This window comes from Neomonachus schauinslandi, chromosome 10, assembly GCF_002201575.2.
Source record: "Neomonachus schauinslandi chromosome 10, ASM220157v2, whole genome shotgun sequence".
Taxonomy (NCBI): Eukaryota; Metazoa; Chordata; class Mammalia; order Carnivora; family Phocidae; genus Neomonachus; species Neomonachus schauinslandi.
Genome location: NC_058412.1, coordinates 37722234 through 37866412, shown reverse-complemented (window position 1 = coordinate 37866412; position 144179 = coordinate 37722234). Strand labels below are relative to the sequence as shown.

Genomic DNA, 144179 nt, shown 5'->3' with positions numbered 1-144179 from the left:
ACCATATGATTTCACTCATGTGTGGAATTTAAAAAACAAAACAAATGAACAAAGAAAAAAAGACAAACAAAAAACCAGACTCTTAAATATACAGAACACACTAGTGGTCACCAGAAGGAAGGGTGGGGAATGGTTGAAATAGGTAAAGGGGATGAAGAGTACACTGATTTTTTTTTTTTTTAGATTTTATTTATTTATTTGACAGAGAGAGACAGACACAGCGAGAGAGGGAACACAAGCAGGGGGAGTGGGAGAGGGAGAAGCAGGCTTCCCACGGAGCAGGGAGCCCTATGCGGGGCTCGATCCCAGGACCCCGGGACCATGACCCGAGCTGAAGGCAGACGCCCAATGACTGAGCCACCCAGGTGCCCCACATGATCACTTTCTAAGTGACCTTGGGTAAATATTATAACAATGGTATATTAAAGTTGTGCCCTATTATACCATATTATGGTTCACCAATTAGTACCCTAATTTTAAAATGCAAGTCCAGGGTGCCTCGGTGGCTCAGTTGGTTAAGCGACTGCCTTCGGCTCAGGTCAGGATCCTGGAGTCCCGGGATCGAGTCCCACATCGGGCTCCCTGCTCAGCAGGGGGTCTGCTTCTCCCTCTGCCCTCTTCCCTCTCGGGCTCTCTGTCTCTCATTCTCTCTCTCTCAAATAAATAAATAAAATCTTTAAAAATAAAAAAGCAAGTCCAATAAATTTGAGAATCACAAGAGTTATGCTATCACATCAAATTTTGACCCACTAATGAGATATTATGCCAGAAGTGAAGTGTGTATGAAGCACTTTTAAATCCAAAGTCCCCTGCAAATAGTAACCAGAAGAAATGACTGCATTGTCAACAGTTTACTTCTCTTAGAAAAATAGGTGTATAACCCATCCCAACTGCCCCCTCCAATGGATCTCATTTTTATAACCCTGGAACTGTAGCAATACTGAAAGTGTACTGCAGGAAATCTGCAAATCAGGTCAAAGGCAAGTTCAGATTGAAAATTAAAGGTCTTCACATTAGCTGCGGCATCGGTTCAGCCAAATGATGCAGCTACAATTTTGTTTATATTTTGTGAGATTGAAGCGTTTGTTATAATAACATTTGTTTGAAACGTAGAATATAAAGAAGAAAAAACTGCTCTGTGATTTAAGAAAAAAAAAGGTTGATGGTGCCAGCTCACGAGACAATATACCGTGATATGTGTGTCTGGAGAGGGAGAGACAGAGAGAGCAGAGAGAGGCCAATAGTTACAAAATGCAAGTCAGAGGAAGAACATGTGCTTCACAAAGGATTCTCCATTTGTAAATCCAAAAAGCAACTTATCACTGGAGTCAGTGGATGGGCCTCCAGGGCTTTGGAAATTCCTAAAAGGTGCAGGTATGAGTTCTTGCATGTAAATATCCACGTTTCTGGAGAAAGTGTCCATGGCTTTCATCTGATTATTAAAAAATAATAATAATAAAGAAATGTGGAGGGTAGGCAGTAACGGTTGCTTTAAATATTGAAACTTTATTTTATTTTTTATTTTTTTAAAGATTATAAAGATTTTATTTATTTGACGAGAGAGAGATAGGGAGAGCAGGAACAGAAGCAGGGGGAGTGGGAGAGGGAGAAGCAGGTTTCCCGTGGAGCAGGGAGCCTGATGGGGGGCTCGATCCCAGGACCCTGGGATCATGACCTGAGCCTGAGGCAGACGCTTAATGACTGAGCCACCCAGGCACCCCTATTTTTTTAAAAGATTAAAAAAAATTTTTTTTAAAGTAATCTCTACACCCAACATGGGGCTTGAACTCACAACCCTGAGATCAAGAGTCACACGCTCTATCAACTGAGCCAGCCAGGCGCCCCTCAATATTGAAATCTTAAAAACATTTCAAGCGAGTTTTGTTACCTATTTATGGGAAAGGTTAAAACTGACTGTAAACAGTCCTTGTATTATGGTTCATCAACAAACACCTTAATTTTAAATGCAAGTCAAGGGAATTTGGGGACCATAAGAGTTGTGATTTCATATCAAATTTGACCCACCCATTGGCTATAATGCTGTAAGTGAAAAAGAGAAAAATAACAAAAATAATGTAATAATGGTTTCCATTACTGCTGATGATCTGTAAGATGCTATATGCAGAACAAACACACTTTTCTCGGGCAGTGATACGGTAAAGTGATCAAGACCTAAAGAGCTGAGTTGAAATCCTGCCTCTGTTACCGTTGTGATTCTGGACAGTGACTTGACCTTGCTAAGAAAAGGGTTGCTGCTTTTCCTGGGTGAGTACTGTGAGGATTAAATAGGCATGCAGATGGATTCTTAGAACAGTTTCTGGCTCAGAGAAAATACTCACGATGTCTGCTGTGGTCCTGTAAAGCATCAGACAGGTAAAACCTCATGAGGACATCTCCCAGAGAAACAACGGGGCATTTTCCTATTAATATCCCCCATGAGCATCTGGGTCTGTGAAGCTGGGCCTTATTAGTTGTTTTAGGTTGAACAAATAAAATTCACTAAGTGGTATGTAAAATATAAATGTCCCTGCCTGAGTGGGTACCCCCAGCAGCAGTCTTGGAACTGTGCCTCTCAGCTGCATTACACCGGCTCGCGACCAACCAGCACAGAGCTGCTTATCGACGCCAGCTAGCAGAACCCCGTAACGGAACTGAATTCCACAGTGGTGTTGGAGGCCACAAAGCAGAGGGAAGTCAACTGAGTTTGACACTCAGTGTGACACTTCATTACCTTTGTAACTTAGGGCAACTTTCTTAACTCTTTGGGCCTCAATGTCCTCATCTGTAGGATGGGCGTGATAATGGGAGCTCTCCCCCTTAGTGCTGTCATGAGGGTGAAAGGAGGTAAGCCTTACAGGGTGTTTTGCACAGCGTCTGGCACCTACTACATAGTGAATATTAAGTTGTGTGCGGTAAAAAGTGCTTACTGCATGTCTGGCCCCATGCTGAATTTTTAAATCTGAATTAGCTCTTGTAAAGTATCTCTGAGGTAGGTGCTAGTAATATCCCTATTTTATAGATGAGGAATCTGGGCATTAAGTGTTTGAAAACGTTGCCCAAGATCAAGTGGCTAGGGAAGGAGGAAGGCAGATTCGTCTCCAAGGATCCCCACCGTACCCACTGCCCTCTCGGGCAGGTCTTTGTTAGATCAGGAATCCTCCGTGCTTGCCACTGGCCTTGAGCTTCCAAGTCCCTCCATGCTCAAGGTGGTGGGAAAGGAGAAGGGGGAGCAAATCCCTTGACCCGGAAAGCTGTCCCTAGATCACTCAGATCCCACAAAATGTACCAAATGGACACAAAACAGTGATGTCTTGGGTTTGTCTAGCATCTTCTATACGCGGGCACATAAAAATCTGTGCATAAGGTCTTTGCGTGTTGGAGGAACCTGGAGGAATGCAATGCTTTAAGCCGGGGTGGGGGGGGTGGCTGGAAAGGGGTCTGAGCACTCAAGAAAAAGGATCACCTGCAGCCTTTAGGGGCGGGCCTCTCTTCAAGGTATGGTTTGCCTAAGGCAGGGTCTGAAGGAAGTTTTAAAGAAGTTGCCTCATAATTGCAGGATGACTCCCCACCCTGTTCTGCAGCCCCAGAGGCTCTGCCTTGCCTTTTTGGCCCAATCAGTGTCCTCGGCGTTAAAAGTAGGGGGTGTGGCCTTTGTGACACTCCCCAGCCCAGCGATCCTATCTCTCCGGCCATTAGAGGCAGTATCAGCGTAAATGCCTTCCTTCCAGGGAGCCCTTCCTTTGGCCACCTGTGTGGGCCTTGTCATTTTAATGAGATGGAGGCCCGGGTTGAAACAGCATTCCATTTTAGCTGTTCACATCTCCCCGTCTTAAGAACTAGAAGAACATATACTTCTGCTGAGATAGATGTTCTGCACACCCACTGATGGCTTGAATCATGTTCAAGTTATTTTTCTGGAAATACGTACGGCAATAAACTTGATATTTCAGACTTCACAAGGGGTCAAAGGAAGCAAAGGGAATAGCAAGCAGAAAGGACATCGGTGCAGCAAGAAGGTGGTAAAGTCTTCTTCAAATACTTGTAATATCGAAGTGTACATGATGGTGTCGTGGCTGTCTCTCCTTCCAGCCTCAGGGAGGGATTGGCTTTAAAGGATGTGAAGAACTGGCTGTATTCAAAAGCTGCCTAAGGTGTTAGAAGGAATTTTAGAAATCTTTGAATTCAAACGTTCACTCGGGCGTGTCACGCCATGTTAGACTGACCCTGGCCAATGCATGCTTGGGGAATAAACTAGAAAGAAAGTCAAGGTGGCAATATGCTAAAATCAGGGTATCAAATCAAATCAAGGTATCAGTTACCTCAGTGGGGAGGGATATTTGTGATCAGGAAGAACCTTGGAAGACTGCAGGGTTCTATTTCTTGACCTGGGTAGAGGTTATATCCATACAATGTGTTCAAATAATTCATTAGACAGTATGTATATCTCTTAAGCATTTTTCTTTATGTGGACTTTTTTACAATGACCAAAAAAGGAAGATGTGACTCACACAAGCCTAGGCCTCCCTCTACTCTCTACCATTTCAGTGATCCTTGGCAGCACCATTGAAGATCTAAGACCTGAGCATTATTCTTCACTCGCTTTCCTTGCCTTTCCTTCTACGCCTCCATCCATCCCATCAGCAGCCCAGAAAGTTCTCTCCTCGCTCCAGGCCTCAGCACCTCCACTTCTCCCACACTGTCCAACTCCGCCAAGCCTTGCATGGATAGCTGGTCTCTTCTCATCCACTCATCCTCCCCATACAGGCAATGAACTTATAAAAATACCTTCTATTTGAAATGATTATAGATTTACAGGAAGTTGTAAACATAGTAGAGAGGTTTCATGTGCGTCCGGTTGTCCCCAGTATTGACGTCTTCAGTAACTATATTGTACCATTAACACCAGGAAGGTGATTTGGGTATAATCCACGGAGCTTATTTGGATTTTACCAGTCTTTTTTTTTTTTTTAAGATTTTATTTATTTATTTACTTGACAGAAAAAGAGAGAGAGAACACAAGCAGAGGGAGCGGCAGGCAGAGGGAGAAGCAGGCTCCCTGTCAATGTGGGGCTCGATTCCAGGACCCTGGGATCATGACCTGAGCTGAAGGCAGACGCTTAACAACTGAGCCACCCAGGTGCCCCTGGATTTTACCAGCCTTGCTCTCATCTGTGTGTGGAGTATGCGTGTGTGAGTGGGCAGGTGGGTCTCTGTCCTTGTAACTGTATCACGAGTGTAGAATCATGTAACCACACCACAATCAAGATACAGAACTGACCCGTCACCACAGACATCTTCCCCCTGCTTTCCCCTAAAGTTCTGCCCAGGCTTCTCCCCTTCACCTAGTGCCTAAGCCGTGGCAACCACAACTCTCTTCTCCATCTCTAGAATTTTGTCATTTTGAGAATGTCGTATGCATGGAATCATGCAGTGTGTCACCTTCGAGACTGGCGTTTCTTTTTCACTCCTCATAATGCCCTGGAGATCCATTCGTGTCGCTGTGTGTATCGGTAGCTGGCTCCTTTCCATCGCTGAGTAGTATTCTATGATACGAATGTAGAGTAATTTTTTTAAAAACAAAACCTGTGACTTCCATGTTCAAATAGGGCCTTCCCATTGCACGGGGGCCAAACTCCACACTCCCTGCCCGGCGGGCCTGCTGCCTTGTCTCTGTCTTCTCTTGCTACCCTGCCCCTGCCCCTCACACACGCTGGCCTTCGGTCCCTCCTAAAACCCATCCAGCTTGTTTCTTTGTGCCCCCCCCCCTCCTCGGGTGACCTCCCCTACCTTCCTTGTCCTCCTGGTCCCTGCTATGTGTCACCGCCTCACACAGGCCTTCCCAGCACTCTCCTATATAAATGCTGCCATCCCCACCTTTTCTCACTTATTTCTTCCTTTGCACAAATTACACCTGGTAACATTTTTTTTTCCCTTGTTTACTTGTCTAATGTTTGTCACCCTGCTAGGTGAGTGGCCACAGTGTAACAAACACTCACAAGGGAATGAATTGAATCAAGGAGTTGATTGGTCTCTGAAAGACAATGCTGATAATTAGTAATGTACTTGGCCTCAGATCCAATGGGAGTCCTGACAAGGGATACGCCCCACGCAGAGAAGACAGCCAGGTGTGAACACTAGGCAGCCAGAGGTGGGAGTTACGCTGCCACAAGGAACATCCAGGGACACCAGAAGGTGGAAGAGTAAAGGAAGGGTTCGTCCCTCGAGCCTTCAGAGGAGGGAACGTGGCCCTGCAGACATCTTGCTTTTGGACTTCTAGCCTCTGGAACTGTGAGTGAGTACATTTCTGCTGTGTTAAGCCAACAAGTTCGTGGCAATTTGTTCTGGTGGGCTGAGGAAACTGTAAGACAGGGGACTGCCCACTGAAGGGAGTTTTAACTGCTCAGGCAACCACCACCATATGTAGAAAGCTGGTTATGGCCAGAGGAATAAATTTGACAGAGAGCTCTGAGAGAGAGGGTGGCCAGCTTAGGGGAGGGACAGAGGGTGACAGCACATGTCATGCATCCACCCATTAATAAGTGAAGCGGGCAGCCTCATTCTGCAAAGCTTATTGGAGAAAAGTAAAATTCTCTATGGAAATCAGGTGACTCATTACTAAAAATGGACTCAGTGTTTGTGAGGCAGTGGCCTAAGGTGGGGGTCATCAGGGCCTGAAGGAAGCCAGATACGGTTCAGCCCAGGGGAGGTGGAATGGGACCACCCGGCAGAGGTGGGCCCACGCCAGCCGCGGGACTGCTCCCTCACCACACAGTTAAGGTTATCGCTGGGTCCTGCTGTGACAAGAGAATGACTGACATGTATTTACTGAGCACCTACTTAGAGGCAGGCTCGGGGGCAGCATGGACTATTGTGGAGACAAATGCTGTTCTCACCATGGGCTGGAGTTGGAGGCTCTGTGCTAATAAATCGCCAGCGGCATGATGTGTGGTAAACATTACGACAGAGGAAGTTCAGGTGTGTTAGGAATCCCCTAACCAGGGATCTGAGGCTTCCAGCCATCATTCAGCCAGGCCTCTACGTTATTTCTCTATGATTCTCCCAGGGCCTTCCCGCTTCTGTGTATTACTTCCAGCCTGGGGTTGACTTCTCTTCTGTTCAAAAGAGCACAGTCTTGGGGCGCCTGGGTGGCTCAGTCGGTGAAGCATCCGACTCTGGATTTCGGCTCAGGTCGTGATCTTGGAGTTGTGAGATCGAGCCCCATGTTGGGCTCCGTACTGGGCAAGGAGCCTGCTTGAGATTCTCTCTCCCTTTCCTGCCCCTCCCCCACCTCTTAAAAAAAGAAAAAAAAGAGCACAGGCTTGCGTGATTGCAGGATTCCTACCAGTAGTATCTGCGGCCACTGGCTTTACATTCAGGGAGAGTGCAGCTCTCCTGCACACACTGGACCATCATAAGCCCGTGTGCCTGACCCTGGTCAGTTGTAAGGCAAGGGGAATAAGATACTCTGATTGGCTTAGACCACTGCTTCTCCAAGTGTGGTCTTTGGGCCAGCAGCATGAGGATTTGCCCCAAAATGCAAACCCTTGGCATCAGAATCTGAATTTAAGAACTGTGGGGGTGTGGTCCAGCACTCTGCACATCACAAGCCTCTGGGTAATCCTGATGCTCGCTGAAGTTCGAGAACTGTGCTTGGAATTATCAGATCACATCTGTGGAGCTGGGGATGGAGGTTAGTCTGTCCATACTGTGTAACTGTTATGCAGTGGCAGGAAGACGGGAGGGGTAATGGGGAGGCAACCCTAGTGGCCCCTAGACCTCTAGTGGTTACGACAACTATCAAGATAGCCCGCTTTTACTGAATATTCATTATATGCCAGGTCCCTGTGCTGAACACGTTACATGCACGATCTCATTTGATCCTCACCACAACCCCGGAAGGTAGGTCCTATTATTATCTGTGACGGTTGAGGAAACTGAGGCCCCGTGCTGGTGAGTAGGGTTATTTAGGGCTTCACAGCTGAGTATCAGGGCTGGAGTTGGAGGCTGTGTGCTAATAAATCGCCAGCGGCATGATGTGTGGTAAACATCACGACAGAGGAAGTTCAGGTGTGTTAGGAACACAGTGGAGGCACCTAACCTGCTCTAGTAGGAGTCACGGAGGGCTTCCTGAAGGAAGTGACAAGCTGGAGAGGAGTTTGCTAGCTGGGTGAAGAGGAGGAGGGAGAGTGTACAGAGGCCTGGAGCCCAGAGATGGCTTTCCATGCCCGAGGGACCAGCTTCAGTGCGATGTTGGAGGTGGGAGGCAGGGAGGGGTGACAGAGAGGTGGGCAGAGGCTACACCTAGAAGGACCCTGTGGACCAAGTGAAGAGGTTCAGCTTTATCCTAAGGGTAGTATGGAACACAGGGAGTTCTAATTCCAGGGCAAGGGTATGGAGAAAAATTTGAGGACTTGGTGATTAACTGGGTGGCTGTTGATTGTCTGGCTTGGCTGAAGTGTGACCTTCACAAAGACGAGAAAGAGAAGGTTTTGGGGGAGTGAAGCTCAATTTTTGACCTGATAAATTTAACAAGAATTTCAATTAATTGTATATGTAGGGTTTTTATTATTATTATTCAGTATAATTAACATAGAGTGTTATATTAGTTTCAGGTGCACAATATAATGATGCAACAATTCTATACATTTCTCAGTGTTCATCAAGACCAGTGTACTCGGGCGCCTGGGTGGCTCAGTTGGTTAAGCGACTGCCTTCGGCTCAGGTCATGATCCTGGAGTCCCGGGATCGAGTCCCACATCGGGCACCCTGCTCAGCAGGGGGTCTGCTTCTCCCTCTGCCCTCTTCCCTCTCGTGCTGTCTGTCTCTCATTCTCTCTCTCTCAAATAAATAAATAAAATCTTTAAAAAAAAAAAAAAAAAGACCAGTGTACTCTTCATCCCCTTTATCTATTTCACCCATCCCCCACCCACCCCCCTCTCTGGCAACCCCCAGTTTGTTCTGTATATTTAAGAGTCTGGTTTTTTGTCTCTTTTTTTTCTTTGTTTGTTCATTTGTTTTTTTTTTTTAATTCCACACGAGTGAAATCATATGGTATTTGTTTTTCTCTGACTGACTGCTTTCACTTAGCATTATACCCTCTAGATCCATCCATGTTGTTGCAAATGGCAAGATTTCATTCCTTTTATGACTGCATAATATTCCATTGTATATATACCATCTCTTCTTTATCCACTCATCTATGGGTGGACACTTGGTCCTATCTTGGCTATTGTAAATAATGCTGCAATAAACCTTGGGGAGCATATACTTTTTTTTTTTTTTTACAATTTTATTTTATTTATTTGACAGAGAGAGACACAGCAAGAGAGGGAACACAAGCAGGGGGAGTGGGAGAAGGAGAAGCAGGCTGCCCGCCCAGCAGGGAGCCCGATGCGAGGCTTGATCCCAGGACTCTGGGATCGTGACCTGAGCCGAAGGCAGACGCTTAACCACTGAACCAACCAAGGAACGCCCCCCCCAAATATATATATATATATATATTTTAAGATTTTATTTATTTGACAGAGAGGGACACAGCAAGAGAGGGAACACAAGCAGGGGGAGTGGGAGAGGGAGAAGCAGGCTTCCCGCGGAGCAGGGAGCCCTATGCAGGGCTTGATCCCAGGATCCCGGGATCATGGCCTGAGTTGAAGGCAGATGCCTAACGACTGAGCCAGCCAGGTGCCTCAGCATATACTTTTTTGAATTAGTGTTTTCATTTTCTTTGGATAAATACTTGGTAGTGAAATTACTAAGATCATATGGTGATTTTATTTTGAATTTTTTGAGGGACGTACACACTTTTCCACAGCAGCTGTGCCAGTTTGCATTCCTACCAACAGTGCAAGAGGGTTCCTTTTTCTCCACATCCTTGCCAGCACTTTTTCTTTACCATGATTTTGATTTTAGCCATTCTGACAGGTGTAAAGTGATATCTCATTGTGGTTTTACTTTGCATCTCCCTGATGATTAGTGATGCTGAACATTTTTTCATGTGTCTGTTGGCCATCTGCAAGTCTTCTTTGGGAAAATGGCTATTGAGGTCCTCTGTCCATTTTTAATCAGATTATTTGTCTTTATATATTTTGGATATTAATCCTGTATCAGATATACCACTTGCAGATACCCTTGGTGAAAAAAATTGTAGATGTCACAAACAAATGGAAAGATATTCTATGCTCATGGATTGGAAAAACCAATGTTGTTAAAATGTCCATACTACCCAAAGCAATCTACAGTTGTAATGCAATCTCTATCAAAATACCAACAGCATTTTTTACAGAACCAGAACAAATAATCCTAACATTCAAATGGAACCACAGAAGGCCCTGAATAGCTAAAGCAATGGAACCACAGAAGGCCCTGAATAGCTAAAGCTGTAGGTATCACAATCCCAGATTTCAAGATATACTATAAAGCTGGTACTGGCACAAAAATAGACATATAGATCAATGGAACAGAATAAATAACCCAGAAATAAACCCAGATTACATGGTCAATCAATCTTCTACAAAGGAGGCAAGAATATGCAATGGGAAAAAGTCTCTTCAAAAAATGGTGTTGGTAAAACTGGACAGCAACATGCAAAAGAATGAGACTAGACCACTTTCTTACACCATACACAAAAATAAACTCAAAATGGATTAAAGACCTAAATGTGAGCCATGAAACCATAAAAGTCCTAGAAGAGAACATAGGCAGGAATTTCTTTGATATTGCCATAGAAACATTTTTCTAGATATGTCTCCTCTGGCAAGAGAAACAAAGCAAAATATGTAGGGTTTTTTTTTAAATTCAATTAGCCAACATATAGTCCATTGTTAGCTTCAGATGTAGGGTTCAATAATTCATCAGTTGTGTATAGCACCCAGTGCTCATCACATCCTGCTTTCAGGATTTTCTCTTTATCTCTGAAATTTGCAAGCTTCACTATAATATGTCAGGGTGTCATAGCTTTAAAGATATTGATGTATGGTCCCTCCATCCCTACACTGTGGAGAGTTTTAATCAAGAAAAGATGCTGAATTTTGTCACATGCTCTTTCTGCATTAATTGAGAGGATCATATGGTTCTTGTCCTTTTTTTTATTGATGTGATGTATCACATTGATTGATTTGCGAATGTTGAACCACCCTTGCATCCCAGGAATAAATCCCACTTGGTCGTAGTGAATAATCCTTTGAATGTACTGTTGGATCCTACTGGATAGTATCTTAGTGAGAATTTTGGCCTCCATGTTCATCAGGGATATTGGTCTGTAATTCTCCTTTTTGGTGGGATCTTTGTCTGGTTTTGAGATCAAGGTAATGCTGGCCTCACAGAACGAGTTTGGGAGTTTTCCTTCCCTTTCTATTTTTTGAAACAGCTTCAGAAGAATAGGTATTAGTTCTTTAAATGTTTGGTAGAATTCCCCTGGAAAGCCATCCTACCCGGGACTCTTGTTTGTTGGAAGATTTTTGATTACTGCTTCAATTTCCTTGCTGGTTATGGGTCTGCTCAGGTTTTCTATTTCTTCCTGTTTCAGTTTTGGTAGTTTACAAGTTTCCAGGAAGGCATCCATTTCTTCCAGATTGCCTAATTTGTTGGAATATAGTTGCTTATAATATGTTCTTAAAATTGTATTTCCTTGGTGTTGGTCATGATCTCTCCTCTTTCATTCATGATTTTATTAATTTGGGTCCTTTCTCTTTTATTTATTTATTTATTTATTTAGATAAATCTGGCTAGGGGCTGATTGATCTTATTAATTCTTTCAAAGAACCAGCTTCTAGTTTCATTGACCTGTTCTACTGTTCTTTTGGTTTCTAGCCTCGCATCGGGCTCCCTGCTGGGCGGGCAGCCTGCTTCTCCTTCTCCCACTCCCCCTGCTTGTGTTCCCTCTCTTGCTGTGTCTCTCTCTGTCAAAGGAGCTGTTCTTTCTCCAGCTCCTTTAGATGTAAGGTTAGCTTGTCAACTATTGAAAGATATGAATTTGGGCGCCTGGGTGGCTCAGTTGGTTAAGCAACTGCCTTCGGCTCAGGTCAGGATCCTGGAGTCCCTGGATCGAGTCCCGCATCGGGCTCCCTGCTCAGCAGGGAGTCTGCTTCTCCCTCTGACCCTCCCCCCTCTCATGTGCTCTTTCTCATTCTCTCTCAAATAAATAAATAAAATCTTAAAAAAAAAAAAAAGAAAGATATGAATTTAGTGCCATTGAATTACCTGTAAAGTCCCTGTTTCTGTAGATTGTTCTGTTTCTTTCTGGTCTATGTTACTTTTGGGCCTCTCTTCACTTACAGGATCCCCTTTAATATTTCTCCTAGGGCTGGTTTAGTGATAACAAATTCTTTTACTTTTTTTTGTCCTGGAAGCTCTTTATCTCTCCTTCCATTCTGAATGACAGCCTTGATGGACAAAGTATTCTTGGCTGCATGTTTTTCTCATTTAGTACCCTGAATATATCATGCCAGTCCTTTCTGGCCTGCCAGGTCTCTCTGGATAGGCCTGCTGCCAGTCTAATGTTTCTACCATTGTAGATTAAGGAGCTCTTGCCTTGAGCTGCTTTCAGGATTTTCTCTTTATCTCTGAAATTTGGAAATTTCACTATTACATGTCAGGGTGTTGACCTATTTTTATTGATTTTGGGGGGGTTGTCTCTACCTCTTTCACTTGAATACCTGTTTCCTTCCCCAGATTAGGGCAGTTCTCAGTTATGATTTGCTCCAATATACCTTCTGCCCCTCTCTCTTTCTTCTTCCTCTGGGACCCTAATTATTCTAATATTGATTCACTTTATGGTATCACTGATTTCTCAAAGCCTCCCTTCATGGTCCATTAGTTGTTTTCCTCTCTTTTCCTCGGCTTCTTTCCTTTCCATCATCTTGTTTTCTATGTCACTGACTCTCTCTTCTTCCTCATTTACCCTACCTGTTAGAGCATCCAATTTAGACTGCATCTCAGTTAAGGCATTTTTTTTTTTAAGCTTTTTAATTATTTATTTGACAGAGAGAGATACAGTGAGAGAGGGAACACAAGCAGGGGGAGTGGGAGAAGGAGAAGCAGGCTTCCCGCAGAGCAGGGAGCCTGACATGGGGCTCAATCCCAGGACCCTGGGATCATGACCTGAGCCAAAGGCAGATGCTCAACGACTGAGCCACCCAGGCCCCCCTCAGTTAAGGCATTTTTAATTCTGGTCTGATTAGATTTTATTTCTGCATTAAGAGATTCTCTAGTGTCTTTTATGCTTTTTTCAAGCCCAGACAGTAACTTTATAATTGTTATCCTGAATTCCAGCTCTGACATTTCTCTTATATCCAAATTGATTAGATCTGTGGCAGAGAGTATTACCTCTGGTTATTTCCTTTGTTGTGATTCCTCCTTTTAGTCATTTTGCCCAGAGAAGAATGGATTAATGAGAGAACAAAATCAAAAATATCAACCACAACCCAAGCAAAATATATACTGGACAAATCCAAAGAGGTCAGGAACCAAAAAAGAAAAGAAAAAGGGAAAAAAGAGAGAATATAATTTCCCAGGTTATAAACAGGGTGATCCACTTGGTCCTGAGTGTATTTGGTCTGTTTATTAGAAGACACTAAATCCCAAAATTGTAAAGAAAGCAAAACTTATATATATACAAAAATAAAATTGATTACAGTGAAAGGAAACCAAAAATGAAGAATACAATATATCTATAAAATGTAAATGTAAAAATGAAAGTTAAAAAAAGGCTTAAAACCAAAGAGTTGATAAAGTAAGAAACCAGTTGAAAAAGAAAAAAGAAAAAAAAAAGAAAAGGAAAGTTTTAAACTGAAAGATAAAAGAATCGTGAGAAAAAACCCTTGAATTCTATATACTATTTTCCCCTAGTGCTGGAGTTTTGCAGTCCTGTGTGCTCTGTAAACTTGGTGTTCGCCTGTTGTTCCGACTGGCCTGGGGAAGGGGCCTGCTGTGCTGATTCTCAGGTGTCTCTGCCTGGGTGGAGTTGCACCACCCCTTGCTAGGGGGCCAGCTCAGTGTAAGCTGTTTCTGGTTGCTCTGTGTGGCTTTTGTTCCCTGAAGGCTTTCCACACCACTTTAGTGGATGAAAATGAAAATGGCCTCACCCTGATCTCCAGCCCCGGAGCTGAAAGATCACAGCCTCCTCTCTTCAGCAAACCCTCAGAGAAGGACAGTCTTCACTTTTGTGTGTGCCAAACTCTGCAGACTCCTGTGATGCTCACCCATGCCAATCCTCCCAGGGGAAGGCAGAGGGTCACTGTGTTTCTGCCCTTTGCGGGACACCCGCACGGAGAGGGGTCACCTGATTGTGCTATGGTTCACGATTTATGGCAAACCAAGCTGAAAGCCCACTCTGGAGCTCACTCACTGTAGCCAGTTTCGCCGCTCCTGGGAACTCTGCTGGCTCAGGCACCCCCAGTGCTTTCTTTGACCCCAGGAATCCTGAGACCACACCGTCCCACCTAGGATTCTGCCCTGCTTTGCCACCTGAGCACCTTTCAGGCAGGGATATCTCTCACTGGAGCAGATTTCTAAAAGTTTCAATTTTGCACTCCAGGATATATCACTTTCTGGTAGCCGGCTTACAGAGGCTCCCTCCCCCGCTCCCTGTTTATCTTCCCATATATCCCCTCAGATTCACTTCTCCTCACCTTCTACCTTGCAGAAAGTGGTCGCTTTTCTATTTGTAGAATTCCAGCAATTCTTCTCTTACATCTCAGGTTGAATTCATAGGTGTTCAGAATGATTTGATAGTTACCTACCTGAATTCAAGGGACCAGATAAAATGAGGTCTCCTACTCTTCCACCATCTTGCCTCCCTCAAAAATATGTAGTTTTAGGGGCGCCTGGGTGGCTCAGTTGGTTAAGCGACTGCCTTCGGCTCAGGTCAGGATCCTGGAGTCCTGGGATCGAGTCCCGCATCGGGCTCCCTGCTCAGCAGGGAGTCTGCTTCTCCCTCTGACCCTCCTCCCTCTCATGCTCTCTGTCTCTCATTCTCTCTCTCTCAAATAAATAAATAAAATCTTTAAAAAAAAATGTAGTTTTTAAAAAAAATATAGGGTTGGAGAGGTTTTTTGGGGGGGATGGCTATCAGTGATTGTACTTTTACTGTGTACCAGGTGCTATATATATAATATTTTTTTTTCTAATGCATTCAACTACTCTATAAGGCAGGCATTCTTTTTATAAAATTTTTTATTAAAATTCAATTTAATTAACATGTAGTGTATTATTAGTTTCAGAGGTAGAATTTAGTGATTCATCAGTTGTATATAACACCCAGCGCTCATTACATCAAGTGCCCTCCTTAATGCCCACCACCAGTAACCCCATCCCCCACCCACCTCCCTTCCAGCAACCCTGTTTGTTCCTACAGTTGAGAGTCTCTTATGGTTTGTCTCCTTCTCTGTTTTTGTCTTATTTTATTTTTCCTTCCCTTCATCCAAGTTCATCTGTTTTACTTCTTAAATTTCACATGTGAGGGAAATCATATGGTATTTGTCTTTCTCTGACTGACTTATTTTATTTAGCATAATACCCTCTAGTTCTATCCATGTCATTGCAAATGGCAAGATTTCATTCTTTTTGATGGCTGAGTAATATTCCATTGTGTATATACACCACATCTTCTTCATCCATTCATCTGTCAATGGACATCTGGGCTCTTTTCATAGTTTGGCTATTGTGGACATTGCTGCTATAAACATTGGGGGGCATGTGCCCCTTTGAATCACTGTTTTTATCCTTTGGATAAATACCTAGTAGAGCGATTGCTGGGTTTAGGGTAGCTCTATTTTTAACTTTTTGAGGAACCTCCATACTGCTTTCCAGAGTGGTTGCACCAGTTAAGGCAGACATTCTTATCTTCATTTTCTGTAAGAGGTTGCAGAGCTAAACAGCCTGCCCAGGAATCACACGCAGAAATGGTGGGGCAGCTGAGTTGAACCTAAATCTTCATTCCATGCAGGGAGTCATGCTGCTTCCCAAACCACAACCATACTAGGCCTACTATGAATCAAGTGTGTTCATGACTTATTTCTAATCATTTCTGTAGTTATACCTATGTGATTAGTTATGTCTATAAAACCCATCCCAGAAAGTAGAAAGGATAGGGCATGTCCTTTGTTCACTAATACATGCCCAATGCCAGGCATATATCAGGTGCTCAATAAATATTTGTAGAAAGGAAAGAATGAAGAGAGGGAGGGAGGAAATAGTGAAGGTTCCAGGTATTGTTACACATAGGTGGTTAATTGGTTTTAACCAGTGAAACAGTCACATTCAAGGTTTTGGTAGAAAGAGTAGGAAAAAAAAAATTCTACCTGTATATACTACATGTTATAAATGAATACAAATAGAAAATTTCTGGGGACTGAAGACAGGTTCTTTTATTTCACCAAGTTTTAAAACTTTTTATTTTTTCGTTACAAATTTTTGTATATTGCTCTGAGCTGTTTAATGTATGCTAATTAAGTGAATCAGTAAATGGCATGTATCTACACAATATGCCTTGAAGTCTTCTTATTTCTTGTCCTAATGTTGTTGTTTTTGGTGTTATGTCTCATATCGCTGGAATATAACAGAGGTGACCCACTTAAATCAAGGTTCATTTATTTTTAATTATTCTCTATACCAGGGGAATGGAATAGATATAGGGTCACTTGACTACTTGCAAAAATGCTTCACACAAAGATATAGTCGGTCATAATGGGATCCCGAAATACTTGCCTATGGGCAAAATACCACTAAGGTCTTCCTTAGTTGTCCCCAAAGTTCAGGGTACAAAAGAATTCCCCGAGAGTTTCACATGCTGATTCCCATGCCTGACTCCAGTCCCCCATCAAATTCTGATTTGTAAGATAGGCAGTGAGGTCTTGTTCTTAGCAATCACTTCAGGAGGTCCGAGGACCACACTTTAAGATCCACTAACTTATCTAGAAAGTGTTTGTAACCAGACAAGTCTTTCTCAACCTCACAGTGCCAGGTTGCGTCATGAGGTGTGAAGGGGCTGACCTCAGATTGACTGGCCAGTCTGTCAGCACGATTCCCAGGAAAGATGCTCCTCTCGGCACTTCATTCCAATGTGATGGCATGAAGGGAGATCCCCTTGCAGATTACGCTGCCAGTGCCAGGTCAGGCAGGGAGGGACAGAGGTGTGACTTACTGGTCACCTTGCCCTTTCAACATCTAAATGGCCCGACCCACCACTGACCCCAGACTCACGGCCCAAAAGGCATTTGAAAGAACTTAGGAAAGTTGACAGAGGTCCTAGGAGACAAAATAAGGGCTGCTAATATGTTGCTGTAACTGCTGGCAGAGTAAGGTCTCTAAGGGACAATATTCTTCTTCTAATTCTTTTGGGCAGAGAATCTTCACCATTACCACCTTCATCTTCATCTCATCATCAACGATCACAATAACCAATAGTTACTGAGTACCCTTCTATAGAATGCATCTTAGATTTATGATGGGCAAGAGACCCTGGAGGTTATAAATTTCCATTCCATTTCCAGGCCTTTGGGTAAAAGCATTTTATCCAGCTATCTGCAAGGGTAACAAATCATTCTTTTGTATCTTCACAGAAATGGTTTCTCCTTCTCATGAACATGGACATCCTTCCATTTCAGCTCATCTGAAGATCTATTTATTTTTCTTTAAAGACGTACTAGTATTTCATAGTGTGGGTGGACCCATATCTATTTAATCAGCTCCTGCTGATATAGATTTAGCTTGTTGCAGGTATTTGTTATTTCAAGCAACGCCATAGTGAACATGTCATGCCTATCTTTGCACACGTGAGTGATCATTGATGTAAGGGCAACATCTAAAAGTGTAATTGCCAAAGGTCAAAAGGTACAGCCATTTAAATTTTTGGCAGGTAACTCCAATTGCCTTCAAAAAGATTATGGTAGCTTATACTCATAACAATAGTGAATGAGGAAGTGCCTGTTTTCCTCACACCAGGACTGCAAATTATATTTAAAACTTTTTTTGGTGCTCTGATAGATGGAAATTTCCTATGTTTGTTTGCATTCCTTTTGATTTGATTCCAATGATGTGTTTATTGGTCATTTGTGTGTTTTAATTCTGAGAAATACCTGATCTTCTACTAAACATGTGAAAAATTTTAAAATTATTAAACAAGCTAATTTTTTTGAAATATGTCATTTTAAAAATAGTAAGCTTCATTTATTGAGAAAATGTATGATATGAGGCCACTGAGCACCTCATCCCTCACCTATATCACATATTTTGAGCCTTATTGTAATAAAATAGATAGAAGCTGATAATCTGGATGGATTTTTAAAAAAATGTTTTTGAGCATGACTGAAATAACAATACAATAAAACAAATTAAGAATTGTAGTTTGAGCTCTCTCCACCAGTCACCAGGCTAGATGTAGCCTAATGTCTTAGTATTGACTCTTCTTAACAATTCTTTGGTGTTGATAAGATTCTCATCCTCACTTCAATTGAGAATTCATCTCCCTTTCTATGGGAGAGATTAGAAAAACACAAAAATGAAGCAGCCAAAGATGAGGACAGTGACCCTTTCCGGGGCCTGACAAAGATTCTGCTTCTGACTGGGAAATGGCTCACATGCTGAAACATTGGGATTTCCAGAGAGATGTCAATGACTTCCATCCAAAGACCATCAGGAATCTGCAGGGACTTGAACAAGTTGGGGTTCTGTCCAGTTGCAAAGAGGGAGGAGACACACGACAGGAAGCTGTTAGAAGAATTAGGTGTCAAAAAGTCTTTATTTCTAGGGTATTTGGAACGATTTGATGTTCTCTAGTTGCATTCAAGGGACAAGTCCAGCCTGGGGTCCTCCTACTATGCCGCCATCTTTCCCATATGCTTTCAAAAATTATTATAGGATTTGGGTTTGTATTTGGTGATTTGAGGGTGGGTTCAAGGAAGCGGGGCTTTGCTGTGGATTGGACATTTTCAGGAAGCAGGTGACTCTGTAATGGGGTATCTTAAGAATTCCTGTCTATCATGCAGGAGGAATAAGTTCAGGCTTCAGAAGCAGTGGAGGCTCATTAGCCGGGGTAGGGCAGTGTTTGGTCATTTTTGGGTCTAGGACAATGCTCCTGGTTTGTGTGTGTTCAAACATAATTATCCAGTTGTCTTGCTTTTGTCATGATCCATCGTGATCACAGTGGTCTTGTCCAACATAGGTATTCTGTGAAATTGTTTATGTTCAACTGGAGAACACCATGTGCTCTCCGTATGGGTGCCAGCCTCTAGATCCGCTTTTCACTGTCTTAAGGAATTCAGGACATTGTTTGAAATAAAGACCAGCCCCCAAATTCCGGCATATAGCATGCCCTCTTTAGAACCCCATCCTATTTCTCTCCAGGGGTGCAGAAGCCATATGGTCCAGTGATTGAAAACATGAACTCTGGCCTCAGGCGGCTGGGGCGAAAATCCTGCCTCTGTCACTTAATACCTGTGTGGAACCCTAAGCAAGTCACTAATCCTTTCTATGCCTCATTTACCAAATGAGGAGAGTAAGGAGGATCTATATGGTAGGGTTATGCTGGAGCTGTCGGGACAGAACCCAGCAGAGGATGTGCTCTGTTGTTAACACTATCCCCAAATGTCCGGTCAATTCTCAAGTGCCTGGCTGGTGGTAGGAGCCTCCCACTGCTGTCATTTCTTCCGTGCCTTCTTCTTCCCTGTCTGTGCTGTGCCCTTCCCCCACACTGGTCTTCTTTAAAAAGTCCCCTTCATCATGTCCTGTTGAGCGACATGCTCCACACTCGCTCTTGTTTATTGAGCGCGTGCCCGGGGCCAGGCGCTGCGCTGAGCAGGGCATTTACAGTATTGTAGTCCATTCTCCTGCCAAGTAGGTGTTTTTAATCCCCATTTTACCACTTGAGAAGGAAACTGAGAAGATAATATAAGGAACTTGTGCAAGGACACCTGGTTGTAAGTGGCAGAGCTGGGTTCAAATGCAAAATCATCTGACTCTCAAACCCTTTGCTGTCTATACCTGGCCTCCCCTCTGAAAGTCCACACTCCTTAGCCCTGCATGGAAGGTGTTCGGTGTGCAGCCTGCGCCTGACCTTTAAAAAGCCGCTGAACAACCAAAGAACACTATTGGAGGGTTTAGCATTTATCAGCCTTGTCTGGCAGGCTCAGGAGAGGCCAAAGACAGTTCAAGTCTTTTGGGGAAGTAAAAAATGCATACCTAAATAAAGGCACGGAAATGGCATCAATTAAGTGACAAATCTCTGCCGGAGTGTTATAAATGTTCAGAGAGGAGGGATGTGGGTGAGCATGAGTGGGCAGAAAGTGGTTCCCACCAGAGGTCGAGGGTTGCCTGAACCTTCAGAGATGGGCCAGATTTGGACAAAAGGAGGTTCTTCATTTAAGACTTGATTTCGTCGCATCATCTCTGCCACATGTCTAGTCCCCTCTTACACCAGATGGCCCTCACTCCTGGACCCCCTACCTGTACTTGCTCTCTCTTTGGGCACTTCCTCCCTTCTCCCCCTCACCACTTTGTCAAGTTCTACATGGCAGGAACCTTGTGTTTTCCATCTTTTATTTTCACCCTGACAATGCCCCCTTCCTACTTCTACACCTGGGGACACACACAGCAACAGATGTACGCCTTGCTCACCTAAGGCCGCCAACAGTTGCATGTTGAACAAATGAAGCAGAAGACCCTACGTTCTTATCCCAGGTTAACAATTTCACAGGCTTTTTCGGTATCAGTTCTCGCATACTGTGCACATCTACCACCCATGTGGGCCCCAGGCCGGGGCCTGATTGGCTCTCTGCACTGGTACAAGTCCGTGGAAGACTCTGGTCCTCACCTCCTTCCTCTATAAAGAGCTAGGGGTGGCCCGGTCATAGTTTCCTTGTAGGTGAGTTTAAGAATCATGATAATTTCCGGTGAAGGTAGATTCTGGGCTTGGCTCCTTCTCCCAGAGTTTCCGACACGGAAGGTTGCAGCAGCAATCTAGGTTTTAATATGTATCCAGGGGACTCTGAGGCAGGTGGTCCCTGGGCTGCACGAGGTGACCCAGCTATGGCTATGAATCTAGAATGGAAAATGTTGACAGACCCCGTGTTTGGGGCCGACAAAGGCATCTGTGTGAGGACAAACCCTTCTGAAGCACAAACAGGTCTTAATTTTCAGAGTTGTCCACTTGAAAGCTAATGACCCGGTTGTGTGAGTCCCCAGGGGAAATCTAGAAGAGTGAACCTGCGGGACAATCTAGCCTCCGGCCCCCTCTCCAAGATGAGGTCCTTCCACTGGGCCCTCCTGTGGCCCTGAGCTGTAAGGCAGGGGCTGATTCTGATTAACTCCGAGGATCTGTTTTTGTTTGTTTGTTTGTTCTCCACGTGAAGGGGTGTCCATTTCTGCAGCCGGCCCTCCCAACTAAGGCACCCTGTTTGGGAAAGGCGACGTTTGCTAAGCCCTTTGGAGGCTCCTGGCTCCCGGAGAGGGATCGGTATCCCCATCGCTCTGGGAGGAGGCCTTTGTAGTGTCGACTTGCTGTTTGTGTTTCAGGCTCTAAGGGAAGGTTTGCTCCTAATTAAAGGCGTAAATGCTTTAATCCCTGGCCTGAGGGCTTCCCATAGCGCATTAGCCGTATTAGGAAGGAAATGGATTGTAATCCCTTTAATATAAGCCTGGAGGAACTCGAAGGCTTCTGGTTTGGGAAAAGAATTTCCTCCTGTGATTTAACAATGTTAACATGTCGAATTTGCATAGACAGAAACTTGGGGCCCAGCTTTCCCTCCAGAAAGAGCCAAGCCGATTCTCTCACAGAGGAATGAATGTTACAATAATTAAGCTCCTACAGCATACCAGACTCGATGCCAAGGCATTGTACATATTTTTCTCCTTTAGTTTTGTCATCCAACCCTGTCCATATGTATTTTGTCCATAAGGAAATGAAGGTAGAGAGGTGAATATTCTCACCGGAGGAAGGGGAGGAGGATCTCGGTGAGAGCCGTTGGTATGCCCTGTGCTTTGTATGGACTGCTTATGGACTGCTCTCCACGCAATGTTTTTCTGTGTGTGCTTTTAAACATTGACTTCACCCTAACCATGCTTTTAGAAGCACACTCCTAGCAGTTTCTATTGTGCAATTTCGTTTGTCTTACCCTACACAATTTGAACCCAACGCTTGTATTTAGGCTTAAAAAAACACACACACAAAAACCAAACAGGATTTGCTTTCTGGTTTATTTTTCATCCCTGACAAAATGTTGAAAAGATCCCCCTTGCGTGCTGCTAAAGGCGACAGCAAGAACCATGAGAAACTTAGCTGTGCTGCTTCAGAAAAAGAACACGGATCACCACGATAATTTAAACGTTGGTACATGATGGTTTTGCCAGGCTTCGGGCTGAGCTTACAAAAGTTCCTGACTATGCCGTAGTGCGGATGGAGGAAGTCTCGACGTTTCAGTTCTCAATGAAGAAACGAGGGCACTGAGGCTCTCGGAGTGGACCTGCCTACGACGTGTGGCCACGGGTGGCCCAGCTGAAGCCCCGCCGGGCTCCTGCAGGTTGTGGCATGGATGCTGCTGCATTCGCTCTGAAGCCCAGAGGTTCTGCAGAAACCTGACCGTGGCGAAATCGACAACACCGGAAACCAGAAAGAAAACTGAGTACGTGGACCCCTTCACCCTTTCCCTCCTGTGGCCTGATTTCCCTTCCTGCTGCCCTGGAGCACCCTTTTAGGGAGCCAGCAGAAAGTTCTTCAGGGCAGCCTCGCACTGCGGGGCCATGTGGGAGGGAGGCTGTGCTCCCCAAATACCGCAAACCCTCTCTCTTAGCTTCAAATACCGCCTATATCACCAGCAATTCCAGAGTGTCCAGGGCTTTCTTCCCGGGGCTATAGATTCTCCTACCCAGGTGTGTACCCAACTTCTCCACCCGGAAGCCACACAGGCCACACAGATGCCATATGGTGGTCTTACTCCCCAAGCTGGCTCCTCCGCCCGCATTTCCTACCTCACCAAAGAGCGACCGACCCCCAGTGGCTCATCCCAAAAATCTGGGAATCATCTTTGATACCTCTCTCTGTCTTGCCTCTGCCTCTGTCTTGCCCCTGCCGATTCCTGATAATGATTAAATTCTATAGAGTTTACTTCCAAAATGCCTCTTGAATCCACCCATATCTCCATATCGCTGCCATCTCCTCCAACCTGTCCCAGCCACCACCATCAGCCAGTGGCCCGATCGCCGGGATCTTGTCTCATCCTCGCCCGAGGCCATTGTCCACCAGTGATCTTTTTGATATGTTGCTTCATCCTTCTGCTTAAACTCTCCAGTACTTCCCATTATTTTCAGGATAAAACCCACTGATCCTCCTGTATCCCGCTGGATGAACCACCCCCACCCCCAGCCTCACCTGGAGCCACACGTGCCCCTCTTATTCTGCGCTAGCAGAACAGCCTCTGTCTTCCACACAAGACTGAGCTCCCTTTAGCCCTACAGCAGTCACACAGGCCAGAGCATGCTCCTGCCTCCCTAGGACTGAGGTAAAATGTCACTACTTGACGCAAGTCTTCCTTCCCTCCAAGACTGGATCAGGTCCCTGCACCCCATTTCTCTTCCATGGCATTGTCACAGCTGTAATTAAAGACTCACTTGTATAAGATATTTATCTATCATCACCCTGTAACTTCATGAAGGCAGAGGTTACTGCTGGTTTTCCTCCCTACTCTGATGATGGGCCCTGTCCCATGTCTGGCAGAGAGTGGAAACTCAGAAAATGTGGGTGAAGCCTGGCCTGAAGAACACCAACGACCATCACAGACACATCCATTTGACTTTCTACATTCATTTCGGGTGGATATTACATACCCATTTTACAGATGATCATATTGACTTCTATTGAACTTACATGATTTACCCAAGGGCATGAAGATAGCAAGTATCAGGATTTAAAGTCAGGACTCCAAAATCTACTTGGTAATATTTCCCTGAAAATATATCCTTGAGGCACAAAAATCACTTGTTTTAGCCCAGCTGTCCCTCCACTTTCAACTCCGTGGCCACTCTGTTCTTCACCCCATTCTTTGCCATTTCCTTCAGGATTATTATATTCACAAGCACTTCTTAAATCCCTGCATGTAAGTGACCACGCACTGAGCGATAAAAAAGTGACCAAGACCAAGTTCTTTACCTGAAAGATACCACAGTTTGTTAGAAGTAACCACTTTAGTTCTCCAACCTTGAATTTGTTGGAACTGCTTCAGCTGTAAGTTTACATAAACTCAACTAACACTGGCTTCGGCAAGAAAAGGAATATATCGGCTCACATAAACTGTAAAGTCCGGATGTAGTTAAGCTTCAGGCATGGTTGTATCCAGGGGCTTAGTTAGTGTCCTCATGATGCAGTCACACTCTGTCTTCATCTCTTGGGTCTTCTTTTCTCTACTGATTTTATTCGTGGCCAGGCTCTCTCCACTTGGTGGCAAAAATGGCTTCAGACAGCTCCAGGCTCCCACAGTTCTTAGTGCCTACTATCACAGAAAGACAGAGACTCTGCCAGGAGTTAAGGTGATGCTGATCAGCCCACTTCTGGTCATGAGCCTCTCCTTGCATCATTCACGGTGGCCTGGGGGATGGACTATTCTAGGGACAACACACTCATTTAGAGCTGGAGTAGGGTCAGTACCACACAAATCACATTTCTCCAAAGGGAAACTGGCATGCCATTACAGAAAGGCGAAAGTCAGAGATTCCCAACACCCTTGCTCTGGGTTTCTTGCCCTCACCCACTCCTTTCCTGGGCCCCCCTCATTCCCCCTTGTTCCTGTCTTACAGGCTTTGCACTTGCTGACCTGTGCTGAGAAGCCCTATCTTCCAGATCTTTCCGTGACTGGTTCTTACACTTCAGATCTCCACTCTAATGCCACCCTTTGCGAGAGGCCTTCTCGGACCCCCCTGAAGAGCCACTCAGTCATTCTCTCAGACTTCACTTTGTTTATTTGCTGGATCTAATGGAGCAGTTGAGCAATTATTACTTTGTTTACTCTGTGTTTTGCTCTCATCAGAATGTAAACTCTGTGCAATCGGGGGGATTCCCAACTATTTTGTTCACTTGTTGAATCTGCACAGTTCAGAACCGCGTTCAACACGAAATAGTGCTCAATAAATATTGGTTGGATAAATGAAAGGAATCTGTGGTGGCATCTAGTGAGAGACCAAGGAGAGCTTCATGGAAGAGGTGGCCCTTAAAGAAAGTGAATAATTTTTTTTTAAAGATTTTATTTATTCATTTATTTGAGAGAGTGAGAGAGAGAGAGAGAGAGCACACGAGAGGGAGGAGGGTCAGAGAGAGAGGCAGACTCCCTGCCGAGCAGGGAGCCCGATGCGGGACTCGATCCCAGGACTCCAGGATCGTGACCTGAGCCGAAGGCAGTCGCTTAACCAACTGAGCCACCCAGGCGCCCAGAAAGTGAATAATTTTCATTGCGGTAAATATATATAACATAAAATTTTTACCATTTTAACCATTCAAAGTATACAATTTAGTGGTTTAAATATGTTTGCAATGTTGTGCAATCATCATCACCCTTATCCTTTTCTAGAAAGTTTTCATCTTCTTAAAATGTTTCCCCTTTCCTCCCAGTCCCCTGGCACGGGGGGACTCTACTTTCTGTCTCTATGAACTTGATGAGCCTAGGTACCTCATGTAAGTGGAATCATACAATCTTTGTCCTTTATGGTCTTGCTTATTTCACTTTGCATGTTTTCAAGGTTCATTCATGTTGTAGCATGTGCTACAATTTCTTTTTAAAACTGAATAATATTTGAACAAAGGAAAAAAAAAAAGACAAACCGAGAAAACAGACTCTTGACAATAGAGAACAAACTGCTGGTTACCAGAGGGGAGGCAGGTGGGGGATGGGGGAACGAGGTGATGGGGATTAAGGAGTGTACTTGCCAGTGATGAGCACTGAAAAGTGTATAGAATTGTTGAATCACTATATTGTCCACCTGAAGCTAATATAACACAGTATGTTAACCATACTGGAATTAGAAATTTTTTAAACTTTTTACAAAACAGAATCGTATTCCGTCATATGTATACATCACATTTTGTGTATTCACTCGCCTGTTGACGGATATTGGGGTTGTTTCCATCCCTTGGCCACTGTGAATACTGCTGCTGTGAACATGGTCGTACACGTTTGTGTTCGAGTCCCTGCTTCCAGGTCTCTGGGGCACACACTCAAAGGAGGAATTGCAGGATCGTACAGCAATTGTGTGGTGATGTGTAATTTTTTGAGGAACCACCGTACTGTCTTCCAGAGCAGCCGCACCAATTTGCATTCCCACCAGCAGCACATGAGCACTCCAGTTTCTCCATATCCTCGTCAGCACTTATTTTATTTTTCATTTTTGGGATCATGGTCAGCCTCACGGGTGTGAAAGAGGGTGCAATTCTGACAGACAGAGGAAGGACAAGCCAGCCCTTCAGGCAACAGAGGCCTGGAGGGGCTCCGGTGTGCAGTGGATTGAGTCGCCCGCGGTCTGATGTCAAAATCCATGTGGGGCTCTGTTTACCTCCCTCTCCTGGAAACGACCGATTCTGTAGAGTATTGGCAAGCCCCCGCCTGCCCGGCACCTTCCAATGCCGCTGCCGGGGTTCCTGTTGGCTCAGGTGTTCTGGAAGCCAGCGGCTTGCCGTGAGAGGCTGGGCCAGGGACCTGGGCACTGCCGCACGGGAGGTGAGCCAGTCACCCATCACAATGACCAGGGACTGTGACCAAAGCAGCCTGCATCTCAAGGACAGATGTGGCAGTGCGACAAAGTGGCGGGACTCTTCACGCAGCGGGGCACCTGGAGTGGGAAGGGCAGGAGCATCGTCATCCTCTTGGCAGAAGGAGGGGTAGGTGCTGTTTGCACTGAAGCTGGGTCCCAGCCCCAGGAGGGGAGCTGTCCATGCACAAAACGGAGGGGACATAGGGACTATTTGAGGTCTGGCAACTGCCGTGCTCGGCCACAGCGCACTGAATGGAGTGAGGCTCAAGGCGGTGTTCCGCGGGAATGGAGTGGAGAACCAGTCAAGAACTGGGAATTCAGATTGCTCCCCAGTGCCCAGCTGTGAGGCTCCCCACTAGGACTTCAGGGCTGGGGAGTGAGGGGCAGGATTGGACGTATCTGCTGCTATTGTTCAGCTGGGAAAGCAGAGCCTCACGACTTTCTTCACCTTGGATACCCCCAACCCCACTAGAAAACATGGTTGGTGCTTCTGAATCAGGGCGCCTCTAAGTTCTAAGCCTGCAGCCTGCTTCTCCAGGGCAGCTCAGAGCCCTGTTCAGTGGGACCCGAGTGTTGGAGTCAGCTCATCCTGGCTCTGGGAGCCCATTCTCCGTACATTTGTGCAACCCCACATTAGTGACATGTCGATAGCCTGAAATGGGCTGTGGTGGGAGCATTTACACCCCAAAACTGGTAAATGCTACCAACCACTGCTTATTTATTTGCCTCATAAAGGTGGTTATTAAAGATTTACCAGCACACTACCTGCCCTGCTTGAGAGGTGAATCTGATGTTCTCATCAGCTCTGATTCCTTCTGGGACCTGCTCCTGCCCCTTTGTCCCAGGACCCCTGTCCACCTGCCCATTGATCCTTGCTGCTGCCATCAACCCCTGATGACTGAGGGGCTGATGGCTTCTCATGGCCCGTGGCGGAAGCAGGGCTAACCAACCTGTCTGTGTCTAGGTTGTCTACTATGGCAGGTGTGGTGTACCCCAGACAGGTGAGTGTTGTGGGTTTCTGTCGCCTATGACCACCTCAAGGTTGAGCAGCTTTAGCAGACAGGCCCAGGCACCTTGGGCTCCCTCTGGTTGTCATTCTGGAATGATGTGTGTACGTGTGTGTGTGTGTGTGTGTGTGTGTGTAATAGGCAGAGGAAAGTAATGATTTATGGTTTTCTGGGGGCTCACTTATTTATTCAGCATGCATTTAATAGGCACCTGTGGTGTGTCAGGCCCTGTGCTGGGCTTCGAGCCTGCAGAGATGCCAAAGATTAGGTCCTAATCTAGTATACTTCATTAAATCAGTTACAATTACCATGGTAAGTGCTGTAATGAGGGATGCAAAATGTGCTGTGAAAGCAGAGGAGAAAGAGTTTAATTTGGGGGAGGTGAATAGAAGGGTGGGATAGATGTTTTGGGGGAGAAATTTAATCTGGGTTTTGGAGGATGTGTAGGAGTTTGTCAGTCCGTGAGCAGTACCACTAGCATTTCCAGCAGGAGATAAGAGCATGCGCATCTGTGAAAAGTGGAGTGTAGTGAGGCTGGAGTGCAGAAGGCATGGAGGGGAATCAAGCAGGGCAAGATGGCAAAGGTCAGTAGAAGCCAGATCATGGGGGCTCTGAATGCCAGGCCCAAAAGTTGGTCTTGGTCCTATGGGCCATGAGAAGCCATTGAATGCCCTTAGGTGGAAGAATGGCAAGATGAGGTCTCTTGTTTTGTAATCTCCCTTGCCCTTCAGGCCCCTGTGGATTTAGACACATACAAAAGCTCCTACATGGTTGACTATCAACACTACGGGAAGCACGAATACTCCAGAGTCACACCACAAGAGGTAAGAAGTTATTCGGTCTTGTCTTCTGTTCAGTCGCCCACTGAAATCATCTTTACTTCATCTTTATTATGTGTGGATATTGGGGGCACTTATTTAGAACAATATCTGATGCCAGGAGAGCTAAAGAAGTCTTTTATGTGTGTGCTTTGTGTGTACGTTTTATTTTTTTTTTAATTTTATTGTTATGTTAATCACCATACATTACATCATTAGTTTTTGATGTAGTGTTCCATGATTCATTGTTTGCGTATAACACCCAGTGCTCCATGCAGAACATGCTCTCTTTAATACCCATCACCAGGCTAACCCATCCTCCCACCCCCTCCCCTCTAGAACCCTCAGTTTGTTTTTCAGAGTCCATTGTCTCTCATGGTTCGTCTCCCCCTCCGATTTGCACCCCCTTCATTCTTCCTCTCCTGCTATCTTCTTTCTTCTTCTTTTTTTTTTTTAACATATATTGCATTATTTGTTTCAGAGGTACAGATCTGTGATTCAACAGTCTTGCACAATTCACAGCACTCACGATAGCACATACCCTCCCCAATGTCCATCACCCAGCCACCCCATCCCTCCCACCCCCCCCCACTCCAGCAACCCTGTTTGTTTCCTGAGATTAAGAATTCCTCATATCAGTGAGGTCATATGATACATGTCTTTCTCTGATTGACTTATCTCGCTCAGCATAACACCCTCCAGTTCCATCCACGTCGTTGCAAATGGCAAGATCTCATTCCTTTTGATGGCTGCATAATATTCCATTGTATATATATACCACATCTGCTTTATCCATTCATCTGTCGATGGACATCTTGGCTCTTTCCACAGTTTGGCTATTGTGGACATTGCTGCTATAAACATTGGGGTGCACGTGTGTGTACGTCTTAAAAGGTACATCAGCCCTAAGTCATGCACACAAGAGTGTAAATGATATACATTCACAGTTTAAATAACATTGACAAAACAAACACCAGTGTACCTGTTATCAGCCAGCTGAATGAAAACATAGCACATCAGAAGTACCCTAGAGCCCCCAGGGGACCCCTCCGTGCTCCCACTCCTCCTCCCACCTCCAGAGGTAGCCACTCTTCTGAATTTTGGGCTAATCATTCCCTTGGGGGTCTTTTAAAAAAACAGTTTTACTCTGTATGTATCCCTGTAAACTGTTGAGGTTTGCCTTTTTGAGCTCTGTTACACATTGGATCATACTATTTGTACTCTGTGACTTTTACTTTTTGCCAAACATTATGTTATTTATAATATATTATTCATTTTCTGCCAGTCGTATTACATTGCATGAATACGCCACCATATATTTGTCCCCTCTGCTGTTGGACATCTGGGTTTTTACTTGTCTGCTACTTCTCCTGTTGTCCGATGCTGCAATGCGGATTACACAGCCTAAGGCGCAGGAGTCCCCGGCGCAGGAGGGGAATTGCTTGTCCCAGGGAACATCACTATTGGCCAAAGTGGCTGCGTCACTGGAGCAGGGGACAGTCCGTTCTGTGGCTCTCCAACCTTGCCATCAACTTGGTATTGAAAGACTTTCCAATTTTGGCTAATTTGGTGGGTTTGAAAGAATATCTTCTTGTGCTCATAATTTTCAGTTCACTGCTTATTAAGGAGATTCAGCATCTTTTCATATGTTTATGGATATTTATTATTCTGTGAGATGGCTGTCATGTCTTTTGCCCGTGTTTTTATTTTTATTTTTTTAATTTTATTTTTTAAGATTTTATTAATTTATTTGACAGAGAGAGAGAGAGACAGCGAGAGAGGGAACACAAGCAGGGGGAGTGGGAGAGGGAGAAGCAGGATTCCTGCGGAGCAGGGAGCCCTATGCGGGGCTCGATCCCAGGACCCTGGGATCATGACCTGAGCCCAAGGCAGACGCCTAAAGACTGAGCCACCCAGGCGCCCCTTGCCCATGTTTTTATTGGGATGCTTGTCTTTTTCTTCTTAATTTGTAGGAGTTCTGTAAATAGACATGTTTCATTTGTCAGTTACAGAAATGGCAACACTCTTCACAGGCTGTGGTCTATCTTTTCACTCCCTTTCAGTGAATAGAAATTTTTACTTTAATATAGTTGGATGTACCAGTCTTTCCCTTTATCATTTGTCTTTTTTAAATCTTGTTCAAGAAATCCTTTCCTATCTCCATGTAGCTACACTAAAAATAAGAAAATCTGTACAAACAAAGATGGAACAATTTCTGGGATATAGAATTTAACGGAAGCAAAATGCAGAGTGGGATTATAATGTGCATCAGTTGCGTACAGGCCAGGCGGTGTAAAATTCATTATGTGTTTATACAAACATAAGCTGTATCTAGAAAGATAGAAAAAACGCTTACCTCAGTGGTTGCCTCTGGAGATGGGATCCAAGGGAGGAGGAGGGGTGGGAAAGAGACTGACTTTTCACTAGAAACCCTTTTCTACTATTTCAGTATTTCTCTGGGTTGTATATATCACCATTCAAAAACCAATTTAAATTTTTTTTAACTAAAGAGAAGTGTGCTCTGTCTTGGATGAGGCCAAGGAAGCTTGCTTGCTTCGCCTTTCACCTCTCTCAGCCATCCATTCCTGTGTGACTTATTTCCACAGCAAGCGAAGCTGGATGCCCAACTTCGGGACAAAGAATTTTATAGGGTCGTCCCCAGCTCCAAGCCCAGGCTAGAGGATGGATACCCCGCCTTCAGAAAACCCCACATGACCGCCAAAGACCTGGGACAGCCCGGCTTCTTCCCCCCGCAGGATCAGGACCGTGTGGCCGCAGCGGAGGACGAGGGCAGGTTCACCAGTATATGCCCTTCCGTGTACCCCGTTTCCCACGGCCTGTACCTGGCCCAGGGTGTCCCCAACTGGGTCCGCCAGAGCGCCGGCTCTCCGTGCCTCCTGGAGCCCGAGCTCCAGCCTGCGCCCGAGGAGGGCAAGGGCTACTTTCTGCTGCCTGGCTGCCTCTGTCCGTATCACCATGAAGTCAAGTTCCCCATCTTGAACCGATGGGGGCCCTTGATGCCATTTTACCAGTAGGAAGGGTGAGAGCGCCTTCAGGGGAGCCACGGACATCCCCCCTCTCCCAAGGAAGTCCGCGCTCGGCACTTGGAGAACGGACAGGAGGACTGAAAATAAAACCCTGGGAAGACGTTCCAGCAGCACTGAGGGTGTTCTACCTTGTTCCCTGGCCTGTCCCGGGACAGCATCTGCACCCGCGCACCACCTGCCGAGGGGAGGGGCAGGGACGGCAGGGGGGAAGAGGGGAGGGGAGGGGAGGGGGGGAGAAGAGAGGGAGGAAAACTGGTGTGTGTGGAGGCTGGAATGTGTGTGACGTCTCATGACAACGAAGAGTCCTGCTGGAAAGATTCTTGTTTTAGGCATTTACTTACAAAACGGGACAAATCTCATTTCCCATAGTTGTCTGAACGTTGAGGGTGACTGTAAAATGCTGTTGGGTAACCTTCCCTCAGACACTTAGTTTGCTCACCACGCCCACCCCGTAGCCCATTTCCAGGGCATCATTTTATACTTTCCTTCTTGCTCAGTGGCGCTTCTGTAACCATATCCACGTATGAGTGGGTTAGGAAGCAGGTAGAGCTGCCGAACTAGGAACTGAGGTGCAGTGGCTTGAATATCCTAGTTTCTCCCAGTCTAACAGTTCGGAGGTAGGCGGCCGAGGACGGTGGGGTGTCTCTGCTGTAGTTCCCATCTCTGCGTCCAAGGTGGCTGCCCCCACCTTGTGTCAACTGTGTCGCCCCCACCCCCCAGATTCATAGCTTGAAGTCCTAACCCCCAATGTGACTGTATTTGGAGGCAGGGACTTCAGGGGGTAATTAAGGCCCAATGAGGTCATAAGGGTGGGAGCCTGTTCTGATAGGATTGGTGGTCTTCTAAATAGAGGAAGAGAAAGAGAGCTCTTTCTCTCCCTCTCTCTCAGCATGTACACACACACACACACACACAGGAACAGCCATGTGAGGCCTCAGCGGGGAAGGCAGCCATCTGCAAGCTGGGAAGAGAAGTCTCACCAGAGACCAAACTCTGCCAGACCTTGATCGTGGACTTGCAGCCTCCACAACTGTGAGAAAATAAATTTCTGTTGTTGAAGCCCGCCGGCCTGTGGTATTTTGTTATGCTAGTCCAAGCTAAGAGAGTGACTCATTCAGTTATTGACATTTTCCCAGGAGCAGAAAGCAAGAAATGCCCAGAGGAATACAGGTGTATTCCCTTTCAGGGGCACAGACAGATATGATATTCTTCTTCGCTACCAGTCCTGTCCTCTTGGCCAGAGCTCAGCACATGGTCCCACCAAACTACAAAGAAGGCTGGGAAATTCACCTTGGTCCTGGGTGGCCCTGTGCCCAGCAAAAAATGAGAAGTTAGAAGAATAGAAGGAGAGGATTATTTGGATGGATGACTATTTTTGCCACAATACATGAGAAGGCTTTCCCGTTGGAATCATCCTATACACCGTGCTTCCCTAGGGGATCTTGTTAAAATGCAGATTCTGAGTTGGTTGGTCTAGGCTGGGGGCAAGATTCTGCATTTCCAATAAGCTCCCAGGTGTGTGGTGCTGCTGGAAAGGAGACTGTACCTGAGTAATGAGGCTCTCTACACAATACTCTGCGTCTTCCTTTTCTCTTCATAAGTCATTACTTATAGGTCTAATTATTTTTAATGGCTGCCTGGTATTCCATTGAACTGATAGATCTTGATTTATTCAACTATTTCCTTATTGGGGGGCAGTCATGCTTTTCCAATTTCCTTCCTACAAATTATGCAGCAATAACAATTCATGAGCATATATCCTTACAAATGATGCTTTTATTTCTGCAAGACAGAGTCTTTTTTTTTTTTTTAAGATTATTTATTTATTTATTTATTTGACAGAGAGAGACACAGTGAGAGCAGGATCACAAGCAGGGGGAGAGGGAGGGAGAGAAATAGGCTTCCCGCGGAGCGGGGAGCCCGATGCGGGGCTCAATCCCAGGACCCTGGGATCATGACCTGAGCCGAAGGCAGACGCTTAATGACTGAGCCACCCAGGCGCCCCATCTGCAAGACAGAGTCTTACGAGTGCTGGCTTTGTGCTGGGTCAAATGGGGTGGATGCTTGGTGCTAATAGATACCACCCGAACAGCCCCCTTCCTCCTTCCCATCTCCTCACCAGCACAGAGATATTATCAATCTTTTTTTTGATTTTTGCCAATTTCATGAATAGAAAATGGTATCTCATCTCGGCTTTAATGTGCAATTACTTGGCCACTAGTGAGATACAGGATCTATTTTATCTCATTAGCCATTGGGTTTCTGAGTCGCATCTTTTTTTTTTTTTTAAGATTTTATTTATTTGTTTGACAGATAGAGACACAGTGGGAGAGGGAACACAAGCAGGGGGAGTGGGAGAGGGAGAAGCAGGCTTCCCGCCGAGCAGGGAGCCCGAAGCAGGGCTTGATCCCAGGACCCCGAGATCACGACCCGAGCCGAAGACAGACGCTCAACGACTGAGCCACCCAGGCACCCCTGAGTCACATCTTTTGCCCTGAATTATCTTTCTTCTTACCAATTTATAGGGTTTTTTTTTTCACATGGCCATGTTAGCCCTTTATCTAGGACATGTTCCAAACATGTTCTGTCTTAACTTTTAAATATACAATTTAAAATATGTAATCTGAACATATTTTGTTCTGACATAAAATGCATACCTTCAGTAGAAAATGTTGCAAAGTGAAGAAGGTGTGAAGAAGGAAAAGAAATCACCTCAATCCCACTGCTCAGTCAAGAGACAGCTCCTGTTAACACTTTGATGCCCAGGCTGCCAGACAATGGTTAGATCCTTGGGCTGTTGAGCCAGACAAATCCGGGGTTCCACGCATGCCTCAGTTTACATCTTAGCAGCTGAGGGGTATTCTAGAAAGTTATTCCATGTCTCTGAACAGCAATGTCCTCATTAGTAGAAGCACTAATAACGCTCCTACCTTTTGAGTAAACACTGTTCTCACAGCATCTGAGATATAGTCAGTGTTCAGGGAGAACTTTTATAGGCGTTTTTACAGATCTCATACTGAAGATGTAATTTCAAATCCTGCTTGGTCTTTGTGGCATTAACTATAAGCATTGCCACTCAACCTCAAACTTTATAAATATCCTTGCACGAACATACCATAATTACTATTGTTAGACATTCAAGTTGTTTCCAATTATGTATTTTTCTCTTGTAAGTTAGGCTACAGAATAAACTTTTTTCCTATAATTAGGGAGAAAAAGAAGCAAAGTTACTGTGTCAAGGCGTATGGATATATTCTCAATGAGTATTACCAACTCGTTTTCTAAACAGGCGTTATCTTTAATATTAAGGAATCATTTCTTAGGTGTGATGATGGGATTTTGGTTATGTTAGAGAGACTTCATTTTGAAATACTTACAGGAGAGATGATGTCTGAAATTTACTTTAAAATGCTGTAGCAAAGGGCGCCTGGGTGGCTCAGTCGGTTAAGCATCTGCCTTTGGCTCAGGTCGTGATCCCAGGGTCCTGGGATCAAGTCCTGCATGGGGTTCTCTGCTCAGTGGGGAGCCTGCTTCTCCCTCTCCCTCTGCTGCTCCCCCTGCTGTGCACTCTCTCTCTCTGCCAAATGAATAAATAAAATCTTTAATAACTAAATAAATAAATAAAATGATGTAGCAAAACAGTGTTATTAGAACAAGGGAATAAGTAAAACAAGATCAGTGACAAAATAAAAGCTGTAGCTGGTGATGGGTGCACGGAAGTCCATTATCCTACTCTCTCCACTTTTGTGTGTGTTTGAAATTTCCCATCATAGACATTAAAACAGGAAGGAAAGGAGGAAGAGAGGGAGGGAAAGGAAGAAAGGAAAGGAGGAAAAAAGAAAGATGCACCCCTTTAGACTACTGCTAGCCATTTATAAGCATGTCTAATTCACACTATCCTTGTCATCCTTCCTACTCTCAGTAAGAAAGAAAAAGAGAAAAGAAAAGGAAGGAAGGAAGGAAGGAAGGAAGGAAGGAAGGAAGGAAGGAAAGGGAGGGAGGGAAGGAGGAAGGAGGGAGGGACGGAGGGAGGGAGGAGAGAGAAAGAGAAAGTCTGTTAGTTGGATAATATAGTCTCTGGTCCCTGGTGAAGTTAAATAATTTCACAAATGATCCTTATCTCTTCATCGCTTGTCAAATGCTTTCTTACCAGTGCGCATTCCCTTCTCCCTTACCTGTTACAGTCCTTAGTGAATCTGTTTTATCCATAACACCTTCTACGATGTGTGTAAAAGAGTGTCTATGAGTGAAAGTTTACTACTTTTAAATAACATTTTTTCCAGTGCTGGGTCATGTGGATCAGCTGACAGTTTTGTTTTGTTTTGTCTTTTTAAAGATTTTATTTATTTATTTATTTGACAGAGAGAGAGAGAGACAACGAGAGAGGGAACACAAGCAGGGGGAGTGGGAGAGGGAGAAGCAGGCTCCCCGCAGAGCAGGGAGCCCGATGCGGGTTCGATCCCAGGACCCTGGGATCGTGACCCGAGCGGAAGGCAGATGCCTAACGACTGAGCCGCCCAGGGGACCCTCAGCTGACAGATTTAACACATAGTTACTTCCACAAAATGATTTAGTTGAGGTGAAAACATTCCTAACAATAGCTACCCTTTACAGAGCACTCATCCTATGCCAGGCTCTGTGCTGCACACATCACATGCATTATTTTGTTCTCACACACTGATGAAGAAACAGAGGGTCAGGGAAGTTAAGTGCCCTCCCAAAGCCACACGTGGCAAAGCCAGAATGTGAATCCCAGATTTATCTGATTCTAACCCCAATGGTTCAGTCATTTTTAGAATGTTGCATGTCTTTTTTATTCTACATAAATGATGGAAAGCCCTTTAATATGATAGCTGTCTTGCTCCCTAATGTCCAAGTTTCCTGGATTAACCACCACTTTGGGGGCAACAATGGCCCAACCAAGAAGATGGGCGGATTCACAGCTCCCTCTGCATTCTGAATCCGAGGTGTTCAGGAAGTCATAACCCCCATCACAGACTCACAAAGGCTGCGACTCGCCGTGCTTAAGATCTGAAATGGGTCACAGAGACAAGTCTGGACGGCTCCATGGGAGCCAAGGGACACAGCAGGAAGGCTAGCTGGGGCCTGGGCCCCTTGCAGCAGAGCACAGGGAGGGACTGGCTCCAGCCATGAGGATGAGTGGAGACCCCAACACGCTGCACTTGAGACGCTGGCCACCCAGTCCCACAGAGAGGCCTCAAGGTCCTGAGCTGGGTCTGGGCAAGAGCCACCGAAGTCCAGAGAGCCCGCCTCAGAAATCTCTCTCTTCAACTGGGCCCTCCATCAGTCCCCGCCTCGGCCAGCTTGCTCTGTCGGCATCCAGGAGCACCCCCTGCAGGCCCTCCCCATATCTCCCCACCCTCCCCACCCCCCGCCCCAGGGATCAGAAGGCAGATGTGATTATTCCTCATCTCCTGCATAACCTGGCTCTCTGGCCCTCCACGTGAGCACGACCCTTCCGACCCGGGCTCCCCACGCCTTCCCCATTGCCCACCTCTGGGCCTGTGCACTTGCTGTTTCTTTCTGTCCGCTAGAAAACCCTTTCGTCTGCTTTCCCCCAGCTGAATTGCTGTCTTCTTGGAAAAGCCTGTCTGGACCATCCCCTGTCCCTAAGTTTGCCATTCCTGCGAGTTCCCAAGTTCTGTCATTCCTACAGCTCTCCGAGGGGTGCTGTAAGGATTACAGGACCCAACACCTCGGGCCTGGCAGAGAAGCTCAATACTTCCTAGAACTTTTTCATTTTAATTTTTATTGTCTTTAAAATTGTTACGGTTGTATTTGTGTCAGAGAGTCTTTTATTTCTCTTTGTTGCTCCTGGAAGCTGGCGTAGAGTAGAGGCTCAATAAATATTGAAGAAATGAAGGGGGTAGGGCTTTCTAAGGGGAAGCACAGCAATGAGGTGGCCCAGGCCTGACCTCCAGGCATTTTCTATGACAGCTCTCCTAGCTCTTACCCCCGGCAGCTTCCGGCTCCCTGCAGGGTTGTGTGTCCACCTGGGGAAGCTCTCAGTACCCGGTGATGTCAGGTTACCTGAGTGACCTTCCTGAGGATGGCCCACAGCTTTGCCAACTGAATTCTACTCTTAACCAGATGGAGTCATCTTTGGGAAGACTGCCCGTCTGTGGGAACTCCAAATTGGGTTTGGGCCACCCCCTGTACGTTTCTAGTCTCAACTCTGGCCTAGTGCAATAACTGTATTTATTTATTTATTTTTAAATATATTTTTAAAGGATTTTATTTATTTATTTGAGAGAGAGGGAGAGAGAGCAGGAGCAGAGGGGAGGGGCAGAGGGAGAAGCAGGCTCCCTGCAGGGAGCCCGATGCGGACTGGATCCCAGGACACTGGGGTCATAACCTGAGCTGAAGGCAGATGCTTAACAGACTGAACCACCCAGGTGCCCCAGTATAACTGTGTTTAATCAGTAGATTCAGGAGAAGCCTGTTTTGGTCAGTGGACATTGTAATATTCTCAGAAGAAGATTCCTAGCTTCTTGTCCAGTTTATTCCTGGGGCGGAACATGGTTGCATGCCAGCAGCCACCCCATCTATCTTCACTCCTCTTGCATTTTTTAAGGCCCCCTGAAACACCTCAACATGAGGGAGAAAGCACAGACTTTGGAGCAAGTGCCGTGGAGTGGACCCCTGGTGCCATCGGGCGTGCCAGCCCGAGTCGGGCTCAGCACAGACCTTATCTTATTAAAAACCTACCGTAAACGTGGAGTTAATACAGCTGCAACCCCATTTTATAGCTGAGAAAACCGAGGGCTCAGGCGATTCGGCCAAATGTCACAGGATTTGGAGCTAGGCTTCTTCCGTGAAATCTCACTTCCATCAAAACCTTCAGTTTTATCATCTGTAAAAAGAGGGTAATTATGCTCATCTCACAAGGTACAAACAAGAATGTGCACGAATGAACTTAAAAAAAAAAATTTTTTTTAAGGTTAATAAAGTGCACCTTTCAATTAGTAACGTAAAAGACAAGGAGTTGACACACCTGTTTTGTGGCACTTGCTTGTAGATTTGCCCCATTCCAGCACTGTGCCCCACCCCAGCGTGAAGTCATCCTGAAGGGTTGTTTTTGTCATTCCTTGGCCTGGGGAGGAGCCCCGATTCTGAGGCTGCAGAAACAGGATTGGAAGGCTCCAAGATAATGGTAGCAGCCCTTACATGTGTATATTCTTCAGAGTTTACAAAACACAGCCATAGATGGTATCTCCCTTCAATCTCATTTCATCTCCTGACACAGGAAATCTTACCCCCATTTCACAGAGGGGACAAGTAGCTAAGGCTGAGTGGGGGTGCAGACCCCAGGCTTGTACTGCCGTGTGCCTTTTCCAGATCAAGCAGCCATTCACCATTGATCCCTAGCTCTGAAAGAGTGCCTTGCATCTGAGCACCTTGGTAAAATGCTGATTCCTCAGCTCCACCAAGTCTGAATGGAGGGTCACTAGGTGTGGAGCCAACTCCCCAAATCTGTATTTTTATCCAGTTCATGTGGAGGTTGAGTCGCTGGTGCTCTGTGGATCACACTTTGAGAAGTGGCAGAAGAGGATGCGGAATTCTTGGAAGTCTCCAGGCAGACACCAGTAAATCGCTGCTGGCGATAAACATAACTGGGAGTGGGTGTGGGAGGGGTGGACATGTGGACTGGGGGTAGATCAGAGTAGGTGCGCATGTTGAAATATCTCAAGAATGTTTGGGCCAAGTACCATGCCAGAATGTGTTCATTAATTTCCAAACATTGAAAAAATAATATATATTTATTTATATAAATATATATTTATATAAACTTTGGCCCAAATAAAATATATTCCACTTATGTGAAGTACCTAAAGTATTCAAACCCACGGAGAGAGAGTAGAAGGGTGGTTGCCCACGGCTGGAGAGGGGATGGGAGGCACAAAGTGAATGTACTTACTGCTACTGAACTATACACTTTTTTTTTTTTAAAGATTTTATTTTTTTATTTGACAGAGAGAGACACAGCGAAAGAGGGAACACAAGCAGAGGGAGTGGGAGAGGGAGAAGCAGGCTTCCCGCCGAGCAGGGAGCCCGATGCGGGGCTCGATGCGGGGCTCGATCTCAGGACCCTGGGATCATGACCTGAGCCGAAGGCAGACGCTTAACGACTGAGCCACCCAGGCGCCCCTGAACTATACACTTAAAAATGGGTGGAATAGGGATGCCTGGGTGGCTCAGTCAGTTAAACATCTGCCTTCAACTCAGGTCATGATCCCACGGTCCTGGATCGAGCCCCGCACCAGGTTCCTGCTCAGAGGGGAGCCTGCTTCTCCCTCTCGGTCTGCCTGCCGCGTGCGCTCTCTCTTTCTCTGTCAAATAAATAAATAAAATCTTTTAAAAATGGGTGAAATAGTAAATTTTAGGTTATGTGTATATTTTATCACAATACATACATACACATACATATGAAAGGGAGCTTCTCTAAGTATGACCTAAAACCTGGGAACTATCAATTTAAAAAAAACGAATGCATTGCCTACATAATAATCAAAATTTCTGCATGGAAAAATTACCAGACACAAAATCGAAAGGCAAAGAACAAACTGGGAAAATATTTCCAATACAAACGACAAAAGCATCTGAGTCCCTTATCTGCCAAGAAGAAAAAGACCAACGATGCAGGGGGAAAAAACCTTACTTTTTAATTCAATCATTTGCTCTTTTGGCAAATATTTATTTAACACATATGTGCCCGACACCATTCTAAGCGCCGGGAATGTAACAAAAAATAAATAAATAAATAAATAAATAAATAAATAAATAAATAAATAAGCATAATATTAAGATGAGGAGAATCAATACCAGTTGGGGGAAATGACAATAAACTAAACCAGGAAAGTATATAATGTGCTGGAAAGTAACGAGTGATATGGAGAAAAGGAGGGCGGGCCTGGAGGGCGAGACAGCTGTCCCGAGGGGCACAGGTTAAGTGGTTCTCGGATCAGGGCTCACTGTGAAGGTGATATTTGAGCAAAGCCCCGAGGGGGAGAGAGATCTTCTCACGGTGATGAGTGGGGCCAAATGACCAGGAGAGACCCCAAAGCGTCAGGCCTGGGAGGCCGTGAGGGCAACAGAATGAGGTCAGGGAAGTCACAGGGTGCTGCACAATGGTCTACAGACGGGTGAGCAGGTGCAAAGGCTCTTAGTCTTCTTTTACAGGAGATGGGACCGCTGGAAGGGAATGAGCAAAGGGACTACATAACCCAATTTTTAGGGGGTTTTTTTGTTGTTTTTTTTTGGTTTGTTTTTAAAGATTTTATTTATTTATCTGAGACAGAGAGAATGAGAGAGACAGAGAGCACATGAGAGGGGGGAGGGGCAGAGGGAGAAGCAGGCTCCCTGCCGAGCAGGGAGCCCGATGCGGGACTCAATCCCGGGACTCCAGGATCATGACCTGAGCCGAAGGCAGTCGCTTAACCAACTGAGCCACCCAGGCGCCCGGGTTTTTTTTTTTTTTTTTAAGGTTTTTATTTATTCATTTGAATGGGTGTGAGCGAGTGAGAGAGAGAATGCGGGGGCGGGGTGGGAAGGTTCAGAGAGAGAGGGAGAAGCAGACTCCCCGCTTTCCCACATGGGGCTCGATCCCAGTACCCTGGGATCCCGACCTGAGCCGAAGGCAGATGCTTAACTGACTGAACCACCTAGGCGCCCCCCGATTTTTAGGTTTAAAGACAGACTTTGGCCACTGGATTATGAAAAGACTGAGAGGGACAAAGGCAGAGGCGGAGAAGTGGATTAGGATAATCCAGGCAGGAGGTGCTGGTCATTGGGGCCAGAGCATCAGCTGGGGAGATAGTAAGTGGTTGGCTTTGGGAGGCCTTTGAAGGGACAGCCAGTGGAATTTATTAACAGATTGGCTGGGGGGCACATGAGAGAAAGAGAGGCGTCAAGATGACTCCGTGTTTTGGGCTTGTGCAAAGTGGAAAGGTGAGCTGCTTTTCTTTGAATGGGGAGATGATGATAGTTGAAATGGGTTTTGGGGGAAGATCAGTTTGGACCCGGCAGCATTAAGTTAGAAATGCCTCTAGGACATCCAAGTGCAGATTTGCCGAGGCAGCTGGCTACACAGGAGAGGTCAGGACCAGCTGGTGATAGAAACTGGGCAGTTAAGAGCCTATGGGTGGTACTGAAAACCAGGAGACCCGACACCATTGCCAGGGTGTGGAAGTGGTCCAAGGACTGAGGTCTGGGGCCCGTCAAGGTTGAGAAGTCAGGGAGATGGGGAGGAGCTGTGAGGTGGAAGGAAAATCAGGTGGAAACCAGGTGAGGAGAGGTACCAGGGTGGGGGGGCCATCACAGGATCGGTGGGGTCAGCTGCTGCTGTAGGGTCAGGAGGCAAGAGCCCTGAGGATTCCTGCTGGATGCAGCAAGGGTATTGATGACCTGGCAAGGAGCCTCGGGTGGGGTAAGAAGGCTGGCAAGAGAGAATGAGACAGAAGAAATGAAAGCACTGACTATAGAGAACTGCTGAAAAGCTTTGTGGTAAAGGGCAGTGGGGGGGAGGGGAGCAGAAAAATGGGCAAGGACATGGGAAGTTCACAGAGAAAGAAATACATGTGGCTTCTAAACATAGGGAAAGACGCTGTACTTCATAATCAAATAAACCAAATCAAATAAACCGAGATGTCATTTTATACCTATTAGATTAGGAGAAGTTAAAAAGTTTATACTATATTGTTGGAAGGGCAGAGAAGCCAACCATCATCCCTTGTTTTAGGACTTCAAATTAGCACAGCCTTTCTGGTTGGCAAAAATGTACTTTCGCTTCCGCCCAGTAATTCTACTCCTTGGGATGTCCCAATGCATAAAGTCACACAGATATTCAATGACTATGTACAGGTATATTCACATTATTATTTATAACATTTATAATAAAACCCTGGAAGAAATCCAGATGTCCATCACCGAGCCCCACTGTGCAGCATTCATTAATGGAACACGAGCAGCTGTATGTAGATGCGGCAGGATCGTTCTGGACCAGTAAACAAGGAAAGCAAGGGTATATGATCTCCCATTTGTGACGAAAGGGGATACCCACATACACGCCTGTGCAAGTCGGGGAGACTTCTAGGAACATACACAAGAAAACAGGGATGACCCTGGAAGGGCGGACCAGGGTTCAAAGGCGGAGACATATCTTACTTCCTATTCTTTTGCACTGTTTGAAATTTTGCCCACGAACATGTACTGTGTTAAGAATTCACTTTAAAATAAAAACTTCTACAATGGGGTCATATCATGTAGAGTCGGAGGGGACTTGCAGGTGATCTAGCCCAGTGGTTCCCATAGCCCAAGTCCACGGTCGGGCTGTGTTGGAATCACCTGGGGGCTGTGAAGACGCAGAGCTGATGTGCGGAGTCGCATCTCATGGTCCCGCCTGGTGACGTGGATAATAGCTCCCGAGGCCATTGTGAAACAGAGGCAGGAGAATGCGGTGGGCACCGTGCTCACCAAGGGTACAGTTCCCTGGAGACACTGAGGGCCTTACAAGTATCAAACCCTGCTCTGGGGGCTGGTTATCAGTAAGAAGAGACCGTTGACAAAACAATATAACAGCCTGCATTAACCGTTTTACAGAAGATAACTAAAGCCCTTAAAAGCCCTAGGAGGGCAGGCACTATTCCTGTCCCCATTTTATAGATGAGAAAACAGAGGCATAGAAAAGTCACAAGCTAATGAGTGCCTAAGCCAGCAGTCTAGCTCTTAAGGTTATAAACGTAATGAAAAGAGAAAAGAAAAGGATTCGGACAGAGTGGAAGAGCACGTCTGGTACGGTGGTCCGAGCAGACCTCCCCGCGACCTGCTAGACAAAAGCTCTGCGGGCTGAGAGACTCGTGGCAAACACGAGGCCATCTGATGAAGATGGCTGGGTGCACTCACGGGACAGGAAGAAGGCCAGTGTGACTGGCTGTGCCGATTGTCAAGGACAGACTGAGGGAATATCTGATCACCTTAAAGCAGCCTTTCTCTCCTGGTATGATTACTTCTTTAGGTGGCAGTCCTGTTCTTTAGGAAATTCTTCCTTGGGCTGAGCTTTACTGATTTCTCCCAATAGCCATTTTCTCTTCTGTATCAAGAGAACCTCTATTTAAATTAAAAAAGAGAGGGGCGCCTGGGTGGTTCAGTTGGTTAAGCGACTGCCTTCGGCTCAGGTCATGATCCTGGAGTCCCTGGATCGAGTCCTGCATCGGGCTCCCTGCTCGGCAGGGGGTCTGCTTCTCCCTCTGACCCTCCCCCCTCTCATGTGCTCTCTCTCATTCTCTCTCTCTCTCAAATAAATAAATAAAATCTTTAAAAAAATAAAAATAAAAAAATAAAAAAATAAATTAAAAAAGAGAGAGAGAGAGAACTCCTAAGTTTTTTAGTTGGGCCATGGCCACCTAGGCGAAAGACTACATTTCCCAGCTTCCCTTGCATAAAAATGAGGCCATCTAAGTTTCAGCCAAGGGGCCATCAGCAGAAGTGATGTGTGCATCTTCCCTTCCTCCAACCTGTAGCTTAGACAGATTGTGAGCCAGATGAGCCCTGTGGGTGGGAAGACCAGAGAAAAGGAGGCTGGATGCCTGAGTGGTACACGGCAGTCATATCAGCTCTGGAATGTCTCATGAGAGAAAAACAAACCACCGGTGGTTCTCAACCTTGACTGAACATTAGACTCACCTGGAGGAGCTTTAAAAATATATTCATTGGGGCGCCTGGGTGGCTCAGTCGTTAAGCATCAGCCTTCGGCTCAGGTCATGATCTCAGGGTCCTGGGATCGAGCCCCGCATTGGGCTCCCTGCTTGACAGGAGGTCTGCGTCTCCCTCTCCCACTCCCTCTGCTTGTGTTCCCTCTCTCGCTGTGTCTCCTTCTCTCAAATAAATAAATAAAATCTTTTTAAAAAATATTTATTGCCTGTCCCCTCCTCCTCCATTTCTGATTTAATCGGTCTGAGGAATAGCTTGAGCATTAGATATTTTTAAAAGTTCCCAGCCACAGATGAGAACCAATGGTTTATGGCATTGTTGATTTGGGTTGGTAAACCTGTATCCTAACTAGTCCTCGCTAGGATGGGTTTTGGCTCTTAAAAAGCTGTGCCCAGGGGACAGTCACATTGCTCTTGCTGGACAGTTCTTCAAATCTGAAGTCAGATGACACTCCTCTTCCTAATGTCATCTTGTTCTGCCCTTCATTGGGCTGAGGGCTGATCAGGAGGAGAGTCAGACTGTAATCCTGAGATCTAATCTAGGAAGCAGGGGTTTTGGAGGAGGGGAGGGTTTGTGTGCACAGAGGGAGGAGAGAAGAGGTGACAAGCAGAGAAGCTGAGAACTAGGTAGCTTGAGGGAAGGCCAGGGGTCCGGTCATTATTCCTGAGCAGGGTGAGCACGGGGTGGTTATTCAGAGTTAAGGCTTGGCTGGTCAGCTGGTGGAGGGCCTCGTATGCCAAGCTCATGAATTTGACTTTTAAACTAAGGATGACCAGGAACCTTCAGAGGAGAGTAAGCAGGGAATAAATCGCATGGCCAGATTTGTGCTATAAAACATTTTGTCCTATCAGTGTGAAAATCGGAGGTGGGGTGGGCAGTTTTGAGGTGCAGGGAAAGGTGATATATAGATGAATGCAACCTACTTGAGCCTGAAGTTTTACTAGACACGTTGTCGATTGACTTTAAGCTTTAATTGTCCTAGAGTTCTGACTGAATGCCCTGGTACTGTTTCTAGGCTGGTTCTCCCCCAACCTGCACTGGCCCAGATTTTAGGGATCTGGAGGAGGGTTATAGGTCCCTCTAGAACAGCCCCTGCCCCTCAGGAATTGCCCCGGAGATACTAGCAGAATGACTCATGGCCCTACTGCTTTTTGTCTTGTTGGTGCCACCCAGAGTTCCAGAATGTTCTCTCAGCAATCTGGCTTGGGCTAGGCTACAGGAGAAGGTTGAAGCATAGCTAAGACCTTGCACACACTTCACCGCAAGTATTAGTGTGCATATGGATCACTTGGGGCTCCAGCTGAAATGTGGATTCTGACCCAGCAAGTCTGGGGTGGAACCTGAGATTCTGCATTTCTGCTGATGTTCCCAGTCCAGCAGCCACACAAGGCCCCACACAAAGCCTGCTCTTCTTAGCCTTAACTGCACCTGGGAATCACCTGGGAGCTTTAACAACTCCCAATACGTGGGCCCCACACCCAGTGGTTATGAGTTATAGGGCTGGAGTGTAGCCTAGCTAATGGCATTTTTTTTAGAGGACCCAGCTTTTTAAAACTTCTGTCAAGATCGAGAAGAGGTGCTTTAGAATCACCTAGGGAGCTTTTTTAAATGTAGGTTCTAGGGTAACCATTATAGTTTAGTAAGCGCTGCTGGAGATACTGCTGCCGGTGAATGATACACTTGGAAGCTTCCCCCTAGGAAGATGCCTGAGGGCAGGGATTCCGGAGAAAAGGTTGTGTGGGGGGGGAGGGGGCTGATTCTCAGAATTAGCAAGTGCCCCATTGGACCCCAGCCTTCTACAGCAGCAGGGCAACAAGGAGTAAATCACTTTTAAAGAAATAATCCCTTTACTTGCCTTTCCCACTAAGGTTAATATATCGGTGTGATTATTTCTGTAGAACAGACCCCAGAAGTAAAAGAAGAAGCTGCATGAAGAAGAATTAGCTTTCAGATTAAGACTGACACCGACCAAAAAAGTCATTGAAATGCATCCCAAGTAAATCTTTTTGCCATCTAGTATTGAAGAAACGAGATCCCGTTGTGGCTTTCATTGGTATTTCGCTGATGAGTAGCGAGGTTGAGTTCTTTTCATTCATTCATTCATTTAAACATATTTACGACTCACCTCTGATTTGCCTGATTATACCCATCGGGGGTAAATCTTTACACTTCGTAACCCCCAGTTTCCTCCTCTATAAAATGGGGGCGGTCACATCTCCCAAGGTCGTTGTGAGGCTTAGGTGCGATTTCATGAAAGTGCAGTGCGGGCTACAGGACTGGCTACGCAGCAGGCGGCCCAGAGCCCCGGGCGCAGCCGCTCAGCTGGGGGGCGGCGGCGGGCAGCCGTCACCGACCCGCGGAGGACCCGCGGCTGCCGCCACCACCTCGGGCTCCCGCGCAGCCTCTCCCCCGCCGCACGCCTCCCCTCCCCACCGCGCTCGTGCCCAGCCCGCGCTCCCGCAGCGGCCCCACGAAGGGACCCCAAACCCGGAGCCCTGGCGGGGGGACGAGGAGCCCCAGCCTTCCCTCGGTGTCTCGTCGCCCCCACGTGGCCAGTGTGAGCGCCTCCTCCTCCTCCCGGGGCCGGTTCCGCCCCGACCTTTCCAGGCGCCGCTCCCGGCTGCGCGCGAGCCAGACGCCGGGCCCCAGCCTGAGAATCCCGGGCGCATCCGCATAGCTTTGATCTCCAAACCCCCTGGCCACACTGCGCCCCGGCTCCCCGCGGAGGCAATCGAGGGTAGACTCGCAGGCTGCCCTGTTGACCGGCAGCTTGGGGTCAAAGTCCTGGAAGAAAGCAGGAATTAGCAAACACTAGCCCCTCGCCTGGCCCCACAGGCAGCCCCAAACTCCTCAGGATAACAAAGGACGCTCCTTGCTTGCTTTAATAATAACCCCACGTTCACAGCTGCATCACACGTTATCCCCACGTGATCAAATGCCAGCCTCTCTAGTCCTTGTCACATGCATATTCAGTATCTACATTTCTGTGCAATGGTTTATCTTTCCTTCTTCATCTCCTGTTTCCTTCTTTTCTGCTCCTTGAGTACCCAACAGTAATAGCTAGCGGTTCTTTCTGTATCTTTCCCTCGGGGCTTATCATCGTAGAATTGCATATATGCACATATTTGTGTGACTCTAACCCATACTTCTGTCATTTGGTCCTCGCAATAAGTCTTGCCCAAATATGCCCATTTTGCAGTTCAGGAAACTGTGGTCATGATTTCATTTACCTATTTACTGAGTGCTTACTACTTGCCAGGTGTTTTTTGTGTTTTTTTTTTTTTAAGATTTTATTTATTTATTTGACAGAGAGAGACACAGCGAGAGAGGGAACACAAGCAGGGGGACGGGGAGAGGGAGAAACAGGCTTCCCGAGGAGCAGGGAGCCTGATGCGAAGTCCAGGACCCGGGATCACTACCCCAGCCGAAGGCAGATGCTTAACGACTGAGCCACCCAGGTGCCCCTACTTACCAGGTTCTGTGATAAACATTATATCTTTTACCTGAATCTTCACCACCTGTTATTTGCAGTTGAGGAAACTGAGAGCGCAAGGAAAATTGTAAACAAGTAAATAGTAATGTGGCCAACAGTGATGCCAAAGCTGGGTGAGGTCTTGTCACCTGTCACTCCTCCAAATGCCCTCTGGATTGAAGGGAACTCAGCGAGGTGGAATTGTTATGCTAAGAAGGTGGTGGGATGATGAGGGCCTTCCTTCCTTACATGCAAAACAGCAATGAGAAGATCTGAGTTGCGGAGGTCCTGGTAGAATTAAACGAGACCATGTTAAATCCTTCTAGACTATAGACCGGGATACAAAGATGAGATCAATGAACATACTGTAAATGCTGTTTATTGGTTTCCTTTTTCTTGTCTTGTTAATTTAATATTATTAATCCCTAAAATAGTGCATCCGATGGAAGAAGTCAAACAATACTGAAATGAAGTGAATTGAGGTGAATAATCTCCCCCACCCGCCTCCCCCAACTCCAGTCTCCTGAAGTTAACCAGCGTGGCATTGGGTAGGGTGTGGGTACTTCTGCACTTTCTGCCTTCAGAAGTACTTCATTTAGACAGATATAGAGGTTGTTGCATTTGGTAGCAGTTGTACTGTTCACACCCCTCTGCCACTTGCAGATTTGTCATTTATCTGCTTGATAGACAGTTTATGATTCCACTTATGCTGCTGACTTGTCTGCATAATACCCATAGTATGACTCTATCCTTACTTACGTAGCCATGACCCTGAGTGTTTCTTCAAATGGAGACAGAACATCCTTCCCCTGCATTGCTTCTCGGTATCAGACCCTCTCCCTGCCTCTGGGCAGGTGTGTGACCTTTCTGGAGAGTGAACATTTTCCCAGGGTCCTCCTGGAGGCCCCCGAGCTCTGTGCCAGCAAACGACACCGTCCTTTCTCCTCTTCCCACCCACACTCTTGCTGCTAGCAGGACAGGAACTGATCCCAAAGTTGCCGTCACCCTGACAATGTTCCGTGGGTGCTCTTTAAAAGCTCGTGTTATTTCATACAGAGGCAGATAGGGAGCCATGCACTGAAGCATCCCCTTTGGAGAAATCCTTCACGACGCAACATCACAGCCCCGTGGCACACGGTCCTCCTCTGGGCTGTTGGGCCAGCACCAGGGTAATGGCGTCTTTCAGCTCCCACTGCCCTGGCCCGGGGCCTCTTACTCTCGCTGGATAAAGGCCTCCTGCCTGGGTCTCTGTCTCCAGCTAATTCCCCCTCCAGTCAACCCTGTTCCTCACTTGCCACAGTGATATGGGTGATCTTCGAATAGCCTGATGTCCTTTTTCAGCTCAGCCACTTTCAGTGGCTTCCCATTTCCTCCAGGATAAAGCCCCAGCTTTCTACCACAGAGTCCTGGGAAACTCGTCATTTTTCAAAGGGCACCCCTGTCCCCAAACCACACCCTCGTTCTTCTGGATTCTATCCAAGTTCTGGCATCCGAAATCGGGGAGCCAGCTTCTCCTTCACCTATGTTCAGTCAATTCTAGGGTCCTGGCCTTTCTGCCTCAAAAATGATCCTCAAATTCATCTATTCTCCCCACTCTCACTACTGAGAACTCTCTTCCTCATTCCTCCCCTTCCCCACAAGCCTTCCCCTGGGCTGTTCTTGCTGCCTTCCCATCTTTTTAGTGCACCCCAGCATGCAGAGGACCAGAGCAGGAAGCCACTCTGCTGCTCAGAAGAGGGGGTGCTCAAGGGAGGGCTTAGGGATGCCAAGACTGTTGGGAGCAGTCGGGCACATACTGCCCCGTGTTTATTGTTTTAAGTCACTGTCCACTTGAATTTGAAAGCAACCTATGACAAAAGCATTATGAGACGTAGTGGGGTTGAATTTGATCATACCTGGTATGTTCTTGTCAGTCACATGTGGATACATGCTTTGTTGTTCTCATAATGTGTTGTCTGTTTGGAGGAGGGGAATACCTTTACAGGTGAAAGAATGTGGTGGTTTTTTTTTTATCCCAGACCTCAACTATTTCTTGAGGGGGGGAAAAGGTGAAAACGAGCCCCCTGGTGGCAGCTTCTGCAGTTGCATGGGTAGAATCTGGAGAGGGAAGTCTAAAGCAGGGCCTCCTAAATCTAGTTATGGAAAGAGCAAATGTCCCCAGAGGTGGACCAGAAAACATCCAGCGTTTCTGCTTAGCCCTTGACTTTTCCAGGAGTAGGACCGAGTCACTCTACGGCCCATGGTTAGGTTGGAAATTTGTTCTGTCTCCCACTTTCTTGTAGAAATAGAATTGCTTTGGGTGCAAATGCATCCAGAGAAAAGTCATCTGTGAGAAACAATATGGAAAAAAGAAAACCACCCCCAACATCATAAATGTCTGCTTTTCAGTCTACTACTGGGAGGCAGAGGCCAGAATAGATAGCTGGTTTTCGAGGTTCTCACGGTCCTCCTGACCTCGGGACCAGCACTCCCTTCAGTACTGGCGGAGCCTGGAACCTGGAAGATGTGCGTGTGCTTCCTCCTGGCACCGTGTCAGTAGGTGTGCGTGGCTCTCCCACCGCAATCCGTCCCCTGCAGGGCCGGTTGGAGGTGGTGGATGCCTTGCCCTCCAGGGACAGCTGAGGAAGGAGCTAAAGGGGGCCCCATGGTGCCAAGTGTCCCAGCCTGTTGCTCCTCTCATTTAAATGGAAGCATAAGGCCCCCTTCCTTTAGGAAACTTCTAGGATGTGAGACTTCCGGTTTTCGAATTAGGATTGTTCAACCGTCTTTTCCCCGTTTTTGCCAAACAGTTATTGCAGTCATGGGGACATTTCTCTCCCTTTTCATTTGGCCACCTCCTGAGGGCTGCAGCTGCACCAGCCACAGCGTACATTCTCCGAATTCAACTCCTCGGCCTTGTCATCAAGCACCAAGCTTTAGGCTAGATGCTGTGGGGATGACAGAAGGTGCGCCCCTACCCTCTAGGGCCTTGGCTATTAAGAAGGCTGATGTGCACCGGAGGACTGGCTCATCTGCAGCCTGACAATGCTAAGTGCTGGAGGGAGAGGCAAGTGTGGGGGCAGGGGGCTCGGAAAAGTGCCATAAAAGCAACAGCTTGAAGGGAGAGGTAGGGTGTGGCGTCAGGAGAAAGGGTTCTGGGTGAGGATGCAGCAGACGCTGTCCTGGCGATGCTGAGGACTTGCTGGGTCCCGCTGGCCCAGCCCCTACACTTCCCAGGCCTGCTTTCCTACAGCTAGCCAGCAAAGGCACACGCAGAATTCAAATGACAGAAGGCCTGGGGCACCTGGGTGGCTCAGTTGGTGAAGGTTAAGGGGTTGACTCTTGGTTTCAGCTCAGGTGGTGATCTCAGGAGTTGTGGGATCGAGTCCCGCACTGGGGTCCAGGCTCAGTGGGGAGTCTGCTTGAGATTGTCTCTCTCCTTCTCCCTCTGCCCCCCCGCCCCCGCTCACATTCTCTCTAAAATAAAATAAATAAATCTTAAAAAAAAAAGGTCCAATTCTGTCATAAAAGAAATGTGCAAATCCTTAGACAGCTTGGTACAAGGGAGTAGGCAAAACCCTGACTGGAAACTGGAATACCTGCATTTGGGTCCCGGTTCCGCTCTGGCTTTGTGGTCCTGGGCACATCGTAGCATCCTTTCTGGGACCCGAGTTTCACCAGAAGGAGAAGGGCAATAATGACGCCTGCCATGGCCAGCTCTCGGCGTTGTGACGGAAAGGGTCTACAGCTGGGACTGAGTGGCGTGCTGGGAAGAGATCAATACGATGCCTTCCCCGGATGAAGAGGAAAGGGGTAAGGGGTCGGACGAGGCCGACCAAGAGATGAAGAAGAGAGAGGGAGATGGGCTGGCCGGGAGCCAAGCGGAACCCCGGAAGGAAGACCATGTACAAGCTGCACTGTGCAGTAGAGAGCACAAATACCTGTGACGTGCTTTTCCAGCTTACACACTGCTCATAACTTCGGGGGCAGACATTACTTGTGTGTAAAATGGAAGTAATCACGCATTTCCCGCCCCGACAGGTTGTGTCGGGTTGGTGAGTGCCTCGTCCGCCCAGCAGACCCCGCGCCTCCCCAGGGGACGTGCCAGACACACTGGGACCAGCACAGCCGGCACTGCCCCAGCCCTGGGCTCTGCAAGGTCTCCCTTCAGGGCGGGGTCCTCCTTCTGTCCCCGGTCCCTGGCACGGAGTAGGCATCGGGCGAATGCCACCTGGTTATGAGTCCGGTGACTTTTGAAACAGACTTGGTTTTGTCACGTCTTTGGGAAAGAACAGAGAAGACACACCTGCTTGGAATAGGTTAGCAAAAGTTTTCTTGCAAGTAGGGTTATGACCCTTCCTAGACCTGTGATCCCATTTTATAAATTTGAAAAACTACCATTTGAGGCTAATTCCCCAAAATAAGAGTCAACTATAAATATTTTTTTGAAGTTTTATTAAATCACTTAGACTTGAAAGAAGTCACAATACTTAACACACTTAAGTGCGTTCTGTACACCACCAACCCAAATGGATTGAGTTCAGAATTTTTATAAATAAAAAATAAACATATTTACAGTGAAAAATAAAAACATGTTAGCAAGTTAGATGATGAAACTGTTATCTAGAATCAGTTTTGGGGAAGTACCAACCTACAGGATTACACATAAAACATTTAAGATTTCATTATGTTTAAAAGTCCATAATTGAAGAAGTTAGTTGTAATATATGATTCATGTCTTACTACGGCTTTTTACTTCCCCAAACCAGAACTTTTGGCCAATTTACACAAAAAGCTTCATTTTCCCTTTATTGGAGGTAAAAGTACAAAAAAGCTCTTAAACTCTCCCTAGAACCATCTAAGGAATAAAGCTATTTAATGCTACAAATAACACTATAAAACTAGCTATGGACATAAACCATTATACAATTTGTGCTACTCGTCCTCCAAAATAGTGTGGATTCTTTCTTCATTTACACACCAGGACAAAAATGGAGTCAGCTTTTTTTGGAAATTAGTTTCAAAATCATCATCTTGTCTCTAGAAAGCATATTTCTAGAATACAGTTACCACACTGTAGGAACTCTTTCTGTACTATAAAAATATTTCCCTTTTAATTCTCTCTTTATATTTTAGGGATTGTTTCTACCTCCCCAGGCAAAGGTGAGGGCTATCAAGCTTGGCCAGCCAGTTTCAAGAGACCACTGAAGAAAAAGGACCACATATGATTTATGGATAGCCCTCTCCTGGAGTTTAGCAGTATAGAGTTGGCTCAAATTAGGTTATGTCCCTAAATCCAGTTTAAATATGACTTACAAAAAGTAGTCCCAAATAAAATTGAGCAAAGAAAAAAATTTTCAAGTTCACAATTTTGGAGAGCCACATTCCTAAAAGGCTATTCTGTGTCACCTGTTAGGCGTGCAAATATAAGTGAAGGCTAATTGCTTGGCAAAGGGCTCCGGGAGTTGCTGGAATGTCTTGAATGTTTTGTTCCCGACGAACTCATGGAGCGAGACCTCTGTCTGAGTACTGTTTTTCCTGGAAGCTCCAAGTCTTCAAATACAGCATTTTCAGTGATGGTGGTAGCTTCAGGTCGTTCCATGGGGGATGGAGAGAGCATGTCTTGAACCATCACATACTGAAATATAATAATCATTTTGAAATGAAGGGCCAGGTTTAGACCATGAAACAGTCCACTAAATCAGGAGTCAGAAAAGTTTTTCTGTAAATATATTAAGTTTGCGGGCCAGTTTCTGATGCAACTTCTCAACTTTGCCATTAAAGTACAAAAGCAGCCATAGACAGTAAGTAAATAAATGGGTATGGCTGTGTCCCAATAAAACTTTATTACAAAATTAGACAGTAGGCTGCATTTGGCCTATGGGACATAATTTGCCAACCCCTGTCCATTTTGTGGTAATTGGTTCTTTTCTAACATATAATAAAGGGTCTTAAGTCATATCCTTGAAACACAGACATAATCTGACTTTAAAAATGATTCCATTTTATAATTGCATGTGAATGTACAATTATCTCAATAAAAATTTCAATTAAAAATAATCATGCCAGAGATGAGTACCTAATCCCTTTTCTTGATTTTTTTTTGAGCCCTTCTTAATGTAACATATATTCTTATAAGCCACCCTGGAAACTGATTCATCAGTTTTGCAAAATATATAACAAAGTAATTTTTAGTAAAACGTATTTCATTTTAGCTTAATGTATCTCTACATTATAAAGAACTTTTAAAAAAAAATTTATTTTAAGTAGGCTCCACACCCAATGTGGGGCTTGAATTCACAACCCTAAGATCAAGAGTCGCACACTCTATTGACTGAGCCAGCCTATAAAGTTCATTTTTTAATGCAGTCCTTCATTATAACTTACAATACTGACAGGTAAATTTAGACTTTTCCCAATTTGATAATTAAAAGACAGTCTAACTTACTTCAATTTAATTATTTAAGAAAATTCAAGATGTATCCATGAATAAATTTTAAAATGATGTGTTTGGGGCGCCTGGGTGGCTCAGATGGTTGGGCGTCTGCCTTCGGCTCAGGTCATGATCCCAGGGTCCTGGGATCGAGTCCCGCATCGGGCTCCCTGCTCCTTGGGGGCCTGCTTCTCCCTCTGCCTCTCTCTCTCTCTCTCTGTCTCTCATGAATAAATAAATAAAATCTTTAAAAAAATAAAAAATAAAAAAAAATAAAAAAAAATAAAATGATGTGTTTGTGGACCAAACATATTATGGAATAAAAATGACAAAAGTAACAAAAACAAACTTCCAAGGCTCATTACACACAACTTTTATCATCAGGACCAGCTTAGTTTTTCCTTCCTACTCTTCTGAGCAATTTTACTGTGTCACTCACTCTGAGTGCTTTAACTCCAATCAATGGAAATTAGTGACATCCTGCCCCCTTTTTAAAGAAAGGAGCCAGTGTTTAAGATCCCTCCCAAATTCACTAAAATAAAGAAATTAGTGGCACAGTCAAAGCAGTAGCTCTATTGCCCCGAGTGTGCCAGGAGTTTAGCCTTTCTGAAGGGGAAGGAGGCTAGCACGTACAACCGGAAGTCGCCCGGGCGAGGACCACAGAAAACCCAGCCAAAGACCCCGCCCAGGACCCCGGCCTGAGTTCCCTCCCGTCTGTGATTTTAACAAGTTGTGTGCTCTTGGGATCAGGTCCCTTTCCTCTCTACACCTCTGGCTTGCTCATCTGTAAAATGGGAAACTGGTGAATTAACTGTGAAGGACCCTTTAAGTTCTAAATTTGATTCTCAAGAAAATAAAAGATTAGAATTATACAAACCTCACGAGGATATTTCTGAGTAAACAGTGGTGGAAATTTGAGATTTCTTACATCAGTTAAGATCTAAAAAGAAAGAAAAGTGTTACTTGCTTTTAAATGTTTTGATATATGGATCCATTTATTTAAATGTATTTTTTTGATACTCTAATGAAGTGACGAAGAAGAAAGGTTGAATATTAAACAGATGGAAAACTTATCAACAGCTTTTCCTGACCTGATAATCTACACTGAAGTACTTCATGAGCACAGATCTACATGCCATCAAATTATCAAAATCTAGAAAACAATTCAGATATAATTATGCTTTTATTGTACATATTATACTGACACCTGGATTTTAACTGAGAATGGATTGATTTGTGTAAAAAATAACTCATTCATGAGTATACATTTGTGCCCTTAAGTGGGCAACTTTTTCTATTAGTATCTAGCCTCTGTATTTGATATGAAAGAGTGTATTCTTTCTTCCTCTCTCTCTCTCTTTTTTTTAATAATCTCTATGCCCAACCTGGGGCTCAAACTCATGATCCCAAGATCAAGAGTCACATGCTCTTCTGACTGAACCAGCCAGGCACCCCTCTTCTTCTTCTTTTTCTTCTTTTTTGAGTGGGGGAAAAAAAAAAAAAAAAAACCAACAAAACAAAACCAAAAAAACCACTCAAGTCAATTGTGCTAATTACTGAGTATATAACTAAGCTTTTGAAAGTTCATTAGGAAATTTTCATACATATTATCACTCTCTTTATGTTCCAGAAGAAAGAGACAATACTTAAAGCATATAAATACACGAGATTCTCAGAGATAAAATACTGAATCCTAAAAAGAATGAAATGTTATAAAAAGGAACAATCTTGGACATTAAAAACTGGATTGTCAAAATACAAAATTAGGAAATTGGAATAACAAATTAAGGAAGTCTTGCAAAAAAAATACACAAAGAGACAAACCAATGGGAAGTAGGAGAAAAAAAGATTAGGCATTTATAGGTTCAGAAAAAGAGAAAGTGGAGAAGAATTTATCAAAAACTAACACAAGAAATTTGCTAGAACTGAGAGTCACATCTTCTAACTGAAAGGACCTACCAGTTTAAGTACAATAAATGGCGGGGGGGAGAGGATCAATGAAAGGGCTAAATGTCATAACAGCACTGATAAAGGGAGAGCCCTAAAAGCTTCCAAAAGGGAAAATAAAACAGTTCCAAAGATCTCATGTCAAAGAATGAGGCACCAGCATTTCAGCAGCCTGAGTCAGGGGAGGAGCAGAGGGAGAGGGAGCAGCAGACTCCCTGCTGAGCGGGGAGCCCCATGCAGGACTCGATCCCAGAACCCTGGGATCATGACCTGAGCCGAAGGCAGACGCTTAACGAATGAGCCACCCAGGCGCCCCTCTATGTTTGATTTTCTGAGTAACAGTCGAACTGTTTCCACAGTGGCTGCACATTTTACATTCCTACCAGCAATGTACGGGGCTTCCAATTTTCTACATCCTTGCCAACACTTGTTATTTTCTGTTTTGTTTTGTTTATTACAGCTGTCCTAAACGCTATGAAGTAGTATCTCACTGTGGTTTTGATGTGTATTTCCCTAATGAATAATGATGTTATGCTTACTGGCCATTTGTGTATCTTCTTTGGAGAAATGTCTATTCAAGTCCTTTGCTCATTTTTTAATTGGGTTGTCTTTTTGTTGAGTCATAATAGTTCTTTGTATGTTCTGGATTACTAGAGCTTTATCAGATATATGGTTCACAAATATTTTCTCCCATTCTGTAGGTTGTATTTTTACTTTCTTGATAGGGTTCTTTGATGTACTTGTAACTATATAAATTTTGATGCCATATGATTCTGATTCTTTACATATATTGGACCTGTTTCATATCCTTCTAGAAGCTTTTAGAATGTTCTGCTAGTCATTCAGGTTTTTAAATTTTCTTCCTTTTTTCCCATTTATTGTACAGAGTACTTGGTACATCCTTTTGGTTAGGAACATCTGAGCCTTTTGGTTCTATGTGAGAACTACATCCTCTTCTACTATGGACAGAAGTCAACAGATAAGAAGTAAAATTGATATAGAAATGGCATGATAAGGGCATAAACTTTGGAAATATGGAGGTATGTACCTGGGACAATGGTTAGAAATGCTGAGGGTGACAACGTATGAACGATGGGGAAAAATGTGACTGGCCTCCTTTTAAAGACTTCCAGTAGTCGTCCTTAAAAGCCATGGTCATGGTTTATTTTGAGAGGAAAAAAACACTAACTATGCTTATTTGCCAGTTTTTAAGTGTATGAGTGTATGGGCACTTGCCCTCTAGAAAATTCTTTTCTGACCAACTATCCAACCGTGTCACTCCCTCTCCATCCCCATTACCCTGCCGTCCCCCTCGCTTTGCACGTATTACAAATTTACTGAGTGCAGGATATTGTTATGATATTGTTACAACAACAAGGAACATACAAGAAATTTTTGAAGACTGAGCTTGAGATGGAAGCAAATAGTCTACAAATCCTCCCTGTAATGCTCACGTTAACTTTTCTATTTGCAGTGAACTGCTCTGCTGGCATTAAGGGTAACTTATTCTTCTTTTAAAATGCTTTCTTACGTAAATTTAAGAGTATTTTCTTTTTCCACCTTTTTCGAGTAGGGGGGGAACTTACCCTGACTCTCTCCATCTGAGTGCCGAATGGGTACAGCAATTCAAACAGAATGAGGCCTAGAGAAAAGATGTCCACTTTATGAGAGTAGTTGTTTCCATGAATCTGAAATACCAATATAAAGAAGAAATCTTAGAAAAAAATTAACAGAGATCATAAAACTGGTAACCCGGCATTAGTGAATCCCAAAATTAACCTAGTCACTTCCTGGTCTAGAGGTAACTGTCCGGGTAAAAACGTTAGCAAAGAGTTAATGATCTCTGCAGCCTCTTTTCTTTAACTCACTACAGAAGAGTAATTAAACTACTCAGCATTACAGAAGGAAAGCCCAGGTACTGCTCGGAGATATGCATCAGTAAAAAAGGCCCCGCAGAAACCTGGAGCCTTGCAATGCTAAAAAAGTTTGTGGGAGCCAGTCAAAGCAGCTCAACTACCCCCGAGGTGAAGATTTTCAAAGCCAACACTATCTAAAGCAGATCTCTCATTTCTAATCATCTTAGACCTCACCCATTTTTATGAGAAAATCTTCATTACTCCAAACCACTAATCAACTGCGGTTAGCCCTCATTAACGCACTTAATTATGGACTGCTTTGCATTCTTAGTTGTATTTTACATGTGTCTATTTCTTATTGTTCACCACTAGATTATAAAGTCCTGGAGGGAAGGAACTGCCTCTTTGGTGTTCCCATCATCCGGCACTGGGCTAAGTATAGAGAAGGCCCTCAATAAAAACTTATTTGTCCAAATGAACAGAGGAATTGCAGCCCAACTACTCTATTAAACAAAGCCTCATTCAAATTAAAAGTGACCTCCTGGGACTCAGCAGAACCCTTTTATTTGTGAAAATTACCCTAGGCACATATTTGGCAAATGTTAGAGAAGGGCATCACTTTGAAACCGCTCCATAGAGGCATTTTTTTTTCCTTTAAGATTTTATTTATTTATTTGACAGAGAGAGACATAGCGAGAGAGGGAACACAAGCAGGGGGAGTGGGAGTGGGAGAAGCAGGCTCCCCGCTGAGCAGGGAGCCCGATGCGGGGCTTGATCCCTGAGCCAAAGGCAGTGGAAGGCAGACGCTTAACCAACTGAGCCACCCAGGTGTCCCAAAATATATTTTAAAACAATGTCTTAGTACAGCTTCTGAAGCTCGGGTAAGACAATTCATACAAAGTATTCTGAGAGACTTTTAAAGGGACGTTTCATAAAGTGACAATTTCTATATTCTTATATATATATAAGAATGTAGAAAAATACAGAAGAATAACAAGCAAATTATTAAGAGAATTATGGCTGTCCATTTTTAACTACCATATTTTCACTACTGTGCGCTGTCAAGGGCAAAATTTCTCCAGCTATCCTTGATTTCCAGTATCTTCAACAACAACAAACATAGTATCACTTATGAACAAACATAGTTATCACTTATCACAGATCTCTCCCTTTCTCAGATGGCAACCCTTTCCTCCAACAAACACACACCCACGTGTGTGCACGTGCGCGCACACACGTCAGCCGCAAGCCATGATATAGTGAACACAGCAGTGTGTGGGGTGGCCAAGACCACCTAGTGTTTATGTTTTCGCTGACATTCACATTCACTCATCCACCAAACGTTTCTGCACACCTGCTGAATTCTAGCACCATTGCAGGTGTTGGGGATAAAGCAAAACAAGAGAAAAGCTAGGTCTCTCTTCTGTTAGCTTATATTTTAGAGGGGAGGAAAAAACAATTTCAGAGAGTTAAAAATGCTGTGAAAAAAAATAAACAGTATAATGGGATCGATCGGGACTGGGAGTGGAGGGAGAGTCGTCTATTTCAAAGGGTGTTTGGGGCGGGGTGTGGGGGGCTGGGGGGGAGGGGCTCCCCACCTTCTCTCCTAAGCACCCAGATAGGAGTCCTTTTATTTAGTCATTCCCATTTTGTTTTCATAATACTTAAAAGTGTGAAGGTATACTCCCAGCCTCTTGAATAATTCCAAAAAAATAAAATAATGCTAAAAGCATTTTAGTATTAATTCTGATACATGCCTATGTAGAAAAATTGAAAAATACAAAAAGTCCAAAATATTCAAAGCCCTCCACACAGAAGCAGTGGCTGCTGACATTTTCTGGCTCTTCCTTCTGATCTTTTTTCCTATGGATATGAGCATGTATTTACAGTATTTTCATATTTCATAGAGTTTTAATTTCCCCTTTCACCAAGTCCTGGCCACATCGTTTGACTGGAATGATTGAATTACTCAGGCCAATGGATTTCTTTTCCTCCTTAAGCCAGTTTGGATACCTTTGGTTGTGAATGATCAACTATGTATAATAATAGTCTCTTATAAATTAAAATCTCTGCTACATGTATCCTTGCTAATTTCTAAAGTTATTTGTGTTTTTTCCCTTTAAGTAGATTTGCTAGAGAGATTATCTTTTTTATTTAAAACTCTAAAAATCTACCATCATGTTGTGACTTTATTGTTCCACTGTTATCAGTTCTGGTATCAGTTCTTATTCGTGTTCAACTTGTAGCTCCTCGGCCTTCGAGGCAGAATACTGAATCATTTACACAGTAATGTGCTCATATAATGAAGGGCGTTCAAATAAAATAGAAGTTTGATAACTTCCTATGAATTTCCCTATTTTTCATTTCTTTCATTGTTTTCTTAATGCTTTGCATGAGCAGTTTTACCTTATTATCCACCGAACATTATTTAGGGAGGGTGTTTTAAATTTCCAGCTATCCAAAACACAAGCAAAACAAATAAAAACCCAAAATCAAATCACTATCATCTTTTTTTACTGCCTTGTGTTCACAGAAAGACATTTACAATGTCTGTTTTCAAATACACTCATGTTTCCTTGTGGTCTTAGAAGTTTGAAATCAAAGTATATCTTATTTTAATTAGTTCATCAATAAATGTTCAAAGGCTAACTATATCTAAGGGCTAATATATATTTCATTTAGCTTCCCCCCCTTTTTTTAAAAGATTTTATTTATTTATTTGACAGAGAGAGAGACAGTGAGAGAGGGAACACAAGCAGGTGGAGTGGGAGAGGGAGAAGCAGGCTTCCTGCGGAGCAGGGAGCCAGCCACGGGTTTCGATCCCACATGACCTGAGCCGAAGGCAGCCGCTTAACGACTGAGCCATCCAGGCGCCCCAGGGCAAATAACTTTTAAGAAACTATCACTTACAGGGGCGCCTGGGTGGCTCAGTCGTTAAGCGTCTGCCTTCGGCTCAGGTCATGATCCCAGGGTCCTGGGATCGAGCCCCGCATCGGGCTCTCTGCTCGACAGGAAGCCTGCTTCACCCTCTTCCACTCCCCCTGCTTGTGTTCCCTCTCTCGCTGTCTCTCTCTCTGTCAAAATAAATAAATAAAATCTTTAAAAAAAAAAAAAAAAAGAAACTACCACTTACTGAGTTTTGATGCACTAACAAAGACGAATATGCACAATTACCTGAGGATGCTATTAAATATTCTTCCCTTTCCAACTATCTGTGCAAGGTCAGAATTTCTTCATTTACTTTAGCCAAAATAACAGATCAACAGATTAAATGCAAAGGCAGATACGAGAATCTAACTCTTTTTGTTGTTTTAAGTAGGCTCCATGCCCAGTGTGGAGCCCAATGTGGGGCCTGAACTCATGACCCTGAGGATCAAGACCTGAGCTGAGATCAGAGTCAGATGCTTACCTGACTGAGCCAACCAGGCCCCCAGAGAATCTAGCTCTTTAAAATAAGATATTAAAGAGATTTGCAAAAATGTAAACAAATGTCACTCGTCTTGCTAATTTGTTTTTATTCTGCAGAATATTTATTTTTCATAAAAATACCTTTAAGATGTGATAGGTTTAATATTGCTATTTTTAATACATAAAATTTGGGGGCGCCTGGGTGGCTCAGTCGTTAAGTGTCTGCCTCGGCTCACGTCATGATCTCAGGGTCCTGGGATCGAGCCCCAGATCGGGCTCCCTGCTCCGTGGGAAGCCTGCTTCTCCCTCCCCCACTCCCCCCTGCTTGTGTTCCCTCTCTTGCTGTCTCTCTTTCTGTCAATAAATAAGTAAAATCTTTAAAATAAATAAATAAATAAATAAATAAATAAATAAATAAATAAATAAATAAATAAAAGTTTTATAAATTTCTCTATTTTATCCTCTCATACAGCAAATATTGATAGATAAAATCCCATAAGAAAAACTCTTGGGTTCTCAATCATGTTTACAAGTATAAACAGGTATTGAGACCAAAAAGTTTGAGAACCACTGATGTAGAAGCATATATAAGCTTGTGAGTATCATTAGCTGGGCTGGGCATGCTTCTCTGATGCTCCCAGGATGCCCTGTTCCAATCACTCTTTCAGGCTGTCCTGTTCACAGTGCTTTTCCTTTGGAGATCGAGTATCCCCACAAGGCAACATATTCCAGACCATCTACCTCTCTTTTCTGCCATGGTGCATTCTAGAAGTTGCTTGTGAATTACTGGAACGAGCAGCTCAGTAAAGGACCTCTGGCTCTAGCTGGCTCTGAAACAAGTTTTTACATAGTGTACAAAAGAAGGACTGGAGTTAAATTTGGGAGAGAGGCATTCAAAGTCTTCTTCTAAATTTCTGGTTGCTGTCAGGTTCTGGCTCAGGGGTGAGTGCATGTTTTATGCACTATGTTTTTCTTAATCCATCCCCAATTCAGGTTGTAGAAATTGTACCCTGGCTGTGTTGCCTGTGAACACTACTACCAGTTTTCGTAATTTTCAGATTTTATCTTATTCTAAGAAGAATGTGGATGGAGATTCATGGGGCATATCTAGCTTGCAGCCATGCTAACTAAAAAATCCATTGTTAATTCAGAAGGAAAAGAAAAAACTTGCCTGCTCTGGGCTCATATACAGCTTGGTCCCCACTTGTCCTGTGTGTCTGGCATATGCTGGCATTGGGGTCAGAACCATCTGCTCTTCCTCATCCTGGTCCATTTCAGTCACTAATCCAAAGTCTCCAACCTTGACCACATCGTCCACTGTAAAGAATATGTTGGAAGGCTGCAAAAAGTAAGACAGACAAAAGCATAATAGGTGTGCATGGAGAAGGAGAGAAAGTGAAGAAAATAATTTAAATAACTACAGAAGAGAAGTACAAGAAACTAGATATTCTCAAGCATTAAACAGACTAATAAGAAAATAAAAGCAATCCTTCAAAGCTAAGCAAGTACTGTCAGAGTAAGGAAAAGGGAAGGGTAGCAAAGGGAGTGAGCATTTATTGAACATCTATTTAAACTCTTAGAGAATCACATTCTCTAGGGCCCAGTCCTCAATCTCAGTATTCTATATACTCTCCTTTGGCAAGCTTTTTATGTTTATGACTGAAGCCATGATAATAATAGTAGTAATAACAGGAAATGCATATAGAGCACTGGCAATGTGCCAGGAGTTGTTCTAAGCAGTTTACTACTATTAACTCATGTAATACTTTAATAGTAGTAAACTGCTCCTCTTAGACCCTCATTTTATAGATGTGAAAACTGAGGCCCAGAGAAGTTAAGTGCCCAAGGGTATCCGCCTAGCAAGTGGTAGAGCTGGATTCAAACCCAAGTGGTCTGGCTCCATAAGAAAAAGACTTCTGGTTCACGGCCAGAGGACCAGCATTCAGGACAGTCCTTGCCCTAGGGTAGCTCATCGCTTCTATTTGATGAATGAATGAAATAGGGTGGCCTTTCGTTTGTGTCTGAGAGGGGGAAGTAGGCTACCAAGGAGAGTAAGAGCTCTTCACTACAACCTTGTGCTGCTCTTCTAATACCCGGACGCTCGCATGTACTCCTAGACCTCTGTCCCCAGTTCTAAACTCTCATATGTAACTGTTTATAGGACACATCCAACCAGATGTCTCATGGGCTCCTCAAACTTGCCTGTGTGAATTATATCATCTTTCCTTCAGCACCTACTCTAACCGTGGCTAACATAACCACCATTCGGAGCCCTGAAAATAAGGAAAAAGGAAGCCATTTAGCTCATGAAACTGAATTTCATCAGGTTTCAAATACTGCCAGGCATAAAGCATTTTATTCCCGAACTCCAAAATACTATTCTACAATGCTGACTTTGAAGCAATTAAGTTATTGCATATAACCAAAGTCTATAGTAATAACCTCCTGCTCTCCCACAGATGACCTTATGTGAGAGACAACAGACTGCGATGCCTTGAATTTCACATCTCCTCCTCTCCCCTACCTTCTGGTGTCAGCTGTTATTTACTAAACACCATAATAGATTTTTTGGGGGGCGGGGGGTTCTCCAGCATCTATCCCCTGTGCTTCCATCAGAAATACCTTGACTTGACTTTGGGGACTCCCTTTTTCCCAACTGTGCAGCAGCCCCGTGGTTCAGGTGGACGTTGTCCTGAGGTTACATCCAGAGGTTGTAGAAGTCAATAAGCACGATTCCATCCCCTGGCCAGGACACTGATTTAGGGACGGATAGGTGTCCTTGGCTTAGCAATTAGAAGGAAACCCAGGACTCCTTATCAGTATTGGGAGAAAGATAGTTTTCTCCCATGCTCTTTTCTCCCCATGCCTATCTATCCAACCACCTCTAAAGACTTATAACCTGTAGCCCTGAGAATTGCTGGCAGCTATCCTGGGACAGTGAGGGAGAGCATGCCTGAAAATGGAAACAAGAAATGGCGATGGGGCAGTGGGCAAATTCTGGGTACATCACTTGATCCTAGATAAAGCTTTCCCTGAATCTTGGACACTTCAGTTACATGGGCCAATAAATTTCCTTTGGGCTGCAAACAAAAGACTATTCAAAATAAAATGATAGGAGCATACAGAATGTGTCAAGCATTGTGCTAAGGAAATAACAGGTGAATAAAACAGGCAGGGAAACCAGAGGATAAATAATACAAATGTGATGAGAATTCAAATGAGAAATACCAGGCTTGGGGCGCCTGGGTGGCTCAGTTGGTTAAGCGACTGCCTTCAGCTCAGGTCATGATCCTGGAGTCCCGGGATCGAGTCCCGCATCGGGCTCCCTGCTCGGCAGGGAGTCTGCTTCTCCCTCTGACCCTCCTCCCTCTCATGCTCTCTGTCTCTCATTCTCTCTCTCTCAAATAAATAAATAAAATCTTTAAAAAAAAAAAAAAAAGAAATACCAGGCTCTGTGAGGACCCGCTGTATTTAAGGAACTGCAAAAAGCCCAGCGTGAAGCCCAGCTAGAGGGAAGAGAAGAGACTGGAAGGAAGTCTGGAGAATGGGGGGCTGGAAAGTGCCAATGACAAAAACTGAGTAAGGAATAAAAGGGGGGGGGGGTGGCCAGAAGGTTTAACATGAAGCTCAGAGACTTGGGTCAGAATGAACAGAATGCAGAGCTGTTTAAACTGGGAATAGAAATCTTGGGAGGTAATTTTTCTGGCATCCTAGAAATCTTTAAAAACAATATATCCTTATAAAGGAATCAAACTTTTTGATTTCTAGAAAAACTTAGGGGAAATTAATTTTCTTCCTGGAATTTTTTTGGTACATAGACAAACACATAAAAAAATCTTTAGACAATACTGTAGTATCTAACAAATATTCACTAATATCTCATTAACATTATAAAATCAGAAGGATACTCATTATTAATGAAAACATAATTACATTGCCTTTCAACTTGGCATTTTGTGTGTATAGTAAGAGCTACGTACAAAAAGAATGTGTATATCAGTTAATTGTTTCTCACTAAATGATAAAGGTTTACTATATTCAAATAGCCAGCCCTCTCAAGTTAGTATCTGGCTTCTCCTTTCCAACCAAAAGAAATCATCTCTGAACTTTTCCTTCAGTGCAGAATAATTCCTGGTAGTCAGTTTGGGCCCACATCAAAATCACTGAAGCACAGTGATTATATATAATTCAATAACAATTACTTTGGAAAATAGGAACTAATTCTAATTCTTATCCCCCTTATTCCAAACTCTTACAATATATTCAAGGACTAAAACATGTACTGCTGATATGAGAAGAAAATAACTTGTCCAAGTAGTTACTTTGGAGCCTGAAACAAAAGTTTTTGGCTACACAAAAACAAAACTGAAAATACTTCAAATCAATAATTTAAGCCACTTCCGTCAGAAAAGTACTTATATATTCACTATACATTTACTGATGATCACTATGAGCATATGAAATACAGCAGAAATTAGTCAAGTAAGAGTTTCATATACTTATTTCAGAAACACATACGTAGGATATATTGAGTATTTTAGTAAGAATCTTATATAATTTAGCGTATCACATTGCCACAATATTCAATATTGTATATACTGAAAACAGAATCAAAGGCTTTAAAGCTGCAAATAACCTGGCTAACTATTTGCTTTCTTTCTCCATCCAGCTTCTCACACCCTTCCCCAGAGCCTAAATCGTTCAGGAATCAATTCAGAGCTGGCTAATGAAGCAAACTATGTGTCTCCTTCCACTTGGGTCCCTTTCACCATGCTACTTGGGGCCCTCGAGAACTTAGGTCAGGGTTACCCAAAGCCATAGGAAAAACAGGGTATATCTGCTCATGGTGAATTTGTCTTTTTAGCCAGAGGACCGGGAATATTTTTTACAGTAAAATGAACATAAACACATCACAGAAGAGAAGACTTGCTCTGCCTGAAGTTTTCAAACCACGAGACTTCTTTCTGTAGCAGGTTCCTCGGGCTACTTCCCCAAGCCTCTGCTCCCCTCTCTGATTGATAACCTTCCTCTCCTTTGCTCTTGAGGGCACTTCAGTTATAATCTGACAAGTACCGAAAGTACTGCTCTCAATCACAGCAGGTCAGATAGAAACCCTTGGGTGAGGTTCAACGAATACAGACCTTGAGGTCCCTGTGCATGAGCCCTTTACTGTGCAGAAACTCTACGGCCTCTGCGATCTGCAGGAAGATGTGCAGACACACACTCCTCTCTCTCTCCTCTATGGTGCATCGGCTATTCATCCAGTCTTTGAGGTTTTCCTTTCTGCAGAGCTGCATCTGAATGTAAAGATATACCTTTGGGGAACTGGGCTGGAGTTTTTCTGCAGTGTTTTTAGTGAGATCTAAACTTAAAGTGGTCGGTCTTGGAGGAGAAACAGAGAAAGTAGGTTTAGAAGAAGATTTGCTACTGGAATGCTTGAAAGCAGTTAGTTTATTAGCATAATGGTTGCCAATATGCAGTCGCTTCGTTTTGAGCTCTTCTTTACTGGACGCGTTATCACAGCCAGAATCTTCAAATACTATAGAAGAGGATGTTCTCTCCCTTGACCTTTCATAAAGAGAAGCTCCAGAAGGACAAAGTTCAAAGGAGTGCCCCTCATCATTGCCATCCATAGTACCATCTTCCACATCGCATTCCGTAAGACAACTGTCTTGGAGGTTGCATGCTGCATCCATGGACTCACTGGTATCTCCACGGTCCGTTCCTGAAAATTCCAGTGGAGAGAACTGACTCTCAGATGAACTCATCTGGCCACAGGAAATCCCTACTGAAAAAGACCTCCTTTGTGAAGAAGGAGCTATGATTTCAATATGTTCCTTTGTAGAGAAAGGATCCATTCTGCGTATTTTAACCGATGGTGCATCCACTGGACTAGGAGAACTGAGTGGCCAGTCTGTGCTAAAAGTGGGAGAGATACAAAGGAAAGAGAGGGAATATGTGCTGATTAAATGATCTGAAGCACAGTCTTTATTTTAAAAGCTTCATCTATAAGAAAGCAGGTACCGAATGACAAACAACACACAGATGAAATAAAAGCATGCTATATGAGACAAAGAACGTTATATTCCATCCATTTCTTCTAAAAAATTTCAATTGGAAAGCTTAATTTTAGACTTGAAACAGTTACCTGGGACTGTCAGGCCAGAGCAGCCAGGGCCTTTATGCAAAACACAAAGCACTGAGGGACCGCCACGGACAAGGCTGCTGAGTGGCCATGGTTCGCGAGCCCTTGTCCAAATTAGGGCAGCAGCTCACAGGGCCCTGCGCCACGGGGCCACCTCACTTGGTCCTTCTGTGGTTTGGCTATTGACTGTGTCTATAAGTGTCATCTTAACATGTTACTTCACGTGGATCTAGGGCTGTGTTTGGTACTTTTAGGTAGGAATTTTACTGGTAAATGGTCTATATGCAGCCTGCTTCCTCTTTGTTCTCATTTACTCATTTTTAAAAGAGCCTTCCTTCCTGTAGCAGAGCATACTTAATATGGGAATTATCTTCAGGTTGCCCAAGTTTAAGTATTTTTAACTGCAAATAGCTTTAAACTAGTTTAATAGTTTTAAAGGAATTGTAAACTGTTAACTACCGAGAAACTGAAAATCTAAAATAAAAAAGTGGTAATGAAAGCAGACAAAACCTCTTAAAAATTTTAGAAAAGCCACCGTAAATCCCTTAGCAATTTACAATTCATACAGCCCTATCTACAAATAATTTTTAAAATTCATATTCTAAAAAATAAACTTTTCTTTCTTTTTTTAAATAAACTTTTTAATAAGTGGCTAGAGAATGTTCCAAAACATGACAGAGAACAGCATTTTTTCCTAAAATAAACAAGCAAAATTCATCTCTAGTTATAGAAATGATATTTTATTCACATAAGCAAAAAAAGAGCCTAAAAGTACTAGATTTTAAGTCTATGTCTAACCAAGTTACCTTTCATCTTTCAGCCAAATTTCATCCATTTTTTCTTGCCACTTCTCTGGTGGTGCTTCCAACCAAGCATTGAAATATCTAACAATCCCTGGGTGGTCAAGCTTGGCTAAGGCTTTAACTTCTCGCATTACCTTTTCCCGAGCCAACTCCCTAAAATACAGAGACAAAGACAATACTGAAGGTTGCTTTTACCTGAAAAAGTAATCATATCTCTAGTGAGAAATAAGAAAATAAAATTCTCTCTTGAATCTAAAATTAGAAACAGATGAGTTAGCCCTAGTGGTACAATTCTAAAAAGCCACACGGTAGGTTTTGTAGTTTAAAAAATACATGTATTTAGGGTTTTTTTTTTCCTTCTAAATATAAGTGCTACGAACACATTGCCTCATTCAAACAAAGCTTTCTTGGACGACTAAAAATGAATGACTACAGATCGTTACAGTTATAAAGACTGCTTAATGTTAAATCAATAAGAGGATGAATAGGTGTAAGTGAAGTATTTGGAAAACAGCTCAGGATGGCAGCTCAGAAGGATGGAGAACGACTCTACTGGTACATATGTAATTGGCACATATTACCATCCAAAAAACCTGTATTAGCATGTTTGTTTGTTTAAAGCAAGCCTCAAATACTGACTATCACAGGCAATGAAGTTTAATTAGAAAAGCATCTGGATTTGATTTTCTGCTTTCACAGCTTTTCTGGTAGATCTAATCTCACATTTCTAGGGATCCCACTAACTATTCTCTATACCACCTCCAAGTGCTTTTCCTTGAGCCTTTGTCAGGCCATTTTGTGTAGCTGGCCATCCCCCGCCTACACATCTGTCTACTGAGCAACAGGCTACTCTTGAATACCCAGCACAAATGTCACCACCTCCAAAAAGCTTGCCTTCCTTGATTTCAGTTACATCTGCACTTTTTCATGAGAAGCTATTTACTAATCTAAGCCACCAGGTCACAACCTTCCTTGCATTGTAGTTATTTGAGTATATATGCAAAAGCCTCAAAGAGTTATTGGTTCTTGGGGGCAGAAGCTTTGCTTAATTTCATATCCTATGTGGTGCCTTGCACATATATTTAAACTACTCAAAAATTATATACCAAGGAAAAGAATTAGTCCCAAGGAAAAGAATTAGTACACAAATCCATCCCAATCTTGTGTCCCTAACTGTTGGACAGAATGTTTAAGCAGTTACAAGGACAACAGAGCAATTCGTACACATTTAATCAAGACTCAGTAGGAGCTTACAGGCGCCTCGGTGGCTCAGTCAGTTAAGCGTCTGCTTTCGGCTCAGGTCACGATCAGGGTCCTGAGATCGAGTCCCGCATTGGACTCCCTGCTTAGTGGGGAGTCTGCTTCTCTCTCTCCCTCTGCCCACCCCCCCCCGCTGCTCCTGCACGCTCTCTCTCTCTCTCACTCTCTCTCAAATAAATAAATAAAAAGTCTTAAAAATAAAAGAATCAATAGGAGCTTGAGTCATGATCCCAGGGTCCTGGGATCGAGTCCCATATCGGGCTCCTTGCTCAGTGGGGAGCCTGCTTCTCCTTCTGCCTGCCACTTCCCCTGCATGTGCTTTCTCTCTCTCTGACAAGTAAATAAATAAAATATTAAAAAAAAATAAAATAGATGGAAAAGAAGGCATTACTCAAAGCCCATCATCTTAAGCATGACACTGTTCTGAGTTAGAAATGTTACTTCTGGGAATCTATCCTATGGAAACAGATGTGGTCAAAAATTTATATAAAAGATGGACACTGCAAAGTTGTTTTTAACTGCAACAAATACGAAACCCAAATGTTTAACAATAAGAAACAGTTAAACAAAATATTTCCCATGTATCAACTGGACTAATACCCAGCCATAAAATACTTCGTTTATTTTAGCATTTATACTCTTAATAACATGGAAAATGCCAAGGATAAAATAAAGGAAGCAACAGATTAAACTGTATTGTATTGGTAACTATGCTACTAACTAGGTAAATTTATGATCAGAAAAAAAAAATCAAAGGAAATATCCAAAAAATGGTAATAGTGAGCATTATTGGGAAGAGAAGACACAGATGATTTTTGTTTTACTACTTTTCCCTGTTTTCCACAATATATAGATTATTTTTAAATGGTGCTATGTAGTAAATATGATTGTCACCATAATCCACTGCGGAAAAGTCCTGAGTGTTTAAGAATCAAAAACAGGGGCAGATTTTTTTAAGTTGAGGCAAAGCAATCTAAATAGATCACCCCTTTTTGATGGGTGGTTATCTGGTGGCACTTAGAAGCTAAGATTCAGAAGGTCAGAAACTCTTTTCTATAGGATGGACGGAGTATAGCAAGAAGGACATATTGCCTATGAGATGAACAATATGGCGCTAACTGCAAGCCCACTAACAATGCCCTCCCTTACCTGTTGGGGAGGCGAATTCTCTTGATAGCATAATTGCAGTCATCTACTTTGTTTCTGGCTTCAAAGACGACTCCAAACCCGCCACGACCCATGCACTGAACTGGTTCAAAATCTGTTAGATAGCTTAAAAAAAAAAAAAAAAAAGGAAATTTAATAAGGCAATAGTTCAATCTTACTTTATGATGTATAAAAAGTACATAAACTCAGTGAGTCTCAGAGAACTTATTTTAATAGAGATTATAGTTTAAATTTGACTACTAGTATTCTTTGTTCTAATTTTTTCCTAGGAAATTTATAAAAAATAAAAAAGTTTCTGTTCAATTGGGAATCGCTTGTTAATCACTTGTTCTTACAGCAACTGTACTACTGATCTAACCTGTCCAGAACTTTCCATCACCTACCAAAATATTCTATCCTTCGTTCTCTAAACTTTTGCCTCCTGTGGCATTCTGCACTCAGTTAGAAAAACATAGCTTAGGGGCATCTGGGTGGCTCAGCCAGTTAAGCATCCTGCTCTTGGCTTTGGCTCAGGTCCTGGGATCAAGCCCAAGTCAGGCTCCACAGTCAGTGGGGAGTCTGCTTGAGGATTCTCTCTCTCCTTTTCCCTCTGCCCATCCCCCCGCCCTCCACCACGTGCACTCTTTCTCTTTCTCAAATAAATAAATCTAAAAAAAAAAAAGAAAAAGAAAAAAATAGCTTAATCTTATGTCAGTCCCTGTAAATTTTATGGAAAAAAATGTAATCAATCCTATTAAGTATTTTTTTTTTTTTTAGCCAGAAATCTTTCTAGGAGCCAAAGTTGTGTGAAATTGGCTGGGTTGCCTCATGAGTCAGTATGCTCATCACCAGAGGAATTCAGACAGAAGCTGACCCCGCATCTGTGACTTACAGGCTGACCTGCACATTGTAGCCTTGTCTCCCTTACGCGCCTGACTTCTTCGCTCTGCACTCTAGATTTCAGCTGACTTGCACCAGGCTCTCTTGCAACTTTGGGGCTTTTGCTTCTGCTATTTACTCTACTGAGACGGCCTACTTCTTTGTACTTAATGAAACTCTGTTTTCCCTTCATTCTGCACATCTCGCCACCACTGTGGAGCTTTCCTAGACCCCTGTCTTAAGTTCTCATAGCACTTTGCACATAGCTTTTTGGACTATTTAAACATAATCTCAATATTTCGCGGGTATCTGTATGCAGCTCACTTTCCCCACTGCCACTGCATTGTGGGGGCCTTGAATGCAGGAAAGCATTCTTGCTTCTTTTTGTATTTCCAGAGCTTGCGCTCACCTGGCAAATAGAAGGTCTAACAAATCTCCATCAAATAATATATGAAAAAATAAATGAATGCATGCATGCTATGGAAGTTGTTCTTTCAGCCATATGGGGGAGAGTTGAATTCGATTATCTTTACTGTCTCTCATAAGGCTAAGTTTATTATTTTATGATTTGCACACTCAGATTAATTTAGTAGTTGGCTTAGCTGGGTAGAGCACTGGAGTTGAGGAGAGGCAATCGATCCCAATCCTCCATGGGCCAATTACCTTCACAGAGAATGAAGAACAATAATCTGCATCCCTAAAAATAGCCAGTCAAGGCACTTTGGTACAGATCCATCTCCCCAACTACAAAGCTCATGACATTCACATCCTACTCCTGCAGGGCCAAATGCATTATTGTCCTATATTAAAGAAAATGAATATGTCGTCTGAAGAGACATCTTACATATGATTATAGACTCTCTAAAATTTAAGAATCAGGGGCGCCTGGGTGGCTCAGTTGGTTAAGCGACTGCCTTCGGCTCAGGTCATGATCCTGGAGTCCCTGGATCGAGTCCCGCATCGGGCTCCCTGCTCGGCAGGGAGTCTGCTTCTCCCTCTGACCCTCCCCCCTCTCGTGTGCTCTCTCTCAAATAAATAAATAAAATCTTTAAAAAAAATAAAAAATAAAAAAAATAAAATAAAATTTAAGAATCATCTTGCCTAAGGTCCCAAATGACAAATGACAAAGTTGAGACTTGAATTCATGACTGAACCCAGGGCTCAGGTTCTTCACAATGCCTACAATATAGTAGGCATTCAATAAACATTAGGTATTATAGAGCCTCCCAGATTTGAAAAACAATTAGCTGTACTCGCCATATTGAATAAAGTGAAAGGAAAATTAAATCTAATTCAGTTTCAGAGTATATTATTCCAGTTCTCTTCACAACAGCCTTATAGATGTATGTTTATTCACTCTACCCTACTCTTCCCTGTCTTTACCTAACTCTTCCTTACTCATAATTTAAGGTTCAATGAAAATGTGACCTCATTTATGATGCCCTCTTGAATCATCACAACCAGTGACTGAGTCACTTATAGTTCATGGCTTTTTCCTTAGCTGTTTGTTTTGCCCAGTATTATCTTCCCTCATAGACTTTAAGCCCCTCCAGAATAGGCCCGGTCTTTTTATTTCTCCCAAAGCCAGAAATACTGTCCTGTGCTCGGTTGTTCAGAGTAAATGTTGAATGAACCATGAATGGCTTTGGTGGTGGATTACCTCGTGAGATTTGTCAGGTCTCTAGTTCTCTCCCTTTCTCTGCCTGCTCCCATATTAGTCAGCATCTTTATCAGAAGGGTACTAAAGCCTTTGCCATTTCTTAGTCACCTAGTAAATTCGGCTTTGGGAAACTTGTAGCTAAAACAAACCGATTACAGTCAATTCTCAATCTGTGATAATACAGTATGAATGCAGCTTAGATAAATTAGGTCTACACATCATCCAAGTATCACACATTTTTGCTGTAATTTTCAGTCTTTTCTGTCATAAAACCATTACCCTAGATATTAAGCAGTAAGGTTCTGTATCTCTTCCTTGTCCCCATATCACCAAGTGCTAAGTATGATATCAAAACAAATGGAAAATGTAGCAATAAATCATGTAATATGAAGAATGAACCACAGAACCACTTCCTGTACCACAGAGCATAAAAACCTGTACGCCTGACAGATGCTAACAGATTCTCTACTTTTATTTTACCTTCAAATTATTTGAATTGCCTACTTTTTTGGTGACTCACCTCCCTCTTCTACTTTTAAAATTATCTACTGGTGTATTTCCCCTCATTTTTCTACTTCTTATTCCAGACAGAATAAAGATGAAATAAATAATTGAAGATTAAGTTAACATATAGAGATTAATATTATACTCTAATAACACAATAATAATTCGGTACTGGTAATGCCAAGCCCAGGACACAGTAGACCCTCAATAACAAAGTTGTCTGAATAAGAACTTTTTTTTTTTTAAGATTTTATTTGTTTATTTGACAGAGAGAGAGACAGTGAGAGGGGGAACACAGCAGGGGGAGTGGGAGAGGGAGAAGCAGGCTTCCCGCCGAACAGGGAGCCCGATGCAGGGCTCGATCCCAGGACCCTGGGATCATGACCTGAGCTGAAGGCTGATGCTTAACGACTGAGCCACCCGGGCGCCCCTGAATAAGAACTTAATTTTGAACTTCTGTAACACTATCTTTATCCTTTTTAGGGCACATACCACTTTGAATAAATTTAAGTTACTTGAGGGTTAAGTCCATATTTTATTTCCCTGGATATCGATACATTAAAGAAAAAGTTAAACAAGATCTTAGTTTAGAGGTCACTTCTTCCTTGATTCAAACAGTTGCCACCAGAAGCTGCGGCACACACATACATACTTTATATATGACAAGACTCTTACCGTGATACATATCCAGAATTTATAATGTCATTCCAGCTACTGTCCTTAGCTTCTCCACTGACAGAATCATATTTACTTTCAGTTTGACACTGAGTTTCAGATTCCTTCCTTTGCTGATAAGGTGGGGGGGGGGGGAAAAATCACTGTCAAAGTTGAACTGAAGTTAGCTAACAATCTTAAGCTATAAAATAACATTTAAAAAATAAGTAATACGGACAAAAAGAAAAGTATTCTAAGAACACAGAATACAGCATTTCCCTTGTCCATGGGAAGTGAAATGGGATGGGTGAAGGCCAGATGGGAACAAGTTGAGGAGTGAAGGGGTGGTAAGTCAGGAGAGACGAGAGGATGGGCAACAATGACTTCATGGCGAAACTTAAGTAAATGTCCCCTTAGCCCCCACCACACACACGCTTTCTCCCAACATTCTGAAATACATTAGATTCTAAAAAATGTCTTACTCTGTGAGGATGAGGATGGAAAAGTCTACGCACAATAAAAGTTGTTGCTATGATACAAAACAGAATAGTTCCAACTATTTCTTTCCACCAGTGTAAGAGGAGAACAGGATCCTTTTTGCGAATGTTCTTGTTGTAACTTGGGTTCTCGAGAAATCGGACTGTGATCTGTGTGCTCCGTTTGCTCCTCTCCCTCTTGTAGTATGGTAGATAATAACCATTATCTTCAAAAACAGACATTAAAAGTTTTTTTTTTTTAAAGATAAACCAATACAGGTCCACTTTTAATTGTTAAAAATGATCTATTTTCCTATCACTTCTATTACTAATTCCTTTTATTAAAGTTTCATCTCTTCTTTAACACTTTTCAATAGCCTCATTATCCTATTTTTTCTTTTTTCCTACACAAACATATTTTCCTTTATTCCATAAGCATCACAGATTTTCTTTTTACTGAATAATAAAACTAGAAAAAAACCTTAAGGGCCACCCTATTTATTACCTCTTTATTTTTTTTTTTAAAGATTTTATTTATTTATTTGACAGAGAGAGACACAGCGGGAAAGGGAACACAAGCAGGGGGAGTGGGAGAGGGAGAAGCAGGCTTCCCGCAGAGCAGGGAGCCCGATGCGGGGCTCGATCCCAGGACCCCGGGATCATGACCTGAGCCGAAGGCAGACGCTTAACGACTGAGCCACCCAGGCGCCCCTTATTACCTCTTTAATAATCCAATTCTTTAAATGCAAGAAAGAATTAGATAGTACTCAATCTTCCTTCAAGGTTTTTAAGGTTTACTCTCATTTGGCATCAATAAAATACAAATTTTACCATAAATTATTCTTGGCAAACTCAGAAGAAAACATCTCCAACAGTCTCCTTGGTTCATTTCAAGCTGTCAAAATGAGGTTGTCCTAGAAAGCAGCCTGCCTGTTTGGCTTCTATTTTGTACCATGGTGGACCGACTACACAATTCTCTCTTACCTTGTATTTTGATCAGAATCAGATAAAGACTGTTGCTTCTAGGTTAGAGCCCTCTGTTTTTGTCAATTTAAATTTTACAATAACTTCCCAGTGCTAGCATCTAGGGTGAATGGTGAGGAGTCTGTTTTTGTCTCATGCAGATTTGACAATTTTTTTTATATCTAACTATTCAAAGTCCTTTCATATCTGAATACATCCTAACTTTAAATACCCAGGCATGTATTTCCTGTCAAATTTCACCTACTCTTGACTTTTGCACTTATTTCCCTTGTTGGAGGACAAAATTAAAATCCCCTCATTCTATAGCATTTTCATAACCTATTTTCTTCATTATATAGGCTGATATTATATAGATTTTATTAAATAGGCTGATAACTAAATGAAAGCTAATCACAAGAATTAATGCTTACTGAACACTTACTATTTGCCAGACACAGTGCTAGTTAAGACTGTATGTGCATTATCTCATTTAGACCTCGTAACAACCCAATAAATAAATATCAGGATTACTATCCTTGCTTTACAGATGAAGGAACCAAGATGCAGTTAAATTAGGTGTGCCCAACCTAGTATGTGGCAAAACTGAGATTTGAACCCTGGCAATCTAACTTTGGAACTTGCACCTTTGACCACCATTCATACTATTCCTCCAAAGATATTTTCTACCTTCTAAAAACTACCTTTCATTTGAATTCTACTAATTAATTTCAAATTAATAAATAAACTAAAAGGAAAAATAAAACAGTATTTTCAATACAAGCTTCATCACACTTACCATATGGGTATTGCAAGATGGAAAGGGCGCCATTACTGTACTCTTCATGAGAAAACTTATCATTACTAAGACATTTGTCAAATTCATCAGACCCTACCAAGACAGGAGTTCTGGAAGGAGAATCTAAAAGAAAATGGTAAAATCTTAACTGTTGAGACTTTAGTGAAAATGCATGTACCTCATTAATTCAAAAAATAGATATTCAACCACAGTTCTGTTTAAATATGTTAAGTAAATGGCTTAAGGTTCTTCCCCCTTGAAAAGCAGTCTTGTAAAGAAGATGAGTCATTTAAACAAGTAATTAAAATAGGATGTGACATATGTGATAAAAAACACATACAAGTCACGGAAAGATAACTGAAGGAAGTTGGTGGCCTACTATTTGAATTCAACTCATTTAAATGTCTCAAAGAATATGATGTAATAACCAGATAATGTTTCATAAATATTCTTAAAAAAATTTTTTTTTATTAGAGAATAATAGAGAGAGAGAGAGAGAGCACATGAGCAAGCACAGGGGGGATGGGCAGAGGGAGAGGGAGAGAGAGAATCTCAGGCAGGCTCCATGTCCAGCAAAGAGCTCAACGTGGGGCTCGATCCCACGACCCTGAGATCATGACCCAAGCCGAAATCAAGAGTTGGCTGTTCAATCAACTGAGCCACACAGGTGCCCCTGTTTCATAAATATTCTTAATATGTTAAGAGCTAAATGATACTTAGGTATAGTCAGTGAATGGTAAAGAGTGTATCTAGGTTGTCTAGAGAAATATTTTATTAACACTGATTTCTTTAGGAGCAGCTGCTGTTTCAATGAAATCATGCTGTAAATGATAATTAAAATTCAATGACGTCTGAAATACCTCCCTAGTTTGTCAGAAAATAAAGAGTACATAACAGCTCTAATCTCTGTGGTATTCAATACTAGGACAAAGACAGAATACGGCCTCTGAACACCTCAATAATAGTACAAAAGTTCATGATTCACTTACGAATTAAGGGTTTCCATTTGATTGTTGGCAAAGGCATGATTGCATGCTCATTATTGACAGATTCCAAGGCCTTGGTACTTGTAGGAAACTTTTCTGAAATTCTGACTGATGACTGCAGATACAGCTGACCTCTGTACATTCCTGAGTCAACGAGAACACTGTCAATTAGGTTTAGAATCAAGTACCAATGATTTTTTTCAAAAAGGTTCATTTTGATTTAACACAATTAGATTTATTTGTTATTTCTTCACATGCTACATAACTCTTTCCAAAGAAGAATCAAGCCTGAAGTACTTGAATGCAACCTAAAGGTTATTTCACAAAAACAGGAAAGGAAAGTTATACACGAGTTAAGCTGTTTCTCACTGAACAGTAATTGTCAGTAATTACTGGAACACTTCCAGTAGGAAAGTTCAAAGAAAAGAAATCACTGCACACTTAGAAAACTGACAGCTTAGAAGAAGTAACTTTCTTTTTAAGGAAACCAAAACACCTGTAATTCCAGAGATACTGCTAACACGCCAGTTAAAATCATAATACATGTGTGACATGTTATTCTTCCAAATTCTTGCATTTCATTGAGATTGAAGGGTGGGTGGCACATTGATAGAGCTTAAAGAATTTTTTGAGTATTTGACCACCAACACTAGTGCAAATAATGAGACTCAAAAGTTTGCAAATTTTATTTTGTAAAGGCCTCCAATTGCCCAGAAGCACAGAAGAATTTTGTTACTATTTTTCAGATAAGTTGTAAAGATACATAGAAAAAAATAAACATACACTTTAAGAGGGGGGGCAAATTGACATAGATGCAAATACAAATGTAGAAAGTTTTAGAATCTGAGGATAATTTACAGCATGCTGTATGATGGCAACATTTCTAAGCCTTTCTAATAGGGTCTCAGAGGAAAAGAATATGCCATAGTAATTGAAAGTTTCAGAATTGGATAAATGGAAAAAAACAGCAGGAATGGAAACCAAAGTATAAATCTTAAGGGCAATCTAAGGCAGGGAATGTTTTTAGGAATTAAAACTGCTATAGGCATACCAGAGGCAGAAAGGAACAACGTAGGAATAAAACTTAAATGTCCATATGTCCTATCACTAGATACGAGACATCTACTCACCTAGGTAAACGCTATTTTCCGTGGCTCCTCGAGCAGCTTCTACAATGTCTTCTTCATCTTCTAACACTTCATTGTTAGATGCATAACTTGTATCATCAAAAAGACTGATGGGAATGACTTTTCCATCCTTAACCAACCAAGCAGATGCAATGGGAGTACAAAACTAAACAAAAATAGAAAAGAAATTTTACATAATTTCAAGCAGTATTTATGTAAATCAACTCCTAAAATGACATTTAAAAATCACAAATTAAAAAATTTTTTCCAGCTTTACAAGTATAATTGACAAATAAAAATGTATATATTTACAGTATACAATGCCATATTTTGACACATATATACATTATGAAATGATTAGCACAATCAAGCACCTGGATGGCTCAGTCAGTTAAGCGTCTGCCTTTGGATAAGGTCACGATCCCAGGGTCCTGGGATCGAGCCCCGCATCAGGCTCCCTGCTCAGTGGGGAGTCTGCTTCTCCCTCCCCCTCTGCCCCTCCCCCTGCTTGTGCTCCCTTGCTCTCTCTCTCTGTCAAATAAATAAATAAAATCTTAAAAAAAAAAAGATCTACCCTCCTCATTTCACGTGTATGCATATCAATTATCATGCTGTACACCTCAAATATATATAGTTTTTATTTATCAATTATACCTCAACAGACAAGAAAAAAAAATTTTTTTTAAAGATCTACCCTTGGGGCACCTAGATGGCTCAGTCGGTTAAATGTCCATCTGACTCTTGATCTCAACTTAGGTCTTGATCTCAGGGTTGTGAGTTTAAGCCCTGCATTGAGATCTACTCTCAGCAAATTTCAAGTATACAATATAGTATTATTAACTATAGTCACCACACTGTACATTACATTTCCAGAACTTATTCACCCTGCATAACTGAAATCTTGTACCCTTTGACCAACATCTCTCCATTTCTCCTACTCCCCAGCCCCTGGCAACAACCATTCCACTCTCTGTTCTGTGAGTTCAACTTTTTAAAATTCCACATGTAAGTAAGACCATGCACTTTTTATCTTTCTGTGCCTGGCTTATTTCATTTAGCATAATGTCCTCCAGGTTCATCCATGTTTTAGCAAATGACAGCATTTCCCTCATTATGGTTGGATAATATTCCACTGCGTACATATACACACCCCATTTTCTTTATCCATTCATTTACTGATGGACACTTAGGCTCCTTCTATATCTTGGCTACTGTGAATAACGATGCACTGAACATGGCAGTGCAGATATCTCCTCGAGATACTGATTTCACTTCCTTTGACTGTCTTCCCAGAAACAGGATGGCTGGATCATAGGGTAGTTCTCTTTTTAATTTTTCGAAAGCACCTCCATACTGTTTTCCACAGTGGCTGCACCACTTCACATCCCCACCAGCAGGGCACAAAGATACAAACATCCTCACCAGCACTTGTTTTCTGTAGTCTTTTTCAGAAGAGCCACTCTAGCAGGTGTGGAGCCACACATATCTTAAAGCATAGAGAACAGGCTGAGAATCCAAAATGACAGTTATTTCCCTCAACCCAATAAGTCTGGTCAAACTGGGAAAGGAAAAAACGTATTTATAAATGCTCAGTGGTTTCAGGTACCTGGTATTCCCATTCCAGATGTCCTCCCTTCTTGCTAAACGCCATAACCTTCCAGTCAGCAACTGAGACCTTTATCACTGTGTCCATCATGGCGGCTTCCTGTTCTTCCACATCTGAAATAATTTTAGAGCCTTCTTTGCTCCCACTGGGCTTTAAGGTGCTTTCAATAAATCTGGCTCTAGTTTCCATGTCTGGAATATACCGAAGTTCAAAGTGGCCAACACTGAAATTCCACCTTAAATTTACAAAGGTTTGTTTTAGAAATTTACACTTAAGTAAAGGGACCAAATAATAAAGAACCATTCTAGATTCAAGAAGCAAACACTAAAATTTTGTGATGAGAAAAAGAACTCAACATAATTTTCTGGAAGTGCTCCACTGGTTTATGCCACAAGAGGGCATCACTTTGTTCTGGTCCTTTAGAAACAATGGTTCTACCTTTGGCTATGGCTATGGGACAGATTTTCCCTCAAAAATTAACAAATGTTCACATTTCCAAATCAGAACGATTTTCTCCAGACACATCAAAGTTACCTTAAAATAAGGGCAGCAGCAATCTGCTTTCTTTATTAAAGTCTGGGCACATTTCATTCAAGTGCAGATAAATTAATACATCCCAGTAAACCAATGGTACACAGCAAGTTGAATGCATCAATTTTATATTTATATGAAAACATAGCCCTGAAAGGCAATGTGACCCAGCGTACCAAGGCTGAAGGCCATACCACCTCAGCTCCAATCTGAGATCTCTCCTGAGATCTGGCAAGTCATCGAACCTCTCCTGAGTTTCAGTGTCCTCATCCATAAAGTGGCAATAATAATGTTTCCTCTATAATCAATATATAGAAAAATCACTTAACTATTGACAGTATAATGACTTGTCACTTAGATATAAAGTGGCTTAATAATTCTGATGTCTATTAAAAAAATATACTTAAGGAACATGGATCTTAGACCCCAGACTCTTCCTATTCCGGTAACTCAAAATTCTGTTAAGTTGGACATCTGTTCCTATTGGTGGCTGGACACCCAGCGGACACTCAAATACTTAAGGAGACAAAATCCCATCAGGATAAAGAAGGTCAGGTTGCCAGCAGATGCAAAGCCCTATTCATAGTCCAGTGAACACAGAAATATTTTCTTAACTGAGTTTGAGAAAACAGGAAAGGAAACTGAATTATATTGCATCAGATTAGACAAAATCTGAAAGTCTTGTTCATTTTCAAAAGATAAAGATGAGATCTCCAATGATTTTTACTACAGGCAAGTTAAAATTTAAAAAAGGTTTTAAAAAAAACCAAGCATGTGATTTAGGATCAGCACATGTCATCTCATCATCTTACTTTTTAATCACATATTTAAATGTAAAAATTATATAAAGAATTCTTTATTTGAAAAGGGAAACAAAAAGGCGTTTGACAAAATAAATTATACTTTAACACTTTAAGAAAATAGACTAAAACATATTTTAAAATTGGGGTTGTCAAACACACTGTGAAATTACTTACTAGAGAGAACTACAGAGTCAGAAATGCAAGTTGAAATAAAGCACATTAACTTTGTCTTAAGAGTGCTCTGCATTCAAAGAAATTCGATCAGTGAGGTTTGCTATAGTCATCGTATGGGCCTTTTCCCGGTTACCACCTCCAGAGCCTATGGTGGGAGTTTTCAATTTGGGATTTGTTGATAATCATGAGACCATTTTTAATTTAGGGCCTAAGTTTCTCTTAAAAGAGCTGTATGTTTTTAGGACAAGAAAATAGTTCAGGAAATCTCCATAAAGAAAAATCTGATAAATTTGGGTTTTGCTGAACCTGTAATTATCAACAGCAGCATTCTCTGAATACATACTTCTCGTTGCCACTGCGAGGTCCGACAGCTCTAACAGTTTTCTGCGAGCGTTGCAGAAGCAGGATGTCTTCTTGTTCCATATCATCATTATCCCATTGGCGACAACCCAAAGCTGAACAGATGTACCTCACCTGAAAAGACAGATATAAATTTTGTGAAGAATACAGGTTATAGGAGATCAGAGACATTAAAAGAATCAATATAATTTATAAAAAATTGAGATCTCTAAGTATTAAGAAGCATCAGTTAAACTATCAACTCCTAAAATGAGTTACTTAGAACCATAAAGGAAACAATAAATATTTTGTTCAGGGAATGATTTTAAGGATTTAGGAAATTTTAGTTTTATTTGGGGGGTTTCCATGGAATACACGAAAAGAAACAGATAACCAGTTGTGACCTCCTAGCAATAATATCATTAATAAAATTCCAGGTGAATTAAAAAAAAATTAGCCTCAGAGTTCCCATTTGATGGAAGTATTAGGTTTTTAAAGACTTAAACCTTTCCTAATAGCTATAGTATTTAAAAGTGCCTCCTTCAAAGAGCCAAGATGTCCATCAACAGATGAATGGATAAAGAAGATGTGGTATATATATACAATCGAATATTATGCAGCCATCAAAAAGAATGAAATCTTGCCATTTGCAACGACGTGGATGGAACTAGAGGGTATTATGCTAAGCGAAATAAGCCAATCAGAGAAAGACAAGTATCATATGATCTCACTGATATGAGGAATTCTTAATCTCAGGAAACAAACTGAGGGTTGCTGGAGAGATGAGGGGTGGGAGGGATGGGGTGGCTGGGTGATGGACATTGGGGAGGGTATGTGCTATGGGGAGCCCTATGAATTGTGTAAGACTGATGAATCACAGACCTGTACCTCTGAAACAAATAATACATTATATGTTAAAAAAAGACAGTAGGAAGGGAAAAATGAAGGGGGGGAATCGGAGGGGGAGATGAACCATGAGAGACTATGGACTCTGAGAAACAAACTGAGGGTTCTAGAGGGGAGGGGGGTGGGAGGATGGGTTAGCTCAGTGATGGGTATTAAGGAGGGCACGTATTGCATGGAGCACTGGGTGTTATATGCAAACAATGAATCATGGATCACTACATCAAAAACTAATGATGTAATGTATGGGGATTAACATAACAAAATAAAATTTTTTTAAAAAGTGCCTCCTTCAAATCTTCATTAGAAAGAAAAAGGACTCAGCATGGTCTGAACTAAAATCCTCACAGAGAGTAGCACACCTGGTAGAATACCAGAGTTTTGTAGCAGCACATCAAATCAGAGAACCGGACGATTGGGTTCAACCTCACTGTTTTACAGATGAGAATACTGAAGGCAACTGAGGATCTATCTCCCTGCCTCCTCAGTACAATGTGGATGCGGGCAGTGGGGAAGGCAGAGAAACACCCGCAAGAGCAAGACGGGGCTATGGGCCTAACACTCAGATAAGGAATCATTAACGTTTGAAAAACTCAAGGGTCAAAAGATCATTTTTCTACTCTTCCTTGTTTTATTCTTAACTCTCTATATAAAATATTCACATATCAAGGTTAAGGGATTAAAATAAAAGATTTTTTTAATCGTTTATTTTATTTTATTGTTTTTATTTTAAAAAGATTTTTTTACAATTTTATTATGTTATGTTAATCACCATACATTACATCATTAGTTTTTGATGTAGTGTTCCATGATTCATTGTTTGCGTATAACACCCAGTGCTCCATTCAATACATGCCGTCCTTAATACCCATCACCAGGGTAACCCATCCCTCCACCCCCCCTCCCCTCTAGAACCCTCAGTTTGTTTCTCAGAGTCCATAGTCTCTCATGGTTCGTCTCCCCCTCTGATTCCCCCCCTTCATTTTTCCCTTCCTACTATCTTCTTCTTCTTTTTTTTTTTAACATATAATGTATTATTTGTTTCAGAGGTACAGGTCTGTGATTCAACAGTCTTACACAATTCACAGCGCTCACCATAGCACATACCCTCCCCAATGTCTATCACCCAGCCACCTCATCCCTCCCACCCCCCACCACTCCAGCAATCCTCAGTTTGTTTCCTGAGATTAAGAATTCCTCATATTGGGGCGCCTGGGTGGCTCAGTTGTTAAGCGTCTGCCGTCGGCTCAGGTCATGATGCCGGGGTCCTGGGATCAAGCCCCGCTTCGGGCTCCCTGCTCAGGGGAAGCCTGCTTCTCTCTCTCCCACCCCCTCTGCTTGTGTTCCCTCTCTCGCTGTGTCTCTCTCTGTCAAATAAATAAATAAAATCTTAAAAAAAAAAAAAAGAATTCCTCATATTAGGGGCACCTGGGTGGCTCAGTCATTAAGCATCTGCCTTCAGCTCAGGTCATGGTCCGAGGGTCCTGGGATCGAGCCCCGCATCGGGTTCCCTGCTCGGCAGGAAGCCTGCTTCTCCCTCTCCTACTCCCCCCACTTGTGTTCCTGCTGTCGCTATCTCACTCTGTGTCAAATAAATAAATAAAATCTTTAAAAAAAAAAAAAAGAATTCCTCATATCAGTGAGATCATATGATACATGTCTTCCTCATTTCGCTTAGCATAATACCCTCTAATTGCAAATGACAAGATTTCGGGCTTTTTGATGGCTATAAAGAACTTATCAAACTCAACACCCAAAGAACAAATAATCCAATCAAGAAATGGGCAGAAGACATAAACAGACATTTTTCCAAAGAAGACATCCAAATGGCCAACAGACACACAAAAAAGTGCTCAACATCGCTCGGCATCAGGGAAATCCAAATCAAAACAATGAGATACCACCTCACATCAGTCAGAATGGCTAAAATTAACAAGTCAGGAAACGACAGATGTTGGTGAGGATGCAGAGAAAGGGGGCCGCTCTTACACTGTTGGTGGGAATGCAAGCTGGTGCAGCCACTCTAGAAAAACAGTATGGAGGTTCCTCAAAAAGTTGAAAATGGAGCTACCATACGATCCAGCAATTGCACTACTGGGTATTTACCCCAAAGATACAAATGTAGGGATCCAAAGGGATACGTGCACCCCAATGTTTATAGCAGCAATGTCCACGATAGCCAAACTATGGAAAGAGCCACGATGTCCATCACCAGATGAATGGATAAAATAAAAGATTTTTACCTTTCTACAAAGGATGTTTTTAATTAATTATTCCTAGTAAGAGATTTATAGTATAAGACCCAATCTTAGGAGCACATTATGATTATATCCTAAAAACTAACATTAGAGAAAATCTAGGTCTTAATAGTATAACTTTACCATCAGACAGACCTAAGTCAAATCTAACCTCAGACGTTTCTGAACTTTTTAAAGTCTCAGTTTTCTCATCTGTAAAATGAGTACAACTTTCCTCTTGGATTACAGGATCAAACTAGATAAATAAATTAGTAGCAATTATTCTTATCGGGATTATTATTAATATTTGGAGGAGTCCTCATCTGTCCAAATGGAAACAAAAATGTGTGACCTTTAGGAATACTGTGACAATTTCAAAATAATGTATGTAAAACGCAACTGACACACACTAGACCTTATTTATTAATTCTCTTCCTCCTGCTATTCCTGGCTCTGCTGTTCATTCTGTTGTCTTGGATACATTTAGTTTTCTTAATATTTTGCCCTTTCTACTTCATAGTTCTTTTATTAAAACAAACGATATCCTTGAGGGACAAACTTCAACCAGTAATAGTATAACTTAATAAATTATTTCTTCCATCCCTATTTATTCTGATTTCTCCCCAAATAATTCAACATTTTCACTCACCTTTCCACTGTATGCACTGAGTCCATATGTTGTGAGAGACTTTCCTCCAACCAAAACAACATCATCTCCAAATTTATAAGAAGATTCGAGAAGTGATTCAACTGTAAAAGGAACTGTTTCCATGCTCTCACGGTCCCGGTCCCACTGGAAGAGGTCTCCATCCAGAGAAGGGATGATCATCTTATTCCCAAATACCTAAAACAAAAGCTAACTTTTAAAGGGATAATCACTTTAGTATCTAAGAGCTGGAGTCTTGAGCCTGACATTCTCCAGCCTCCTTCTGAACAGTATGTGAAATGGTACAGTTCATCAACCAAAAAACAATTTAAAACAACTGGCCAGTCTCTCCTGGGGCCTACATATAATATTCTAGTATGGTTTTTCTCAAACTCTGTTTGCTATGGGTGTCCCATAATGATAAGTGAGCTGCCAAAAGAAAGTTTTGTGATCAAGTCAGTTCAAGAAGAGGTTATTACAGTTGTTCTTATAGCAATTACTATGCTAATGTACAGGGGCACCTGGGTGGCTCAGTTGGTTAAGTGTCTGACTCTTGATTTCAGCTCAGGTCATGATCTCAGGGTTGTGAGATGAAGCCTCACATCAGGCTCTGCTTTGGGCATGGATTCCACTGAAGATTCTCTCTCTCCCTCTACTTCTGCCCCTCCCTTCCCAGCCTCCCCCGTGCTCTATTAAAAAAAAAAACGCTAATGTGCAATATGATTTTCTAGTAAAGGGACAGTATATGCAGTATCTTCCAGACCTATTTTATGCGGGGCAATTACTGTCACAGGCTCAGATCCATGGAAGACAGGTTGATTCAAGCAGTATCCCATCCTTTACTTACTTTCTCAAATCTGCTATGCGCCACAAACCTGGGAACAACGTTTACTGATTTTAGGCTCAAAGTTGTCCTTCCTTCTTTTATCAATGTGTATTGAGGGCCTACTATGTGCGGGCATGAGTATGCTGCTTGGGAGAGACCAGTGAGCAGAGCAAAACCAAACCAAACCAAACCAAAATAACTGCCCTGTGGAGTTCAAACTCTGGTGTCGGGAGACAAACAACATAATGAATAATTACAGAGTATGTGAAGTGATAAATATCACAGGGAAAAAAGGAACACAATAAAGTGGGACTAGAAAATGTGCGTAGGGGAGGGGAGGGGACTGCCAACAGGGAGCTCAGGGTAGGCCCTGCTGAGAAAGTAACATCTGAGCAAAACCTGAACTTGGGGGGGTTAACCATGCTTATATCTGGGGAACAGCCTTTGCAAAGACCTTAAGGTGCAAGAATGCCCTTCACGTTGGAGGAAGCACAGGAACACGAACAAGCTATAGAGGCAAGGGTGGAGGCATTCTCCATGCAAGAGATGATGATGGCTCCAATTAGGTTGACAGCACTGGAGGTGTTGCAGGCAATCAGATTTGGGATATAACAGGAAGGCAAAGCCAACAGGATTTCATGGAGGACTCCCTGTGTAGTATAAGCAAAAGAAAAGAGTTCAGGGTAACTCTAAAGTTTTTGGCCATGAACATCTTGTTTCTTGAGGAAGAGTTATTAGTGCATGGCTTTGTGACGCTGACCTTTTGGTATTTAAAAATATATACATCTTGACTTACTTCAGCTAATAACACAACTATTTTCCTGACCAGGCTCAAAACTTTGGAAAAAGGGAATATAAAGAAGTATGAGTTTAATAAACAAAAAAACAAGGGGTGCCTGTGTGGCTCAGTCAAAGTCTGACTCTTGATTTTGGCTCAGGTCATGATCTCAGGGTTGTGAGATCGAGCCCCATGTCCAGCTCTGGCTCCAGGCTCAGCAGGGTGTCTGCTTGAGATTCTCTCCCTCACCCTCTGCCCCTTTTCTGCCCCTATCAAAATAAATAAATAAATCTTAAAAAAAAAAAGTCCAAATGTTGATCTTAACTTTTTTTTTTTTTAAAGATTTTACTTATTTATTTGACAGAGAGAGAGAGAGACAGCAAAAGAGGGAACACAAGCAGGGGGAGCGGGAGAGGGAGAACCTGGCTTCCCACGGAGCAGGGAGCCTGATGCGGGGCTCGATCCCAGGACTCTGGGATCATGACCTGAGCCAAAGGCAGATGCTTAACGACTGAGCCACCCATGCGCCCTGATCTTAACTTTTTTTATAGCAAAATTTCTCTATGTACTTCTTTGTTCCTCAAGTAGAATCCTATCTTTAAAGGGATATTTACCTGAAAACGCCCACATAGTCAGTACAAGCGCTCACACAATCCTCCCTTCCCTCTAGCTTGGCCCCTATACCTTGGAATTCTCAAGAGCTGGTAGAAAACCATTCTTCTCATCTACTTCTTTCATGTTCTAGTTCAAATCCCTATATCTCCTGCCTGAACTATTATAACAGCCTCTTTACAGTTCTAAAGTGGCAATTTCCTCAATCTAAACTCTACGTATCTTCTAGATTAATCTCTGAGTCAGAGTTAAGCTTGTTATGACATTATTCAAAAATCTTCAACAGTTCTCGATTATCTTCTTATTAAAGATGCCAAATCCTAAATCTGACACTCAAAGTCCTCTAAACGTGACCTCAAACAACCTTTTCTTCCTTGTCTTCCACTTTTGGGCAGAAATAGGGCATCACCACTTACACGTGATATTTAACGTTACTGTTACTGTTCAGTGATATCATTGTCAATGTCACTTCTTCTCCCTGAAACACCCTCCAGTACCAACACTGCCCACTGAAATCCCATCTGGCCTTCAAGTGGGCCTCACTTATGCTTTTGCTTTGAAGTCCAAGAAAATTTTAGCAGTGTAAGATTGCTGACAAAGATCTTCCCATTCCTTAACACTGTACTTTACCTTTTGCTGTAACTATAAACTGAGATAGCATTACATTCTCAAAAACTGTTTACTGTACCTCTAAGAAATATTTACCACATACACTAACATTTCTACATTTCTGTTTCTACAATGTTTATACAGTGACTGTAAAAGCAATGCACCCAAACCTAGTGCCCAGGTTTTGTTTTCCAATTCTACTGCCCACTGAAGGAATCAAGGCTCCTCAGAGAAATGTCTAATTCCAGAGCTGGAGCAGGGGAGGGACAGGATGAGACTTTAACATCTTATTATTCTAGAGAGTAAGGATGTGCACAGAAAAGATAGAAGTACACCACTGAGCAAATCTGGAACAGCTTAAGTACCAAAATAATTAAGTACTGAAGGGAAAAAAAAAAAAGAATTCATGAGTCCATACTGATAATAAATAGATAAATAATACATGGGGGAGAAGGGAAGGCTCTTACTGCAATAAAATGCCAAGTGTCTACTAGTAAATATGAAGGGAGGGGTGAGGTTGGAAAAATTAAAATTTTGCAACCATCATAGTAAAGACTACATCAAGCAAAAATCAGCAATGGTGTTAAATCGAGGAAGGTGGAAATTTTGACAAGGAGTAGGATATTTGCACGGTCTTAAAGGGTCTACCCATGGACTGCTTATTAGTTACAAGAAACTAAAAACAGAAACAAACAAAAAAACCCAGTAATTACATAGTGGAGAATTTAGATAATACCTTGACCAGATGACCAAAATTAACATCACCAATGAGGGACAGATGTGACACCCTGAGAGAGGGCACTTCCCCTGTGCAGGATTCTAAGCCAAGAATGAACAACCTAGATCTAATCACCAGGAAACACTGGACAAGCACACAGTGTAACTTCTCTTTTCTTTTTCTTTTTTTTGAGAGAGAGCAGGTGCACACAAGAATGTGTGCGCACATGGGGGGGCCGGGGGCGGGTGGAATGGGCAGAGGGAAAGGGAGAGAGAGAATCTTAAGCAGACTCCACACCCAGCACTGAGCTTGTTGCAGGGCTCAAACTCACGACCCTGATACCACGACCTGAGCTGAAAGCAAGAGTTGGACACTTATCCCACTGAGTCACCCAGGTTCCCTGAAATGAAGAAATTTCTACTTTTTTAAATAAAAGGGCAGAGAGACCGTATTCTTCAGAATGTCGGCATCATAAAAGACATAGTCTGTGGGAAAATCTAGATTAAAAGAGTCTAACAAGACAAATAAATGTACTACCTGACCCTAAACCAGAGGGTGTACTGGAGGTAAAGGACACTATAAAAGATCATGGCATCCTTTGCGGATATTGTGGGTTTGGTTCCAGACCACCTCAATAAAACAAGGCAAATTAATTTTTGGTTTCTCAGTGCCTGTAAAAGTTACGTTTATGCTATATTGTAGTCTGTTAAATGTGCACTAGCATTTGTCTACATTCTATTTGTATTTGTAGCATTCTGTCTACAAAATAATGTACATACCTGAATTAAAAAATATTTTATTGCTAAAAAAAATGCTGTCATCTGAGCTTTCAGCTAGTCACAATCACTGATCACAGATCACCTTAACAAATACAATGAAAAAGTCTGAAATATCGTGAGAATTACCAGTGGTGACACAGAGACGTGAAGTGAGCAAATGCTGTTGGAAAAATGGTGCCAACAGACTTGCTCGATGCAGGGTTGCCACAAACCCTCAATTTCTAAAAATGCAGTATCTGCAAAACATAGTAAAACGAGGTACGCCTGTATGAGATCAACTGATAAAACTGCAATATGGACAGCAGATTAAAGTATCAATATAAACTTACGAAGTTGAGAACTATGTAGTGATTATGTAGCAGAATATCTCTATTAGGAATACACACTGAAGCATTTGGGAGTACAGGGCCACGATGGATGGATAGCTGATTTATCTCCAAATGTTTTAGGAAAAAAAAATGTGTAGGAGAGGTTGGGGGAAAGAAAAAGAAAGAGAGACAACTCAAATGATAAAGCAAACAAGGTTTGGGGTAGGTTAATCTTGGTATATAAAGATTGGTCTTTTTCTTTTTATATCATTTCTATTTGTGCAACCTTGTGTAGTTTGAAATTATTTCCAAATAAGAGGTTGAAAAGAAAAGAAAAAGGCTCAAGAGCCTTACAGGAGCTCTGTAATTCAACTCAAAAGGCCATAGCATTAAAACAAAAGTTTATCATAATTTTGGGAATTTATTTATTTTTTTATTATGTTCTATTAGTCACCACACAGTACATGATTAGTTTCTGATGTAGTGTTCCATGATTCATTGTTTGTGTATAACACCCAGTGCTCCATTCAATACGTGCCCTCCTGAATACCGATCACCGGGCTAACCCATCCCCTCACCCCGCTCCCCTCTAAAACCCTCTGTTTCCCAGAGTCCATAGTCTCTCATGGTTCATCTCCCCCTCCGATTTCCCCCCCTTCATTTTTCCCTTCCTTCTCCTAATGTCCTCCATGCTATTCCTTATGTTCCACAAATAAGTGAAACCATATGATAATTGACTTTTTCTAATTCTGGGTATTTAAAGATCACTATTATTCTTTATTGAAAAAACATTTGGGGGTTTTTAATAAACTCTCAAATGGCATCAGTATACCGCCTCTTATTACCTTAGAGTTTTCACATCACTATCTTATTCTTTGCTTTCTTATTTTATTTTTTTTAAATTAAAACTTTTCTTTTTATCTTTTGTAGAATGTCCAACTTGAAACTGTCATTAAGAACAGAGTTAGGTCATTAGTAAACATACCCTAGGAAAACAATATGTAGCCAATATGATCTCCCATTTTGCGTTACATATCAGTTAGAAAATCAAGTATTTACTGCTTTCTACCTTTCATATTATGTTAGGTATTCTTTATTATTTTTTTTAAAGATTTTATTTATTTATTTGACAGAGAGAGAGATAGTGAGAGAGGGAACACAAGCAGGGGGAGTGGGAGAGAGAGAGAAGCAGGCTTCCCGCGGAGCAGGGAGCCCGATGTGGGGCTCAATCCCAGGACCCTGGGATCATGACCCGAGCTGAAGGCAGATGCTTAACGACTAAGCCACCCAGGCGCCCAGGTATTCTTTATTTTATTCACTAAAACAGTAAATTCAAATTATGATACAGTTAAAAAAACAGGTATTTCAGTCGTCTGGTCATATCAACAGTGGTACTAGTTAAGTACAAACAAGGAAAGCAGGTGTGATCACTAAAAGAAAGAGGAAGAGGGGTTAGAGGGTCTGTAGTAAACAGATAACATTTATTTTGACTTGTTTCCTCTTCCATTAACCACCTCTTTTCTCCTAAAGTAGTAACAGACCCTTAAGAAACAGAATGACTCCTAAGTGCTGCAAAAAAAACCCCAAAAACTAAAAAACAAAATACTGTCAAACTAATATGGACTAAAATTCATCTCTGCTTTAAAATTAATCTATATGCCTCCAAATGTAAAAGAAAACAAACTTTTCCACAATAAAAATAAGCTTTAGTGCTCGCTTCAGCAGCACATATACTAAAAAAAAATTATACACGTACATACATACATAATATGTGGTTTAAACAACCAAGAAGATTTGACATGATGGACCATATTGAGAAAAGTTGCCTTGTTTTAAAAGTGAAATCTTCAACAGCATAAACTCAGTGAGAAAAGTGCAAAACCCAAAACAACAAAAAAAGCATTATGATTCAATACTTAATCATCATGTTGTATTTCTGCATTCTGATTTTAAAAGCTCACTTTGAAATAGCTGCTCTTCGCTAATTGGCTGCTTATGAGTCATCCCCACGGCTGCTAACCTTGCACCAATCTTTGTGAAGTCTTTCAGGCAGCGTATGTGAAAGCAGATGGTGCTTTTCCTTGAGAACCACAAGAAATGCTATATGCATGCAGTTCAGGTAGTGAGATGACATCAGCCCTCACCAGAGCATTACCTCACCCGCCCAGCACAGGAATGAGTCACTCGGAGAGTCAGCTGCAAATCTCTTGGTAGAAAAAATGTAGGTTATGGTGATGCGATGCATTTTCACATTCCACTGATTCGTCTCTGTGAGCAGCTGTTTGTTCTGATTCGCTGCTCTGCCTCTCAGACTAATTGCGTGACTTGCTTCCTCTATCAGTCATTTTTTTAAAAATATAAATTGTTGTTATTTTATGCGGTTTTTTTTCCCTCCTCCATTTGTTTATTTCCTGTTCATAATTTTAAAATAAAAGGTTTTCACATCGGTTGGCAAACTCAGGGCCAAAGAGCCAATCAAGATCTTTATCCATGCAATCACAAAGCAGTCTGGTAAAATAATTCAATTTCTATTTCTGAACAAAACCTAAATTGCATAATGAATACCAGTGGCACATGTAATCAGGGAGCGCTATTTGAAATTAGAATGTGAATATAAGAATTCTATTGCCAAGTGACAGAAGGAACTTCAACTGAGAAAATGTAGGATGTGCTACTACTAAAATGAATATAACCAGCAATAAAAACAAAAATTTTTCTAACTGTATAAAATATATTTTTTAAATTTGGTTCTTCCTTCTTTTTCTATGTACCCCCACCCCCACCATTGACACGTATACTTTTTGGGGGTATATTCAACTTTATTTTAACTTATTCTGAACATTTTGAAACATATAAAGTATAAAGAGACTAAGAAAACCTCATGAATCTATCATTCAGTTTCAACAATTATTAAATTTTGCTAATTGTTTCTTCTGTCCTCCATCCACCCACGACATATATTTGTTTACTAGCATGTTTTAAAGTAAATCCCAGACACTGTGCCATTTCACCTATAAATACTTCAGTATTCATTGCTGAAAAATAACTACCATGCTAATATCACATCTAACAGAATTGAGAGTAATTCCTTAAAATCATCTAATATTTAAACTTCCCTGGGGCGCCTGGGTGGCTCAGTTGGTTAAGCGACTGCCTTCAGCTCAGGTCATGATGCCAGGGCCCTGGGATGGAGCCCCGCGTCAGGCTCCCTGCTCTGCAGGAAGCCTGCTTCTCCCTCTCCCCCTCTCCCTGCTTGAGTCCCTCTCACGCTGTCTCTCTCTCTCTGTCAATTAAATAGATAAATAAAATCTTAAAAATAAAATAAAATAAACTTCCCTGATTGTCTCAAAGATATACAATTGGCTTGTTCCAACAAGGAATTCAAACTCCACATACTACATTTGATTCTTTTTTCCCCCATAGGAGCCCCTTTATTTCTTTTTCACACACTGATTTGCTTGAGAAACCAGATTATTATTTATCCTATAGAATGTCCCACAGTCTGTTTTGCATGTCATTTAACTTGTTCCTTTATCCCCTGTGTTTTCTGAAAAGTGTGTGATTAAACCTGGAGCTTTGATCTGATGCAGGTTTGGTTTTCTTATAAGACTACTTCATAGGTGGCGCTACATACTTCCTATTACATTGAAGGCCAGTAAACTACAGTTTACAAGCCAAACCTGACCCACTGCTTTTTTTTTTTTTCTTTTTTGAGACTGTTGAATCACAGACCTGTACCCATTGCCTGTTTTTATAGGTAAAGGCTTCTAGGGCCACAGTCACACCCATTTATTTACGTATTGTCTATGACTGCTTTTCCCCACAACTACATAGACCATCTGGCCCACAAAGCCCAAGATATTTACTGTCTAGCCCTTTACAGAAAAAGTTTGCCAACCCCTGTGCTATGTCATATTTGTTACTATTAATTAGTAGATTTGGGGGAGTCAGCCTGATCTCTCCATTTTAAAGTGTTCCATCAACTTTTCATAACTGATGACCTATTATTTCAATAAAGGGAATAAAACAATGACTCTAATTCTATATTCTTCCTGCATTTATTAGTGAGAGTTTTTCTATAAATAAGAACTTTCCCTCCTGTAGCTTTGGAAGCTAGATTTGCATACACTGTTATTTTCTCAAGTAGTGACTTAAGACATTAAACCCTTTCAAATCCAAAGAGTTGCATCCAACCAGGAAAGAGGGAAAAAGAACACGCTGGCCCTGAGAGCTACAAAAGCCAAGTCCCAAGTACAAGCTAAGAAGCAATAAAGTTAAAAGGAGGGCAGGGAAGGGAGTTATAAAAAGCGTGGGGGGGGGGCGCCTGGGTGGCTCAGTTGGTTAAGCGACTGCCTTCGGCTCAGGTCATGATCCTGGAGTCCCGGGATCGAGTCCCGCATCGGGCTCCCTGCTCAGCAGGGAGTCTGCTTCTCCCTCTGACCCTCCCCTCTCTTGTGCTCTCTCTCATTCTCTCTCTCTCAAATAAATAAATAAAATCTTAAAAAAAAAAAAAAAGCGTGTGGTAAGACTCAGACTTGTCAATAGTACAGATAAGGAAGAATGAACACAGACTATAAGGGAAAGGACATAAAAAAACTATTCTAGAATATTCACTAAAGGGGCACACAATCTCTGTCCCACCTCAAGAACTCCAAGCATTTCTAGAATAACACAATAGTTAATGCTTCCAACGATGATCTCAAAGAATAAAAAGATAAAATTCACGAACACTGGGAAGATGTAAAATACAAGAAAAACATTCCATTGGAAGTGTTAAATTGTTGGCTTTTTTATTATGTGGAAATCCCCTTTTCCCTGAACAATTACTTTCCTGGCCATGCTAGCTGTTTTGCTAACATGGGGAAACAGCAGGCATCCAACGTATGAAATGGAGCCGTGTGCACAGGGTGATGAGCGCACCTCATCCTGCCTCATTCCTGGGTCCCTGACTCTGCATGCCACTTGCTATGTGACCTTGGACAAAAACTAACATTACAGCGTTTTACAAAACTCCCCACATTAACTTACTGTACTTGATCCTCAAATTCAGTCTCCATGGCTATTTTTTTTTAAAAGATTTTATTTATTTATTTGAGAGAGACAGAAAGAGAGCTAGCTCAAGTGGCGAGAAGGGGCAGAGGGAGAGGGAGAAGCAGAGTCCCCGCTGAGTGTGGAGCCCAACACGGGGCTCAATCCCAGGATCCTGAGATCAGGACCTGAGCCAAAGTCAGACACTTAACTGACTGAGCCACCCAGGCGCCCCTCCACGGCTATTTTAAAAGGTGTGTCTTTTTGGTCCCCAGACTACTGATGTTTCTACCACTCTGGGGATCCATAGGCCTCCTGCTTTTCTCCACTCCTATACCTATTGCCCCAGCTCTTCCACAGTCAAAACAGAAAGGGATTTTGACATTCTCTGGAATTAAACTAAGACCAAAGGAGGATTTAGGAGTGACTTAGGAACAGGTACAGAGAGGAAGAACAGGAGTGTGTTTACATATGATGAGTTCTGAGTGACTGAGAGCTCTCCAGGCAGAGATGTTAAGGAGGCATTTGCCTGTACAGGTCTGCGCTGAAGAGAAAAATTAGAATTACTGCTGCCATAGGAACAGAGACACAATCCCTTGAAAGAGAATAGGGTGAGAAGGCGACCTACACCCAAACTTCTAGAACTCTAACATTTAAAAATTCCAGGAACGTTGGTAAGTAAGAGAAAAAAGGGCTTCAAGAGATTGGTTTTAGTAGAATTTTAGGAATTTTCCTATTTTCTTCCAGGTTTCCCCAACTGCTAGTTGGTGTTTATAAATATAAATACTTCCACAGTTAGCGATAACTGGCTTGTAATACAAATGTCTCACTGAGACAACCATTTGCTTTATCAGAGTCTCATGGAAAGTCTCAAAGCAAAAAAGAATGTCAAGAAACCCTTTCCATTTTGACTGTGGAGAAATCTCTCCCACTTAAAATCCTTCATTGGTTTCCGATGGCTCAGGATAAAATCCAAAATGCTCAACACAGCTTGCCAGGCCCTGTATCAGCTGGCCCCGGCCTCCCTCAATAGGCTCATCTCTCCTGCTATCCCCCAGCCCTCACTCTTATTGCCATCCTCCGATAATTCCCACCGCAAGGCCTCCACACAGACCATCACCTCTCCCAGAGCAGTCTTTCCCTGCGGCTCTACCCATCTCTTGCCTGGGCAGCTCCTTCTCCTCATGGGATCTCAGTTGTAAACATCGTCTCTTCTGAGAAGGCTTCTCTGGCCTCCTATCTAGGTGGGTCAGGCCTCCTTGCTAAATCTCTTAGTTCAACCCTTCCATGTGGCCGTTTCCACAACTCAACTACATTATTTACACTGTAATTATTCTGTATCTGTGTTCCCAGCTGGCTCTACATGATGCCACATGAGTTCCACGAGGGCAAGGATCTCATGTATCTTGGGCACTGCTGTACCCCAATGCACAGTCCTGCCAGACTCCCACCCCATTAAAGAGGAGTTCCGTTTGGGATGTGTTCAGTTCAGGTACCTCTGACTCTCCCACTAGGGATGTTTAAGAGGCATTAAATGCTCACAATATGCTGAGCAGCAAGCTAAGTCTGCTCTATACATGATGTCTTTCAGCAATTATTCTGGATAAAGCACATTAAGAATTATAATTATTATTATAGAAAACACAAATGCATGGGTAAGTACTGATGTATTTCAAAAAGCATGAAGCACTGTTGTTTAAGATACTGAATGAAGCCACTCTGGCCAGAACACAGGAGAGAGGAGGAGAGAGGATGGGGGACAGGCCCAGAGCTCAAAGCCTGGCCAGCTCTTGTAAGACCCAGCAGGGAATGGTAAGCAAGTTGAACCTTATTTTACACGTAGTAGGGAACCATTGGAGGGCTTTAGGCAGAGGAGGAACAGGTTGATGTATTCTTTTAACATCATTCAGATGGCAGCATGGACAGTGATGACAGCAGACAATAGACAAAACAGGGGAGCAACTGGGAGTCCTGTGCAGTGGTCCAAGGGAGGTGGTAGGAGCTTGCATCACGAGGAGCAATGGTGCTGGAGAGCGTAAATGGATTAATGGTATGTTTTGGAGGAAGAGCAAAGGGACTTGTTAATGGAGCAGCCTGGAAGACAAGGATATGAAAGGAACTCAAGGATGACTTGTAGGTTTCAGCTAAGCCACAGGGAAGACTGGGGTTGAGGTGGCAGATACTAATTTGATGTGACTTTTAGACCTTCCTCTGCGTATAGATGTGAAGCCAGCCTTCAGCTCTACCAGCACAGATGTGTATTTGGGGTGTCAACAGTGCCCAGGTTCTGTTTAAATCCAAGAGCCCAGAGATCATAATGTATTAACCAGCAACCTTTTTAGGAACATGAAGGTTGTTTCTAAATTTTAAAATTATGAATAACACTATGATGACATCTTTTGTATTTCAGATTCTTTCTTTACGAAAGACTGTCGGAAAAGGAACTCTCGGGAATTTTCCCCCAATGTATGGATTTTTTTAAAATTGTAATTTGAAATAATTTTAGGCTGACAGAAAAGTTGCAAAAATAGTGCAAATAGTTTCTATAAACCTTTCATCTAGCTTCCCCTAATGTTACCATCTTGAAATTTAGAAATTGGAAGAATGCCATTAACTAAATTATAGACTATATTCGAATTTCACAAGTATTTTCATTAATGTCCTTTTTCTGGTCAGGATCCAGTCTAGGTTTACATATTGTATTATCATATTTTTCTGTTTCCTTCAATCTGTGACAGTTCCTCAGTCTTGCTTTGTTGTTCAAAGCCTTAGACCTTAAGGCTTTTGAAGAGCACTAGTCAGGTATTTTGTAGAATGTCCCTAAATGTGATTTTGCCCAGTGGTTTTTCGTGATTAGATTGAGGTTATACATTTTTGGCAAGAAAACCACAGGAGGGCGCCTGGGTGGCTCAGTTGGTTAAGCGACTGCCTTCGGCTCAGGTCATGATCCTGGAGTCCCGGGATCGAGTCCCGCATCGGGCTCCCTGCTCGGCAGGGAGTCTGCTTCTCCCTCGGACCCTCCCCCCTCTCATGTGCTTGCTCTCTCTCATTCTCTCTCTCTCAAATAAATAAATAAAATCTTAAAAAAAAAAAAAAAAAAAAAAAAAAAAAAAGAAAACCACAGGAGTGATGTTGTGCCCTCCTCAGTGCATTATATCTGATAAGTCTTATTTTTGTTGATGTTAACCTTGATCACTTGGTTAAGGAGATGTCTGGGGTCTGCCAAGTTTCCCCACTGTACAATAACTATTTTTCCCTTGTAATGAATAAATATTTGGATGATGGGAGATTTTTTAAGACTATGCAAAAACAAAACAACAACAAAAAAAGCATGAAGCATCAGAAAGAGGGCAAGGGCTAAGTCCAAAGATCTAGGGTTGAGTCTTGGCTTTATTACATCAGACAGATCTCTGACACATTTTGAGCCCCAATTTTGTCATCTGAAAAACAGGGGCTAATAAGAATATTTATTTTATGGGGCACCTGGGTGGCTCAGTAGGTTAAGTGTCTGACTCTTGATTTCGGCTCAGGTTACGATCTCAGAGTCTGGAGATCAAGCCTTGAGTTGGGCTCCATGCTGGGTGTGGAACTTGCTTAGGATCCCCACCCCCCACTCACGTGCACTCTCTCTCTAAAACAAACAAAAAACATTAAAACATTTAAAAAGAATATTTTACAAGGTTATGTAAGGATTAAATAAGAATGGGTTTGGTATCACTTTACACACTATAAAGTACTTATCAAACAGAAGTTGTTATGTATATGTAATGCTACTTTGAACCTCTAATGAAATTCATGTGTATATGCATATATATGCATACTTATTAAAGAAAAATGTTTAAAACAAAAATATAAACTCTTCATCTGAGTAGTTATAAATTCATCATGAACCTTCCTTTATTCTCTATAAGGTAACTTCAGAAAGTAACTATGGTTCATGAACACCAAATTTCAAAAATTGCAAAAAAGCTTTTAGAATTTTTTTTTTTTTTTTTTTTTTTTTTAAGATTTTATTTATTTATTTGACAGAGAAAGACACAGCGAGAGAGGGAACACAAGCAGGGGGGGTGGGAGAGGGAGAAGCAGACTCCCCGCCGAGCAGGGAGCCCGATGCGGGACTCGATCCAGGGACTCCAGGATCATGACCTGAGCCGAAGGCAGTCGCTTAACCAACTGAGCCACCCAGGCGCCCAGCTTTTAGAATTTAAATAGCTTCTCCAAAAGTAAATTCAAGAAGAAAGCAGAAAGCTTAACTATGCCATATCAATTATTTCTTTCCCAACCTGGATTTATAACACCCATTTAAAAACAAAGCCTCAAAGCCAAATACAGATGAATTCAATGTAAGAATTAAATACATCAAACTGTTACCAGTCTTGATTTACCAGAAATCTCTATCAACCCTAAAATTCTCCTTTATCATATAGAAGTTCTGTACTTTATTGATCACAAAGATGAACAATATTAAAGTTAACAGGCATAGTTTTGTATATTTTATTTCTTTAAAAATGATACACTGTGTATGGGACATAAAGTGGTAACTTAAACAAAAACCAGTAAGTGACTAGATGACAAGATGCCAGAATTGGCTATTGGTGATGTTAAGAGAAAAAAAAATGTTCCACCACTGTGCTAAGGAAAAACTTTATTTCCCTGAAAACCCTGAAATTACCATGATGGGGAGAATAAAGAAAGCTTTTTTGCTGAAAATAAAGTGTTCCTAGGAATCATACCTCACAGACTAAGGAAGGGGGCCTGGTTAACAACTCCTTAGATGATCTAACATGAGGGATTATAAGATCTTCCAGTAGATCTGGCTATTAGAGAAGGCATCCCATGTGACCTGCTTAACAGGAAATGTAGACTTTTTTTTTAGTTTTTTATTTTTTATAAAGGAAATGCTGAAGAAAAAACAAATCCTGAAGCAATTTGGTTATTTATTGTCATCAAAGATTGTGAATTAACACCCGAGAACAGTGAGATGCCAAGGAGATAGTAACTATTTCATTCTTTCTTTCCTCAACCTATAATCAACCTATAGAACAAAATACCTCAGGGAAAACTATCAGACTAACTTTTAAGCATACTTTTCACATTCATGATGAAAACACAGATTTTAGTAACTTCTCTCCCTTATTTAGATCATTATACATTCATGAAGTAGATAATACGCATGCGAAGTCAATTTCCTAAAAAATAAGGTCAAATCAATTTCTCAGTTGGCAACATGCATGCTAGAGTAAACTGGTTTAGTTCACAGCAACGCTTTCAGCCATGCTAAGGAATTAATAAAACAAAATGAAATCAAAGCACTGTTTCATTTCTTATAATTAAAAGAAAAGCAATTAACCTAAGCAATTATTTACATATTGCCTTGCTACATGACTCAAATGACAGTGACTTTTCCAAATAAATCGCAATATTCAATGACAGATCCAGGCTCAAAATGTGCTGGTTTATGTACAAATGAAAAAAATGCAAAATGACCAGACATCTTTCAGTGTAAATTAGAGAATCTTTAAGAGAGATTATGGATCCTCTCTTAATAAAAGCACTACTCTGAGGGTCTACTGATGAACTCTTTGTGAACAAATCACGTTAACCATTAAGAGTATACCCTTTTCAAAGGATCCCCCCACCTATGAAGGCCCTTCTCAATGAATGGAGTCTGATGAGGGGTGAGGAGGAGGCTGGAAAGCTCTAGCATCATAGTTGTCTGTTTCTGCACCTGTCTGAAACAGAAAGGCGGTGTCCCTTGGGGAGAAACATGCCGAAAATAAAACAAAACCCCAAACTCTAACTATAGTCTTATAATAGAGTTGTTTGTTCTTTTTAAGAGGGGGGAGAAAAAGGCATTTTAACAGAAAACTGAAACAAAAAACAGATATGGTATCTCTAAATAAAGAAAAGGTACAGGTATTATCTAAGGACAAACCAGTTATATGTATACAATTATAACATGCATTCTAAATAAAGATAAGGAAGGTCTCTGTGTGTTTATGAATGTGCTCCAAAACACAAAAAGGTAGATAGTTCAAGGATATTATATCTACTTAGATTTGAAGTGTGATCCAAATGTCACCCAGAGACCCCCAAAAAAAAGTATGCTAATATGTTACAAAACAAAATTTTAAGACAACCAATGAGAGATGCCTGGGTGGCTCATTCGGTTAAACGTCTGCCTTTGGCTCAGCTCATGATTCTGGGGTCCTGGTGAGCCCAAAGTCAGGCTCCTTGCTCAGCGGGGAGTCTGCTTTTCCCTCTGCCCCTCCTCCTGTTGGTGCGTGCACTCTAGCTCTTTCTCTCAAATAAATAAATAAAATCTTAAAAAAAAAAAAAAATAAGACAACCAATGAAGAACCACAGCCAAATCTCCTCGGCCCTTTTCAAGGTTTAATCTGCATATAAATTACCAGAGGAAAGCAAATCAGATTTCACCTCAGGTGGTCTTTTCGAAAATTAAAAACAAAATTCTTAGCTACTACTATGTAAGTATTAGGCTTAGAACCTAGGGCACACTTGCATCACACACACACACACACACACACACACACACACACACACGGTTTTAGCTTGGTTTATCACTATTCTTTTGAGGAAGTTTGTAACTACCTAGTCAAGAGGAAAGAGTGGCAAATCAGATCTGTGTCCCAAGACACCTCAACCTCCCTACAGCATACCAGTCTAAATATAATGTAAAACACTTGTTTAATGGAACTGTCAGTCTCTCTTATCCTCTAGGAATTTATTTTTTCATTGACATAATCAAAACACCACTAAAGCAACATAATATACTATTTTATATGCCTTTTGGACCAGAGAAGGTTAAGGACGATATCAGAGCAGGCCAGGAGGCAATAATATATGCACCTAATAGTAATTTCTAATGAATTTGTGCTTTATTTTTTAAAGAATCTTTAAATGTAGTTAAAAAAAAAGTGGGGGGGGGATTGAAAACTCTAGATAATTTATGTGTTTCATGTATCTGACGGTACCTGATTCCTGAAGTTACAACAATCTTTAAGATTTAGTGCAATCCCATAATTTTACAGAGAAGGAAATTAAAGCTCTATTCAAGTGAAGAATTTAGCCAGGCCATCTAGTCAGTTAATGGAAGAATCCTGACTAGAACTCAAGTCCCTGAATCCCAGCCCCTCCTCCACAATCCCACACATTGTTTTTTTGGTTTTTTTTTAAAGATTTTATTTATTTATTTGAGAGAGTGAATGAGATAGAGCATGAGAGGGTGGAGGGTCAGAGGGAGAAGCAGACTCCCTGCTGAGCAGGGAGCCCGATGCGGGACTTGATCCCAGGACTCCAGGATCATGACCTGAGCCGAAGGCAGACACCCAATCGACTGAGCCACCCAGGCGCCCCAGTAACTTAAAAAATTTTATATAGTCAGGGTGCCTGGCTGGATCCTTTGGTAGAGTACGCGCAACTCTCAATCTCCAGGTCATGAGTTCAAGCCCCATCGGGGGGTAGAGATTACTTAATAAATAAAAGTTTAAAAAAATTATTACACAGTCTATCAAATCCTCTTCATTAGATTAATAAGTAGCTTTACTAATTGCTCCACAGGAAATACAACTTCCCTGGCCTTCTAGGTTTTATCTGTTTCATCTTCATACCACTCCTGATGAAAATGTGGAGAAAGCAACATTCTAATACAGGATCCCCACAGGGACCCATGGATCTATCTACCGTCACTGGGTGGCTTCGGCTTTACCTCTGTACCAAACGCTGGGCTTCAGACAGAGAAAATTAACTATTTCTCACAAAAAGTTAGGTACCTTCATAAAATACTGTATCAGATGCATTTAAAAAGGTATTATAAGTCTATGCATCATATTCAGGGCATTTCAAATAGCAGTTTTTGATCCTCTTTCTGTGGTTTTTTTTTTTTTTAAGATTTTATTTATTTATTTGAGAGAGAGAGAGAACGAGCAGGGAGGAGGCACAGAGGGAGAGAGAGAAGCAGACTCCCTGCTGAGCAGGGAACCCAACGCGGGGCTCGATCCCAGCACCCTGGGATCATGACCTGAGCCGAAGGCAGACACTTAACCGACTGAGCCACCCACGTGTCCTTTCTGTGGCATTTTGTCCAACTTCTGAACACAACTTATAGATGTTGAGCAACGCACACCTTGCAGAGGAATAGATGACTCAAGCTCACAATACATTCCTTTGTATCTTACAAATATTCTTATATTTCTATCACATACTAGATCAGCAATTCTCAAACTGTGGTCTGTAGATGCTTTTAGAGGTGCAGAGAGTCAAAAAGTTTTGCCACTAAGGTGTTATTTGCTTTCTTACTGTGGTGATATTTGCACTGAGGGTATAAAAGCAACGGTGACTAGGGGCGCCTGGGTGGCTCAGGTGGTTAAGCATCTGACTCCTGACCTCAGCTCAGGTCTTGATCTCAGGTCTTGAGTTCAAGCCCAGGAACTGGGCTCCATGCTCTACTTAAAAAAAAGAAAAGAAAAGAGAAGAAAAGAAAAAGCAATGGTGACTAAAACTGCTAGTGCCTTAGCACGAAAATTAAGAGAATCAAGCACCAAACGAGCAGTCATTGTATTCTTCACTGGCACACACTCACAGCAAGAAGAAAAAGAAAAAAAGAAAAAAAGAAGAGGAAAAGAGAAAAGCTTCACTCAAGAATGTTCTGATGAAGCAATAGAAAGCATTAATTTCATTCTTTTTGGGACCTGAGTACACATCTTTTTACTCTTTTAGCATAACTACGGAGGAAGTACACACCAGCACCTCTGCCACATACCGAATGAAACACGTCTTGAGGAAAAGAACTTGTGATCGAGTTGTGAACTGTCTGTTCACAGAGCTCTGTTTCTACTTAAAAAACTGAGGGGAAAAAGATGCTTATGAGACTTGGGTATCTGTCAAACATTTTCTCAAAAATACACAAAGTGAACCTCTCACCTCAAAGAAAACAACTGATCATATTTGTGGTAAAATTCAAGTTTTCAAGTGAAAATCAGATTTTGGAAAATCTCTCTCTACCAATGGGAGCTCAACAGTTTCCCAATACTTAAAGATTTTTCTGATGAGATCAGTGGCGATAATAGCAAATTTGATTTTTAAAATATTCTATCAAGAAATAGGTCAACACCTGGGGGTGCCTGGGTGGCTCAGTTGGTTAAGCGACTGCCTTCGGCTCAGGTCATGATCCTGGAGTCCTGGGATCGAGTCCCGCATCGGGCTCCCTGCTCAGCAGGGAGTCTGCTTCTCCCTCTCCCTCTCCTCCCTCTTGTGCTCTCTCTCTCTCTCAAATAAATAAATAAAATCTTTAAAAAAAAAAAAAAAAAAAAGAAATAGGTCAACACCTGGAAGATCTGTATAACTCATTGAATCAACATTTGTCAAATGATGTTAGAACATCATGCATGAGTAAAAGGCAAGACAGACATGGATGTTGATGTAACAGAGTACAAAATGTTCACTGATATGGTTTCAGATTCTACAGTGCAACTAACCTTTAAGAAACTTCCACTTGTTTTGGTATAGTATCAAAAAAGAATGACCCAATCATCTGAAAAGTCTTCTAAAATACATCTCCCTTTTCTAACTACGTATATGTATGTGTCTGGATTTTCTTCTTCATATAGCTCAACCAAAACAACAATGCAACTCACTGAATGCAGAAGCAGATATGAAAACTGTTTTCTTCTATTAAACCAGAAATTAAAGAGATTTATAAAAATACAAAACAATGCCACCCCTCTTCTCACTAAAATATTTTTAAACTAGAAAATATTCTTCATAAAAATATGTTTTTATGCTATCATCAATGGGTTCATTTTTTAAATGATTTAATAACAAGTCTTTAAAATTTCTTTTTTAATTTCTAACATGGTTTAAGTCTAGATAGACATAACCCATGGAAAAAGTTCTTTGGAACTCTCCACAATTTTTAAGAATGTAAAGGGTCATGGGACAATACAGTTTGAGACCTGCTATAGTAGATAAGCAGTCTGAGTTTGTAATGACAAGGTGTACCCACGATGGGGTGATGGCCCCAGAGCAGGCAGAATGGAGTACAGTCAGGCAAGCCTGGGTTCAATCCCAGCTTTATCATCTAGCTGGTCTATAATCTCAAGCAGGTAACTTCTCAGAGCTTCAGTTTCCTCTTCTATAAAATGACACCAACACATCAACCTCAGGAAGATCTTTATGAGGCTTACACTGTGTGTAAAGTACATAAGGTGTATATTACAACCCCGGAAACAGTGTTGTTTCAAGAAATGGTCTCAAGAACCTGGGGCAGCCGTAAAGTCTAGTAAATCTGTCACGTTATCTCAGATGGTCAATATCTTTAGATTTTCTATTTTTTTCCATAAAATAGAAAATGAAAATCTAGATAATGCGAAGAGGCTTCAGGATTCTTCTCCTGCAATGGAAGGTGGCCAGTGAGCTTGTCATTTATTGTGTAAGAGTGACACAATGAAACTTTGCGAATATACTTGAGATTCAACATTTCACAAGTATCCTATCCAAAGGATCTAGAGTTTGCAGTGGGTGGGAAGGAGGGCACTTAAAACAAGAGAGCCCTAATAAACCACAGAAAATGGTATGGACTAGGGACAATGAGAAAGTTGAACTGTACTTAAAAAAATGGCTAACATAATTTAAACACACTCAATAGCACTCGGGATATTACAACTATTTGCATCTACTTTGTCATAACATGCAATTTATCTTTCGTTCATGTGTCTATTTTATTGCAAACACACACCTGCTTTGTACCACCACGACACACCATATCATTACCTCAGATGTAAACAGCTCACAATCTTCTGATTTTGCTGATCATCTTTTTATGTCTAGTTTAAAAAATAAAGCAAAACATGCAAACCCAAGCATAATCCCAGCAGAACACAAATCAATGAATGTTTAGCTTGAGTAGTAATTCATTTGAATAGTATACCTGATTCAAATTTATTAATGTAATTTACAATAAAATTGCTATTTATATTAATAATTCCAAAAAACAGAAGTTCAGTATTCTTGACAGATATAACAGCAAACTGTACTGTTTGATAAATAGTATGCACTGTGAAAGCTTAGTCAGGGCTTAGCCCACACAAATGTGGAGACTGGGCAGTGCTATTTCCCTATGCACCTCCCTGGGTGCTTCAGGAAAGTGTCCAGGCTGGGTTTATAGAAGAGCAGATAGGGCACTGGTTGCAGTATCCCCATCAGAAAATTCCATCACCACAAATCAGGTCATTCTTAAGCCCCTCATGTTAGGTTTTGTCTTTTTCAAATTTGATACCAGCTGGAAAGCTTTTTGTTTTGTTTTGTTTTTAAGTAGGCTCTACACCCAGCATGGGGCTTGAACTCATGACCCTGCGATCAAGATCTGAGCTGAGATCAAGAGTCGGGACACTTCACTGACTGAGCCACCCAGGCGCCCCTAGAAAGCTTTCTGAAAGGGAACAATTGATGATGAAAGAAAAAAAAAGAGCACCCGGAGAGATTGTCCCAGAGGAGCAGACTGGTTAGATAGAAGGCTGAGGGTATTCTGGAAAACAGAGGTGATAGCTTCCATGTCAGCAGTCATAACTCAGCAGAGGGCCTTACTTTAAATGACTTAAACTAGAGAATAAAGCTCTAGAATAGGACAGAAACTTCATCTATCAGAGTCAAGACAAAAGGCGAGAAAAATTAACTTCTCTCATTTAACCTGCCCCCAACCTCAACAAAGTAGGTAGTGTCCTTACTTATTGATGAGGACACTAAAGCTCAGAGGAGCTAAGTTGCTGCCCAAGTCTTGGAGTCATGTGTCACAGGAGTTTTTGTTTTTGCAAATAATCAAATTTGTCTAACATTACATTCTAAGAAAATTTCATGTTTACAATTAGGATGTATGCTTGAGGGAAAATGCAGGGAATAATTTATAGGATTTTGCAGTATATATTTCAAACTATTAAGTTACTATATTTGTTTTTTTATACCTAGGCACCTTGTGATAATAATAAGGGGGAAGAAATGATGATCATGTTATAGCTTAGATAATGAGCTATATTGTATTGATACAGCAGATAGTATTCTCAGTTACTCATGTATACGATGAACTCATTTAATGTTCAAAACAATCCTAAGAAGTAGGTGACATTAGCCACTCGTTTTAAAGGAGGGGAACTGAGGAACAGAAAAGTTAAGTAGTTGCTGGAAGGGGACATAGTTCGTAAAAGGCAGACAGGCCTCGCACCTAGGCCATCGGGCTCTGAGCCCCAGCTCTATAAGCAAATACATACTACTAGTATCAGCAATTGTTCATTATAGCTGTTTCCAATCAACATTTAATAGAAAATTCTTACCTCTGGTTTGCTGAGGCTGGATGAAACCAAGGAACCGGATCCCACGTCCAAATCCCACTGTTTTTTACCATGATTCTCAGGATCCAAGGCAGCAATTCGCCCATCTAAAGTGCTGATAATCACTAATGATCTATAAATTTAAAAATTAATTAGACAAAGTTTAAAAAGTATTTACAATATCGGGCACTTACTGCATACACTGGGAAGAAAACCAGGCCATCCCCAGACCTCTGTCTGCTGGGGGAGGAGGGCCCACCTCCTCACAAGACTTGCAGTCTTGTTATCTCTATCTGGCTAAAGCCCACCAAGACCATTGCAATTTGCCTTTTATCTGTTTATGTCACTTATGAAAAGCCCCAGACTCCTAGGTCACCCCTCATTCTCACACTGTAATCCCCACATGGAATTCAACATTCCCAGTGCCGTCCTCTTCTTCCCTTCCCAAATCCCTGAAAGCCTTAACCCTGAAACACAGTATTCCCTGAATGTCTACTTGTCTTCTTGCTTGAGTAGAAACCTGGCTCTTCCTGAGACCATCACTTCTGAAGCAGAGAATTCTTTGCTCCAAAACCCTTAACCACTGGGCCCCGTAACAGGGTGGGGGTGCTCCTTGCACCCCATTGCCGTTTCCTGACTACTTTCTTTCTCTCCTCTCTAAAAATCCTCAGGATCAGATTGCTCCACCCACTACCCCTCCTAGTAATTGGCTACTGACCCTTGGGTCACTAGCCTCACTCCTTGAGGATTTCAGCTCCTGGTTTAACTGTCACTATTAACACGTTCTTTGGGTTTTCATTATCTGTTTACCCTGCCTCATCCACTGCCATGGTGAGATCCTAGCCCTTGGCATTACCAATCACCACAACTCCCCCGCCCCACTGAAATCTCAAGCATTCCAGCCCCTGCCACCAACCCCTTTCTGGCTCATTTCCTTTGCTTCCCTCACTCCCACTAATCTCTGACCCCACCTGAGCATACAAGCCATTGATCCTGTCACTTTTACCCTAAGCTTCACCAACATTAGGCCCTCATTTTTTTCTTATTGAGTTTAAATCCCATAATCCTTCATTTTGTGTACTTCCTGGCCCCTCACACATCACAAGTGCCTAGCAGAACTCCAACCCTAGTTAAATCCAATGCTCTGCATTTTCTCACTCTCGCTTCTGTGCAGTTGAATGTGACCAAAGAAAAACATAATCATGCTGACTGGACTCACTTTAATCATGACCACCAATGTGAAAAAAGCTATTAATGATGCTCCACCATCACGGCATACTTCCCTGGTCTATCTACTCACTCACTGCCTAGGTTAAACTATGTTATTTCTCCTTTCTCCTCAACTTCCAACACAAGCTCCTCCAAGCTCATTCATCTCAGGGATAATCAAAAGAAATCCCACCATCATGCCTCTCTTTATCACCACCTGGACCGTGAATTCTACCTTCCCTCCTATTACTGCAGGTGAATTGTTCATGGTCCCATGCACTACCAACACTTCTGCTTAGACAACAGATCCCTTTCTGCCAGTCCTCACATTTCTCCTCTTGCTCTCACATCAATTATTCCCCCTCTACCAGAGCATTCCTCTCACCGTTCACACCTGCTATTATTTCCCCCAACCTAAAAACCAAACCAGTTAAACAAAATGAGCCATTCTACCCCCTCTAAGCTTCTAATCCACTCTGCCTGCCTCTGGATCAAAACTCCTTGAAAGAGTTCTTATACATTCTGTCTCCAAATCCTTTCCCCTTCTTCTGTCTTGAACTATTTCTAATCAAGATGTTGTCTCTGCCACTTCACTTGAAAGGTTCTTGTTGGGGTCATCGACGACCTTCCTATTGAAAAATCCCATGGGGCGCCTGGGTGGCTCAGTTGGTTAAGCGACTGCCTTCGGCTCAGGTCATGATCCTGGAGTCCTGGGATCGAGTCCCACATCGGGCTCCCGGCTCAGCGGGGAGCCTGCTTCTCCCACTGACCCTCTCCCCTCTCATGCTGTTTCTCTCTCGCTTGCTCTCTAATAAATAAATAAATAAAATCTTTAAAAAAAAAAAAAAAAAAAAAAAAAGAAAAATCCCATGGTCAGGTCCCAGTTCACTTGACCTTCTAGCAGCACCTGACCAGTGACATCTCCTGCCCTTCATGAGACACACTCTTCATGTGGCTTCCAGGACACATGAATTTTTTTTTTTCCTTAGTTGTAGGCTACTCTTTCTCAGTTTCATTTTCTGGTTCTTCCTCATCTCTTCTATCTCTCAAAGTGTTCTCTACTTACATGTACTTTTTTTTGATGGTCTCATCCAGTCTCATAGCTTAAAATACCATCTATATGCTGGCAACTCTCAAATTTGTATCTCTCCCTGAACTCTGGACTTATATACCTAACTGCCTACTAGACTTATATGGTAGAATGAATTCTCCAATTTTTCAAACACATCATGATTTTCCCTCAGGGCCTCTGCAGCTATTGTTCCTTCTGCCTGGAACATATCCTCCCAAATATATAACAGGCCCTCAATAAATATTTCTTGAATGAAAGAATGTGTTATACAGTTGTTCTATGAATTTGTTAGGTATATTGGTCTGCTTCAAAGACCATGCAAATTCCAAGTACACATATTTATGTTCCACTTTGAGATTATGAAATACAACTTTTATCTTTTCTATTTCATTTGCAGTACAAGGTATACAAATTCATAGTGAAGCTGTAAGTTGACCAAGACAAAGCAGTTCAATAAACTCATTTGAAACCTTTCAAAGAACTTAATTGTTTATCAAATGAATAAATTTATCAAGTGAATAAATACAATTGTTAATTTAGTTCCCAAACTATACACTAATTCTAATTTTGAATTTTTCAAATGGTAACTCTTAGTCTAATTTGTGAAAATAAAGATTTTTGACACATAACAAACTCTAGTAATTTTAGATAACTAACCAAAAGAAAAGGAACAACTCAACTCCCCTCCCCACACATTACTCTGCTTTCTAAAGAGATGTATCAGGAACTAGGGGAGAAGACAGATACTGTGTGGGAGAAAGTTATTTTATAATGAAGGGTATAAAAAATTCATATCTTAGATGTGCCAATTTACAAATAAAAGCAACAGAATCTAATTAAGTTAATGATCGAAGGTTCAGAGCCAAGTTAACTCTTTCCTAGTACCATTATAGAAATGTCTAATTATTCTGTTTGGTAATTATTAACCACAAATAAATGGCTAAATGAAAATTACTCTAATTGGAACAAAACTTAGTATAAGCAAGCAGTGTTAACCCATGAAAAATTAAGTAGACCCCTGCAACACTTGAGATACTATTTTTTGTTTTTAATTCAGAATGAACATTGTTTTTCACCCTAGACGTTCTACTTATAAAAAAAAAAACAACCTGTAATTTTTTGAGTATGTAGGTATTTGGGCTAGAGGTATGCAGAGAATGGTAAAACTCTAGGTCTCATCTTCAAAACAAAGAAAAACCCAACAATAAAACATGCATATGTGTCTTATGTGTATATAAAAACACATTTTAATAAGTCACTTGGAGTTTAATGTTTAACTATTCTTTCACTGACAACTTATCATATAGGGTGCATTTAACTGAGTCAAGGATTCTGTTTTTTTAAACAAGATAGTTTCAGATTTTGTACAATATCTAGAGAATAAGTGTAAATTTGAGTAATAATTAAAAGAAATACAAACATGTGGGCAGGAATAATTAAGTATATTATTCTCTTAACTGCTTTTGATACTTAATGTAATCTGGTTTTTAGATTTGAATGGGGTACCCTTAATTATTTTAACCCTTTTAATGGGAAAAACAGTAAATCCCCTATAACTCTGTCAGGCATTTAAAAAAACAAAACAAAACAAAACAAAAAAACTCTTCACTTTCTTGTCTGCTACAAGCTAGCTATAATATTCACTGTGGGCTCCTTCCCAAGCATGTTTCTGGACGGAAGTACCCCTTCTGCTGTGGCTGAAATTGAGCAGCACTACAGGGCACAAAAGAGATGCTACAATTTAGACTATTACGTCTAATCACATTCTAAGAGAGAGATGCTCATGGACATACTAATTGAGAAAAGCATCAAGCAGATAGATAATGCTAAATGCAGGGATAAACAGAGGACAGCAATAAGTGTTTAGAACAAACACCAATCAGAGATGAAAAATGAATCCCCCCTCCCCAAAAAGGGAGACTATAAGGCCATTTTATCTCCCCACAATCCATTCGCTCTATTTTCAGGTTTCTATGAACAAGATGAAAAGCCCTTTACTTATTCAAGAATTGAAGGGACTGCAGAGGCAGCATTTCCAGTGGAAAGAACTGGAGCATTTTTTTTTTTTCTTTTTAAGAACTGGAGCTCTGAAGTCAGACCTGTGTTCACATCCCCATGACTCTGCACTTGTTCTGCTCACAGCTTCATTCCACTTGCTTTCTCACAGGTAAGACATGACTACTTCCCTGGGTCAGCATAACTCAAACTTGCCTGATCATAAAAATTATCTGGAGTGCTTGTTAAAAGCCAGTAAACATTCATGGGTCCCATCCCCATAAGGGGCTTGGGAGCTAGAGCTTGACAATACCCCAGTTGAGTCTTGCAATAAGACCAGGTTGGCAAATACTGACTTAGCTCAAAGGGCTGTTTCCTTAGAGTAAAAAAATAATCTATTACCTGGATGAAGAAGGCCTATTGGCCAACTCTGCCAATAAACTCTTTAGAAACTCCTATCTCTCACTTACACCTTGCTCTAGTTTACAGAGGCATTTGTTTGGATGATTCAACAGCAAGCGCTGTTCTCTTACGCATGACCCAATTCTTCGAAGTTATTCTCAAGAAGGTTTTCAACGATCTCCTCCTGCCAGATCTATTCTCCTCATCAAGTCTGTCCCGCAGCAGCGCTGAAAAAGTGGCCGGCTCCTCATTCTGGACCTTCTTCTTTCCCCGGCTTCTACAAGGCCACTTCCCTTCACCCCATAATTCCTAGTGCTCTCAATCTCCAGGAAGCAGGCCATGGAGTTCTGGCTTCAGCCAATGCCCACAGCTTTGACTTTACCTGTAACATGACAGCTCCCAAACCTATTCGGTGTTTACAGTCCACTGTCTCTCTCCCTGCTCTAGTTCTGCATTTTCAGCAGGGCATGCTTGTTACCCCCAGTGTGTTCAGATAAATCTCCTCTCCCACATCCTTTTCCATCTACCCTGTCACTTAACATTTGCATCAGACAACAAGTCTACCTTCTCCTTCACGCTCTACATTTAGACAACAGTCAGTTACTATTGATTCTATTTCTGAAGCTTTTGAATCTTTTCCTTCTTCTTCATTACCACTGCCCTTGTCCTAGAACCAATTCTCACTTCTCATCAGAACACCTTCAAAATCCTTTCTGACATATTTTCCTGCCTCAGGTCTCTGTCCCCTCTGCAGTTCCAACAGTTTTGTTTCTATAATAGAGATCTGATAAACTTCTGAAGCTTCCTGTGCTCACAGAATAAAGGCCACACTGCTTCGTATAGCACACAGAACCTTTCATAATCAGGCATAATCCCCCACCCCACTGCCACACCCACACCCACCCACCCCCCCCCACACGTTTCTTAACTTTTCAACAAAGTTCCATTTAATTTATTATCTCACATCTTAAATTATTTCATTTGCCCCATAAACATTATTTCTAATGAACTCCCCCATTTTTAGAGGAAATATTTAATACCAATCAAAATACTGAAGATTTCTGAAAAGATATAGCTAAGATTACTATATTAAGTTTGATACAATTCTAGTTCAAAGTCAGGAAACTTGACTGTTTAATTAGCCTTCTCCTCATTGGATATCCAATTCCATTCAGTTATTTAAAAATACTGACAATCTCATGGATCCCCATTTTTACCTTTGCAGATCCATAGATGTCCAGGAGCCCTGGCTTGGGAATCACTGCTCTGGGCTCTGCAGCCTAGACCCGCCTTGACACTTGACATTCAAGGACTCACTCGATACTTCCATTGTCTTTACTCTCAAACTACTCCTATGTCACTCACTATCCATTCTAGTGTAGTTAATTCTTTAACACAATGATCTCCCTGTCAGACTTGGGGCTCAAGGGCTAGCTCAGCTGCCCATTTATCTACTCGTGAAATGCAATAAATGTTTGTTGAATGAAACACCTTAGTAGGGCAGACACTATGGTACATATAAAACAAAAACAAAACAGAAGCTGAGAAAGATGTGAAAATATGTGACTTGCCTCAGTCATGCACTAAGTAAGAGGTTTTGGACAGAAGCATGAATTTAGGTTTTTAAACTCAATCATTCTGTTAACAGTACGTTTTCATTAAGTAGCAACTACTATATTACTATAATGTGCAGCTTTTATTCATTCCAGAAATCTCATCAAGATGCCATTTATCCTGTTACTGCTCTGATTTGCCCTCAACTGAGCAGAAATAACCTTATGCCAATGAAGATCCTATTTTAAAAAACTGTTTGCTCTCACTTAAGTCACCCAGAATACCTGCCTATTTACAATTAAGTTTATCAGAGTCTGAGAAGTAGATGCTGAATTCTTTCATACAATAATTCTAAAGGAGGCTTACCACCTGTAGAAATTTCCCATGTGAGAGAGAAGCAGGTGACAGGAGAACACTGTATTGAGTGAACAGTTTCTACATTAACAACTGCTTATTTTTAAATTGCACATTTTCTTTCTTTGGGGAGAGGGGAGGAGAGGAAAAACTCTACAAAATTAAAAATGTGATTTGGTTAAATCTGCTTTTTTTTTTTTTTTAAAGATTTTTTATTTATTTATTTGACAGAGAGAGACACAGAGAGAGAGGGAACACAAGCAGGGGGAGTGGGAGAGGGAGAAGCAGGCTTCCCGCGGACCAGGGAGCCCGATGCGGGCTCGATCCCAGGACCCTGGGATCATGACCTGAGCCGAAGGCAGACGCCTAACGACTGAGCCACCCAGGCGCCCCTTAAATCTGCTTTTTGATGTAGCCAAGAATCCTCCACCTAAACACATGCTCTTATTCAAGAAAGCATATGTTCTTGTTCAAAACCAAACTAGTACTAATTGGACTATACTTCTTAGTCCTCACCTACTAAGCAAATCTTCAAATCAAACTTCCTTTATTTAAACATATCACAAGACTAGCCCTGCCCCAAATCAAAACAAACATGTCAAAAATTACCAACTATATTTTATAACTTTGACATATCAGCTACAACTTAAAGAAATACCATTTAAGTTTTCAATGTTATAGACATGAGTGACATATATCCTTTATCAGATTAAAACATTTTTGGACACACTTTTTCTACTTTGTTCTAGGAAACATTTTTAATCAAAATGGTCATTTACAAACAGAACAGGGTGAAAAAATAAAAAATAAAATTAATTTCCCCCCTCACATTTAGTTCTGTAACTTACAAGTTCTCCTCTTTGTATTTTAAAATATTTTGTAGTAAAAATGTTCAGGAACTTCTCTCTTACAAACAGAGGAAAAAATCAGATGGAGTTCTCAGGCAGTATTTAGGAAATGAAGAGGCATGTTGGAGCTACAGCTCACAGCAGCTGATGAAGACCCAGACCTTTTCTGCAAAATGCCCAAGTGTGTAAGGCTTCGGAGTTCAAATAAAGAACAGTTTCCTCAATTCTCTCACATATCATATCTAGAGCCCAGGTGTCAACTAAACGAAAAAGACAATTGTAGACAGGAAGGATAATTCATTACTTGCTTAAAGTATGTTTATTTTGGCTTACAACTTGCCTTGAAAGTTATGCATAAATTCTTCTTTAAATATGATTTCTAGTTAACTTTAAAAGTCTGGTGTCAGAAAAGTGAGCAGTGTTGGGACCAGATGACTGAGTTCCTTTTCAACACTGTATGCTGAGATTCTATTATTCAATAGGTATATTAGCAGGGAAAAAAAAAAAGCTTAATTATGAATCTGAAAATCTGAGGATGACCAGATTCTGTACCACGATTCACATCCAATCAGTTTGTGAAAGGATAGACAGGAGAGAGAAATAAAAAATGAAATCATCTCACATTTGCAAAATATTTTCATGTTATCTCATTAAATACAAAGAATTCAGTTTACAGGTGACAAATTAAAGAAGCACCACAGATTAACATCCAACTTAGTAATACTGTTGTTAGCGGGGAATTAGAGGCAGCGGAGGAAGGCAGAAATATGCTACAAATTAGTGTGACAGTTAAGATAAAATTAGTTCTTTACAACTCTTGAGGTCATTAGAGGCCGTCACTATGAAGATGCCCATCCCATCCCCAAAACCCCAAGTAACACTTAGCAATTTGCCCATTTGTGCTGGAGTCAGGAAACTGGTAACTCATAACTATGCCAATGTGCACAAAATCTAGCAATGAGGCGAGATTGCAACTTTCCTCCCAGCTTTCCTCAGCGAGCATCCCATTTAAATTTCAACTAAATGTAATGTTTAACAGAAGCACTAACAAGGCTGCTATCAGAAAAACAAGTTTATTTTAGCTACTTTTTAAAGAAAAAAAGTTTATTCACTCATTCACATGTTCTTGAGATGTAGAGTAAGCAGTTAGAATAAAACCAATGAAAACTCCATCAAGGGAAGAAAAATGAACCAGAGTCTCATATTGCTTCCTGGGCATCAAAAGACAACATGCAAAAATAGCGACCTTAATTTCCCATCTCCCTCTTTTTAAAAGTTTTGCAAGTACCATAGCTCTTCACAGCTGTTTGTGATAAACGCTTGGTTAATTCAAATCTGTTCCCCTAATCCTCCTCCTTTAAACAAACAGGATATTGGTCTGTTATTATGGAACACTGATATTCCCTGGTTTTTCACTTTTTTAAAGAGCACTTAGGAAGAAGTTTTATAAACGTTGCATATTGATCTTCTGTTGACTCAATCAATTTACTTATCCAAGGCTTCTCAAACTTTCCACACTATCTCAAGCTACCTAGCACACCCCTAAACACGGTCTATCTCTTCCTAGAGAATTCTGTTAGCCAAAGATCACTTACTCTCTGCCAGGCCCAACTCTTCTATTTTCACTCTCCTTCTTTCTGAGAAGGAAGTGATCCTCCTGTTTGCCAAGGAGATCCTCTTCAACTACCTCCACTCCCTCCTCTATTCCTTTCTTCTTCAACCTGTCTATACAGGCTCCTTCCTCTGAATGTATAAACTTGCCTGCTGTCAGAAGTCAGTCCGAAGAGTGCCGGAAGGAGGGAGTGGGGCTTTAAAAGGATGAATCCTTACTGTCTTGCAATCTGAGCACTCTCTGCTGTTTGACTTAAATTCTTTACATGCGCTCACCACCAAATTCCTCCTCATTGTTCTCAGCCCTCACCCTACACCTCCATTCCAGCCAGCTGGATTTCTGTTTCCTCTGCTGGCTCATCTTCTCAAAAATATAAGGCATTTGTTGAGGTCTTCTTCTGAGCCTCCTCTTTCTCACACCTTCACCTCTTTACCCTGATCTCTCTCCAACTACAGTCAATCATTTCTACCTGCCTCCCAAATCTCTCCCTCTGGATGGACTGCCTGCACCTCCAAGTCACCATGTCCAACAACAAGCCCTTTACCTTTTCTTCCCTGCTCTCTTCAATTTCCCCACTTTCCCATGTGTGTTCCCATCTTCTGACCATCCCATCTCAATCTGTGGACAGGGGTACCACAGGAGGAATCAATTCATTTGCCAGGAACCAAGATTCTGCCTCAAATCTCTCAAATCTCTCCCCTCTGTGCTATACCCACTTAACAACAAACTGTAATCAGACCTGGCTTTCAAGATACCCTACACAACACTTCTGAAACAATAACTCTCAAACTGTCACGTGCATGGGAATCATCTGGTAATCCTGTCAAAATGCATATACTCCTTCAGTGGATCTGGGTGGTGCCAGATTCTGATTTCTAACACGTCCCAGGTGATGAAGATGCTACTAGTGTTAGACTCGACATATACAATCTGGTCCCAGCCTATTGTTCTAGCCTCATCTTCCACAACTCCCTGCCCAGCACACATGTGCATGTTTGTATCTCCCTCGTACACACAGACAGACAGACACACACACACACACACAGGTATACAAACAAAAATGTTCCCTAAACATACTTTCCAGCTTCTGTGCCTCTTGCTGTTTCCTCAAGTCCAAGTGTCTGCTCATCATGATCCTACTCACATTTCACAAACCAACTCATTCTGCCACAGCCTTCTCTTACCTTTTTACCTACTTCACCCCCATACCCCCACCCACTGAACACCATAAAAACCTTGGGACAGTCAGGGCACTTCATTTGCACTGCTTCTGCTCTGTAATATCATTATGGGTCTCTTCATTCAATCCTCACTGCTAGGCAACACCCTCCTCCTGGAAGACAGGGACTATCTGCCTAACCTTTGTTAACCCCAGGGCATCCTGTGGGTTGTAAGTGCCAATAAGTACCTGCGGTGGTGGATCTGTACTCTAAGAAAAATGAAACATCTCACTTTACTTCAAGTAACTTACTTTGAGCAGGTGCTTCAGAAACTTAAGATAAACAAAAACACTCTTCCAGGAAAATTAATCCATCAGCAAAATCTATGAAAATATTGTCAAATATGTGCTACTTAAAGGAAAAAAAAAAATCGGGCGCCTGGGTGGCTCAGTCGTTAAGCGTCTGCCTTCGGCTCAGTTCATGATCCCAGCGTCCTGGGATCGAGTCCCACATCGGGCTCCCTGCTCTGCGGGAAGCCTGCTTCTTCCTCTCCCACTCCCCGTGCTGTGTTCCTGCTCTCGCTACGTCTCTCTCCGTCAAATAAATAAATAAAATTTAAAAAAAAAATCTATACATAAACATTCATATAGTGCCTAGAAAATTTTAGTACTTATCCAGTTTTAGTAGTCTGCAAGTATATAGATCAAGGTTCTGATATTTAGCTGAAAATTAAATCTAACTTGTTAGGATCTAGTAATAGCTACATTATAAGCTTACAATACTTTCTAATCCAGATTCTAGCCCTCTCTGGTTTAATTTGCCTAATGCTCCTTCTATCACTCCATTTGTTAGATGAGACATCACTTTCTCCCCAGTTGTGCTGAGATCAGCTGCCTGCAAAATACTTTACCATTAAAATACCTTACATTTGTGTCCAAGTTTTGAAAAGTATTTAAAAACCTGTACCTTGCAGTAACATTTTTAAGGAGGCTAAGCAAATCAACCAAGACAACCCTATTTTAAATGTTTATGTATGGTAAGCCCTCTAAATATCAAAGAACTGCCAAAATGCAAGACCTACCCGCAGCTCTTAAACTTTAGTGTGTTCAAGACCTGCCTGGAGTGCTTGTTAAACTTGCAGATTCCAGGTTCTTGCCCCAAGAAAATCTAATTCAGTACAACTGGGGTAGAGCCTAAAAACTGTACAGTTAACCAGCATCCCCAGGTGATTCTGATGCAGATGTTCTGCAGGTCTCAGTTCGAGAAATACTGACCTCACCCCTGGTCCAGGGGCCACTACAGGGTTGTGCTGAAAGGGAAATGTAGAAATGTCATTGTAAAGTTCTTTTCCCAAACAGCTGTCAACCCAGCAGGGATATGGGATGACTCATGGAAGAAAAAGGGGAGGGAGTCCTTGCAGCGCGAATAAAGTTCGAAAACAAAAAAAGAGGGAAAGTGACGTTTCTTTCCCACCTCTGCGCTCCATTCTCTGATCATCCCCCAGACACCTTCGAGGATGCTGCTTTTGCCTGCGAACAAGGACCAGAGAAAAGGCCCGTCGCTGGCCCGGGGGATGGGAGCACGGCCCCGCGCTCGCTCCCGGGTCACCAGTTCTCCATCCTCTGAGAGAGACCACAGCCGAGGGGGAACCCCGGACCTCCGATCCTCCGTGGCACACGTGCCGTAAACAAGTGGCCTCCGGGGTCGCCGGCCCCGGCGCTCAGCCTGCGCCCCTCACCTGCCGCGCGGCCGTAGCTCGGCCTCGTCGTCGGGTTCCGGGTCCCGCGGCTCCTGCTCCGTAGCGGCCGCCGGCACAGCTTCGGCGTCCTCCACGGTCACTTCGGCCGTAGCCACGGCCCCCGCCGCCGGCACCCGCGCTGCAGAAGTGGGAGCGGCCGCTGCGCCCAGGCCGAACGCCGCCTCCGCCTTCGGCGCGGGGAGGTCCGGGGCTCGCCCCGCGGCCACCGTGCCCGCCGCCAGTCCCAGCAGCAGCAGCAGCAGCAGCAGCGCCCGCGCGAGCGGCCCCGGGCGGGTGGCGCGCTCCATCAGCGTCCTGCCCCGCGTGCGGGCATGGAGGTGCAGACGCCGGCGCCTGCCTCTCCCGCTGCTGGAAGCGCCCGACCAGGACGAGGACGCGCTAGGCACCCGCCGCCCCGACGGTCTGGACAGCCGAGCGGAGCTCCACCAGCCACGTCTTAGCCCGGCCTCCGCCACCGCCACCTGAGTGACAGCCTCCCTCAGTCATCGCCCATTGAACAAACTTTCCGCGCGTCTCCCCCCTGATTGGCTGCGGCCACCGTCACTCAGGAGACCCAGGCTGGTCCTCTTGGAGAAGATGGGCTTTCGGATGTCAACCTCACGCCTGCCAATCAAATCGTATTGCCCTCTCCCGAGGCCCGGCCCTCTTCCGGACGCGGTTACCAATGAAAATCGCCCCTCTCCGCAATCCTCTCACCTGATTGGTAGGCGCCGCAGTACCGGAATACATTTTCCCGGAGCGGATTGGCCATCGCTGCGATTGGCCTCGCCCCTCAAAAAATGAGGCGCTAGAGAAGAGTTGGAAGATCATTGGTAGAAGTGGATGCCCCTCCAAAGGTCTGAGGTAACTTCTTCTTGATTGGTTGGAAGCGGCACTTAATACGTGGCCGATTCTGACTGTGGAAGTGGATGGTCCCAAGTGAAAGCAAGAGTGGGAGGCGAGTCCCTGGTGGCGGGGAGGCGGCCGACCTTAAAGGAGCTGCCACTGTGGTTCTTCTAAAGCCTGCTGTCTTTGGAAAGGCAAAAGCGAAGCAGGAAAAATAAGTGACGGTACAGGGGGTGTGGTCCCCCGAAGTGGAAGGGACAGGGCGGGCTCAGGAGAGTATCCTGCTTGTGGCCACGCTGGTGCTGAAATTACAGCCCGCTAGAGATGCCGGTGACCTCCAGAGGATCCAGTCTACCTGACACGCTCCCTTCCTCGTTACAAAGGAGAAGGAGCCCAGGCCCAGTGCATTGCCCTCACTTGTCTAAAGTCACACACCGTGACTTTATCCAAGTCTTCCGACCCTGGTCTGGCATGCTTTGTACCTCACTATAGGGCTATGACGAAAAAAGATAAAACTGCAAAAGGCCAAACTGCAGAAAATTTGAATGTTCAACTAAGGCATTGGAACTTTTCATACAACAGTTAGACCCTGAAAATTTTTGAGCAGGTAAATGAAACGGTAAAATGCGTCCATCGGCAGTGTATTCAAAAGAGTAACACCAAAGATGAGGAAGCTAGCTGGGAGGCTATTGCCTCATCAAAACTGAAGTTTTTTTTCTAATTTCTTCCGTCCAAAAGCAAAACAAACAAAAAGCCCCACTTCCTGCTCCACCTCCTGACCACATTCCCTGCTCTTCAGTACAGCAAAACTCTCCAGTGTTCTAAACTCCTTGTCTTCAATTCCTCTTCTCTCCCTCTCAAACACACTACAGTCGGGCTTTCAAGCTCACAATTCCACCAAAACTGCTCTCACTGAGGCCGCCATTGCTAAAAAGACAATTCTGTCTTCATCTGATCAGCTATATTTAACCCAGTAACCCTTCCCTGCCAAAACACTTTTCACTGGTTTTCCTGCCCCATAGGCCAGGTCATAACCCTCATTAGGCGTCATTTTAACTGAATCACCTTAAAGGCCTTATCTCCAAATACAGTTACAGTCAGAGGTACTCAGGGGGTAAGGACTTCATAGGAATTTGGAAATGGCGGAGGGTACACAATTCAGCCCCTAACACCTCTTCACTTCTTTCAAGGCTCTGTTACCTTCCCAGTGAAGCCTCTCCTGACCACCCTTTTTAAAATTGAAACATCTCCCACAGATCACTTCCTAAACTCCTCCCCTGCTTTATTTCTCTCCTTAGACTTTAAAATACTGTGATATATATGTTTTGTTTATTGTCTGTCCCCTTCTACTCCTATATAAGTTCTAATGAGGATTTGCTCATCAATATATTCCTAAATAGAGCCTAAAACAAAGCAAGGTGTTTAGTATTTGATAAATATTTGTTGAATGAATGAAAGAATTCATTCAACAGGACAGAATGGAAAGAGACAAATGGAAAGGGAGATTGTAGTTGCTGTAGATCCAAGGGGTTGATTAAGGAAGCAAGATCCCAGAGTATCCAGGAAAGCAGAGGCATGCCGTCCATGTTGAAAGTTGAAGAAGTACCCCTAAAGAATAACTTATTTTGAAAGAAAAAATAGGTGAGAGAGTTCAAACTAGCTGATCATGATTTACTCAATAAAACAGAAAATAAGATTTCCTGCCAAAGTGATATTTAGTAGATAATATAAGAAAGGTGTCAAAAAAATTAACAGGAGCTGAAAAATGATTGTTGACTATTTGTAATGGCCCATTTGAAATTAGCTAGTGTGTATAGGTTAGTGAACCTAGTCTTCATGTTTTTTTAACTTTTTCAAAAAATGATCATGGCATGAACTGTAATCTGAGCTAATGAATTAGGAGTCTGCTTGCCACCTACAATTGATGTGGAAGTTTTGTTTATTCATTTATTCATTACCATTTAGCAAGTACCATGGGAATAAGGTTGTGAACAAAACAGGCATGGTCCCTGCCCTTCTGAAGCTTAACATTTCTCTAGTTAAGGAGACCGACACTACTTTAATAATCACACATATACTTATATTATGAAAACAAAGTAAATGCCATGAGGAAAAGGCACAGACAGAAGAGCTCAGTGGTGGAAAATGCCAGTAAGGACAGTCACAGTTTATACTCAGAAAAAAACACGTGAATATTTCCATTTTGGAAAAAGAAGAGTCATAATCATGAGTCAGGTTCAGCTGACTAGGAAAAGAACTTGAAGGGGTGAAGAGAGAACCTGCCAGTTTGGGGACAGCATGGAGAGTCATGGTGGCTGCATGGGAACCCTGGACTATGAGTGTGAGTTCCTCAGGGAAGTGTAAGAGTAGCTGGAACCAGGCAGGATAGCTGATCAATAAACCTGAGCCAGGAAAAGAAGCTGATGCTTAGGTATCTGAGCCAGGGTTGCCAAGTTTAGAATTCAAATTCTAAAACTGAGCATGGTCTAGAAGATGAGCAAAAGAGGTCAGTGATTTCGAAACATAGGCTCAGACTATTAGCAGAGAAAGTCTGTACCTGGTGCTGCCTGAATTTGCCCTCTGTCAAGAGCTTTCCTCAAAGCCCCAGTAAGGGACTTCTGCTTACCTTTCACAGGCCAAGAGCATGTCAAATAGTCATCCAGAGCTAAAAAGGAAGCATACTGCCACTCTGAACAAAACTAGGGTTCTGCTGGTGAGGATGAAGGAGAGAATTTGTAATCCACACTATTGCAGTTTAATACATGTACCTATAGAAAGTGCCTGCTTGGATAAGTTTCAACAGATGTATACACCAGCCAAGGTAACAGAACATTCCTGCCATGCCTGAGAGCTTCCTTGTATTTCCTCATAGGTCCTTCTTCCACCCCAGTGCCCGGGTAATCACTGATCTGTCTTCTGTCACAATAGATTTTCTAGAATTTTTAATGTAATTGTACAGTATATACTCTTTGTGTCTGGTTTCTTTTACTAATATAATGTTTTAAAATTCATCCATGTTCTTACATGTAGCAACACTTTCTTCGTTTTTATTGCTGAGTCGAATTCCATTGCCTGTTGGTATTCATTGAGATACTTCTAATCTGGGGCTATTGAAGATAAAGCTGCTATGAACCTGCATATACAAGTCTCTATGTAAGTGTAGGTTTTTATTTCTCTTGAGTAAACCCTAGAAGTGGAATTATTGGCTCATGTGGTTGATGTATGTTAAATTTATATGAATCTGCCAAACAGTATTTGTGCTCTGCCTAGATCAGTCAATCCCCACGTGAAGGTTGTGAGGGTATAAATTTTTGTTGTTTTAAGCCATTGCATTTGGGGATGATTTCTTACACGGCATTATTATGGCAACAGTCAACTGATACAGCACTGTATATTTTACTGTGGTGGCAAACTCTGTTGGGTGCCCACCCATATAAATTCTTCCCTTTGTAAATGCTTTGACTTGCAATATCACTAAAAAAGACATAAATGTCCAATAAGCCAAACCATGTTCCAAAGTGGTTTCATTTTATACCCCTACCAGTGGCATATGAGAGTTCTAGTTCTTTCATATCATCAACAACATTTGATATTGTTAGTCTTTTAATTTTTGTTTTTCTAGTGAGTATGTGGTGGTATTTCTTTGTGGTTTTGGTTTGCATTTCCGTGTCGACTAATGATTTTGAGATTCCTTTGATGTGCTTGTGTAACATTTATACATATATGGAACTCATACCCTTCACCTGGGGGGTTGGTCTAGCAAGAACATGTCTTTTTTTTTTTTTTTTTTGAGAGAGAGAGAGGGGAGGGGCAAAGGGAGAGAGAAAAGAGAGAATCTTTTTTTTTAAGATTTTATTCATTCATTCATTCTTTCACTCATTCATTTAAAGAGAGAGCAAGCAGGAGGAGGGGAGAGAAAGGGCAAGAGAGTCTCAAGCAGGCTGTACACTCAGCACAGAGCCTGACGTGGGGCTCAATCCCATGATCCTGAGATCAGGACCTGAGCCAAAAGCAAGAATTGGACACTTAACCAACTGAGCCACCCAGGCGCCCGTGGAACACATCTTCCTTAAGGCAATGGCAGAAACAGAAGAAAGATGAGTGGAAATTCGCAGGGCCTATTAAAACCTGGAGTCAGAACGGCAGCGCTGTCACTTCCATTCACATTCCGTTGGCTAAGTGAGCGTTTGACCAGGCCCAACATCAACGAAGCAGGAAAATATGCCTTGCCACTAGTGAGAGAAACTTCAAAGTCACATGACGAAGGATGTGGGCATAGGATTTCAGAGAGCAAAAATCCAATCTAGCACAAGTGCAATGAGAGTAATCAATTATATCTGTGCCTGAGTCTAGCATGAACAATTCGCCTCAAAGCAGTACACACAATGAGATCGCTCCATGTCTATTGGAACAGCTCTTTGAAAAAAAAAAAGGAGCAAGTGCCGTTGAGGATGTGGAGCAGTTGGAACTCTCATACATTGTTGGTCCAAATGCAAAATGGTAAAACTATTTTGGAAACATTTTGGCCACTTTTTATACAATTAGACATACACTCACCATATGACCTCACAATCCCATTCCTAGGGTTTTACCCAAGAGAAATGAAAACATATGTTCCCACAAAGACCTATATGTGAATGTTTATAGCAGCTTCTCTCATAATTGCCCAAACTGGAAACACTGATGTCTATCAACTAGTGAATGAATAAACAAATGGAGTATAGCCACGTGATGGAATACTACTTAGCGATAAAGAATTGCACCACACATACATATTTCAAACCGCTGCTTTTATATGTCTGCTAACATCCCTGTGGCCAAAGTACGCCACACAACCAAGTCCAAAGTAAAAGGGCAGGGAAGTGGAGCCATCACAGCAAGAGGCCATGGCTATAGTGGGGATGTGTATTGCTACCACAGGGGAGAGAAGATTTGTGACCAGGCTTTAGTCCACCACACCCATGGTGAGTATTTGTTCCCTTATCTGAGTGACTTGAGTCTAAAGAAATGCCTTGAGGCTTCACCAGGGTAGTAACTGATAATTATCAACTTCTGAATTTACATAGTTGGGTCTAGTCCTGGACAGATACAGATGATCCTTTCTGGTCCCCTTGGAGATCTCTCTAACAGTGGGATCTGCAGGCATGTATGCATAAATGCATGAACAAATCCCTACGTACATACCCACACACGTGCTATGTGTGTGTGTGTACGTGTCCAGTTATATGTGGTCTTCCTCCAAAAGAAGTTGAGTCTCAGAGATTTTCAGAGGCCAAACTCTTAAGTAGAAAAAGGATTTTTCCTAACTGCTCTATAAATTGCAAAGAATCCTATTTCATAATGATATCAAGATTTTACATTATGCTGAGAGATATCAGTGCCTTTTCTTCAATCTTACCTTTTCATGATCAAATGCCTGTGGGCCTGGCAAGAACAGGAAAGCAGCGAGCATTCCCTTAAATGCATGAAGACCCTTGCACTGGAAAATTCTTACTCAAGGGCTTCATTGCTTTTATTTTCTATCTGAAGGAAAGGGAGGGGGTAGTTTTATATGTAATTCTTCCAATTTAAGGCAAAAGAGAGACATTAATCAGCACTAATTTTGGAATGCCAAGTGTGCTCTGGGACAATCTGTGTGCTCATGTGGTTGATGTATGTTAAATTTATATTTACTAATATAATATTAGTGTGCTCTGGGACAATCTGCTTCTTCCTGAATCTCACAGTGTCTGCTGTGGTCATTTGTCCCAGACACCCTTCTGTCACTTGCACCAGGGACTTTCTTGGGTCACTTACACCAGGGGCTCTCTTTGGTAGCTTGGTTCTATTTTTCTATAATGTTATGCCTCTTTTTTCTATAGAGAATATTTATACAAATTTACATATAAAAAAAAAAATCTAGGGACACCCGGGTAGCTCAGTCGGTTAAACGTCTGCCTTTGGCTCAGGTCACGATCCCGGGATCCTGGGATCGAGCCCCACGTTGGGCTCCCTGCTGAATGGGGTGCCTGCTTCTCCCTCTCCCTCTGCCGCTCCCCCTGCTTGTGCTCTCTCTCTGTCTCTCTCTCAAATAAATAGAAAATCTTTAAAAAAATCTAAGCAACCAGGTAGCAATGAGTAAACACAAATGCAAAGTATCACTTTATTTCACTAATCATAGATGAAATCATTTCTCTCCTGGGGCCACCAATATATTCTTTATGGTCAGCAAGTACAGAATAAAATATTTTTAATTTTGTGTTTTTATTTGGATGATAATTTTTTTTAAGATTTATTTTATTTATTTTAGAGAGAGGGGAGGGACAGAGGGAGACAGGCAGTCTCACGACCCTGAGATCATGACCTGAGCCAAAACCAAAAGTTGTATGCTTAACTGACCACGCCACCCAGGTGCCCCTGGATGATAATTTTTTAAATAAAAATTAAATATAATTATTGGCTCACCTGGCTAAACTTCTTAGACATTCAGGCTTAAGCTTGCATTTGTGTTTATTGAATTAGCACCAAGTAATACTATTTTGATTTTCATAAACAACAGAGAAAAAATAAGCTGCATATTTATATATGAAAGATTCATTCCTGTCAAAAAACAAAAGACATGGTGTCCTCTGAGAGCGAGTGTTCTACATGGTTCAAATAAAGAAAAGTGGTGGGAGAATCAAATCCTCACACCACACATAATTTTATAAGGGGCCAGACTGAAGACTGTATCTTAGCTGTCAATATTTGAACAACTGCTTCCAGCTCTGATGTAAGAGCTGGTTTTAGACCAAATATCTCACTGAGAATGACGGTAAATTAGATTTTTTTAAAAAACAAAACTTCAAAGGTATCAGAGAGCAACCAAGGCATCTAGAATTCAAAGGGCTAAGAATAAGAAAGAAAGAAAATATAATGAGATCAGGGTAACATTCTCCATCATTCCCTGCCTGAGACATTTGCTGAATTATAAGCAAAAAAGTGCAGGGACTAGAACCCAAGCAGAGAAGTACCTCTCAGGGAGCTTTGAGGAGTCTCAGGGCTACCAGAACAAAATGTGGAGTTCAAGGCTAGAAAGAGAGCCAGGATTGGAAGGGCTCGCATCCCAGAGAAAAGAGAATTATTGAAAAGTGAGCTGATATTCCAACTCCTTTTCCCACCAAGGCATTTGCTGATTCCTTAGCCATGCACCATGCAGGTAAGAGATCAGAAGCCCAAGCAGAAAGAGGCAGATAACGAGTGAAACAGTCTCATTGGGCTGGAGAGTCAAAAAGTGGAAGTGAAGGCCCAGCAAGGAGTTGGAGCTCTGAAAAACACCTCCAGTTGAGACTCTAGACACACAACAAAGGGAAATAAGGACAAAGCGGAAACAAATTTGCCTTAAAAAAAAGTGTCAAAATATTGTATTCCCTAATTGGATTAGGGTGACCTGCCCCTACTCTTTCTGCCAGAAGAAAGTTAAATTATCTCCGGAGAAGGAAAGCATTATATAGAGCTTCTACAATTATTCATACACAGTGTTTAGCATTTAAACAAAAACTTACAAATTATGCCAACAAACAGAACCAAGTGACAGAAAATCATAAGAAAAACACAGAAATAGATCAGATCCACAGGAAATTGAGATATCGAAGATATCAGACACAGGCTATAAAATAATTATGATTAATATCCTAAGTGCATTTGCTTCCTCCATGTCATTTCAGGGTTTGATAAATAGTTCATTTCTTTTTTTTTTTTTTTTTAAAGATGTTATTTATTTATTTGACAGAGAGAGACACAGCAAGAGAGGGAACACAAGCAGGGGGGGTGGGAGAGGGAGAAGCAGGCTTCCTGCCCAGCAGGGAGCCCGATGCGGGGCTTGATCCCAGGACCCTGGGATCATGACCTGAGCCGAAGGCAGACGCTTAACGACTGAGCCACCCAGGCACCCCAATAGTTCATTTCTTTTTTAGCACTGAGTAATATTCCATTGTCTGGATGGACCCCAGTTTATTTATCCGTTCACCCATGGCAGGACATCTTGGTAGCTTCCCGGTTTTGGCAATCATGAATACAGCTGCTACTAACACCCATGTGCAAGTTCTTGTGTGGACATAAGCTTTGAATTCCATTGGGTAAAAGGTAAGAGTTTATTTAGTTTTGTAAGAAGCCAGCAAAGCGTCTTCTGAAGAGCCTACGCCATTTGCATTCCCACCAGCAATGATCTAGAGTTTCTGTTGTTCCACATCCTTGCCAGAATTTGGTATCGTCAGTGTTTCGGACTTCCGCTGCTGTAATAGATGTGTAGGGGTATCTTGTTTTGATTTGCATTTCCCTAATGACACATAATTTGAGCATGTTTTTATATGCTTATTTGCTCTCTCTACATAGCAAATAGGTGTTTGTTCAGGTCTTTTGCCTATTTTTTTATTGAATTGTTCTTTAATTGTTGAGTTTTAGGAGTCCTTTGCATATTTTGGATAATAGTCCTTTATCAGATACATCTTTTGCAAATATTTTCTCCCAGTCGGTGGTAAAGTCAACTTTAAGGTAAGAAAGATTACTAGAAATACAGGGGGAACATTTTATAATCATAAATGGGTCAGTCGCTCTCTCTCTGTCCCAACATGGCAGCCCCAGCAAAAAAGAAGAAGAAGAAGGGGGGGACTATCTTCCTAACAGACTTTCTGGTTGAGAATGGGATACTGGTGGAGGAAGCACCTAAGTCCCTGAACCAGTCATCTGGGCTGATGAAACAGATAACCTGGAAGGAGATGTTTCAGCCACTTGGCACAGTACTGATGACCATGTGTATAGGACTCCTCCAGTTGACCATTCTATCCTGCCTCTGCTCCATGGGCTGCTCAGGAACCCAATATCGAGCAGATCTATCTTCCCAAATTGCCACCCTCACTGCTTTTCTAGGGAACGTGCCCTGTGCTGTGACAGAAGACTCTGTTAAGGAATTCTTTGGACGATTAAATATCAGTGCAGTACATTTACCACGTGAACCCAGCAACCCAGAGAGCATGAAAGAATTGGGTTATGCTAAGTTTGAGGACCTGAGTTGGAATTCCTTGCTCAGTGCCCTGAGCCTCAAATGAGGAGTCTCTAGGCAACAGGAGAATCTGAGTGGACCTTGCTGCTCAAACACAGGATAAAAGCAGGAATGATCATTTTTCTGGTGGAGATAAAAATCAGGATTCTGACAAAACAGATGCACACTGGAGGGCCCATCTTGAGACAGACAGCTTTGATGACTACCTGCCTAGAAGAGGTGATGATAGCTTTGGAGACAAGTGCCAGATTGTTATGATTCTGGCCAATATCATAATGGGCATTGGGATGTGGTACCATGATGGCCCACAACAGGATATGGATTGATACGGGGGCTGGGATCACTGTGATGACTGAAGCAGCAGAGACTATGACAGAGGTCATGATTCTAGGATAGGCAGTGGCAGAAGAGCATTTGGTAGTGGGTACCATTGGGATGATGTCTATAGAGGAGGAAGGGACCGCTATGAAGACAGATATGACAGAAGAGATGATTGGTCAGGAGCTCTAGAGATGATTACTCTCAGGATGATTAGAGGCATGATGATAGAGGTGCCCCCAACAAACCGAGTCTAAAGCCTTGGAATACTTCCAAGGAGGATGGTTCCTCTGCTAGCACATCACAGCCCATTCGAGCAGCCTGTCTATGGAAAGGCAAAGCCTGATGACACAGGTGCTAGAGAAGGAGAAGTAGAAGAGTAGCTACAGAAGGGACAGGGGAAAGAAGGAACAGAAGAGTGTCAGCTAGATGAAGCAAAACTAGAATGTCAGCCTCGGGAGAGATTCTAAGCTGGCAAAATAAAGAAACTCAAGAAACGGAACAGTTGAAGACAGGAAGTGAGTCATCACAGGCTGGGACCTCAGCCCCCCCAGGCAGAAGTGCACCAAAGAGAGAGCATGAGAAGTCTCTAGAAAATGAAACACTCAATTAAGAGGAAGACTGTCACTCTCCAACTTCTAAACCTCCCAAACCTGAACAGTGTCTAAAGGTAATGCCAGCTCCTCTACCAAAGCAGAATGCTTGGGTGCAGTGAAGTTCTAGCCCTCCTGTTGGATCTCAGAGCTCAGACACAGAGCAGCATCCCCCTACAAGGGGTGGGGTAGTTCCTGCTCAACCGTCTGAGAAAGGACCAGCAGGGAAAGAAGAAAATTCAGTGTGTGGGATGAATGCCCAAAAGGTCAAAGTGGGAACTCCAGCTGTAGTTCAGGAGATGAGGGAAGAAAGACCACTGGAAGGAGTCACATAGGAAAGATGGCAAAAGAGGTCAAGTCCCCTGATCTGAACCCGAGACAGAGAACCTGAAGAAGACCTGGCCTCCAAGTTCAGTTCCCAGTTCGGTTCTGCAAGTAGGCATGCTGCTGTCTCCGTTGATAGTGGAGATGGCACCGAGGGAGAAGATTACATGGAATAGATCTCTACATCCTGTGCTTCCTCCTGGTCTCACCACCCTGGAACATTCAAGAGCAAATCAAAACTCTATCCAGAAAAGATAAATTAAAACTCACCGTCTCCTGGGGAGAAAAAAAAAAAAAAAAAGAGGATCAATCTACTAGGATGATTTAATAGTTCTGGGACTGGAGATTTTCTGGAACTTGTTTTAAAACAGAAAGTCCTATGCACACTGGGATATGTTTGTCACCTTTTACAGTGGCAAAAGACCAGGGAGCCTGAATGTCAAACTAAGCAAAGTCTTCCTTGCAGTCTCTGGTTTGCTGCATCTCCTACCCTTCCACCAACACAGCTTCAGCCCTGCTCACAGGCACAGGAGGTGCCTGCCTGCCGCCTCCCCTCTGCAGCCACATGGCCAGTACATCTACCATCCCGGTAGTCAGACTCCATCTTTCTCAAGGATTTTGTATTCAGAAGAGGGAGAAAGTATAGCCTTTTACTGCTCAAAAAAAACAAAACAAAAACCAAAAAGTGTGAAGGAAACAAATATATAGATACATATTTCTGTATCTCTGTCTCTATATCTCTGGAAGAAGAAAACTGGTCACAGGGTTGCCTCTGGGAAAACAGAGTGGCCAAGGCATGAAGGTGAGAGGATAGGAGGGAGAATTTTTCCTTTTTTAGCTTATTTATTTATTTATTCACATACTATTCACCTGTTTAAAGTGTACAATTCAGTGGTTTCTAATATATTGACAGATTTGTGCAACCAGGAGTGAGACTTTTAAATATAAAAAAGTCTTTTGTATCTTTTGGATCAGGAACCATGATAGTATATCAATAACTACAATTGAAATTAATTAATTAATAAAAACAAAAAAGTTGCTATTACCCTTGTGGTCTGTCACATAATCTGTAAGGAGCACATAAACTGACTTCAGTGTTTTCCCCTTGTTTCATACATTCATTCAATTTTCTTTTTTTTTTTTAAGATTTTATTTATTTATTTGAGAGAGAGGGAGGGAGAGAAAGCACCAGCAGGGGTGGAGGGAGAGGGAGAAGCAGACTCCCTGCCGAGCAGGGAACCTGATGTGGGACTCCGTCCCAGAACCCCAGTATCATGATGAGAGCCGAAGGCAGACTCTTAACTGACTGAGCCACGTAGGCACCCCATTTATTCAATTTTCAACACATATTTTAAATTCCTAGGCTGTGGCCAACCCCATAGGCACTGAGATTGCATACTCAGAAAGAAATTTTGTCCTCAGGAGCATATAATGTTCATTTTATATGTTCCTGGCAAAATTGGTATCCCTATGGAGGAGCAGCTGATCTATATCTCCTTTTGCATTCTGCACCCCTCAGTAGTTGGGGGCACACATTTGGTGCTTATGGGATACATGCAATGAAAAATAAAATAGGGTGCAAGGCATACCCCAAACAAAAGGACTCCTCAATGTTTTAATGAAAACATTCATTGGGTAACTTTTGTTGCCAGCAATTAGAGAATGGGGGGGAGCTCCTCTAAAGACTGGGTTCCAGGTTTACCCTCTCTTACCTCTCCAGGGACCTGTCTCTTACAGAGCATTGATTTCAGAATAGCACTCAGTCAGCATTTTCAGGTACTTGTCACCAAGCATGGATAGCACCATATACAGTGAGTGATCATACATTTGGTCTCATAACTCCCTCCAACTTGGCACAAGTTAGAGCATTTTCTTTCTTTTTTTTTTAATTTTATTATGTTATGTTAGTCACCATACAGTACATCATTAGTTTTTGGTAAGTTAGAGCATTTTCAAAAAGGTGTTTATGTTCATCTTCAATGTTCTTTCTTAATTCACTCTAATTTGCTATGGTGAATCTGTGTTACCTGTGGGGTTTTTTGTTGTTGTTTGTTTTTGTTTTTGTTTTTCTAGAGAGAGAGAGGCCGGGTGGTGCGCAGAGGGAAAGGAAGAGAGAGAGAGAATCTCAAGTAGGCTCCACCCCCAGCACAGAGCCCAACTCGGGGCTTGATCTCACAACCCTGAGATCATGACCTGAGCTGAAATTAAGTATCAGACACTTAACCAACTGAGCCACCCAGGCGCCCCTACCTGTGTATTTTTTAAGTTAAAAATAAGTTAAAACTTAAGGCCTCTACAAGAACCTTCCTTGACTCCTCCTTCACCTCCCCATGGTAGTTTTGGTTCCTTAAAACCTATACTCACCTCTAGCACAGCACTTACTTACTAAATGCCTTATAAGGCATTTTAATCACCTGTTTAATTACCTAGGTCCCCTTTAGACTGTGATTTCCTCAGGGCAGGTGCTGTGCCTTTCATAAGTGGATCTCTAGGGTTTTGCATGGAGACTAGTGCACAGAGGCTTTCATCTTTCTACCTCCCCTAACTGTCCTGCTTTTCACACCCAACTCAGTCAACAACTAACACCACACCTAGTCTCAAGGAGCCCAAAGAAGACTTCTTCTCTTCAATTGGCTGACATGTCTAAGCCCTGAGAACCCATGTGCAATGAATATGAGAAAATGAGGATTCCAGACAGACTTGACGGGCACACCCATCTCAGGAATGCTAGAAGTTAAGGCAGCAACTCAGGCATGTGATTTAGGTGAGAGCTATATTCATTCATACGTTCATACCTATGGAATGAAAGGTAAAGAAAGGGAAGGGGATGGTGAGTTACATACTGGAACTAGATCTTGAGACAAGATATAAATTCGGAGCTGGAAAGGCCAGGAAGGCATGAATCTCTGCTTTGGAAGGCAAACTGATGGAGGACAGACAGAACATCATACAAACACTGAACTTAGACAAAATTCAATTAGGTATACTTGGCAGAAAGGGAGGAAGAGGGAAAGTACAAAAGGGGAAAGGGTGGAAAAAAGATACAAGAGAAATAATCATTTAAATAACACAGGTTTTTAAAAAATTTATTTGAGAGAGAGAGAGTGCCGGGGGGGGGGGGGGGGGGAGTGGGGGCAGAGGGAGAGGGAGAGAAATCCTAAAGCAGATTCCCCACTGAGCACAGAGCCCAACACAAGGCTCCATCCCAGGACCCTGGAGATCATGACCTGAGCCAAAATCAAGAGTCGGACACTTAACCACCCAAGTGCCCCAATAATACAGGTTTTTAATTTTTTTAATGTACAGGTGATCCTATACAACATTTCACACAGTGTTGTTCCTGAAGAGTTTGAAAAGGAAGAAATGACATCTACTTTACCTTTAGTGTGCAGGGATTCAGTTTTGACCACTTGGATTACCAGGAGAGCTTAAAAAAAAAAATACAGATGCCTGGATCCTACCCTCAGAAAAGTCTGATGTAATTAATTGGTCAGAGGTACAGCTGGGCTTCAGGTTAAGAGCTCCCAAGTGATTTTTTTTTTCCAATTTTAAAAATTGTGGTAAAATACACATAAAATTTACCATCTTAACCATTTTTAAGGCTATAGTTCAGTGGTATTAAATATAGTCATAGTGTTGTGCAACCATCACCACCATCCATCTCCAGAACTCTTTTCATCTCTAAAACTAAAACTCTATACCCATGAAACAACTCCCACCCCTCACCCCAGCCCCAGGAAACCATCCTTGTATTTTCTGTCTCTATGATTTTTTTCTAAGTACCTCATATAAGTGGAATCATATAGTACTTGCCTTTTTTTGTCTGGCTTATTTCAATTAACATAATATCCTCAAGGTTCATCCATGTTGTTAGCATGTGTCAAAATCCCCTTTCTTCTTAAGGCTGAATAATGCTCCATTGTATGTATATAACATATTTTGCTTATCTATTCATCTGTCATTGGACACTTGGGTTGCTTTCACATTTTAGCTATTGTGAATAATGCGTCTATGAACATGGGTGCACAAATATCTCTTTGAGACCCTGCTTTCAGTTCTTTTGTATAAATAGCCAGAAGTGGAATTGCTGGATCATATGGTAATTCTACTTTAATTTTTGGAGGAAACTCTATACTGTTTTCCATAAAGGCTGCAGCAATTTACATTTCCCTTAATAGTACATAAGGGTTCTAATTTCTCCCCATCCTTGTCAACACTTGTTATTTTAGGGGTTTTTGGTAGTAGCCATACGAATGGGCATGAGGTGATATCCTATTGTAGTTTTGGTTTGCATTTCTCTAATGATAGTCATGTCAAGCATCTTTTGATGTGCTTATTGGGCATTCATATATTGTTTTAGGAAAAATATCTATTCAAGTCCTTTGTTCATTTTTGAATTCAGTTGTTTGTTTTTTGGCTGTTGAATCTTAGAAGGCCGCTATATATTCTGGATATTAATCCTTTATCAGATAGGGGATTTACCCATCTTTTCTCCCATCCTGTGGGTTGTCTTTTTATTCTGTTGGTGGTATTTTTTGATGCATAAATTTAAAAAAAATTTTCATGAAGTCCAATTTGTTTATCTTTTCTTTAGTTGCCTGCACCTTTGAGGTCCTATCCAAGAAATCATTGCTAAATTGAACATCATGAAGCTTCTGCCGTATGTTTTCTTCAAAGAGTTCTATAGTTTTAGGTCTTACATCTAGGTCTTTGATCCATTGTGAGTTAAATGTTGTAGGTGGTGTTAGGTAAGGGTCCAACTTCATTCTTTTGCATGTGGATATCCAGTTTTCCCAGCACCATTTGCTGAAAAGGCTGTCCTTTCCCTATTGAGTGGTCCTGGCACTCTTGCCAGAAACCATTTAACCATATATGTGACAGCTTATTTCTGGGCTGCCTATTCTATTCCATTGGTCTATATGTCTGTCTTTATTCTAGTACCACATTGTTTTTGATTACTGTAGCATTGTAGTAAGTTTTGAAATCAAGAAGTATGAGTAATCCAGCTGTGGACTTCTTTTTCAAGATTGTTTTGGCCCTTCACGGTTGCTTGAGATTCCATATGAATTTTAGGATGGGTCTTTCTACTTCTGCACAAAATGTCACTGGAATTTTGATAGAGATTACATTGAATTTGTGGGTCACTTTGGGTAGTATTGACATCTTAACATTTTAAGTCTTCCAACCCATGAACATGGATGTTTCTATCTGTGTCTTCTTTACTTTCTTTCAGTAACGTTTTATAGTTTTTTATACAACTTTTTAACCTCCTTACTTAATTCCTAAATATTGTATTCTTTTTATGCTATTGTAAGTGGAACTTTTTTTTAAAGATTTTATTTATTGGGGTGCCTGGGTGGCTCTGTTGGTTGAACGCCTGCCTTCACAGGAAGCCTGCTTCTCCCTCCCCCACTCCCCCTGCTTGTGTTCCCTCTCTCGCTGTGTCTCTCTCTGTCAAATAAATAAATAAAATCTTTTTTATTTATCTAGAGGGAAAGAGAGCACAAGCAGGGGGAATGGCAGGCAGAAGGAGAGGGAGAAGCAGACTCCCGCTGAACAGGGAGCCTGAAGCGGGGCTCCATCCCAGGACCCCGGGCTCATGACCAAAGGCAGGCGCTCAACCAACTGAGCCACCCAGGCGCCCCGTAAGTGGAACTTTTTTATTAATTTTCTTTTCAGATTGTTTATTGTGAGTATATAGAAATGTAACAGATTTTTGTGTGTTGACTTTATATCTTGCTACTTTGATTCATTTAGTTCTAACAAGTGTGTGTATAATCTTAAGGGTTTTCTACATATAAGATCATATCATCTGCAAACAGAGATCATTTTACTTCCTCCTCAAGTGATTTTACTGTACAGCCAGGGTTGAGAATCTCTGTGGTTGGTCTTGATTCCTAATCACTGCTCTTAGTTGGGACTTCATGCTGTGTTGAGTGTGGTTCTAGTATTTAAAGACATGTATTTGTCACTCAAAATGACCCCGCCCCATTCAAGCCTATAATTTTATCTGGTGTTTGCCAGAGGAAAAAGTAACCTGTTACAGTGTTGACTATGTCTGACTTATTAAGAGTTTATACATCTGTATTCTCTTCTTTGTGATATTTAAAGGGTTTTTTAAAAAGCTGCCCATTACCCCCTCCTCTAACCCCTCAAAGGTACCACTTTTATTATTTCCTTATGAATTCTTCTGAGCTTTGTTATGCAAATTCAGCTAATGCAAATGTTTAATATTTTCCCACTTTTAAAACATACCATGCTCTATTTTGCACATTTTAAAAAATATTTTATTTATTTATTTGAGAGAGAGAGCACAAGCAGGGGCAGAGGGAGAGGGAGAAGCAGACTCCCCGCTGAGCCGGGAACCTGATGTGGAGCTTGATCCAAGCATCCTGGGATCATGACCTGAGCCGAAGGCAGACACTTAACCGAATGAGCCACCCAGGTGCCCCTGCATCTTTTTTTCTTTTTTTTAAGATTTATTTATTCATTTTCTAGAGAAAGGAAGAGAGAGCAGGTGGGAGGAGGAGCAGAAGGACAGGGAGAAAATCCTCAAGCAGACTCCCCGCCAAGTGTGGAGCTGTATGTGGGGCTTGATCTCAGGACCCCCGAGATCATGACCTAAGAGTCAGATGCTTAGCGGACTGAGCCACCCAGGCGCCCCTGCATCTTTAAATTTAAGAATATTTTGGTATCCTAGCACCCACATCTTTAAACATCAACTTTCACTTAAAGGAACCAGGCATTCTTGGAAAAACAACTCATTCCAGATTTGAGCAAGATATGTGCAAGACAATTTTAGAATAACTTGTTCTGTAAGAAAATAAGATAGCTGTCAAAGACCAGTAGACGATGCAGAGGTTACCTCTGGTAAAAGATGGGACAAGAAGAACATCATCAAGATTGAAAATCATCAAATGTATCAAATCCATAATTGCAAAAGATATTCCAAAAATATGTCACTGTTGGAGGATTTTAGAGAACCTTAGTTTAAAGCTGCAAAAAGTGGGAGAGTGAATCAAGCATTTCAGTACAAACTATACAATTTTAGTACAAACATGACAAGGGAGGCTTCTCTTTATAGAAGTATTCTACTAATGAAGAAGTAATGATAGAATTCAAACTCTGCCATTTTGTACTTGTGATGAATTAATGGATGTAGAGCCTAGAGCCAAGGCAATGATATCACAATAGATAAACATCCAGATGTAATATGCCACCTGATAAAAGTACACAGGACTACTTATCAAGTCATCCTGCTACCAAAGAAATGTTAAAAATTAAATTAATTGGGTCAAACCTATAGATATAACTACAATATAATATCACTGCATTGTAGTTATTGTAGTTATTGTATATTATATATTACAATTATAATATACATTGTATATTATATATTATACAATAACTACAATATAATATAACTACTATAGATATAACTACAAACCTATAGATATAACCTCCAGTTCATGGGAAAGACAAGAGACAGAGGAATATTTCAAACAACTCCACAGGGACACAATAAGCAAAATCCTGACTATGGGAAACAACAAATAAATTACAAGGGGTAAAAAGAGATGGAGGGGATCCTGTAGATTAAAAGAGATTTAAGAGATATCAACCAGTTGCAATGTATGCAACTATGGAGAAAAGAGTTAACTCAGCAGGCCTGAGAATGCTACCCTTACAAAGGCCTGCTTACAAGGATGGCCCTTGACTGGCATCTGGGGAGGGTTAGACTGGGGAGGGTTCTCACCATTCCCTAACTAATAAGAATGGCTCACTGTGCATAAACTATAAAAACAATGTAATCTATGCTAAATACCTGCTTTCCTACTGGGACTCTGGATTTTTGGTATATGCTAGGCACTAGGTGCCTGTATGATCAGCCCTAAGTAAAAGCCATGGGCACAGAGTCTCTAGTGAGTTTCCCGGGTAGACAACATTTCACGTGTCGTCATAATCTGATGCTAGAGGAATGAAGTGCATCGTGTGTGACTCCTTTGGGAAAGGATTTTTGGAAGCTTCCTTGTTTCCTCTGGACTTCACTCCATGTGCCTTTTCCCTTTGCTGATTTTGCTTTGTGTCCTTCCTTTGTAATAAATCATAGCTATGAGTATGATCATATGCTGAGTCCTATGAGTCCTTCTAATGAATCACCGAACCCAGGAGTGGTCTTGGGGACCCTAGACATCATACCTTATTTGGATCTTGATAAAACATACAACCAAACAAAAAAATGAGGGGGGAATGAGAAATCAGGGAAATTTGAACTCAATGTAATGATACTGAGGAATTAGTTTTTAGATGCAGTAATAGTATCATAGTTCTGTTTAAGAGATATGCACATATATTGAAATATTTGTGGGTGGAATAATATGAAGTCTAAGATTTGCTTCAAAATAATCTGGAAGGAAGGATTGGAAGTGGGTAAAGGTATACATGGAAAAAGATTGGCCATGAGTTAAAGGCTTTTGAAACTGGAACATGTGTCTCTGGGGCTTCATTGTGCTGTTTTGTCTACCTTTGTATATGTTTGAAATTTTGTGCAATAAAAACTTTTCTAAAAAATATATTTTGGAGTTTTTTAAATTTCAGCTCAAAGATAGCTTCCTTGTTTCTGTTTTTGTTTTTGTTTTCCACTGATGCAGAATATCCCACTATATAGGGTGGTCTCAGTTCTATGTGATTTGCCTTGCCACTGTCTTTAGGACCTGACCCTCATGTCACGTGCAAGTACTCTTAGAACTGCTTCTCAGCTGAGCTCATAGAGGCTTGCCCCAAATCCCCCAAACATAACCATTAACCTGAAAGAGCTGTAGTGTTGGCCATTCCATACCAGGTGAAAAATGCAGTGATTCTTAAGGGACATCCTACTTGAGGCAACACGAACAAAGACAAGCAGTGCAGTAGAGATTGATTGTTGTTCCCACAGGAGACCCAGAGCTTAGAAGTGTCCAGAAGTATCAAGAGTCTGGAGTGGTACAAACGTGAGTCTGAAGCGCTGTCCTGGTAGGGTCTCCAGGTCTTTGAGAAACTAGAGAAGGGGAATTGTATGGCCAGAAGATAACAGGTCTGTCTTTCCAGGGTCTCCAGATTCCATGGCTTGTGCTATCTTAGGGTAACTGATCCCAAGGTTTTGGAAGAGTATATTAGTCAGGATTCTTCTGTGGCAAGCCACAGAAACCAACTCTAACCACTTTAGGAGAAAGTCTTAAAAGGTATATTGTTGTTGAAAGGATGTTGGATACTGGATAGCTCACAGAATTAAAGGAAAAGTTGAGCAACCAAGTCTCTGAAAGTACAGGAACTGCAGCAGCTTTGGGGGAATCTAGAAAGCTGTCCCCATAGATAATCTCTTAGAGATGAGTCATCAGGACAGAACCAGCTCTATCATTGTTTTTTCCTGGAGTCACACTGTCAAAAGTTTATTGTCCCTAGAGAGAGGGATCTTTGACCTAGCTTGGATTATCAGTCCATTCTCAGCTCGAGAAGGGCAGGGCCCCCCTGGTCAAAAGACCTCTCAAGACAGCATTCAGTGGGTGGGAGAGGGGTGCATTCCCATAAGGAAATCAGAGTTCCTCTATCAGCTGATGGGGGATGGATCCTGGGCAAACAAAATGACAAATGTGTAATACTGAGGAGAGGAAGAACTCTGGGGTGGGGCCTTGGCATGGCCAACTGTGGAGCTGGAGCTCCAGGAAGATTGGGTGGGCTTTAGCAGGTCAATTTCTTGGGCTATAATCTGGGCCCTTGATTTTCTCTTCATTGGTGTAGCCTGGGAAGCAAGGGCTGTGCTAGAGAAATAGATGACCAATGACTGTCCTGCCCTTTCCTGTTCAACAGAGGTTTTTTTTTTTTTTTTTTTTTTTTTTTTTTTTAAGATTTTATTTATTTGTGAGAGAGGGAATGAGAGACAGAGAGCACGAGTGGGAGGAGGGTCAGAGGGAGAAGCAGACTCCCTGCTGAGCAGGGAGCCCGATGCGGGACCCGATCCCGGGACTCCAGGATCATGACCTGAGCCGAAGGCAGTCGCTTAACCAACTGAGCCACCCAGGCGCCCCAACAGAGGTTTTAAAACACTCTGGACATTAAAAAATATAGTAAAGGGGCACCTGGGTGGCTCAGTGGATTAAGCGTCTGCCTTAGGCTCAGGTCATGATCTCAGGGTCCTGGGATGGAGCCTCATGTCGGGCTCCCTGCTCAGTGGGGAGCCTGCTTCTCCCTCTCCCGCTCGTGCTCTTTCTCTCTCTCTCTCTCTCAAATAAATAAATAAAATATTTAAAAAAAAAATATACTGCAAATTATTAAAAGAGAAGAAAGAACATGAAAGATTTCTGAACAGGAGCTCAAGGCAAGAGTTCTGCTATGTGCTGTTGTGACAAAGACGGTTCCATCCATCGGCCCAGTTATCCAACATTGTGTTCAGTCCCTTCCCAGTTCCCCTGTACCACCAACTCTTGCAAATCCCACTGCTTGAGAAGCTTGCATTGCCCACTGAGGGCTGTCACACCATGATGCTGAATTGTGAAAATAGAAAATGTAGCAGTCCTGGTCACAAAACCAGAGCATATAAATAAACTCAGGAAAATGGACTTAGGGAAGTTAAGGTTATTGAACAGTGAGGTGATTTATCTAGGAAGCTGTGGAATTTCCTTTCTAGGATATCTTAACTACACAATAAAATAAATTTCTAGCTAAATACCAATTTCAAGATGGTGTTCTGGGCGTCTTCAGTTCTAAGGCTTTTTATTCTCTCAAGAGCCAAAATGTAAAAATAGAAAATATAACATGCTTTTCAATTATAATTTTGGTGCCTCTTTGGGCATGATGCACAATTCCTGGCTTCCACATTCTGAAGCTTTGTTGCTTAGGTTGGAGAACAAGTGGCTGTTATCTTTACTCATCAGTTTTCAGAAAGATCTAGAACTTTGGTCAGTGGTTATGAGAGGCCCAGGAGACAGCATTAATAAATTCTAATCTTGCTTTATCTTCTTTCTTAGGAAGCTCCATTTCTTTCTCCTCTTCTTCCCTACCCATTCTCTTCCTATCACTTGTACATTTCTTTTGATCCAGCCAAGGCACTAATGGTATCAGGGACATTATTTAATTCTTGGTTATCTTTGAATGTGCACAGCAGGAAAAATAACCACTTAGCCCCCTGCCTCCTTTTTATGGTTATACAATAATTCACATTTTCTTTAAAATTAATGCAGTCAGCCATAGATCTCGCTGGTAAAAAGGGTTTGAATCAGTGCTGATCCAGAACTGGAAAAATAATTCCGTGTTCACACTCTCCTTCATGAGTCGGTTGGTGCCATTTCCCTGGGTATAATAGAGACAGCACTGGTAGTCAGAAAATGAACAAGAGGTAATCTTGACAGTCCCTTCCGACCCAGAGGTCATTTGGCTGTCCATTTTCATCTCTTTTCGTGGCTAACCCTTGCATGTTTCCTTGGCGACATCCTGTCTAGTCTCCTGTAGCTCAGTGGGTGACGCTGTCCCCAGCCGGGGTGCAGGCCCTCTGGCTAACTGCCGTCTCTTCAGCACCTGTGTTCAACCAGACACATGGTAGGCTCTGGATAAATACTGGTTAAGGGACAAGCGAATAAATGAATGACTTGAAGGAGCAGTGTTTGCCTGGACTTGTTCTCCAGCTGTGACCACAGGGACCTCTGCCCTCCTCTGAGTGCTGAGTTTGGAGAACCTCAAGGGAAAGGAGTTGCAGAGGAAAGGCCAGCATCATCCCACACCTCACCCTTCCTCCGACAACCGCGTGGATTCTGACGTGACTGGCTGTCAGCCTGCCAAGTCGGCCCCTCTGTTCTGCCATAGGAACACAGGCTTCCTCTCCGGCTGCACTTTAAGGTAAAAAGTATATTTCCATACTCGCCCTTTGCCAACGCTCTGTAGTGTTCCTCCTTTTGCTTTGAAAGCAGCTTCCCGGCAGGGCCTGAATTCCAGGAGCAGGTGGTGTATGCTTATAATAAACTCTTCCTGTTGGCTTGATGATTGTGTTTTCAGTAGGGTGGCAATCGCCTGACCCCAGAGTCCGGCCCCAGCTTCACTCAGAGAGGCCAATAGAGACTCTGATCTGTATCTGCTTTTCTTAAGGCAGATGTGACTGGCCTGGCTGCTAATGGGTGGGGCCTGGAGGAACCATGCCTTTCTTTACCAGTTTATTCTGGGTGAACTAGCAGGACCTGGCAAAGCCAGACTGTAAGGTGGAAGAGTGTGCCTTTGGCCACCTCCCTGATGACCATCTCCCTCTTTGCTAAAGTAGGGCGGAAAAGTGTTGGTTAATAGAAAAACTTCAATCTTCGTTCTGAAAAGAAGGCAGAAAGAAGGGCAGTTTTTAGACATAGCTCTGGCCTCCCACATTCCTCAGAATTGTTTTAAGTTTAAAGGCCAAGCACACCATGAACTTCAATGTGTAACAGGTAGCCATAAGCAACTCAGCTTAGCTCAGCAGGGAGGAGCAGAGACAACCCCCAACTGAGGGTTCCTGGAGCATGGCAGAGTGAGAATGTTCTCTCTGAAAGGAAACTTTTGAACTGTAGTACCATAATACCAACGTGGTACCATTCTGCACAGGCATTTGGGTGTATTTCTCTGCCTATGGAGATATCAGAGACTCCTTTTTTGTTTTGTTTTGTTTTGCTTTGCTGTGTGACTAAAGGAGGAAACAATAATTGGTCCTCTGCATACCAAAGCATGCAAAAAACCAAAACCACGAAGAGGGAAACGTTCAGAAAAATCCTTTCAATATAAACCCCAGCTCTTTTTTTGTCCTTATTTTATTTTATTTATTTATTTATTTATTTATTTATTTATTTATTTATTTATTTATTTAACATATAATGTATTATTTGTTTCAAGGGTACAGGTCTGGGATTCATCAGTCTTACACAATTCACAGCGCTCACCGTAGCACATACCCTCCCCAATGTCCATCACCCAGCACCCCCATCCCTCCCACCCCCTACACTCCAGCAACCCTCAGTTTGCTTCCTGAGATTAAGAGTCTCTTATGGTTTGTCTCCCTCTCTGGTTTCGTCTTATTTCATTTTTCCCTCCC

At 42.3% G+C, this 144179-nt stretch overlaps 2 protein-coding genes and 1 pseudogene across 2 annotated transcripts; 2 read left to right on the top strand and 1 right to left on the bottom strand.

Annotated features, from left to right (window-relative positions):
* The first annotated feature begins 27698 nt into the window (after window positions 1-27698).
* Window positions 27699-31584, top strand: TEX37 (testis expressed 37). Its single transcript, XM_021697751.1, has 3 exons — window positions 27699-27725; window positions 28463-28555; window positions 31156-31584. The coding sequence occupies exons 1-3, from the start codon at window positions 27699-27701 to the stop codon at window positions 31582-31584; spliced, it is 549 nt and encodes a 182-aa protein (XP_021553426.1).
* A 20636-nt stretch (window positions 31585-52220) lies between these two features.
* On the bottom strand, window positions 52221-120756 carry EIF2AK3 (eukaryotic translation initiation factor 2 alpha kinase 3). Its single transcript, XM_021697346.1, has 17 exons — window positions 120002-120756; window positions 108061-108190; window positions 86062-86256; window positions 82277-82407; window positions 80426-80660; window positions 78823-78985; window positions 77696-77836; window positions 76707-76829; window positions 74954-75174; window positions 74493-74605; window positions 70778-70900; window positions 68372-68521; window positions 66562-67339; window positions 62592-62759; window positions 57743-57844; window positions 55087-55149; window positions 52221-53414 (listed from the first exon to the last, which is right to left on the bottom strand). The coding sequence occupies exons 1-17, from the start codon at window positions 120307-120309 to the stop codon at window positions 53214-53216; spliced, it is 3345 nt and encodes a 1114-aa protein (XP_021553021.1). The 5' UTR covers window positions 120310-120756; the 3' UTR covers window positions 52221-53213.
* Window positions 120757-129435: 8679 nt separating this feature from the next.
* Window positions 129436-131277, top strand: LOC110587416 (annotated as a pseudogene).
* The last annotated feature ends 12902 nt before the right edge of the window (window positions 131278-144179 follow it).

Coding starts and splice junctions, on each gene's coding strand:
- EIF2AK3 (XM_021697346.1), bottom strand. CDS start 120,309: ATGGAGCGCGCCACCCGCCCGGGGCCGCTCGCGCGGGCGCTGCTGCTG. Junction 108,191..120,001: donor GAGCTACGGCCGCGCGGCAG/GTGAGGGGCGCA, acceptor TTAAATTTATAG/ATCATTAGTGATTATCAGCA. Junction 55,150..57,742: donor CTCAGATGGAGAGAGTCAGG/GTAAGTTCCCCC, acceptor CTTTCTTTTTAG/ATCTTAACTGATGTAAGAAA.
- TEX37 (XM_021697751.1), top strand. CDS start 27,699: ATGGCAGGTGTGGTGTACCCCAGACAG. Junction 27,726..28,462: donor GTGTGGTGTACCCCAGACAG/GTGAGTGTTGTG, acceptor CTTGCCCTTCAG/GCCCCTGTGGATTTAGACAC. Junction 28,556..31,155: donor CCAGAGTCACACCACAAGAG/GTAAGAAGTTAT, acceptor TTATTTCCACAG/CAAGCGAAGCTGGATGCCCA.